The 144,179-nt window shown below is 37.0% G+C and overlaps 7 protein-coding genes across 7 annotated transcripts in view; 6 read left to right on the top strand and 1 right to left on the bottom strand.

Annotated features, from left to right (window-relative positions):
- LOC125654932 (uncharacterized) overlaps positions 1-1,629 on the top strand; it is a 6,136-nt gene extending 4,507 nt beyond the window's left edge. The window contains exon 3 of the mRNA XM_048885051.2: positions 829-1,629. Coding sequence (XP_048741008.1) covers positions 829-1,018 — 190 coding nt within the window. The 3' untranslated portion in view covers positions 1,019-1,629. The remainder of the gene's footprint in view (positions 1-828) is intronic.
- An 8,995-nt stretch (positions 1,630-10,624) lies between these two features.
- LOC125656620 (uncharacterized) lies at positions 10,625-11,670 on the top strand. The gene is made up of 3 exons (XM_056145609.1): positions 10,625-10,804; positions 10,924-11,203; positions 11,285-11,670. Exons 1-3 carry the CDS (start codon positions 10,625-10,627, stop codon positions 11,668-11,670), a joined length of 846 nt encoding a protein of 281 aa, XP_056001584.1.
- Positions 11,671-15,343: 3,673 nt separating this feature from the next.
- LOC125657103 (heavy metal-binding protein HIP-like) lies at positions 15,344-16,551 on the top strand. Its single transcript, XM_048887753.2, has 3 exons — positions 15,344-15,409; positions 15,625-15,779; positions 16,129-16,551. Exons 1-3 carry the CDS (start codon positions 15,375-15,377, stop codon positions 16,518-16,520), a joined length of 582 nt encoding a protein of 193 aa, XP_048743710.1. The 5' UTR covers positions 15,344-15,374; the 3' UTR covers positions 16,521-16,551.
- An 8,966-nt stretch (positions 16,552-25,517) lies between these two features.
- LOC125679770 (uncharacterized) lies at positions 25,518-30,789 on the bottom strand. Its single transcript, XM_056145608.1, has 2 exons — positions 29,193-30,789; positions 25,518-29,035 (listed from the first exon to the last, which is right to left on the bottom strand). The coding sequence occupies exons 1-2, from the start codon at positions 30,787-30,789 to the stop codon at positions 25,518-25,520; spliced, it is 5,115 nt and encodes a 1,704-aa protein (XP_056001583.1).
- Positions 30,790-33,919: 3,130 nt separating this feature from the next.
- LOC125657104 (heavy metal-binding protein HIP-like) lies at positions 33,920-35,041 on the top strand. The gene is made up of 3 exons (XM_056143705.1): positions 33,920-33,975; positions 34,134-34,288; positions 34,619-35,041. The coding sequence occupies exons 1-3, from the start codon at positions 33,941-33,943 to the stop codon at positions 35,008-35,010; spliced, it is 582 nt and encodes a 193-aa protein (XP_055999680.1). The 5' UTR covers positions 33,920-33,940; the 3' UTR covers positions 35,011-35,041.
- Positions 35,042-53,760: 18,719 nt separating this feature from the next.
- LOC125654380 (complement C1q tumor necrosis factor-related protein 2-like) lies at positions 53,761-77,605 on the top strand. Its single transcript, XM_048884337.2, has 3 exons — positions 53,761-53,839; positions 54,054-54,208; positions 77,183-77,605. The coding sequence occupies exons 1-3, from the start codon at positions 53,793-53,795 to the stop codon at positions 77,572-77,574; spliced, it is 594 nt and encodes a 197-aa protein (XP_048740294.2). The 5' UTR covers positions 53,761-53,792; the 3' UTR covers positions 77,575-77,605.
- Positions 77,606-84,510: 6,905 nt separating this feature from the next.
- Positions 84,511-109,423, top strand: LOC125654379 (ras-related protein Rab-43-like). The gene is made up of 4 exons (XM_048884336.2): positions 84,511-84,796; positions 88,103-88,286; positions 94,943-95,088; positions 104,259-109,423. The coding sequence occupies exons 1-4, from the start codon at positions 84,599-84,601 to the stop codon at positions 104,367-104,369; spliced, it is 639 nt and encodes a 212-aa protein (XP_048740293.1). The 5' UTR covers positions 84,511-84,598; the 3' UTR covers positions 104,370-109,423.
- The last annotated feature ends 34,756 nt before the right edge of the window (positions 109,424-144,179 follow it).

Raw genomic sequence — 144,179 nt, 5'->3', positions numbered from 1 at the left:
TTGCTTGTCGTAAGAGGCGATTAAATAGGGCGATCCTTCGGATAAGACCGGAAACCCGAGGTCCCGTATCACAACAGATGTGGCATGATAAAGATCCATCCCTGCTCAAAGGCCGTAAGCGCCGAGCATATGCGTACATTTTGCAGCCCTTCACCGACAATAGTGACGTCTCCACATGATTGATCGGTTGCTTTTACGTCCCTTCTTGGATTTTTCACTCATATTGAGAGGTCACCATCTGTAGGTGAAGTACCATAAATGTAGACCCGGCCTATGTTTAGCGCTCAACGCAGTAATAGTGAGGGTTCTTTATCGTGCCAACGCATGTCGCTGCACGGGACCTCCGTTTTTAAGGTCATACCTGAAGGACCCATGATTCTCACTTCTAAATGCCGAGCGTTTCACTGAGCTGAGTGAAAAATTATCGAGTGCGACGTTAAACAATATATATAACAACTGAATATGGTAAAGTCTTTGAATTTTGCAAATACCACTTCCAAATTTTTCATATTTGGAGTTGGCCCCTTTAAACTGTAAAAGTCAGCTGTCGATTGTAAAAGTAAGCCTCTTCGTAAAACTCCAGTGACTAGGTAGTTTCCGATGACAACAACCCCACCCCAACACACACGTTTAGTTCCAACTGGTCTCCTTATGATTTGAACTTATTGTATTTACAATCAGTATACATATATGTACATTTGTACTGGAAACAAGTTCTAACAACTTACAAGTTCTTTTGGAGGCAGATGTTGATATTTTGTTATTGTGTAAATTTTTAGACTCATTATAGGTACAGAGTTTAAAACATTTTACTTTTTTCTGTTTTAGAGCATTGCTGAGATCCGGGTCCTGTGTAGATGCCGCAGTGAGAGGCGTTCTGATCTCCATAGTAGTCACCCTGATGGACTTTGTGCATTGCGCGTTTTCCGCTCGTTCATTGGTCGTATTTGTCATTGACCACGCCTTCGATACCTGCGTCATCATTTTGATGTGCGTCTGCATTGCAACTATTGGTTGATTATCATATACAGAACGCTAGATCTGAAGCAGATATTATTGTGCCATAAAAAGGTCTATCATATAGTATATTTTTATTATTATATAGAAAGACGACATCTGAATTTTTCTTTTTCTTTTTACCTCATAAATACAATGCAGAGGTAGCTTAGTAGATAAATGTACATGGGATATTTCAATGTTTTTTGCTTTAATGATTCATTATAGCTGATGAATACCTTGTGATGCAGATACACTTATATTTAGCGAGTAAAATCTAATAAAAATGGCCATGCTGTTACTAGCACCATCTCGTTACATTATAGTTTCAACAAATACAGTGGGTAATTTCAGGGAACATCTTGCTCCCAATGGTGTCAGTTCATGTTGTAAAGTTATTTTTTACTCACATTAAGGCCTAGCACTTTTTTGTTTAGTTTACCTCTTTTTAAAGTCTATGCACGCATGCGTAGCAGTAAGTAATCTTAATTTTGATGAATTGATGGGGGGAAAAGAAGCTGTAGATAGTCTTCATAAAGTTTAATGTTAAATAGTACTATTTTATATGTGTAGATTTGTAACGGATTTTTATGATGTAGTTAATTAATAAACCTTGGTGTTTTTCTCTTTAAATACGTATTGATTTTTGTTAATTTTGAAAAGTTGATTTAAACTGTATTTCTATCATTACTGAATGTTACATCGGAAAGACTGCCTCGTGTTCGCGCACACATTAAGATTAACAGAACTTCTAGTCGTTAGTCGCCGTCTTTATAGAGTAAAATGCCCAATATTTTCGGCGGCAGAAATTGAGTGGAACCTCCAGGAAACTAGCTCTAGAGTAGAATCTTAGAATGGAAATCCCAAATCCAGTGTCACAACTCTCATTGCCTCCATCGTAGCTCCTCTGAACTTTTGTGAGTGTCCATCGTTTGTGGATATGAAGTGATCTTTTTGAGTTTTCAAGAACACATTTCAACCGAACGTACCAAAAATGTCATTGGTAGAAGAGGACTTGAAGTGGTAGACGTTCCTCGTTTCGAGGGGAGATAATTAAGAGGCAGTGGAAATAGGGTTGGTGTCGACCGGTCACACCCGCCGTGAGCCCGATATCTTGATCAAGTAAACGGAGTTATCCGTCGTCAAAATCAGTGTGCCAAGAACGTCCTAGCCATCGGTATGAAACGCATCAGACAGCATTTGACCCTATGATAGGTTGTATTGACGAACTAGAACTAGATCGCCATATCGACGATAGAATTTGCGAAATGCTGATTGTCAACGAGACTGTTGGAACTCCTGCACCATCACTTGCTTGTCAGTAGCCTGCTTCAATTTAAAAACTGACCATACACAAAACAAGCTTTAGCCTATCGAATCAGTTGAGAGATGTAAACACCATATGCAGGTGATAATGGAATATTGCTACATATATGTGGGAAGTTGACGATGGAGAAGTTGAAATCATCCCGGTTATCATAAAGTTGAGTTGTTAGTTTGCCGTTAATGTCTACTTTCAATAAAATATCCAAGTATGAAGCAGAATTGGACGACTCTGGTGTCTTATTTCAAGTTCATTCGGATATATGGAATCGACATATGAATGAAAATTATTATTGTTAATAGATAATGCATCGTCGATATATCTAAATGTCGAATTGAAGGCCACAGCAAGAGATTTTTTCTTCTCACGTAGAATATTTTGGATAGATTCTACTTCATAGGACTATAAAAACAGGTCAGCTAACAAAGGATCACAATCCGTGGCCATGGGAATTCAAACAGTCTGTTGGAAGACCTGACCACCAAAGACCACGAAGATATTGTCAATGAGGAACTGCAGCATATTTATTTCAACTTCAGAGTACTTGTGCGTGGAATCAGAGTGGTGTTTAACGAAGTGATTTTTTGGATGACTGATCAGTAGATAGGAATATTTGCATTTTCCATTTGTGTTGAAGAAGCAACTGTCTATGATATTAAAAAGTCTAGTCTCTAATTTATCGCGAGGAATTATCGTCTAAAGAGTTGAAAAGTAATACGTTTTGATGTTGATTTGAGAAAAGTTTCGTGATTCAAGTTTACTAAAAATTCTTTGGAATTTTTTAGAATCCACATCTATTTACACCACTTCTGACAAATGTAGTAGCACAGTGCGTTTTAAGTTTCTCCCTCACAGCTGTTTATATTTTTGTGAGGAGCGAAGATACGGGCTTGGTAGAACATTTACTGGATCCAGCAATGTATCTTTGTTTGTAAAGGTTTTTATGAAGTTTAGGAATCCAGTATAGCTACGGTAACTCATATTCATCCGACCCATTGACTGGGATATTAAATGTGTCTAAAACTGAAGCATGGTTTTGAAGGATTTCGTCTTTTGAAAGGGCAGTTTGAGTATAGGAACGATTGCCAAAAGTGGAAGTAATGCCAACTTCTTATTAAAATACAGTTGTAATACTGAACCTTACAAACACAATGTTTTTATAAACTTTGTCAGCTGGAACCAAAACATATTCCTTATGTAATCTATCTTAAAAAAATTATCACTTCTCGTTTACTGAACACATCAGGATAGATTGTACGTACTTTTGTTTTCATATGTCTAATGCGGGATCTTAATATTCCTCTTATACTTTTAATCCATTCTGACAATGTATCAAGGTATTCTTTTTCATATTTAGCCCATCGTCTGGCATAATCCTCGACAAAATTCATAATAGAGATGAAATTCTATCGCCAATTGAAGGACCGAGGTTCTCTGTATTTAGGACCTTTAAGAATAAGTGATTTGAGGTCCTCATCTTCAACAATATCAACATCACCAATGATGACATGTCCAGCTGGACTATAGTTGAAAGAAGACGAAGAACAATAACACGTAGGTGGATTAATTATAAGATGGTCTATATCTAGGCACTGCAAAGTTTGTTTATAATTGAAAAGTTTGAAGTATATTTGTAGGAAATACAGTGTGTAGACTTTAACTTAAAATAAGATGGAATACACGATTGGACTTTTTATCACGAAAAATGTTGCTTATGTTGACGGCATCTATTCATTTGTTTGTAAATTTGAACTTAAGGAACTGGCAGCACGACTTGGATGAAACATGTCAGACAGTATTTGACCAAATGACAGGTTGTGTTGATAACCTAGATCGTTATTTAGAATTTGCGAAAGGCTGACTTTAAACGAGACTACTGAAATCCCTGTAACATTAACTTATTTGTCTATAGTCTGTCTTGATTTAAAAAGTGATCATACACAGAGCAAACTCGTGTTTATCTAATCAGTTGAGAGGCATAAATATCATATGCAGATGATAATCAAAATATTGCTACATAAATATGGGAGGTTGACGATGAAGAAGCTGAAGGCATCCCGTTTGTCATAAAATTGAGTTGATACTATGCCGTTAACATCTATGTTCAATGAAATATCTAAGTACGAAGCAAATGTGGAAAACCCTGTGGTGTCTTTTATTTCAAGTTCACTGGGATATATCCACATATGAATGATTTTTTTGGAAGAATCCACATTTGATTTATGCCACTTCTGTTGTTGTGGCACAAGGCGTTTGAAGTTTCTACTTCACGTCGTGAGGAGCAAAGATAGATGTTTGGTAAAACATTTACTGGATCCAGATTCCAGATATGTATCTTGTATCTCTGTAAAGGTTTTGATGAAGTTTAGGAATCCAGTATAGGCACGGTAATTCATATTCAATCGTCCCATTGACTGGATATGTATTGAAAATTTAAGCATGATTTTAATCAAATTCATGCTTTAAAGGGGACGTTGGAGTATAAGTAGGACACCAAATGTGAAATTAAAGCCTAGTCCGTTCATGTATATCGATACGTTGTTCTGAAGTTACAAGCATAGCTTTAAAGGTTGATTAAGAAGCTTCCATGACCATGGCTTCTTCTACAAAACTATTTTGCACTATCTCTTTCTCTATTTACCTATATACATGTAACTATATATCTCTATCTATCTATCTGACTATCTATCAATCAATCTTTATCTATCTAACTACTAACATCTATTATTTTTGATAGATGAAACTGAGACGATCCGGAGAAATATATTCCGATCGTGTAGGATTTAAGTTTAGAGTATGACCGATAGGTGGCGTTAGTCTCGCTAAAGGGTATATAAAGAAGCGAGGCGGTGGATTCATCATCATTTTTTGCACTTGACTCCAGAGTGAGAAGATCGGTAGTACCGTAGATAAAAGGTAATATTCATATTGTTTATTTCTTTTGATTAAAATCAGACGTGACTGAACAAGTCTTTCCTGTTTTAATTAATCGTAATAATCAAAACTCGAGCTGTAAGAGCTGGGACTCAAAAGAGCCAATTGAGCCGCGCTGTAAGAGCCGGGAGCCAAAGTGAGCCGAGCTACCAGAGCCGAGAGCCGGATTGAGTCAAGAGCCGGGAGCCAAACAGAGCCACGACAGTAAAGTCAAGAACCGGGATTTGTACATAATTGATTAATAAAATTGTAAATACGTTACTTCAATCATTTATATGTATATATTGAACTGCTAGAATCCTCAGCAAGTTATCTGAGGGATCTCAACCGCCGCATTTTGCGAATTAATAGGGATACACGCTACAAATTTTGGTGGCAGCGGTGGGATTACATTCTAGCAGTGTCAATTATTTTTTTTTATATCATGGAGGATATAAATGCCACGATAAGGGAACTTGAGCAGCAAATTGCCTCTTATGAACTGGAGTTGTCTAGGCATAGCCACTCGACACCTTTAAAACCTGTTAATGCACCCAGCCAAATCGGAATGGACTCCGGGTTTAGAACAGCTTGCACAGTTACTGACAGTGAGCCAGAAGAGCAATCAGGAGCCAGGAGAAAATCTGTGAGATTTGAAGATTCATCTCAAGACATTCACAAGACAGACACAGAACGCGATGAATACGACCTTAGCCCTTATCTTAATAAGGAAGACAGAAATGTAACAATGAGACGACCTCAGGCTCATAAGTCGTATTCCAGTGCAAGACCAAAATATGAGACGCACAGCTCCTATGCAGCAAAAGGACGACAGAGCATCCCGAACATAAAGCCAGCGACTTACGATGGTTCTACATCTTGGCTAGATTACAAATCACACTTTGAAGCGTGTGCAAAGCTGTGCCAATGGGATGAGACGACAAAAGGTCTATACCTCTCCGTATCATTCAGAGGAAGTGCACAAGGTATTCTCGGAAACATATATGATGGTAGGGAAATGAGCTATGATCAGCTTGTATCTGCTTTGGATGATAGATTCGCTCCACCAGATCAAATAGATTTATACAGAACGCAGTTGAGAGAGCGCAGACAAAGAGCTTCGGAATCCATTCCAGAGTTAGGACAGCATATTAGACGTCTGGTAAATTTGGCATACCCTACAGTTCCTGCAGATGTAAAAGAGACTCTTGCCAAGGATCATTTCATCGAGGCACTAGCTATTTCAGATAAGCGATTGCGTATTAAACAGGCAAGACCAAAGAATTTGAATGAAGCATTTAGGCATGCTATCGAATTAGAGGCTTTCTTGAAAACTGAACAAAGAATTGGGGATACTAATTCTTTGATAAGAGCCGTTGGACAAGATTCGTCTGGTACAGTAGCCGACGAATTGGGTAAAGTAAATGACACAATCACAGAACTCCAGAGAACAATGTCTACAATCACACGGGAGCTGAAAGAACTAAGAGAAAGAGACACAAGACGAAGAACAGATCGCAAGTCCAGCAGAGATTCTAATTGGCGAAAAGATATAGAGTGCTATAACTGTGGCAAGAAAGGTCACATAAAGAAAGAATGCCGCTCTAAGACAGTAAGACCAAACAGCTCTGCAACACCAAGCTCATTGCAGAACACATCTGGCAAAACAGAGCAGTTAAATCCGCAAAATCCTCCCGGAAAAGTTGGTGTTAGTGGAGAAGGGGTAATATTCATTAAAGGATATGTTAATGAGCTCGAACTTCACCTTTTAGTTGATTCAGGAGCTACATTGTCTCTCTTATCAAAACAGGCATTTAATAGAATTTACGGAAATGGCTCGACAGATATACTGCGAGAGGTAAATTCGCCTGTACTGCAAGCGAATTCAGATCCTCTGATTACGCATGGACAGTTGAAAACCACGTTTATGATCAATGATGTTGTATACAACACGATGGCCATTGTTATGAATCTGTCAGTAGACGCGATCCTTGGATTAGACTTTCTGATAAAGATCAAATGTGTCATTGCTATGAGTGCCATGGAATTACGGATCGATGGAACACCCATTTCACTCGTAAAGAAAGGATATATAGGATGCTATCGCATTGCTACAGCAGCTACAGTCCACATACCACCCCGATCAGAAATTGTTACAAGCTGCGATGTGTGCACCTCTAACAAAGAACAAATAACTGATGGTATTGCATTGATAGAAGGGGATGAACACTTTTTGAAATCAGAGAAAGGTATAATTGGCAAAGTGCTTGTCACCACTAAAGAGTCAGTACCTGTCAGGTTCATGAACCCTCTTTTTGTTGTTCAGACTATCTACAAAGGAACCATAGTAGCGAAGTTGACTCCTGTACAATGTGTTGTTGGAGAAATGGGAACTCCCTCAGAGTCATCAAAGGAACTTTCACCAGCCTTGGAGGAGCTATTACAACGATCAAGCGGAAGGTTGAGCTCAGATCAAAAGCAAGAATTAAAATCTTTGCTCTTGCGCAATGCTAACTTATTTGCAAAAGATGAAAGGATTTGGTAGAACTGATGTAATTAAACATTCTATCAACACAGGTTCAAAGGCTCCTATACGACAACCCCTCCGAAGAACTCCAGTCCATTGGAAACGACATAGGCGTAGCTTGGGTTTGAATATTACCGAGGCAGGGGGTCTGGGGGGCTGCGCCCCCCAGAAGCTATCGACATTTTAACAACGTAGAAGGTGGTTGTTTTTTTTTTTTTTTTACCGAGGCAGCTGCCTCGGTTGCCTCAATGGAAGCTACGCCACTGAACGATACATAGATAGTCAGTTGGACGACATGCTTAAGGCTGATGTCATTGAAAAGTCGGCAGGTCCATGGGCGTCAGGAGTTGTCCTGTACAGAAGAAAGATGGGAGCGTTCGTTTCTGTGTAGATTACAGAAAGTTGAATGACATCACTGTCAAAGACGCCTATCCTCTACCAAGGATTGATGAGACACTCGATCACTTATCTGGAGCACGTTGGTTCTCAACTCTGGATCTCTCGTCTGGCTACTGGTAAGTCGAGATGGAGCCTGACGATAGACCAAAAACTGCGTTCATCACTAACAAAGGCCTATACCAGTTCAAAGTAATGCCTTTTGGGCTTTGTAACGCACCCTCAACTTTTGAAAGGCTTATGGAAACTGTCTTATGTGGACTTCAGTGGGAGATATGTCTATTATACTTAGATGACATTATTGTCTTTGGCAAAACCTTTGAGGAAATGACAAATAGTCTTCAGAAAGTATTTGACCGTCTCCATACTGCTGGACTGAAGTTAAAGGCAAGGAAATGCACTTTGTACGATAAGCAGGTTGAGTATTTGGGACACATTATCTCCGAATCAGGTGTGACTACAGATCCCAAGAAAGTAGAAGCCATCAAATTCTGGCCTGAGCCAACCTCTGTAAAAGACGTAAGATCGTTCCTCGGATTGTGTGGTTATTACCGGAGATTTGTTAAAGATTTTAGTAAAACAGCTAAACCACTACACAAACTGACAAACAAAGGGGTGAAGTTTCAATGGACAGATGAATGCCAGTCATCCTTCGACAAGTTGAAAGCACATTTGATCAGTGCTCCAATTCTTGCTTTTCCAGACTTTAACCAGACTTTCATAGTCGACACCGATGCCAGTGATATGGCTATTGGAGCTGTTCTTTCTCAGAAACAGGGAGAGTCTGAGAGAGTCATATCCTGTGCAAGTAGGGCACTTAGCAAGTCTGAAAGAAAATATTGCGTAACTAAGAAAGAACTTCTTGCTGTTGTCTATTTTGTGAAACAGTTCAGACATTATTTGTATGGGGGAAGGTTTAAAATTCGTACAGACCATGGTTCATTGAGGTGGCTCCTCAATTTTAAAGAACCAGAAGGTCAGCTTGCTCGTTGGATCGAAATTCTGAGCATGTACGACATGACAATACAGCACCGCCCAGGATCTCAACACAGAAATGCTGATGGACTCAGCAGACGCCACTGCAGTAAGAGTAAAGATGATCCTTGCTGTGAGAAATCTGCTCGGTCTACAGAAGACCAAAAGAATCAAAAACATGTACGGACTGTTTCTGCAAATGAAAATGCCAACACTAGTGGTGAACAAAATGGCGATGATGACGAACTTTCATTAGCATGTTTGCAAAAGAATGATAAAGAGATAAACCTCGTAAAGATATGGCTCAAAAGTAGTACCAAACTAACACAAAACGATTTAAGTTACAGTGGTGTTATGTCGAAATCACTGTGGGCGCAAAGACAATCCTTGGAGATTCAAGATGAAATATTATACAGGAAATGGGTAGATGAAAAAGGAATCACACTTCAAGCCGTCATTACATTTTCGAATAGGCGCAAAGTCCTTGATTATTGCCATGACCACAAGACGTCTGGGCATCTAGGGGTCAGGAAAACATTGAGCAAAATAAGACAGAAATTCTACTGGTCCGGATTGCAAAGAGATGTGAGACATTACATTAAAGGATGTGAAGTATGCTGCAGGTCCAAGCCACTAACCCAAAACAAAAGAGCTCCAATGCAAACATTGGGAGCCGGAATGCCAATGGAGAGAAAAGCTCTGGATATAGTTGGCGAGCTTCCCCAAACAGAAAATGGCAACCGGTATATAGTTATTATTTTACAAAATGGGTGGAAGCATTTCCAATGCCTAATATGGAGACAATCACCATTGCTTCGTTGTTGGATCAGGAGGTGGTATCAAAGTTTGGAGTGCCTGTGTCCATTCACTCAGACCAAGGTAAACAGTTTGAGGGAAAGATTTTCACTGAAATGTGTAAAATTTTGAACATTAAGAAAACCAGAACAAGTCCCTATCATCCTCAGTGTGATGGTCTCGTGGAAAGATTTAACAAAACTCTGTTGACAATGCTAAAGACTCTGGTTGATAAATACCAATCAAACTGGGACGACCAGTTACCATACGTGCTGATGGCATATAGGTCAGTGGAACACGAGTCCACTGGATTCAGCCCCAATTATTTATTGTTGGGAAGAGAGGTCAGAACACCTCTTGACATTGCATTTGAGATGCCACCAGCTATGAAAAAAATACCTGTCCAACAGTGGGTTTGAAGGAAAAGCTGGAATTGGCGAATTCATTTGTGCGGGAAAATGCCATCGGTTTCATGCTAAGGCAGAAGAGCCCTTACGACACAAGATTAAATTGGCAAACCTTTAAAAACGGAGATGAAGTCTATGTACACTTCCCACGATATGCAGTTGGGAAGTCTCCTAAGTTGACTCAGTTTTGGCGAGGACCCTTTGTAGTGGAAGAAAGGTGTTCAGAAGTGACCTACAAAGTAAACTGGTGCGTATGGGAAATTTCGAATCATACATGTAGACCGTATGAGAATGAAGCATCCTCAACTTCTGAGAGGTGAAAGCCAAGTAGTTGCTGATACTACTTGTTCAGTGACAGATGATGCCAGTGAAGAAAATACAGAGCTCTTTGAAAAAGGCAATGAGCATGATCAAGAAAATGCTCGGGGAAAACGAAAACAGCGTAGGCCGAAATATTTGGGAGACTACATTGTTGACCTCTGATATAGCAACCATTTTATTGTTTTCCTTTATCAAAATGCAGTAACACAAATATTATACATTCCCCAAGTAGTAACGCTCTTTATGTATTTTTTTCTAATGCATTTCAGAAGATGCCTCAAACAAAGTTAACTCCACGTAAAGAACACAAGTGTCCCATGTGCAGGTTTAGGAGCTTTGATATGGTGGAGATCACAAAGCACATTACTGAATGTGGACTAAAACAGATGGACCAAAAAAAATATCTTTGTGATCGGGTTGAATGCAGTTTTAGTACTAATAAGCTATGGAACCTCAACAGACACAAGAAGAGAAATTTTGATTTGGAACAACAGAAAGTTACCACTTCGTTGTCCAATGCTTCTCAGAGCGATAATGGAAAGGAGATGGGTATGACAGAATCAGCTCTGCCATAAGTTTCGGAGAAGCCAAATGGATCTAAAGACACAATAGAAGGAAGAAAACTTTCAGATGATGACTGGGAGAATGCTGATCCTGGAGATTTGCGGAGTATATTAGGGGAAATTTCAGAAACAGAATCTGAAGCGGAGGTAACCGTCATTAGAAAGGATGAAAAGCTGAGCGCGGAGGCAGAAGCAGCAAAGAACCCTTTACACGTTGGAAGGGTACTGAGAAAGCCAACTTCACTCATACCGGTCACAACTCCAAAACGGAAGGAACCTCTATCATCTTCTACCGGAGTTCCTGCCCGACCTATTATTAAAAGACCACATTTGACGGAAACAGGTACTCAGACAGAAGGGAGGAGCGTGCATAGGGTCGAGTGGACCATTACAAAGTGGAAAGAGGGTAACAAAGACATTGAACATATTGTTATGATTGAGGAAGATAAATAAGACAATTATGATATTAGACAGGCATGAGAGAGTTAATTCGTGTTCAAGGAGAACATAGTTTGAATTGTGAATTTTCATATAGTTCTGCGGTTAAACAGAACTGAGAGAAATACTGTTGATTTAAATAAAGAGATAAATGAACCTTTGAGAGAAAGTTATATTCATATATATTGTGGAATTTATACTCATAAAAGCAGATAGCTAATTTTGTATACCTTGTTTTTTTAAAAAGAAAATATATAGATATATATATCATGCGAGGTCGCGTGGGTAATGAGACGATCCGGAGAAAGATATTCCGACCGTGTAGGATTCAATTTTGGAGTATGACCGATAGGTGGCGTTAGTCTCGCTAAAGGGTATATAAAGAAGCGAGGCGGTGGATTCATAATCATTTTTTGCACTTGACTCCAGAGTGAGAAGATCGGTAGTACCGTAGATAAAAGGTAATATTCATATTGTTTATTTCTTTTGATTAAAATCAGACGTGACTGAACAAGTCTTTCCTGTTTTAATTAATCGTAATAATCAAAACTCGAGCTGTAAGAGCTGGGACTCAAAAGAGCCAATTGAGCCGCGCTGTAAGAGCCGGGAGCCAAAGTGAGCCGAGCTACCAGAGCCGGATTGAGCCAAGAGCCGGGAGCCAAACAGAGCCATGACAGTAAAGTCAAGAGCCGGGATTTGTACATAATTGATTAATAAAATTGTAAATACGTTACTTCAATCATTTATATGTATATATTGAACTGCTAGAATCCTCAGCAAGTTATCTGAGGGATCTCAACCGCCGCATTTTGCGAATTAATAGGGATACACGCTACAAAACTGTATCACAAAAATTGTATTATATTATTTCGTGTTTGCCCAACTATCTATTTTGTATTGCTTATAGGAGTTATGAGAATGGTTGATCACTGTTCGTTATCCTCACCTTTCATTAATGTAATGTCTGTATATTTATCAAATGTAAACAACCATTGATGGTAATATGTTTGAAGATAATTGGGTAGTACTCGACTAAGATGCATGGAGTTAACAATACCTTTTACAGTGTACATATGATAAGCCATAGTAACTTCATTCCTTTCTAACCCTCTTCCTCTTCTTCTCTCTTTGAATTTGTGCCTATTAGAATGAATGTGTGAGTAAATGCTAGATAAAATACCTGTATCCCCTAGTCAGGTGGGTTTGTAAGAGCATGATGTTAAACCCCTGACTGTCAATATGTGAATAAATGTTGTGTGAACCTGAAAAAAATTGCAAGGAGTTATTCACGTTTAGTGAACATGCACCGTTCCTAAATTAAATTGTGTGTCTACATGATTTTTCCTCGCCCTTCCTTTGGATTAGAGAAGAGAAAAAGGAAAGCACTTTTGTTTTCTCAAGCCTCGACTCAACGAAAATCAACGTCATCGAGCTGTCAGGATACTTCAAGCTGGAATGGCACAATACATCATCGTAAGATACTTTAGAGAACATCGAAACACCAATTATTCATGGAGACGTTTTCATCAATCTGGATCCACCACGCACATATCGTCCTCGTGTGATGTCACACCGACAGCGAAACCACATAAGAGTAACGTCCTTCAGAAATCGTTTTTAAACTGTTCATAGCATTCCTTGAGTTCGACTCTTCAGTCCGAAAACTGAAGGTAATCTTCTGCAAGAGCACATCATCACATCAATACGTCTAGTATTCTCTTCACTGACGAATCCAAATTTTACTTGAACAGCAGTTTCAGAGTGTATCATGATCATGGGAAACAGTATCAGAGGACTTGTGTTGTGTAGGAGGACAGCTTGAAGGAGTTTGCGCTGTTGTGGAGTGGAATCACTGTATGTAGAAGGATCTCTCTACAGATTGTTAATGGAAAATTGAGAGGTGTACGTCATCTCCAAGGAAATGATTCCAGTGGCGTAGCTACACAGTCGCACTGTAGGCACGTGCTTACAAATATTTTCGTTAAATTTCATTACATATTACGAAAAATGTCCTCAGCTTCTGGGGGGTGGGGGGGGGGGGGGGGGGGGGCTGCCGCCCCCTAGACCCCCCGCTTACAAATATTTCAAATCTTGTTACGCCACTGGATTTAAATCGCATCTCAATGCAGGACACACAATGCAAAAACAGATATCGCGCTTGTAGTCAGGGATGTTCTAGTCTGGTACCCGAGGCCTTCTGATGTTCAAAGAACGAAGGCCAGGTATCGGATGTAGAATGGATTCTTCCACTGATCAAAATCCAATATGGCGGACTCAATGGTAAGTAATGGGAATGTACGTAAATGAGCGAGTTGATGAATCACCTACTTACTTGAAAACAAAGGGATAAGACTATATCAAACAAGCGTGTCACATGGAAAACCAAGTGTTATACATTTCCTAAGGTCTCTCTCTGGTAACTAATGACATAAAATCGAAAGTGACACAGCTAATTAAGCCATGATACGCTCATTTACGTACATTCCCATTACTTACCATTGAGTCCGCCATATTGGATTTTGATCAGTGGAAGAATCCATTCGACATCCGATACCTGGCCTTCGTTCTTTGAACATCGGAAGGCCTCAGGTACCAGGCTAGGGATGTTCTTACTCAGCAGAATGATGTTGTGTACGTCTTGTCTTGAACAGCTGATTTATCCCGATTTATTACCACTCGACATATCTGGAATGAATTTGAGAAACGTTTACGTTGCTTATCAAATTTGCCAGTGACGTTAGTTCTAGGCAATAATTAAACCAACATCGGAATAGCATCCTTTGTGACATGAATCACATGTCGATTGTCAACTAGTGTGAATGCAAATAGTGGTCATTTGCAGTATTGATTTTCTTAAATCCCATCTAAATACCGGAGTCTATGGAGTGCTATGAAAATAATGCTATGAAATGTTTACGGAAATGGGTTATGAAATGTTGTAAACAATGCCTTTAGGAAAAAGGTGGAAAATTTATCCTATATATTTTTATTGTTCGCATACAAAGTGTTGCACTGTTGCATTTTGTCGACAAAGTTTCAAAGAATTTGTCAAGATTGCATCATAGATTTTTTTTAAGGTTTTGGCCCCTCCCATCAGATCCCAAGGGAGCAACGCACACAACATTCATAGTTTTTATTCCACTCACCACAATAATTCCACATGTCAGTTTCGTACAGATTGACATGATACCTATTTTGAAAATGTTCAAATGTTAACGCACTAATAAAGCAGATAGCAATAATTCATCTGGGTATACTCAGGTGACTTTAAAACGAACAAACTAGCCCTCCTAGTTTCCAGGAGAGTTCATTATATTAAGAAGGGGTAGAATTCCTTTCAACAAATATTACATTGGCGGGGAGAGGTAAATCAATTCATTTTTCTTGCAATTGGAGTATATCTTTCATCTGAATAGCCAAGTACCAATGACGATCGATAAAATTAATTAGAGTTACATACTTAAAGTTGCACGTAGTGAAAGTCTTGGCAAATCTTATTTTGCTTGTGTCATAGTAAACGTATCTAGTTATTTTTTGTACTTAATATCATTTTATTCAACATTCTATTAGACGAGAATTCAAGATGAAAATCAATTATGATCTACAACATGTATCTACTAGTATTACTTTTTAATGAGAGAGCGCATATGTTTACCTCTACGTTTATATATATAAGCACCAGTACATCTCGTAAAAACAGTATTGAATTAAATTTGTACATGTTGCGCCATTCAGCAGGTTTAGGAGCAATAATGTAAGTACAATGTAGTCTTATGTGTTTGACGAAAATTCATTCAATAACGTCGATATCATTAACAGTAAATTCATTTTCTTGAGACAAACAGTTTTCATTCATTTGCTTGCTTGCTTGCTTGCTTGCTTGAGAGAGAGAGAGAGAGAGAGAGAGAGAGAGAGAGAGAGAGAGAGAGTCTAGCCATGTGAATATGTTCATACTTTCCTGTATACTAGGGTCTCACCACACAAAGTGATTTTCATCGTATTCCTCATCATGCCGATTGACGTGCATACAAAGAGAGATAATCTGGATTTCATTGGGAAATATGACGAACAAAGGACTATTTGTAGAAAGATGGGATTTGATGACAAAGGCTGTAAAAGAAACGGTAGGACGTGAAATGTTTACACACAGAGGAATATAAACACCAGTGTATAATTCTTGCTAACAATGTAGATTAACAATATTTGTCGTTTTTCATGGTGTGCGATATTTGTTTAGGTACTATTTATAAGGATATATATCTCTCTGTGTGTGGATGTGTTTCAATCGTGAAAATATCATCAAGATTCTCTTAAGTTCATTTGTAAATTCCTTAATTGTGCTACCTATGGTTCCAAAAATCTCTGTATGTTTCAATGTGGTTTATATTAGAGTATGTGTTTTTCGAAATAGTTAAAAATCGTCATTACATTGATTGAAGTAGTATCATTAACTTAAGACCGTTATTCCTACAGGTATCATCGCATTCCATGCACGAACATCAAGTGCTCTACGAAATGTGGCACTCTATACAGTTGTTGTGTTCGGGAAAGTAACGCTAAATACCGGAAGAGGTTATGACACCAGGACAGGAAAGTTCACAGCGCCCGAAAGTGGGATCTACTCCTTTACATGGACCATCGCAACCATTGCTAAAAACCATTTCAGCACAGATATTGTCATCAACGGTAGAATGGTTGGTTTTAACCATGTAAATGGAGCTAGGTATAGCAATTACGAAACAGCATCCGCAACAGCTATCATAAATATGGAGAAGAATGATAAAGTCTGGATAAGGGCTCGGGACTCTGGAAAGACTACGTACGCTTATCAGGATAGATGCTCCTTCTCTGGGTTTCGGTTGTAAAACATAAATAAAAGATTTCATTACTTCTGAATTCATTGTTGTGGTATGTTTGTTATTATTCAGTACATGTTGGCGATTTGACTGTAGTCCCTACTAATGTAACTCTGCCTTCTGAGAGAGTTAGCTTGGTGTCATATTGTAATTCTGGAATTTACTGGCTGATGTAGATGCAACAAGAGGCTCATGGGCCACATTGTTAACATGGGTCACCTTGGCTCTGCTGTTGTTAAGATGTTGTGATTTTTAAAACCTAACCCCATAGGGCCACACTAGAAACCATGACAAAATGTCACAAGATAAATAAATCATGGTATGAAATTTTGAAAGATGTATCCTTATATATTCCCAGATATAACTTTTATCCCCGGGGACCACAATTGGATTAAATTTGAATCTGAACTACATCAGATTAATCTCGATGCTTGCATCGATTCACGATTTTCCCTTAAATTTTGGTTTTCAATTCTAATAATCAAAATCGACTGTCTAATGTGTTTAATTAGGTTTCACAAAGAATTAAAAAGATTTATCCTATATATCACTATGGAAAACTTTGATCCCTTACTGTGGCCCGATCCTACCCCTGGGACCATGATTTGAACAAACTTGAATATACGTCAAAAAGCATGCATACAAATTTTTCTGTCCTAGTGGTTCTTCAGAAGATTTTAAATGACCCCAGCCTATTCTCGCGGTTTCTTGATTTTCTCTCCTTTGGAGGGACAATAGCCCCTCATTTAAACAAATTGAACCTCCTTCACCGAAGAATGATTTGTGCCAATTTCAATTAAAATTGGCATAGTGATTCTTAGGAAGATTTTTAAAAAAAAAGATTCGATATGTTTTTCTAATTCTGGATGGTCTCCACTTCAAAATGGGTGTGGCATTTAATTTGAACAAACTTGAATCCTCTTTACCTAAACATGCATTGTGGTATGTTTGGTTGAAATTAGCCCTCAGAGAACAAGTCGAAAAGGTTAAATGTTTAAAGAGAGACGGTCTGACGCCGGACAAAGAGTGATCAGAATGGCTCACTTGAGATTTTTAGCGCATGTGAGCTAAATATTACAATATGTCCTTGGTAACAACACAGGGAAAGGAGTACCAGTTCATTTTCCGTAGAACTTGATGTAAACATTGGACCTCTCATCTAACCGATTTTATGGAGGCTCACCAGTATATTTGAAAGTTGATTTCAAGCGCTAATGAAAAATCATACAAAAAATAGTATACATAAATACAATGTATAGTGGCTTAACTCCCGAATGATATTTTTAATAATAACACCTTTGACGCGGTATAAAAGAGGTTTACCTACACGTCAGGATAGATTCTGATTGGATTTGAATGTTATTGTATGAACAAAGAATCGCACATTGCATTTCTCCGGTATCTGTAATAAAATGTTGTAAAATTCAGAATCAGTTGAATTGTTTATCCAACTAATGCAAGACAATCTCCATGAAATTCATGTTACAAATGAAAACCGACGGAAATTGAGCCACTGTAGGTGAATACCTTGTGTTGACATCTGTCAATACTGGAGACCCCGGGATTATACAGAAACCGTTCTTACCAAGAAAGGGCCAAGAAAGGGCTTTGTCTCAGGCCGCAGAAATATGAAAATTTAAAGATAATAATATTACCGAAATAGAAGAATATTTATTTGAACTCGAAAAACGATACCCTTTGTGATCATAAAAACCAATTGGTACAGTTATGTTATAGTGCACTACGATGCATGCAATCCAGATGACTTTTAAAATTAGTGATTTCAGATCCAAAAAATATACGTTAAATGAAAGTTAAAAAGAAACCCACTTTTCAAAAGTTTTGTTTGGATACCTGCTCCCTGAAGGTTTGAAGTGTTTTTGAAAGAGACAATCCCTGATGGTAATGCGTTTCATTCCCTGATGGAACGTGGGGAAAATGAGAATTTGCGATAGGAAGCATTGCCTGATGGAATTTGGAAGGCGAGATGGTGAGAATGCCGCCTGATCTTGCGCAAGGATGTTATGAAGTCTATCGCTCTTGTCAATAAGAATTTCATTGTTTATGATTTTATATAGTGTGGTGAGTTTGGCGTGTCTATGACGATGTTCTAGTGGTGTTCAGTCGATATGTTCTATCATACTATCCACGCTAGACCAGTTCTCATACCTGTAGCTAACATAACGGGCTGCTCTTCTTCATGACGAGTCTGTGGATGTCTTTATGATGATATGGATCCCAAACTGATGAAGCACATTCAACCAGGGGTCTTATTAATGATTTGTAAGCGTTCTCGTTGATAGATGTTGAACTGATATAGGATATAATAAACCTAAGATTGTATTAGCTTTACCACATATTGTATCTTTATGGTCGCTCCACTTCAGCAACATTCTTCGTCATAAAAGGGTTCAGTCATGTATTCCAACTTATTTCAAGTTCAAGTCTACACCCTGTATTTCCTACAGCTATACTTCTACTATTGCATCCAAACTTTTTAATTATAAACAAACTTTGCAGTGCTTAGATATAGATCATCTTATACGTAATCCACCAACATGTTCTTGTTCTTCATCTTCTTTCAACTACAGTCCAGCTGGACATGTCATTACTGGTGATGTTGATATAGTTGAAAATGAGGACCTCAAATCACTTATTATTAAAGGTCCTAAATACAGAGAACCTCGGTCTTTTAATTGGCGACAGAACTTCATCTCTATTATGAGTTCTGTCGAAGATTATGCCAGACGATGGGGTAAATATGAAAAAGAAGAACTTGATACATTGTCAGAATGGGTTAAAAGCATAAGAGGGATATTAAAATCCCGCATTAGACACATGAAAACAAAAGTACGTACCATCTATCCTTCTGTGTTTAGTAAACCAGAAGTGATAAAAGAATTAGATAGGTTACATGAGGAATATGTTTTGGTTCCAGCTGACAAAGCTAGTAACAACATTGTCTTTGTTTGTAAGGCTCATTATTACAACTGTATTTTAAACGAACTTGGCATTAATTCCACTTTTGGTAATCATACTTATACTCCAACTGCCCTTTCAAAAGACGAAATTCTTCAAAACCATGCTTCAAGTTTAGACACATTTAATATTCCAGTCAATGGGTCGAATGAATATGAGTTACCGTACCTATACTGGATTCCTAAACTACATAAAAACCCTTGCAAACAAAGATACATTGCTGGATCCAGTAAGTGCTCTACCAAGCCCCTATCTTTGATCCTCACGAAAATGTTAACAGCTGTGAAGGAGAAACTTCAAACTTACTGTGCGACTACATATTCCAGAAGTGGTGTTAATCAAATGTGGATTCTAAAAAATTCTAAAGAACTTTTAGTAAACTTGAAATCACAGAATTTTCCCCAAATCAATAGCATTAAAACCTATGACTTTTCAACACTATACACGACCATTCCTCACGATAAATTAAAGACTAGACTTTTTGACATCATAGACAGTTGCTTCTTCAACAAAAATGGAAAACGGAAATATTCATATCTAGTGATCAGTCATTCAAAAACTTACTTTGGTAAACACCACTCTGATTCCACGCACAAGTACTCTGAAGTTGAAATAAAATATATGCTAGAGTTCCTCATTCACAATATCTTCGTGGTCTTTGGTAATCAGGTCTTCCAACAGTCTGTTGGAATTCCCATGGGCACGAATTGTGCTCCTTTGTTAGCTGACCTGTTTTTATATTCATATGAAGCAGAATTTATTCAAAAACTTCTATGTGAGAAGACAAACTCTCGCTGTGACCTTCAATTCGACTTTTAAATATATCGATGACGTTTTGTCTATTAACAATGATAGCTTTCATGCATATGTCGATTTGATATATCCCTGTGAGCTCGAAATAAAGGACACCACAGAGTCGTCCACTTCTGCTTCATACTTAGATATTTTATTGAAAGTAGACATTAACGGCAAACTGACAACTCAACTGTATGACAAACGGGATGATTTCAGCTTCTCCATCGTCAACTTCCCACATTTATGTAGCAATGTTCCATTATCACCTGCATATGGTGTTTATATATCTCAACTGATTCGATATGCAAGACCTTGTTCTGGGTATAGTCAGTTTTTAAATCGAGGTAAGCTACTGACAAACAAGTTGATGGTACAGGGATTTCAACAGTCTCGATTGAAGTCAGCATTTCGCAAATGCTATGGTCGTTATAACGATCTAGTTCGTCAATACAACCTCGCATTGGGTCAAATGCTGTCTGATGTGTTTCATACCGATTGTTAAGCCGTTCTGGCACATTGATTTTGACTGCGGATAACTCTGTTTACCTGATCAGGATATGGGCTCACGGCGGGTGTGACCGGTCAACAGGGGATTCTTACTCCTCCTAGGCACCTGATCCCACCTCTGGTTTGTCCAAGGGTCCGTGTTTGCCCAACTATCTATTTTGTATTGCTTGTAGGAGTTATGAGATTGATCACTGTTCGTTATCTTCACCTTGCATGTTATAAGGCTGTCTAAGTACTTTACACTTTCCAAGGATTCCAGTTTATGTCCATGTAGCGTGAATAGATGACGTATGGTGTCAGTTCGTCTGCTGATGGTAAACACATTACATTTACCAGGATGGAACTCCGTCTTACATAACTTCTCCCACTTTCCAAGGTTGCCCAAGTCTGACTGGAGTGTACCGGCGTCTGCATGAAGTAACTGTACAATAAACTACATGTATAGTTTCGTCCGCAAATCGTCTTACAGTTGCGTTAAGTCCTTCTGGCAAATCATTCACGTATCTTATTCTTCCCATTCTCTGTCCATAGGTATTGCTATCATAATGCCGAAATTACAAGATTATTGTGAAACACTTTGTAAAATTTTATACAAACAGTCAATTTATGATACATCTTGTAAAGAAATTCCAGAAATTTTGATTTTGATGAAATTAATGTATTTGCCTAATTCAAGAAAAAATATCTTAGCTACATATATTATTTTAAATCCCTATTAATCTTGTGTAACAAATCACTGGTTGTCTTTTTAATGTAAACCTTATACGGTACCAAATTTGATACACCAGATGCGCATTTCGATAAGTAATGTCTCTTCAGTGATGCTCAACCGAAATGTTTGAAATCCGAAATAACAATGAAGTTTTAGAGGTATTATAGGGAAAAACAGTTTGCCAAAAAAGTGGAGTCAAATTCGTCTAAGGATAAGAGCTATGGATGAGGGATATAATCCTTAATTTTGAAATGAATTTCTAAATTTTATAACAGCAATTAAATATACATCCGTATTTTCAAACTAGTAACGAAGTACTTGGCTACTGGGCTGTAGAGACACTCGGGGACTAACAGTCCACCAGCAGAGGCCTCGACCCAGGGGTCATAATGCAAAACTTAGGATTCAATTAGCGGTTTACAATAGTCTTGCAATCCAGCGTTGACAGATGTATTAGCGAGCAGCTACATGCATAATGAATTTTCCCCCACACCCTAAAAAGTAAGAAACGAAAAGAAGTCGATCCAGTCCATAACGGACTACTGCCATTTGTTATTGCTAGTAATTAATAGGAATCGTTTCAGACTCTCGTTCGTGCAAAGTCGCGAGAGACTGGGGAAAGCGAGACTGATGAAATAGACTACTGAATACCTATTAACATTATCAACTGTTGAGTGTACATGGATTGAATCTACGTCTGTTGATATGTCACATTATCATACACCGTACATGTATTCATTGTATTGATAAGAAAGTGAAAACAGTGATGAGGCCTGTAAACGTTGTTTTCTATTAAACTATTGAACAAAATGTATCCAATTTTACTGGTATTGTATTATAATTCTACGCAAGCATATTTAGACCCAAACTTTTCATATAGAGATCGATAACGTTATGTGATTTTGATACAATTTACTTTCAAAACCAATATAAAATTTAACATGCATAGAAATTAATGATAATCACAACATTGTTTTGGAATTATTTGAAAGCATTCAAAATTATTTAGATTTAAACCTTCTTTTTTGTTTTTTAATTATCAAGTAACAGATTGACTGGTCGTGGTAAAGTCTCCGCTGACACCCCATTTTAATCCTCGCCTAGATTATTTAGAGTGCCAGGGCCCCCCGGATTGAACACATTTGAAGCACGCAGTAATTACAAAAAGATGTGAATGTAATAATTATTATGACAGAAAATAATGTTATATAGTATATTTTTGTACATGTATGATTAGGAACAGGGAAACGTATTGGATCCGATGCTATTCTTATTTAGAACTTTGATTTCAATATTTTATGTAAACAAACATATTTTTTTTAAAAACCCAGAGCTAGAGGTATTTCATTTCTACACACAAGAGGTCATCGTTTACCCTATGTTACGCTACTAGAGGCCAGAACACCTTAAATACCAGGTTTTATGTCATATAAAAAAGGAGTTATTGTTACATAATATTACATAACATATATAGATATTAGTAATGTACAGTAGGTGCGAAAAGGGCTTAATCCTCACTTAGGGCACAATGGATTGATTTCATTTATAATATCAGTTATAGACATAATTAAGAAATTGCTTGAGAAACGAAAAAGCATTTTCGCATGTTTAAGAGGTGTAATACAAGTAGATTAGAAATTATAAACAATTTTAAAAAACCAAGATACATTATGTAACAATCTTTTAGAATGTGAGATATAATAAGGTTATACATTTAGATTTGATTCAGATAATGATATATATATTTCTTAGATTTCATCATGCGAATAAGAATACCTTTAGAATCATTTGAGAACATTGGAATGCTGTGAGGCATATACATGAGAATTCATCAAATGATTTAGAATTGTTTGAAGTTGTCGAGAAAAACAATTGAATTTGATTGCTGTTATAAAATTTAGAAATTCATTTCAAAATTAAGGATTATCTCCCTCATGCATAGCTCTTATCCTTGGACGAATTTGGCTCCACTTTTTTGGCACGCTGTTTTGGCTATATTTAGCTCTAATACTTCATAGTTATTTCGGATTTCAAACATTTCGGTTGAGCATCACTGAAGAGACATTATTTGTCGAAATGCGCATCTGGTGCATCAAAATTGGTACCGTATAAATTTTACATTGATACGATATGATGATAGGTGTTTCTAATATTGTGTCATATGAATGAGAATTTGTTTGGAATAATTTGAGAACATATAAAAGATTATTGAGACATACACTTATAATATTGCTATGTAACTTTGTCCTGACTGATACTGTCATTTCACTTATTGGTTTTTGATGTTCCTCTGAGTGGTGTTGTGTCGTAACATTGTTTTGAGGAAAAGTAAATATTAATCTAATTCTTAAATGCCATTTATATAAGGATACACCTAACCCAGAGTTTCATTATTTAAATAGAGAATTTATATGATACAGCTGCTGCACACATCACTGATAAATGATTTATAGCCATCTCCTTCAAAACCCACAAGTTTGTTGCACAAGTACCACTCGAGTCACACTTGAATTGCTAGCATATAATTTAACAAACCCCGCAACATCTCTGGAACAAATGTTTATTGTTTTATGACGTTGACAGCTTATCCACAATTTACATAACGATAGTCTGCTAGGATTGATAACATTGAATGATTACATTTAAAAGTATTTAAATGAACTATTTTCATCAATTTCGAATACATTCTACATATGATCATTATGAGGTAAGCTTATTAATTTCCGCAAACGAAGTTTGCGAACATATTGTTTTTACTCTGTTTCTTCTTCTGAGGTGGGATCAGGCGCGTATGAGGAGTAAGCAGCCCCTGTTGACCTGTCACATCCACCAAAAACCCTATATCTTGATCAGGTAAATAGAATAATCCGTAGTCAAAATCAGTGTGTCACGAACGACCTAACAATTGGTATAAAATACATCAGCATTTTTTGGTTGTATATTGTTTACTAATAATTTTCCACTCATATGGAGACGTCACAACTGTCCGTGAATGTCTGCAAAATTTAGGACTATGTTTGAACAGGGAGGTATCTTGTCACAACTGGGTTTTTTTCAATTACTAATGTCAGCAAAATTCTCCTTTTAACAGACAATAACACGAACCATCAATCATCGGAGTGATATTTACGAAAACTATGAAAAAATTATTTTGCAGTATTTTGTTTTATAATACCTTTTAGATAGTAATGAAGTTAAATAAATGAGTCAAAAAATTCCACCAAAGTGTTTCCATGGCAACCACTCCGATGAAATAACAAAAATCATGTTATTTTCAAATTATCATCAATTATCAGTAGATTTAAGACTTGCAAACGAATAAATTGATAGTTTGTTGATAATCATAAGGTTATTGAAATCAAAGCATTGAATTGTAATATTATCTGAGAAAAATATTCTATTTCAGCTTGGTGGGGGGGGGGGGTATTTAAAACCATCTATACCTAATCTTAATAAATTTTTAAGTGCTGATATATAAAATCCAGTGATGGAGCTAGGTTTGAAATATTTGTAAGCAGGAGGTTTGGTCTGAGGACATTTTTCGTTTACGGTGATAAGATATTTACATTCTGTAATTAGTTTTTACCTACATGCTCACATTGTCATTGTACAGCACAAGTTGTATATATCATAGAATCACAGCCGGCTTTGATTTTTTTTAAAAACAATTCTTTTCTCTTGTTTTGATTTTCTATTCTCAACATAAAATCAAATATCTATGTGGGAGAGAATCGTGTTGAATGGACAACCCAACTGTTCACTTTGACTATTTAATTTGAACTGCTTACTTGTTGTGATGACGTCACAATGCATAAGTAAATGTGACGTCATATTACGGGAAACGATATAGCACATTTAAGATAATTATTATACAGTTATGAAATATTGATGTAGAACAATATGAAGCATTTAAGAAATAGTATTTAACACAATTAATGAATATTACAGTCTTGAATGCACAACATCCTGGGGGCGCTGAAAAGAATTCACAACATCCTGGGGGCGCCGAAAAGTTAATTTCTCAGACGATCGCTTCTTCGTAATTTTGATACTTCATCAGTTTTATTTTCTAATGACACCTCCAGTGGAAATAACTTAGTTATAGGACGATGTATTAGTCCAGTATCAGTCTTTAGAATTGCTGTTCTGGTATATTTGTCTCTTCCGTATCTCAACTCTTTGATTAGGCCAAGTTTCCATAATAGTCTGTTTCCTTCATTGTGGACGAGAACAACATCACCGACTTTAATATCCTGTACAGTTCTTCCGGCCGCACGATGAAACTCACGAAGTGATGTCAAATACTCATTTCTCCATCTGTTCCAGAAGTGATCAAGAATATCTCTTTGTCGAATAACTCTTTTGCACACATCAATACGTTTCATGTTGATTGGTTGTAGAGATTCTTCCGGTGGCTTGAAGTAAGGTAATACATCCAGATTCCGTCCGTATAGAAGATGGGAGGGTGTAAGTGGCTGTGGGTCCTCAAGATCTGTGAATGTATACGTAATGGGTCTGTTGTTCAACATGCATTCCACTTCTGTTAATAAGGTATTGAGTTCCGATGATGTGACTTGAGCTTTTCCTAAGACCTTTTTGATTGTAGATTTTAACATGCCAATAATGCGTTCCCACCATCCACCATACCAGGGAGCTCTAGATGGAATGAATTTCCAAACTGTACCTAAAGACGAAAACTTATTCTGAACTTTAGTGGAGTGAAGAATATTGTCTATATCTGATGCTGCTGCCTTGAACGTAGATGCATTATCGGAAATAACGATTTTTGGCAATGATCTGCGACCAACAAATCTCCGAAATGCTCTAATGAATGTCTCCTCTGACATATCCTCTACTAACTCAATGTGAACGGCTCTTGTAACGGCACACGTAAATAGGCAAATGTATACCTTTCTTGGAGACTTGTTAACTTCCTTTATGAAGAGAGGTCCTGCGAAATCAATTCCTGTCACAGTAAACGGAGGTTCTTCTCGAAGTCTGTCTTTAGGTAACGGCGGAGGATCTGGCGCTGGAAAGGATTTTCCAATAATCGTTTTGCATTTCACGCATTTTCTCAAACTTCCTTTTACACATTGGCGAATATGTGGAATCCAGTATTTCTGCTGTATTTTGACAATCGTGGAATTCACTCCTGCTTGTAGAACACTTTCGTGGGAATTTAGGATGATCAACCTCGTCACTAGGTGTTTCTTTGGTAGAAGGACGGGAAATTTCGTTTCCGTGTCAAGCGATGAACTATGAATACGTCCTCTACATCGGAGAAGCCCTTCGTTGTCCAGATACAGTCCTAATTGCTTTGTGATAGCAGTTCTCTTTGAATTTTGGTTTGACAGATTGTTGATTTCCTCCTTGAATACATCGCGTTGTGTTTCTTTTAAAGTTATCACATTAGCGTTATAAAGCTCTTTTGCTGTAAGTACGCTTGTTTTTCTCTGTGTCTTTGAAGTTTTAGAATTTTCAATAAATTTAAGTACGTAGGCCGTTGCACGGAGTAATCTGCTATATGAAGAAAATCTCGAAGCGTCAACTGTAGTGTTTTCCGTTGTTTTCACTGATTCTGTGCAGGTGTCTGTGGTACTTAATTCACAATCCACCTTCAGTACAGCTGATGAACTTGTATCTGTAGATCGGTTCCAAATTGGCCAAGCACTTTCATCGTGTATCCACTTGGGGCCATTCATCCATAATTTGTTACTCAAGAATTTTTCTGCTGTTTCTCCACGTGTGAGACAATCCGCGGGGTTTGACTTTGTAGGACAGTATTTCCAAACACTACCTTCTGTTAAATCCGTGATTTCCTTTACACGCTTTCTGACAAATGGTTTCAAATCCTTTAATGATGTTAACCAAGACAGAACGATCTGACTGTCACACCAAAATGTTACAGTTTGCACATTTAATACTGTTTTCAGATGGTTGGCTATCTTTGCGCCGATTACTGCACCAATTAATTCAAGACGTGGCAATGTTTGAGATTTTATAGGTGCTACCCTGTTCTTAGCCATAACAAGACAAGATGTGTCCTTGGTGACGAGATAAGCACAAGCTCCATAAGCGCGCTGACTTGCATCAGTAAATACGTGGAGTGCCGGAGTTTCCTTTGAGTCAGTGTGAAGGTATCGCTGAATCTCAATATTTGTACATTCTTGTAGGTGGAGTGCAAGTGATTTCCAATTTTCCTGGAATTCGTGTGGTAAACATTGATCCCAGCTACATTCCAGTTTCCAAATATCCTGCATAAATATCTTCGCTCTTACTGTAACCGGACTGAGCAGTCCGAGTGGGTCAAATATCTTGGACGACTCCCGTAGAACTTCTCTCTTAGTAATTTCTCCATTTTCTCCTTCTGGATACGTTTTAAGTTTAAGTTGTGGAAACTTCAGGTAATCTGTCTCGCAATTCCATCGCATTCCAAGAGTTTTGATCTGTTTATCAGTGTCAAGGACATTTTCTTCTTTTGCTAACTCACACAGAGTATGGTTGTTGGAGTTCCAAGATCGTAGATTAAATCCACCATTTTGTAATAAGACTCTAGAATCTTTGTAAAACTTCAACAAAGTAGATTGGTCTGGGAAGCTTGTAAGTACATTATCGACATAAAGTGACTCTAACAATTCCATCGATGTTTCACATGGGTTTCTGTCAAAATGTTTAAGTAACGTTGCTCCAAGTATGAAGAGAGAACACGTAGCTCCAAAAAGAACTACTTTAAATCTGTATACAATGAGCGCACTGGTAGGGTCTTGTGGATTACTTAGCCAGAAAAATCTGGTGACATTGCGGTCGGACTTGTCCAGATTTATTTGTAAGAAAGCCTTTTCAATGTCGGTCGTAACGGCGTACTGTTTTGCTCTGAAGCGCAATATAATTCCTGTCAAGTTGTTTATATCTGGCGCGGTGCTGTCGAGACAATCATTTAAACTGGGGCTTTTTCCGTTCATGCGACAGCTACAATCATTTACGATGCGTATTGGAGTAGTCGACGAATCTTTGGCTACTGGGTGATGTGGAATATAGTGTTTCCTGGTTGAATTGGTATCTTTGCTAATGTCGACTTTCTCGATGAAACCGCGGGCTTCTTGTTCCTGTATTATTTTGTTGTAAATGTCCAACATATCACCATCACTTGCTAATCTTTTGATGACGTTTTTGGTCCGTCGTCTAACGATTTCTTCGTTTGTTGGGAGTTCTGCGCTGCTGTCTTTCCAGGGAAGTTTAGCTGAATAACGTCCGTTTTCAAATGAAATGGAATGTTGTCCGTAGGTTTCCGCCTTTTCGTGTAATATACCATCTTTCTCTCCAATATCCTCGATTTCCCAAAATCTCGCGATATTAACTTCCTCATTTTTGTGAAAGGTAAGCACATTGTGCATTGATGTCTGGACTTTCGATGTTGAATTAGAAATGCGTGTAGGTCCCGAAATCAAATATCCTAGCTTTGAGCTCACAACAGTAGGACCATTTCCGCGGATGATTTCATCCCCAACAAAACTCCAATAGAAATCTGCCCCTATAAGTAATGAAACACTGAATGACGTGTCACTGTTTTCGGGGTGTGCTAATTTCAAGTTTTTCAAATGTGGCAATGAATTTACTAAAACACCGTTTTGTATGAATTGGAACGGCGATACTAGGCACAATTAAAACTTCTACGGGAACCTTTTCACCGGAATCTGTTTCAACGTATACTGTAGTTTTGTTCAAATGTCTGACTGACTTTGCGGTTTTATCTCCGAACGCTGCGATATTCAAACTTTCATTTCCTGATACTTTGACCTGAAGATTGTATGCTAATTCTTCCGTTATGAAAGACCTCTGGGCTCCCTCATCAAACAAAATATTCGCACATGTAAACGAATCCGCGCTTGGTGAAGATGAAACTGTGACGACGGCGGTCTTTAATAAAGTAACGGATGTAGAAGTACTGTGAAGTACTGACTCGTCATCTACATTCTGAGACTGGGCAATTTCCTGTATAATACTACTATCAACAGAAATGTCGGTAGATTTCTGAGACTGATGTTCTGTATTTGTTACATTGTCTGAATTGCTGTTTTTTCTACACAACGAAGTATGATGTTTTTTGTGACAATTACGACAGGTACCCTTTGATTGACATTTTGAAACCTGATGATGTCCCAAGCAGTTAAAACAACGTTTATGCTCCTTTACAATTGCAAGTCTCTTGTTATAATCTAGCGGACAATCTCCTGGAAAATGATTTTCCTTGGAATACACACATTTCTTGGGGCTGCACTGGAATGGCGTAATATTGTGATTAAATTTCTCTTTTGATGATCGTGCACTGGTATGAAAATTTGCAGTTGGCAAAACATTATTCAATGATGAATTGGAGCTTCCTGCCTCTAGAATTGTGATTTCATGCAATATGCAACGGCGTAAGGATTCTAGTGTCCAGTGGTCACTTCCGTTATGACGGGTAATATTAATTTTCACATCTGACGGCAACTTGTCCATTAGAATGGGAATTAACATTGTACCAAATGTTTCTTCTTCTTGTCCGAGTGATTCAAGACCACGAATGTACGACTCAGCAGTGCCATAAAATTCCCTCAGACTAAACAAGTTTGATTGCTGGGGTGATAAATCCAACAAAGATTTCATGTACGCATTTATAATTTTGTGTTTCTGACCATATCTTTCTCTTAACAATGCAATAGCCTTTTCATAATTACTGTTTGTGAGAGCGAGACCAGCAATAACATTTGATGCACCGTATTCCAACAGCGATTTGAGATAGGAAAATTTCTGAACATCCGTAAGTGTATGATTCAAATGAACAGTCGTCTCAAAAGAATCCCAAAAAGTTTGCCAATCTAGAATGTTTCCGTTAAACATTGGGAGTGATAGTTTTGGAAGTTTGTGGTTTTGTGATCCAAATGAGGAGCTGCTTTGTAACGGGGCCGGTAACGGCATGTGAAATTCCGTGGCACTTGGGTTTAATTCAGAAGAAATTGACTGAAATATTCTTAAACTCAACTTGAAGCGGGTCTCTATCTGTGTAAGTTCTTTGTCTAAGAAAGAGTAATACTCATCTGAATTTACAATCTCTGATTCCGCGTCCTCTGCGGAAATAGCCTCGAGAATTTCCTCATCAAGCTTCTCCAAAACTTTCCTCTTCTTGAGTATTCCTTCATACATTTTCTGTATGTTGACGGGGTCCATATCTTCTTTTAGCAATGCATTTATAGAACGCGTAATAGCTGCTTTATTCCCTGCTCGGATTGCCTTTAGTTTCTCCATGGTCACGGCACCAACAATGTGGGAGAGAATCGTGTTGAATGGACAACGCAACTGTTCACTTTGACTATTTAATTTGAACTGCTTACTTGTTGTGATGACGTCACAATGCATAAGTAAATGTGACGTTATATTACGGGAAACGATATAGCACATTTAAGATAATTATTATACAGTTATGAAATATTGATGTAGAACAATATGAAGCATTTAAGAAATAGTATTTAACACAATTAATGAATATTACAGTCTTGAATTCACAACAATCTAAGGACAAAGATTTCCAAATAAAGTAAAACACATATACACACATTGGCACACTCAAACACAGTGTACACGAAACGATGTAAGAAAAACACATATAAGAAACACTTCAGTCAACACATTTTAAGAAACCACGACTGACATGTATACAGTTTAAGGGGCCCTTAGGACTAGCTGTTTGATGAGTAGATGCATTTTTTCGTGCATTTTATATTTTATCAGTGTCTAATAAAGGAATAAAATTTGTATTTTACGGTTTCCATCCAATGTAAAAGTGTTTATTGCCTGGTCAAAGTCAAGTTCTATCCCTAGATGTACATGCATCATTGACAGACCATGGAGTCTGTCTTCAACCATTGTTGATCGAAGATAGGTTTTTATTCGCTTCAAGGCACTGAAGGATCTCTCTGCGGCTACAGAAGTCACTGGCATGGTTAATAGAACCTTCACAGCTGTATGAATGTTTGGATACAAATCAAATATTGCATGATTTAAGGTATCGATCAGTGTGCTTGGCTTTTCATCAACATTTTGCTATTTGCATCTCCACCTGACAATTTCTGCTCTGTAAGAAGCCAAATTGTTATCAGGCAGGCCTACTATGAATGGGGCAAAGCGCTGTGTTTTCTTTCCTGGTAAGAAAGGCAAGTTTTGAAAGTATTAAATATTGAGCCAGAAATCTTTCCTGGGGAACAACAATCCGTTCTTCAATTTTATTTGCAATATGGTTGATCAAGGGATAAATTAATGATCGTCGCTAATACAGGTGTATCAGCTGGGACATTGTTCCTCAGCTGCTGCCTTCCTGCCGACCTCGGTTTGCTTGGTGGTACATTTTGCTTTTCTTCCAGTTTAAGTATATCACTATACAACTCTTGCCATACGGTGTCATCTTGCCTTATTCGGCAACTACTGTCTTAGCTTCAGATGCAGCCTCTACCAAGTCAATAGGTATCTGTAGCAAGTTAGAGAGAGCCTAGCTGTATTGTAGCACATGTTCCGTTACAACAAGTGCAAACACAAACCCAAACTCTTGAATGGCAAGTTTAAGTTGTTTGGCATTTCTATCACCGTCTGTAGCCAGATCATCTAATGTATCGACGATTAAAGCATGAACATATTTGAATGTATTCAAAGCGTCAGCCCTACTTGACCATCGCGTCTCTCACATTTCCTTTATTTTTCTTCGCCCGTCTAGAGCCTCTTTCTGTTTTTGGTCTGCCTGATCTAAAATCGCTTTAAAACTTCCTGTCCTTTTTTAAGAATAACTAAAGGCAAATGAAATATCCTTCACTGTATCAACTACATTGCGAATAATAGGAAGCTGACTTGACTTGACTACAGCTAAATGTAAGCAATGTGCATCGCAGTGCACATAATGCGATTCTGGTATTTCCATCCCGTGGGGATCCGGGTTAAAATAAGTCCTCAGTACCCCCTTGCTTGTCGTAAGAGGCGACTAAATGGGGCGGTCCTTCGGATGAGACCGCAAAAACCGAGGTCCCGTGTCGCAGCAGGTGTGGCACGATAAAGATCCCTCCCTGCTTAGAGGCCGTAAGCGCCGAGCATAGGCCTAAATTTTGCAGCCCTTCACTGGCAATGGTGACGTATCCATACGAGTGAAAGATTCTCGAGAGGGACGTTAAACAATACACAATCAATCAATCAATCAATCTGGTATTTCCGCTTGAATACGTGTGCGAACACAGAAAGTTTGCCTGCCATATTAGCAGCTCCATCATAACCCTGGCCTCTCATTGTTTGGGTTACGATACCATACTCACTCAGTTTACCCATGATAGTTGTAGCCAGAGCCTCTCCATTTGTTGAACTTGCCTCGGCAAATCCAATAAACGACTCTTTAATACCCAAAACACCGTCACTATCAGTACTAACATAGCGAACAAAAAAGATCTGCCAGTGACTTTGGTTGTTCTAGGCAATAATGAAACCAACATCGGAATAGCATCCTTTGTGACATGAATGTCGATTGTCAACTAGTGTGAATGCAAATAGTGTTCATTTGCAGATTTCTTAAATCCCATCCGAATACCAGAGTCTTTGGAGTGCTATGAAAATGATGCTGTGAAATGTTTACATAAATGGGTTATGAAATGTTGTAAACAATGCCTTTAGGAAAAACAATGGAAAGTTTATTGCTATAAATTTCTATTGTTCTCATACAAAGTGTTGCACAGTTATTGGTTTTGTCGACATAGTTTCAAAAAATGTCTCAAGATTCCATCATATTTTTTTTTAAAGGTTTGGACCCTCCCATCAGCGCCCAAGGGAGCGATGCACACAACAATTATAATTTTTATTCCACTCACCACAATGATTCCACATGTCAGTTTCGTACAGATTGACATGACACCTATTTTGAAAATGTTCAAATGTTAACACCCTAATAAAGCAGATCGCAATAATTCATCTGGGTATACTCAGGTGACTTTAGAAAGAGGAAACTAGCCCTCCCAGTTTCCAGGAGAGTTCATTATATTAAGTAGGGGTAGAATTTCTTTCAACCAATATTACATTGGCGGGGAGAGGAAAGTCAATTCATTTTAGTTGCAATCAAAATATATTTTTCATATGAAAAGCCAAGTACTAATGACGATCGATAAAATTAATTAAAGTTACATTCTTAAAGTTGCATGTAGTGAACATCTTGACATATCTTATTTTCCTTGTGTCATAGTAAACGTATTTAGTTATTTTTGTACTTTATATAATTTTATTCAACATTCTATTAGACGAGAATTCAAGATGAAAATCAATTATGTATCTACTAGTATTACTTTTTAATGAGAGAGCGCATATGTTAACCTCTACATGTACATATATAAGCACCAGTACATCTTGCAAAAACAGTATTGATTTAAATTAGTACATGTGGTGCCATTCAGCTGATTTAGGATCAATAATGTAAGTAATATGTGTACGACGCAAATTCATTCAATATTGTCGATGTCTTAAACAGTAAATTCACAGTTTTTTCATTTGCGAGAGAGAGAGAGAGAGAGAGAGAGGGGGGGAGAGTCTAGCAATGTGAATATATTCATGCTTTGTATTCCTGTATACAGGGTCTTACCACACAAAGTGATTTTCATCATATTCCTCATCATGCCGATTGACGTTCATACAAAGAAAGACAATATGGATTTCATTGGGAAATATGACAAACAAAGGAGTATTTGTAGAAAGATGGGATTTGAAGACAAAGGCTGTAAAAGAAACGGTAGGACTTTACATGGTTACTCACAGAGAGATATAAATATCAGTGTATTATTCTTGCTAACAATATAGATTAACAATATTTCTCGTTTTCATGGTGTGCGATATTTGTTTAGGTACTATTTATAAGGATATATATCTATATGTGTGTATGTGTTTCAATCGTGAAAATATCATCAGATTCTCTTAAATTCATTTGTTCATTAATTTCCTTAATTGTACTACAAATGGTTCCAAAAATCTCTGTATGTTTCAGTGTGGTTTATATCAGAATAAAAATCGTTATTACATTGCTTGAAGTAGTATCATTAACGTAAGAGCGTTCTTCCTACAGGTATAATTGCTTTCCATGCACGAACATCGAGTAGTCTGCAAAATGTGGCAAGCTATGCAGTTGTTGTGTTCGGGAAAGTAACGTTAAATACCGGAGGAGGTTATGACACCAGTACAGGAAAGTTTACAGCGCCAGAGGATGGGATCTACTCCTTTACATGGACCATCGCAACTGTAGCTGGGAAATACTTTACCACAGATATTGTCATCAACGGTAAAATGATTGGTTATAACCATGTAAATGGAGCTAGTTATAAAAATTACGAAACAGCATCCACAACAGCTATCATAAATATGGAGAAGAATGATAAAGTCTGGATAAGGGCTCGGAACTCTGGAAAGACTACGTACGCTTATCAGGATTCATGCTCCTTCTCTGGGTTTCGGTTGTAAAACATAAATAAAAGATTTTATTACTTCTGAATTCATTGTTGTCGTATGTTTGTTATTATTCAGTACATGTTGGCGATTTGACTGTAGTCCCTACTAATGTAACTCTGCCTTCTGAGAGAGTTACCTTGGTGTCAATATGTAATCTTTTAATTTACTGGTTGGATGTAAATTCATGGGCCACATTGTTAACATGGGTCACCTTGGCTCTGCTGTAATTCAGATGTTGTGATTTTTAAAACCTAGCCAGATAGGGCCAGAATAGAAATCATTTTAAAATGGCAGAAGATAAAAAAATCATGGTATGAAATTTTCAAAGATGTATCCTTATATATTCCCATATATAACTTTTATACCCAGGAACCACAATTGGAACAAATTTGAATCTGCACTACATCAGATTAATCTCGTTGCTTTCATCGATTCACGATCTTCCGTCAAAGTTTGGTTTTCAATTCTAATAATCAAAATCGACTGTCTAATGTGTTTAGTTAAGTTTCATAAAGAATTAAAAAGATTTATCCTGCAGGCATGTTCACGGAAGTTTCCTAAGATGAGTCTTAAGCTATAACTTAGAAAAAAGTTAGTAACATCCTAAGATCAACTTAGGACACGATTGAGAATGTATCTCATACATTCTTAGGAACATCTTAAGTTCCTAAGTCTTAACTACTTAGGAACACTTTTATTCCTGTACATGTATTTATACACATGAAATGTGTGACATAATTGCGAGTAAACAATTAAAATTTAGATACTTAGAGAAAGGAAAGACATTATTTATTTATATGGATATTTTCAATATTGATACCGTATATTCAACATATTACGGGATATCGGAATTAAACAAATTGGAACTGTTCAAAATAAAATTACAAAAATTATGCTTCATTTGGGCAACTCTTATATAAAGATTAGTGATGGCTAAAGACTACTCAGTTCCTATACAAAACAGCTACCTCATTTGATTGATTGATTGATGTTTTTGCTACACTCAACAATTCTTCAGTTATCTGGTGACGCTCAGTTTTTATTGGTGGGAGAGAGAACCCAGATACAATGTACCTGGGAAGAGACCACAGACCTTCCGAAAGTAAACTGGGGAACTTTTCACTTACCGGCGCGAGCGGGATTCGAACCCGCGCCGACAGAGGTGAGAGTCCGTGTGATTTTGAGCGCGGTGCTCTAACCACTCGGCCAAGGAGGTGTCAGATACAAAAGATATACGAAATAAAAAAATTCACACACTCTGTATATTTCAGGATTAATATTATGTAACTTTCGATTGAAACCTTAAGTTCTAAAACTAAAGTATCAAATGAAAGGTGAAGATAACGAACAGTGTCACGTTTTATAAAGGTAAAATAACAAGTATTTAATTTTACTGACGGTAGAATAAAAGTCAAAGATGCTCGGTATTTTTATTTCGTTTTATGACAAACTCCCAAAGTGATTAGAAGTTAAGCTTGTGACTATCGATAATGTCGATGAAATATATCATTATGCTATGAACGTCACATGGATTTACACGTCAAATAATGCATAGATATAAATACCCACATCATATACGTCATATGGATTTTCACCTCAAATTGCATATAGATATAAATACACACCCTTGGGCAGAGGGTATACAAATTAAACACAGCGAAATTTCACTACACTCAACACTAGCGGAAATCTTTTTACACAAACTGATCGGCTGTTGTATGGAAACCCATATCTTTACTGTCAAATGTTCGGCTGTTGTTTGCTTACAAGCGCCATGGTATTATAGACAATGTATTAGAAAACGAATATTGTTCTACTATTTCTGAATACCAAAGAAAACTGTGGTTTCGACAGAATCTTTTCCAATTAAATTCCGTTAAATTCCCCCTGCTGTTACATTTGGTGCCGCAGACCTGGCAGCCCCTGGAACTGAAAGGTGAAAATGCTTTCCAGGGGATCAGGATTAAGATTCTAGATTGATGTCTTCAAATTGTGAAGATAGTTTATGGAAGGAGATACATGAATTTGGCGGTCAGATAGCTCAGATGGTAGAGAGTCAATAGTTTCTCACCCAGGTTTGAAAAATGAAGTTTGAAGATTTTTTTGCGAACTTAATTAGAATACAGGCCGCATGTATTTAAAGTCAAAACAAGGTCTTCGTATGCAAGGTGAAGATAACGAACAGTGATCAATCTCATAACTCCTACAAGCAATGCAAAATAGATAGTTGAGCAAACACGGACCCCTGGACACACCAGGGGTGGGATCAGATGCTTAGGAGGAGTAAACATCCCATGTCGACTCAAAATATCACTAACTTATAGCAAAGGCGTATTATGATAAGCATGGTTAGAATTACAAATTTCGTATCATTGTAACACTGAATGTTCTCTATGTTCTCACATTTACATGCCTTATATTTTAAATCTTAACTACAATCTACATTACATTGAAATAGAACTAGTGAACAAACAAACACATACATGAATTTTATATTACAGATCAATATACTAGTACATAATTCTCACTGTTAACTGTGCTTTTTTTAAGTATGAAACAACATTCTAGGCAAGAAAGGAGTATATGTATTTAAGGTAGCTCCATCCTCATGTGACTTATCAATATCAATGGTTAAAAGTGGAAAAACTTTATCAATTTGCACCCAATATAGTTTATTTTAATTAATGACCAAACAAATGTATATGTTGCCACCTTTTTAAAGATGTCAGATATATAAAAACAGAAGCATACATCAACATTAGAAAATCACTCATTGTCGTTAAACAGAATAATAAAAATAGATAAAAACTTGTTGAAATGACAAAATTTAAATATCAACAGTTTTTAAAAACTGCTAATTCATGAATATGTATAGATTAATTGTGGATATTAGGGAAACCAATGTATAATAGACATCCAGTAGAGGAAATTCTAGCATAGGAGTTATTGCCCTTCACAACATTTTTTAAATCATAAATAATTGATTATCTATGGAAAATATAAACGTTTTCAGCAATAATAGTTTACCAGATTTTTTATTATATCCAGTGAATAAAATTCCTCAGAAAGATATATTTGTATCATGTGCAAAGTTTAATTTATTAAGATTTTTGCAAAAACCTATGACATCACATGAGGATCGATCAACCTTAAACACGTTTACATGTAGAATTTAGAGGAGTCTCTTTAGTCGTGTTGGATTCAGAAAGCCTCTGGACCAATCTAATGGCGTAACGGCGTCGGTTATCGTTCTTTGATTTATAAATAGTTGGCGCTGTCACCGCATTAGTCCTATGGTGACGTTGTGTAAACAAAATATGTAAAAGTTGTAACGCGCGTTTTAACTTGTTTATTATGCCTGAGACATGCTGTATTGTACCTGAATGCAGAAACAAAGGTGACCACATTCTTCCTTTAAACAAGGATCGCAGGGATACATGGATCCAAGCCATTCGGCGAGGGAAAACAAAAGTATCAAAAGTGGGAACCCCCTAGCAGATTTGTTTACATCTGCCGTTCTCATTTCAAAGACGATGATTATGTCGGAGTTACTTATCACGGTTGGCATTTATTCACAAATAACATATTTTATATTCAGATACATATGTAGTTAATTATATAAATACTACATGTATCATTATCAGGTGTACGCAGAGAATACATGACAGCGGTCCAACACTAGGCTACTTTATATAGCTGCGTCCGGGCCCTGTTTGAGAACTCTTTGGGTTTATAGATCTGATATGCTGCTGTGATTCCCGTATCCCCTTTAATTATTATATATACAGATAGGCTTAAAGAAATCAAATTTGTATACCTATACATCTTCCTGACCCTGCAGTTAGCCTATCTTTACTGAAAACGTACTACAAACAAAAAGCAAAAAAATGTCAGCTAGGCGTTGACGCACCACAAAACCTGTATATTCTTGCAGACAGTGCTTTATATATTACAAAAGTCTTCACAAAAATAGAAATTTTTACACCATCTGTTTGGTTATATTAAAAACAGTTTTCTTTTTTAGATAAATAATGTAATTAACCTACCCCCCCCCCCCCTATCCCTTCAGCATATTTAATAATAGAATTGCAAAATTGAAGAATATTGATTAATATGTTTTGAATATAAAAGTAGTTTTAAAGTTTATAGATATTTTTAATTTTGTTCGAATATAAAAACAGAAATGATTTTTTTTAAAAATGGATAATTTACCTTTTTTCTGAATAAAAACAGGGTTGACTGCAGAGAGACGCGTGTTAAAGAAAACTGCAGTACCATCGCAGTTTACCTGGACAAAGGTAAATGGCTCGAGTATTCTAGAATTAGTACCAAAAAGTTTAATACCTGTTAAACCAGTTAAAGGAATTCTTATGTGTTTTTAGTTCTAAAATTATCATCCTACACAAACAGGCCTCCACTGAAAACACCGAGAAGAGAAAATCGAGGTACACTGCGAGATCAGCTAAATGCCTGAAGTTTGATGTTTCAAGTGATATATGTGTAAATGACTACGAGGATGCATCTGTTTCGGTGATTTTGGAGGATGAACTTCATTTGGAATGTCAGCAAGAAATAATAATATCTACACCAGAGGGCCAAGAGAACAGTGTTGTAACTGATAGTGGTGATTGTGACAAAACGCAGTTGTCCATAGAAACTCAAACAACTAAACTACCCATGTTCAGCATAGAAAACTTTAACAATGATCCTGCTGGTGTACATTTTTACACTGGTTTAGAGGATATTAAAAAAATTATTTTGTTTTACACACCTTGGGTCCTGTAGCATATTGCCTCATTTACATGTATAACCAGGTTGTAAAGTTGGATGTTCCAAATCAAATTTTTTTTCGCTGATCAAATTAAGAAGAAATACCACAAATTTTGAGCTATCGCGCATGTTTGGCATATCGGAGAACATAGTTCAAAATATCATAATTACGTGGATTAATTTTCTTATCACATCAATGGAGACAAGTAAATATATCTAGCCCATACAAGAACTAGTTCGCCATATTACCCCGTCTGGATTTAAAAGGTCGTACCCTAAAACTAGAGTTATAATAGACGGGACAGAATGTCCCATCAAAAAACCAAAAAATCCGAAAGCACAACAGTTAACTTTTTCTTCTTATAAAAATCGTAATACGTCCAAAGTTCTTGTTGGTGCAACACCTGGTGGACTAGTTTCCTTTGTGTCAAGTGCATATGGAGGTAGTGCAAGCGACAGACAGATTACTGAACGCAGCTCTTTGCTCCACAATTGTGATCCATATGATAGTATTATGGCTGATAAGGGATTTAATGTCCAAGACATTTTCGCACCAAGAAATATAACCATAAATGTCCCTACTTTTTTTAAGAAGAAAAACCGTCTCTGTGGCAAAACTGTTATGAATGACAGACGTATCTCAACCAAACGTGTACATATAGAGAGAATTATTGGGTTGGCCAAGACTTACAAAATTTTGGCAGAGCCCATGAATGTAACAGAGGCTAGCTTAAGTTCTTATATCATTTTTGTATGCTTTATGCTTTGCAATTTTAGGACTGGTATAGTTCCTCGGGATGCTTAATGATCCTATAGTTCGACATCTATATATACATATGCATACGGAATATCAGGTAATTTTGGCGTCGTGAATATTTGGCAAATTTGATGTCAAAAAAGTTTGAAATTTTGGTCTTTTATATTTTGGCGCATTTTTACCTAAAAAGAAAAAAAAAAAAGATTGCTATTGCTAACTCCGAAAAATCTTAATGGAAATATTGGCGCTTTATTTTTTGGCATTTGTTTTATCCACCCCCCCCCCCAAAAAAAAACCAACTTTTGCAGCACAGCAAAATTACCTGATACACGGTATTTGTTTTCATGTGTATTGTGGAAACTCATCTCCAACTGAAATGTTACTTAAAATAAAATTGACAACAAATGTGTTATTACAATGTTTTCTTTAGCATCATCCATCTTTTAAATATATTGTCAATAACATTACATTATTCTACAAACTGAATTATGTACAAAAATGTACCAGTATGTGAATACTGAATAGTAATGTACAGTGTATGTGAATAGTAGTACATACAGGTAGGGAGTTCCAAGGTAGTATACATACTTGGCAATTACATCTACCATATGGTACAAAGAATAAATTCCGTTCAATACAAGTCACGATAAAAATATCTTTCCAAAACAGCTGTTTTGAAGTACTGTGTATAGAATGCATGGAGTTTCTCCAACATTTGCGCAATGAAGCTATCATCTCTTTCAATGCACACACATTTGATGTCCGATATGATGTACACTACAAAATGACAAATACGTCGACCACTACAAAACATTTGTCCTTGAACTTGATAATAATAGTTGTGAGTCTTGTTGAGTTCAAGTCCAACTTCTCCCTCCGTAAGATATGGTACGGTTTTCACATTAATTTCTTTGTTCTTTACTGTAAATGGACATTTTACTTCGAATAAAATGTCATCCGACACTATTCCATCAGGACTTGCTCCAATGAATGGCATGTTCTGTGGGACAAATATTCCGCATCTGGTCACACTACTCTTTGTTGTTCTTTCATACATGCTTACTGCTTTGTCTTCATTCTGTCGCCCATCAGCTTTTGAAATAAAATCTTTCTGATTGATCAATGAAAATGCAAGTTTCTCTCTATTGGTCTTTTCTGTCATTTTACACACTCGTCCAAAATTTGAAGACTGTATGCGCTTCCGTCTTTCATCCATCCAGATAGAATTAGCACCTTGATCTCGTGTTTTCAACTCAATACCTTCGGCTTGTTTTTGTGTAAGTGAAGTTAGTCCAAATACCTCCAAGAAATTGTCCTCTGGGGTCTTTTCAAAGTGGTCATGATCATGTTCCAAGGCCCTACCATTTGCTGGTTCAAAGATCTGAAATATTGGAGTTTGGGAAATACCTTTGAAATTCAAACAAACATTACGAAAATACTGCTGATATTCCTCAGGGTCAGTTCCTGGAGCTCCAACTGGGCGTGGATCAAAGTGAACAGAGTTTCTGTGAAAGGATCCCATGCTGACATTTTCCATTTTTACAGGCGAACCTGTGTGTTTCTTTACTTTGTGAAATGACTGAAGTTTTTCTGTGCATGTGTTTTCAACAATGACAAATTTGGTTTTAGAAAACATAACAAGTGCATACAGTACCGCACACACATGCTTGCAATGGGCCCCAGGTCCCATTCCGGCACCACACTCACATTGGCATTCTAAAATATCACTTTCACTTGATATGCTTACATCTATATTGTAGAACACACTCTTCTTCATTGCAGCTCTACACGCTGACCGAAAATAAAAACACCGCATTTCCTCATCTAAAAACATTCTAATGTAGCATAGATATTGTTCATTGTACAGTTCAATGGGAACCTTGTCAAGCACTTTGTCAAAGCCAGATAAATATGAATGCACATGGTTAAGCTCCACTGACACGGTCTTGCAATCACTGTTTAAATCCTTGTATTTCAGTGGGTCAGGTAGCTGTATGTTGTACTCTGGAAAATCATCGCTACAGACACCAAAGTTTTTATTGCGGTCATAAGCTTCTAATCTGGAAGGAAAAATATAAATTTAATAGACAATTTAAAGTAACTATTCTGTATCAGAATATGACTAACACCTGCCTCCGTAATTTTTTAAAAATAATTAAATGTTTTATAGATAGCTTGACTGTAAACATGTGAACTGAGGCATGAGAGTCAATAATACTGTGTTTGTATAATTTTGTTTTGTTATACCACAAAACTGAATTCTCTAAAATACAGTCAAATGCACACGTGTACGAATATTATTATACATTGTACTATATGTAGCTCTTTATTTATTTTACAATAGTGCATGTCGATTCTTGTGCATCTAGAACAAGACTAATTGGCTATAAAAAAAATTTTAAATTTCACTGACTGTTTATTAGCTGGTATGTTGCAGTTTGACAAAAGAAAAATATGATTTGGATGTGCCAAAATATAAAGCAGGGGATGCTTACTCCTCCTAGGCACCTGATCCCACCTCTGGTGTGTCCAGGGGTCCGTGTTTGCCCAACTATCTATTTTGTATTGCTTGTAGGAGTTATGAGATTGATCACTGTTCGTTATCTTCACCTTGCATTCAGATCCCACTCACATCAGCACAACACTGATTCATAATACATGTAATAATATCTAAGGTAGACTGCAATTTTTGACCAATTATGGATGCACAAGGGGCAAATATACAAAGAACAGTTATGATTTAAGACATATACAAGAGACAGACATGCATAGCATACATGTATTTAACAAAGTTTTGATTACAATACAATTTAGATTGATTGGAGTTATTGGTAACAATGATTGGGGACTGAAAAATATGACTAGATGTAGTGCATTTACATCACATGTACCATTGCTATATGTACATGTATAACAATAATGATTATATTTAAAAAGTTGATCATCAAAGTGCAAGGGACACTAGGGGATGGTGCTTGAGAATCTCTTAACCCAAGTTGTATTAAATAGGCTTCTTATTGTTTCCAAAGCACGATTTTAATTTACAATAAAATGTATTATGTCAGTTGTGAGATACTAATATATGTAAAGGTGTGCAACAAATCATGTAAACAAACAGGGGGCTACCTGCTTCGAGACCGATTCTCGGGGTAAAAACCAACTTTATCGAAGGAATTTCTGCCAATATCTCATCAGGCTAATGTAGTTCTACTTGTGTCTCTCGTCTAAATCCCATGCCATCCGTTTTATTTGTCTTATTCTGCCATTTATCTCATGGAACCCGAGCTTTTCGGTGGGGAAATATTAGTATCTCACATGTGGTCATCTCAAAAGCTAACAGAAGGTAGAAGCATACTATTCTGAACGACTTATATCTTTTTGGTTTTGTATAAAATATTTTCATTCTAGAGGGATGGGGTTATGTACATAAGATCTATACAAGCTATCCATATTTCAGGTGCCTGTGGTGGGTAGGGACTCGCTGAGCGAGGCCCTTACATTTCACTACCCATTTTTTGGACTCAGAAATAAGTTAAACATTTTGTGACCATGCACTTAATGGCTGTTTCACATTTTATCAAAAATCAACCTCTGGTTCGTCAATTTTAGGGGGAGTGGATACATCCCTGAAAGACCACCCAAAATACCATATGGTTTCTACATCGATCACTGGAGTGGATGTGGGTGGAGTCCATCTATGGTCATTGTTATTTAACTGAAATTTACATGACCAAGACAGCAGGGTGTTGTATATAGTTTTGATACACACAGGGCATGTCTCAGGGCCGTCTGCAGAGTTTCTGTGGTCAGAGTGATTGTACAATGATTGTATTCCTAATGGTAGCTGACACACAGTCTACACCCCCCTCCCCACCCACCACCCTCTCTCTTCTCAATCATTGACATATATATCGGATATTTTTGGCAAATAAATGTATTTTGGAATTAATATACATCATATATGCATGTATACATGTTTTTTCCATTTACATATATTGTTATGTTTACACATGTGCGCCTACAACACACATGTCAAGTGAAACAATGTACCGCTTCTTGACGGCACACATTTTGTTTGTGTGTGTGTACGTACGCCTATTTGTTTACTTCACTTGCACTGTTTACCTGACTCAGAAGCCACCAAAATGTAGTTCTTTATTTGTATTTACCTTTCTATAAGTTCATTCTTGCGTCCAGACAACTTAGCACCCCTATTTCTTAACTCTCTGCGCAATTCAGGCAATCTCATTTCGCCGTACATCTTTCTGCTCGTCATGACGTAGCAAAAGTGAAGGACCAATGCGGTGATAGCGCCGTCTAGCGGAAAAGAGCCGATAACTCCACGCCGGTAAACCATTAAAATCAGATTTCTTAGATACGCGCCGTATACTTTGCGTAAGAAGATCTGACATATTCCAACTAGGCGTCATTTTCATGTGAACTTTATGTTAGCCAATCAGCGCGTCGCCTATGAAATTGACGGTGTTCACAATTCAAGGAAAATTACAGGGATTGTTTGGTTTGAAAGAAAACACATCACAGCTAGAAATGACATCACAATGTACCGTTTACGTTGACTGGGGTTATATTCCTCGCGTTCATTAAGGGAGTTAGCTCCTGAGCTTTTGAGTACAACTGCGCAGGATGCTACAACTAAGTAATCACTAGTTCAATACTGTTCCCATTGGTGTAAATCTATTACACATCTATTGCTGAAGGCTATCCAGTTGGAAATTTTTGTGTCAATTCAAATTTTGAAAGGTTTGACAGGGACTATATTTTGTGGCGGAAGGATTCACTAATCAAAAAGTTCTAATTCTGCATGGTATTACAGTTTCTGTTTCATCCAATGTAAAACTTATACGGTACCAATTTTGATGCACCAGATGCGCATTTCGACAAATAATGTCTCTTCAGTGATGCTCAACCGAAATGTTTGAAATCCGAAATAACTATGAAGTTTTAGAGCTAAATGTAGCCAAAAACAGCGTGCCAAAAAAGTGGAGTCAAATTCGTCCAAGGATAAGAGCTATGCACGAGGGAGATAATCCTTAATTTTGAAATGAATTTCTAAATTTTAGAACAGCAATTAAATATACATCCGTATTTTCAAGCCAGTAACGAAGTACTAAGCTACTGGGCTGTAGAGACCCTCGGGGACTAACAGTCCACCAGCAGAGGCCTCGACCCAGGGGTCATAATGTAAAACTTATACGGTACCAATTTTGATGCATCGTCTATTTCTATAATCCTATACGTGTATTTCAGTTTTATGATTTATGATACAGGTAGTTGAGACTTAGAACTAGTTCAAATGTTGCAATTTATTAACTTGTTTGGTATATTTTTTTCAAACAGAACACCGATTCTTAAAAAAGTTTTAATTAATTTACTCGAAATTTTGTATAAAAATTCAGTATTTTCGCATATAATTCAAAAATTGGATCTCCAAACCCCACTTTTTTCAGTTGCATTTTAAACTGGAAGACCAGACCTAGATAAGTATGTAAAATTTTAGGAATTGACAGTACTCCTAATATGTTCTTTTAAACTCTCAATTTGATATCACGAAGTTTTTCGTATATCAAGTCCAAAAAGGTCATTATTTAATTCCTTTAATAGTATTAATTTCATTTTTCATCTGTAGCGTTAGAGGACATGATTATGTATCTATTTTATGTAATGATTGATTTGTGTTGCTTATGTTGTGTTGACACCAACAGAAAAATCAAGTTTAATTGATTAAATTTTAAGTGCAGAAAAGGTCATGTTTAGAACACCATAGCTCAATAACAAGCGTTGTGACCCCAGTTTTTCTTTTTAATTTCCTAATTCTCCTTCAATGTAGAAATCAAAAATACACTTCCCAAAAAATTGATATTACTCCAAATGTCAGGTGCGAAGCTCTTTAAGTAAACCATCTTGCACACTATTCAAATCATACCCATCCATATTCATACATAAATAGCAATTTACAATTAATTTAATGTAGGTGTATTTTGTATTGTACGTTTTGTTGTTTGTATGAACGGAATAGATTATGCATTATTGCAAAGGTGTAAAAATCCTTATGTGAGAATATACAATTTTATAGTGTGCAATAAACTTCATGGGAGAGAGATTACGGGAACTTGTTTACGAATTGACGGGATCCGCCTAAATAGCCATCATTGTCTGTATGGCGCAATCTGACTGGCTGATTGTTCTCATGAATATTCCAAGCAAAGGGTCATGTGGACATGACCCCCTATGGGGTTATGTCAGATCCTATTATAGCGATTTTGTGCGTATCGTAGGATCTGATTTATATAGATTGCCCGCTGGACGAGTTAGGTGTCCTGGAACACCTCAGAGGCCAGAACGCTACCCTCTCTTGGGAGTTTGTCCTTTCCTTCGAATCAATCTGGATCATACAGATAAGGGTAGTCACATAACCGACCTCTGTTTCCTTATCTTGGTGCTTTTAACTATATCAGGAGGGGACTGCTGATCTCCATCAGTCTCTGTTTTCCAGCCTTTCGAGATGAATATCATGGGGGAAAATAGAAGTCTCAATATGTTTCAGTTGTCTGAAGCAGTAGATTTAAAGAATCCGCTGGTGACACAAGACGAGTACCGACGGAATAGTTTTTTTGTGAAGCTGAATTTGCTCAATAAGGCAAAGAAAAGACCGCCACGGATTCCAAAAAGACTCAGTAGACCATTGTAGTATGGCTGATAATGCATTTCTTTCTCTTTATTTTCACTGACATAACATACTTTCTATCTCGAAGAAACGGGGCACTCCATTTGATGTTGCTGTTATATCTTGAAAAAGCATTTCCCTCTTTGGGAGTTTGTACTTACTAGTAGCTGGTGACAATGGTTTCGATAAAAAAGGACTTCCTGAGAGACTCCAGTTCTTTGGCGTGTAAACTGCCATAAATGTTCGACTCCAGAATCTCATTGTTCACCACTATTCCGTATGGACCAGAGTGCAATTCCACTGTATTCTTTGAAAACAAGATGCCTGGGTCAGTTGGAATGCTTTTCAAATCAGCAGGCACTGATGATGTACATCCTGCTCTTCGTTGATACGCTGGCATACTTTAACAGCATCTTCTCATTGTAAGCTGGTTCACCAATGACGTCTTGATTGTGTTCTCCACCAACACAAGCCTGCACCATTTGTTTGGCATAGAAATGATAAGGGTTCACACAGTTCAATACCAGTCTGGTCTGCTCTGTCATCTGAAGAAGAAATTCATCAATTGATGTGTCTGCTGTCTGTTTGAGGTTTCAACTTCACAGCAGTTAATATTTTCGTGAGGAGCAAAGACTTGATAGAAAATTTACTGGATCCAGCAATGTAACTCCGTTATTTCTTTAAGGGTTTTGGTAAAGTTTAAGAATCAAGTATAGGTATGGGAACTCATATTTATTCGTCCTATGGCTTCTGGGCTGCTGGGCTAGACAAGGGTGCTACGATTCATACATGTGCAAACGCAATATACTTTGCTTTCTTTAATACGGGTTCACCGTGATATAACTTCTGCATTGGACGAGAATTCATGTGTTGCGCTCGTGATGCTTGATCTTTCAGCCGCATTCGACGTCATAGATCATAATATGCTGATCAGACGTATGGGGTATGCTTTTGGTATCACGGGATCGGCTCTGTCATGGATCAAGTCATATCTCTCTGGTCGAAATAAACAAATTTCTGTTGGATCTACAGTATCCAAAGAGTTCCTAATTCACTTTGTTGTTCCACAGGGATCTCTATTAGGACTTTATTGTCTATATTGTATGTTCTCCAAACCAATCGGACAAATTTGTCGGAGGCATAACATGTGTTATCATTGCTACGCGGATGCCACTCAGGTATACTTGATTACTACAGATCAGAACGACAGCTGGGACAGCATTGCAGACATACTTCAACGATGTCTTTCTCATATTGACAACTGAATGCAAAACAACATACTCAAGCTAAATCAGGGAAAGACAGAACTTATCATCTTTATACCAAAACGTAAAGCTAGTGAATTCTCGGGATATCAACTGGCTTTCGGTGGATCTGTCGTCACTAGTGCTTCATGTGTCAAAAATCTTGGGATGTTTTAATAAGTACATTGACTAAATCATGTTATTTTCAACTTCGAAATATCGGGAAAATTAGATCTCTTATAACGGAGGATTCTTGATTATAGAGATGCACTTCTTTATGGTGTTAATTCAGCATCCTTGCAGAAGTTACAGAAAGTTCAAAACACTGCTGTCATGCTAGTGACACGTTCACGGAAACATGAGCATATTACACCCATTCTCAAATCGCTTCACTGGTTACCTCTGACATATCGAACGAAATATAAAGTCATATTGTATACTTTCAAGGTTCTACATGGATTAGCTCTAACATACATCCAGGAACTAATACAAGTCTACCATCCTCAGCAAACACTCAAGTCCGTGGATTCGTTATACCTTAAAACGCCACGCGCTGGTCCTAAACTGTATGGCGAAAGACGGTTTGATGTTTCTTCATCAGCTTTAAGGAACTGCCTCCCGTTTGATCTTCATGTTGAAGATTCATTAGCTGTTTTTTTTTAAAAAAAAACAACCTTAAAACATATCTTTAAAACTTGCGTTTAATCTGTAATTCGGTATTTATGTATACAGTTTTTTCAAATACGCACCCCAAAAATCCCTGTGTTTTAGTATTATTCTATGCCTTTTTCTAATGTTCCTTGTTTTTATTGTTTTACATGTTTTACATGAGATTGATCACTGTTCATTATCTTTACCATTTATGTCAAGCGCTTCAGGGCAATTGTCTTAATAAGATAAACGCTTTATAAATGTATAATAATAATATTTCAGAAATCGCCTCGTGCCTCCGCCGTATCTCAGGCCGTCCGCAGTCTACCCCAGGAAACAAGACCGAATCTCAGCGAATGATTCTCGCGCATACGAAGAGTAGCATTTCAGAAAACAAAAGGACATCTCCTAAAAGTAATGTACTTCACCCTAAAAATCGGAACTGCAAAAGTTAGTTTTACCCTTAATACTAGCAATAGCCCTAGAACCGCTAACTCGGACTTCAAGCGGACAATGAAGTTGTTACTGTTTAAGGAAAATAGCAATTATTTTTTTAAAGAATGTTTTGTATTTTGAAATATGGATAATCTAAAAAGTGTGTCTGTTAATGCAAGAGATTGATATACTTAACAAAAGTGATTAGAATATTATACATCTAATTGGTTTAAAAAGTCGAAAATTGATATTGCCTTTACACAAGAAACACATTGTATTGAAAGAATGGATCGCTGTATAACTACTCATAGTATGGGAAATCCATACATTGTTTCTCTGATTCCTTCCTCTAGCAGAGGAGTTTCAGTACTAATGAAAAAGGGACTAGACATTGAATTTTTTTATACTCATACATGTAGATCGAATGATGGGTGAAAATTATCAATTAATGTGAAATTGACGGATATAGGATTTATTCTGGTTAATGTATATGCACCCAACAATGAAACATATGGAATACAATTTTGTAAAAGATTGAGATCTTTTATAAATAATTGCTCATATTCTTCATCTAATATCATTTTCAGTAGAGACTTCATTTGTAAATTAGACAGTTACACAGACAAAAGCGCTAAAATACTAAAACACATCATTTCTCAGTTAAATCTTGTAGATATATGGATAAGTAAAAACAATAACACATATGGTTTATGTGATGCGATGCATCTTACACACCCAGAAGTAGAATTTATTTGCTTTTCATAAGTAAAACACTTCTAGGTAAAAGTAGACATACTATGTTACGTAAATTCCAGGAACTCATTCTAATGGAAAAAGAATGTCTGATCATAAAGCAATCAGATTTGATTTGATTTGAACATATTTTATTGTCTAGATGTTAAAACAAAAGGATAGAGCACAATTTCTTAAAACATAGAACGGCCTCTCCTATACACAGATTTGATATTGATTCACACGAAAATACATGAGGAAGAGGTTACTGGAAATTGAATAACTCCATTTAGAAAGTAGCGAATATAAAAACAAAAGGAAACATTTTAAACATTATACAAACTGAATTACCCGATACTAAATTTATAAAAGACACGAATAGGCTGTTACTTAACTTTTTATTGAATAAAACGGATAGAATTAAAAGGAAGATTTTGATAGGCGATACAAAAGATGAAGGTATGGATATATGTAGTTGATGTAGAGTCTAAACTGAAAGCATTAAAAGCAATGTGGATTCCACGCTTTCTTACAAGTAAACGTACATGTATATTTAAAGAATATATAGAGAGTTTCTACAAATTATTGAATACTAGTATTCATATTAATCACTGAAACATATTTCCCAGTGTTCTATAAACAGGTGTTTCTTTGTGTTAACCGTCCCGTGGAGATCTGGGTTGGAATAGGTCCTCAGTGCCCCTTGCTTGTCGTAAGAGGTTACAAAATGGGGAGGTCCTTCGGATGAAACCGCAAAAATCGAGGTCCCGTGTCACAGCAGGTGTGGCACGATAAAGATCCATTCCTGCTCAAAGGCGGTAAACGCCGAGCATAAGCCTAAATTATGTAGCCCTTCACCCGTAATGGTGACGCCTCCATATGAGTGAAATTTTTTCGAATGGGACATTAAACAATATGGAATCAATCAATCTTGTTTTAACTTAAGTCAAAACAATAACAAAAACCAAATTCTTAATTTCACAGAAGCATTCCTTCTGCAACCAATTTGGTCAAATAATTTTAAAAAGGCAAATCAATATGTTTTGATGATTGGATAAAAAAAATGGCATATTATAGTTTAAAGACATTTTTAGTGAGGATGGGTTATTAAAATCTGGTGAACAGATTTATGATAGTCTTGCAAAAAAGCAACCGATTTCGCTATTTGAATATAAAATAACATAGCACATGCTTTTTAGAAATGGATTCAGTTATGAATTTTCTAAAATTCTCTAAATCAAACAATAAAACAAAACCAAAGATTTGTTTTACAGCAAAAAAAAAAAAAAAAAAAAAAAAAAAAAAAAACTAAATTTCAGCCCTCGCTTACAAAGTTAAGTAAGGAGTTATAAATAACACACAAATGGAAATGGGAATCAACGTTTTTAATAAAACAAAATATATTGAAGACGGATTCTAATCAGAGTTTAATCATAAACTATTAAACTACTTATTGAGTAATAATTTCCTTATTAAGAAATAAACAGCAATGTAATTGATAAATGTAAAATGTGATCGAAAACACAAAAGACCTTATATTTGAATGTATCAATGCACAATATAACTGAAAGATTACAGGCATTTGTTTGAATTTCAAAATTATTTGGAAACCTGTTGTTGGATTCTAATACAACTTCTATCCGTCTTTTATAGCTTTCAGGATTTATAAATGTAAAATGTATTGTAGAATTTTACACGTAGATGAATCAAGTGATTTTAAAAAATATTTTCTATTACGGAATACATTAGATCACACTGTCACATTCTGCCACTTTGATATAAAACCAACGAAAAGATATTACTTTAAAGTTTTGTCTTCAAATTGTAAGTTTAGTTCTTATATGTTTGTATCAACATCCTCAGCTGAAGAAAAAGGGGGCACCTTCTTCGAATATTGTGTTATTGTGTACACCCTTTGTACATTTGTATATACAGAATAGTTATGTTCAGTAATCTCGGTACTTTTATTTGTAAATGTCAAAAATACGATCATAGATCTATTTTTCATTATGATTTTTCTCTCTCCTTCGAATATAAAGAAATACGATACTCTCTTTACCATGGGAATAGTCTTCCGGTTGGATACACATGTATGTACGACTATTTTGTACGTCGAACCTTCCTTAATTATTCATGGGGTATTATATAAGCTATAAAATGTTGTATGGTTAATAATTGTACCTAATCCAAGGGGATCCTGACAGGCCCCTGGTGAGGACTGTGTAAGGGGATCCTGACACGCCCCTGGTGAGGACTGTGTAAGGGGGTCTCTGAGGAGACTTTACCCCTGGTGAGGACTGTGTAAGGGGGTCTCTAAGGAGACTTTACACCTGATTATGGTACGGCATATGCAATTTGGAAAATAAAACATGTGTACTATTAGCACAAAAAAAGTCTTCGAGTTGTTGGGATACTTCAAACTGAAATGGCTCAATACATCGTTGCAATATACTTCGGAGAACATCAAAACACCAATCATTCATTATGGAGACGTTTTCATCAATCTGGTAACAACCAGGATCCACCACGCACAGATCCTCCTCGTGTGATGTCATGCTGACAGCAAAACCACATAAGAGACTGAAGATACATTATTTAAGAGACATTATTTGAAGAGACATTATTTTTCGAAATGTGCATCTGGTGCATCAAAATTGTTACCGTATTCGTTTTACATTATGACCCCTGGGTCGAGGCCTCTGCTGGTGGACTGTTAGTCTCCGAGGGTCTCTACAGCCCAGTAGCTAAGTACGTCGTTACTAGCTTGAAAATACGGATGTATATTTAATTGCTGTTATAAAATTTAGAAATTCATTTCAAAATTAAGGATTATCTCCCTCGTGCATAGCCCTTACCGGGAATTTGACTCCACTTTTTTGGCACACTATTCTTCCCTATAATAGCTTTAAAACTTCATTGTTATTTCGGATTTCAAGCATTTCGGTTGGGCATCACTGAAGAGACATTATTTGTCCAAATGCGTATCTTGTGCATCTACAGTTTTGGTACAAATTGACATGACACCTATTTTGAAAATATTCAAATGTTAACACAGTATTAAAGCAGATCGCAATAATTCATCTGGGTATACTCATGTGACTTTAGAAAGAGGAATCTAGCTCTCTGTTTCCAGGAGAGTTCATTATATTAAGAAGGGGTAGAATTCCTCTCAAGAAAGTTGGCGGGGAGAGGAAAGTCAATTATTTTTTCTTGCAATTAAAGTATATTTTTCATATGAAAAGCCAAGTACCGATGACGATCGATAAAATTAACTAAAGTTACATAGTTAATGTTACAAGTAGTGGAAGTCTTGGCACATCTTATTTTGCTTGTTTCATAGTAAACGTATCTAGTTATATTTTGTATTTTATATCATTTTATTCAACATTCTATTAGACGAGAAATCAAGATGAAAATCAATTATGTATCTACTAGTATTACTTTTTAATGAGAGAGCGCATATGTTTACCTCTACGTTTATATATAAAAGCACCAGTACATCTCGTGGACACAGTATTGAATGAAATTGTACATGTGGTGCCATTCAGCTGGTTTAGGATCAATAATGTAAGTACAATGTAGTATTATGTGTTTGACACAAGTTCATTCAATACCGTCGAAGTCTTTAACACTAAATTCACTTTCTTGAGATAAACAAAGTTTTCATTTGCGAGAGAGAGAGAGAGAGAGAGAGAGAGAGAGAGAGAGAGAGAGAGAGAGAGAGAGAGAAGAGAGAGTCTAACAATGTGAATATATTCATACTTGGTATTCCTGTATACAGGGTCTCACCACACAAAATGATTTTCATCGTATTCCTCATTATGCCGATTGATGTTCATACAAAGGAAGACAATCTGGATTTCATTGGGAAATATGACAAACAAAGGACTATTTGTAGAAAGATGGGATTTGAAGACAAAGGCTGTAAAAGAAATGGTAGGACTTTAAATGTTTACACACAGAGCTATATAAACATCAGTGTATCATTCTTGCTAACAATATAGATTAACAATATTTGTCGTTTTTATGGTGTGCAATATTTGTTTAGGTATTCTTCATAAGGATACATGTATATATCTATGTGTGTGTATGTGTTTCAATCGTGAAAATATCATCAAGATTCTCTTAAATTAATTTGTAAATTCCTTAATTGTGCTACAAATGGTTCCAAAAATCTCTGTATATTTCAATGTGGTTTATATCAGAATAAAAATCGTCATTACATTGCTTGAAATAGTATCATTAACGTAAGAGCCCTTAAATCCAAAACAGACGCAAATTGGAAAGCGTACAAAGCGGCGCGTAACAGGGTCGGAGTACAAATCAACAGTGCGAAACGCGACTTTGTGAACGAGGTTATCGATCAAGCACACGCCAAACCTAAAACTATATGGGACCGTATAAAGGAATTTCTACCCTCGAAGCGAACTCAGTCCTCAACATCACATTTAGAAGTCGACGGAGAGACAATCACGTGCCCTCACGAAATTGCAAATAAATTTAATGACTTTTTCACTAATATCGGGCACAAATATGCAGCTAAATTTGACAATATTTTACCCAGTGTTAATCAACAGATGCCGAAAGGTTCATTTTCAATACCTCTCATTGCCGAGCATTTTGTTATTTATGAGGTTTTGTCTATGTCTAACTCAAAATCTACTGTTTTAGACAATGTCTCTGTTAAACTTCTAAAAACTAGCATTCATGTAATAGGAGATATTTTAACACATATCATGAATTGTTCAGTTAAGTCGAATGTGTTTATTGATAAGTGGAAAAATGCACGGGTTACCCCACTGTATAAAACTGGTGAAAATTTTTTGGTCAAAAACTACCGTCCAGTGTCTGTTCTGCCTATTCTCAGCAAAATTATTGAAAGGCATGTTCACAATTATTTTTACGAATACCTAATACATCACGATCTTATCAATGAAAAACAGTCTAGTTTTAGACCCAAGCATTCATGCGAAACAGTTCTTCATAGTATAATTGAAAAATGGTTACGAAACATTGACAATGGAAAACTTACAGGTGTCTTATTTGTAGATCTAAGTAAAGCTTTTGACACGGTAAATCATGACGTATTACTTCACAAACTACTGTCTTTTGGAATATGTGAAAATTCATACAATTGGTTTAAATCTTATTTGACAAATACATCACAATGTGTTAGATGGAATGGAATTCAGTCCGACAAACTAGATATTACAATAGGAGTACCTCAAGGATCAATACTTGGCCCTTTATTTTTTATGTTATATGTAAATGACTATCCAGATTGCTTACAATATACTCTGCAGCCCATGTGTATGCAGACGATACAACCCAAGATGTATCGGATAAAAGTATAGATGTTATAGAAAACAAATTACATATGGATCTTAAGAATACTTTGGAATGGATGGATAAAAACAGACTTACAATCAATCTCAAGAAAACGCAGTGCATGATAATTGGTACAGAAAAAAAGATTAAGAAATTGTAGAAAAATTTCGATAAAAGTGGACAATATCGCCATCGAAAATGTATCATGTGCAAAACTAATTGGTGTTCATATTGACAGATGTCTCACGTGGTCTGAACATGTTGAAATTTTAACCAAAAACCTTGCAAGCAAAATAGGCGTGTTTACTAGATTATGTTCATTCTTGTCAACTGAATTATTACTGAAAAATTTTAATAGAATTGTTTTTCCTCATTTTAACTACTGTTGTACTGTTTGGGGCAATATGAAAAACCAGGACGGTCTTTACAAATTATGCAAACTTCAAAAGCGAGCTGCTAGAGTGATTTTAAATAGAAATGTTTATACACCTACAACAGAAATGATGCAGCAACTTAGATGGATGCCTCTGTCAGACTATTTTGTATATAGAACTATCATTCTTGTCTTCAAAGTTTTACATAGTCTAACCCCCGATTATTTAGATGTTTTTCATTATGTTCATGAAATTAGCAGTAGATCTACCAGATTAAGTCAAAGTAATTCATTATATATCCAGAGAACAAAGACACAATATCTTAGAAGATCTTTTACAATTTACGGTTCTCAGTTATGGAATAATATGCCAGAATTTTTAAAATATTACCCAACATTGGAAACTTTTAAATCCGTTTATCTTAGGAAATTATTTTCATTCGGGAAATTAAAACCATATAGATTTGTTTTTGATTATTTTCAGATTTATTTTTATTTGTTTATTTATTTATTTTGTTTTATTTTCAGTTTTAAATATGTAAATAGCATGCATGTATGTATACAACATACCTTCATATACTATCAGTAGTATAAACCCTCCCGATAGGGGGTTCAACTGAGTGCACTTTTTATGCAAATGAGGTCAAGCAAGGGCGTCTTTTGATTGGTCAAGCGGTGTTGGGGTTAACGGAGTGGTTCAATATCTAGGACGGGGTCAACTGGCGGACCCCAGCAGGGGTTGTAGGCCGGGTGTCCGGTGAATAGGCTAGCCTATTGCCGCTGGTCTAATTTTAGCTCTATGATGCGGTACTTTCGCTTTGAGTTCCTGGAAAAGGAACCTGGAGCTATTTTTCTGAAAATCGGTATAAAATCCAGTGAAATCCTGTGAAATCCTATGTATTCCTGTGTATTAAATCTAAAGAATAACACAAGGTTTTAAGTTGACATGTTTATTAAAGAACAATGGTACAAGCATAGAACAATGCAAAACAGTTCAATAACCATAAAAACAGTTCAATAAGCATAACAGTTCAAGCACAGTCCATTACTTTCTGCTGAGTTTCTTCTTCTTTTTTCGCGGTTCTTCAGTAGGTGCGGGGGGATTCCACATCTCAGATGGGGTGTATTCTCTCTTCACAGGGGATTTTGAGCCAGGTACGGGCCCAATCATCGCATCTATTTCCAGTTGTTCTTCTGGACACTCACTAATCCAGTGTCCTATTTTTCCGCATTTGTAGCAAGGATCCTTTTGTTTGGTTTTCTTGCTGGTCTGTTGAGAATCTGCCGACCACGATTTCTTACTGGTCTGCGGATAATCTGTTTTCTGTGGGCAATCCGGCGACCAATGTCCTGTTTCTCCACACGTGTAGCACGGGTTAGCAGTGTAATCTGGAATGTATTCCTTCCTAGGTTTTTTAGAAGTCAGCTCTTCCAACTTCTTCAGTAGGATTGTGGTATGATTTCCAATCTCATTACTCAGCACATTAATACGGTTAACGATACCGTCTAGTGTCGTGGTAATGATCGCAAAGTCTTCTTTGTTCATGGTCGGAGGCTCATTCTGAGCGTTGTAGAGGCCCAGTTCCAGTCCCGTGACATCTTGTGACTCTGGGATGTCCGGGAAAAAAAATCCCAAGCCGGGGTCTGTCGGATTCTGGCTAGGGAGGTAATCCGAGGTCTGGGCCATCTTCTCTTGTCGAGCAACGTGGTCTGAAGGCGTGAGATTGAAGCTCGTGGTCTGGTTCGAGGTCTGGGCCATCTTCTTCTCTTCTCTTCTTCTTTGAGCAACGTAGTCTGGAGACGTGAGCAAGAAGTTCGAGGTCTTCCCCAGTTCAGTCTTCTGATCGTCACTCTTAGCTTTCTTCAGTTCAATGTAGTCTTTCTGTGGCCCCATCTGCTTCTGTACCAGCTGATCTATTTTCTTCTGAGCTTTGTCCACAAATTCTAGTTGTTTCTGAGCCATGTCTTCTGGAAGGTGATTGAAGATCGAATGAGGACTGACACTGGGGCTCCGCTTTTATAGCCAGCAAAATGTCTAGACTATTCTGTCTCGTGGGGGGCACGTGGGGGAACACGTGGTTGCACCATCTTTTTCTGGAAAAACCGGTTTCAGCTAGAACATCGCGCGACCAGCGCGTGCTAGTGCACTAATTGAACTTGAAAAACCGGTTTCAGGTAGAACATCTCGCGACCAGCGCGTGCTAGTGCACATTGGTACACATTGACTTTAGTGGAATGGAACTTATATTGGTGTTTAAAGTAGCCCTAAAAAGGGCTGTGCATGAAGTTTTTATTTTTAAAAATGGCCGGCTTCATACGCAGGTTCTTCTATATACACGTGTAAGTCATGATCTTCGGATATAATGTGTTGTACTAATTGTCGAGCTCTTCTCCCGGGGAAACGTATCTCTTCGACGGTTTCCCACATCCAGTGTGCATCCCAAAACAATACCCATACACTTCTTCGGTGACGTGGTTTCTCCAGTCGAATAAATCCCGATACTTTTTGAGTGCCGTTCAATAACGTGTAAAACTGGTAAATCATGTACTGTATGAGGGGGGAATTTTTCAGGTACATGTCACTTAAACGCAGGTAAATATCCTCCACTGTTTCATGTGACCGCAATACATAGTCAAAACACCAATTTTTAGATCGGCCCCAGCGTAATCGATGCCGACATCTCTGTACTAAATTGTCCCAGATCTCCATCTCGTCTACATAATCTTCTACTATGGTTAAATTCTCCACTTGTTGTATTCCCTGGCGGCGGCGTCTCGCTCTTAAAACTCTCCGTGTATCCATGACTGAAGGTCAGACAAGAATGACTGTAGAAAAACCAGCTGACGTACAGGTGCTTGATCACGTGGTGCAGGTGCTTGATCACGTGATGCATAACCTTTACCTATAAATACAGGTGTTTTCTGAACGTTCGTTATGCACTATGGGCGGCAGTGCTACTACGCGAATGAATGGATATAGCTATGTACTACAATGTATGAACGTGGCCTTACATAATCCTCTCATTCAAAATGCTCGTCAATTTGTACAACAGATGTCACCGGAGGTCAGAAATGTACATAGTTTTCAACGGATTGCTGATTCATTAGCGGAGAATACCAATACGGGACGTTTACTCATGATTTATTTGTATGCTGAGGAATTGAAACAGAACCTTCCAGACCAGATGAGTGACATTGATCGGATCTTACGCGATTGTCTACAAAAAGGATTCGTGGAACTGATTCGTATGAAAGGAATGGCTGCCCTGTTATAAAACAAGAACGTTTTGGAATTTTTTCATTTTGATCATCATGGCTGAATTGACCAACAACGTTCTTACCGCTGTATTACAGTATTTCAAGGACTACAAAGAATCGGTGAACAACGCTCGTAGCGCTGCATTACAGTGTATCAAGGACTGGAAAGAAAAACAGCCGTTGAGATATAAATTCGCCATGAAGTTGTTGATCTTTTGGGAATTTCCTATGACCTTATATGAATATTCCGGCGTTTGCAAGCATATAGCCGACAACCTGAACAGAGAGTCTGGATTGATCATGATTTATACCATGGAGCAAGAATTTAGACGACGGGAACCTGAGAAGACTGGGGCGATTGTAGCGATTACCGATCACTGGTTGGAAAAGGTGTATAAAAAAACCTAACCGTTTTCTTTTCCTTTATTCGTGGAGGATGGCCAGCAGTGACAACATCGCAGAAAAAGCGCATAACCATGCATTAGAATGGGTCGAGAAAATGCAAGACGATACGGTGTTTCAAGCTGTTAAAAATTATCTGATATCGGGAGTGTTTCCATTGACTCTGGACCAATATACAGATCTACGGAACCATGTGTACATCAATCTCTATAACGATGCGGGATTGATGTTAATTTATGTTGTGTGGGAGGAATTCAAGAAACGCATGCCTGAAAAAACCGCCGAGATTGAAAGTATCACCAAGGACTGGCTTCGAGAAGTATACATAAAGTGTGAAGAACTTAATTCATTTCATTTATTCCCGGAGGATGGCCAGCAGTGACCACATCACAGAGAAAGCGATAGTTTATGTATTGGATTATCTCACAGACATTCATTCTTGGCAGTTTGAATTTGTGTTACACTATCTGCGAGAAGAATTATTTCCCATCAGCTTAAAGGACTATCCATGTCTCTGTCAGTATTTGATCGAGAACCGGATCACCCCGCAAGCCTTAGTATTGATTCATTTAATGGGCCAGGAATTGAAACGAATTCGACCCACAGACAGAGCAGAAATCGAGAAAATCAGACTACGATGTCTTCGAGAGATGTACGTCAAGTTAAACGTGTGACTTTTAATCTGGATCATAATGAAGTGTATCGGTTACCCGAAGAAGACCGGACAAGTATCTGGATGACTGTAGCCGCTGATCGATATCGATTTCAACGCAGGATTCGAGAAATGGAAAAAATGTTGGACCCTATTTTAAAAAGACATGTGAATTGGTGTTGTGTGTGGGAGTTATGTATTTGAAATATGTGACATGAATAAAATTGTTTACACGAAAGCTGTGTTTGGTTGACTCTCTCAGAGAAGGGTTTATTTGTTGAGGAATCCAGAAAATCCTAAAGGTAGAGTGAAAATCGAATCAAATAAGGTGTTTTCTATCGAATAGACCTTATGAGATGTTTTTAGGGATGTACATGGTCGAGAAATAAATTTTTAAAGAGGTGGTGAAGAAACATTGAACCTCGAGCTCTTTAACCTCTGTTTCTTTGAAAACTATGCGACGTAGCAAAATAAAAGTAAGTTTAACGCATTCCCCGCCCCAGAATCTATCAGATTAAATCTACCATGCACAGATATCGAATGTCTAGAAAAAGACAATGAGAAAAAAACTCTCTGCTCGAAAGCACAAATCCGCCATTTTGACGGCCACCATCTTGGCTTCGTCTCCGAAGCGAGGGATGTTTTCGAGGAGGTCCGCGCTTTCCTGATATATACCGGCGCACTCGCCAGTTCGCTTCACTGGTGATCCAGCACAGGTTTGAAGGATTTTAAAGAAGAAAGAAGAAAGAAGAATGGCTACAAGAAGAGACCCGCTCTACAACTTTCAGACCCTGCCTGGGTTTCGGTACCGGCTCTTAGTGGTGGCTGAGGAACGGGTAGGGGAGAATTGGGTCGTGCGTTCTGAGAACGACCTGAGCACCTTCTCCCCTTTCGACCAGAGTGGGGTCCGTGAGATCATCTGTCGGGTGCGGGCAGAGTATGAAGGGAGGGGACGCCGCCGCACCGCTCGAATCTCCACGGCTACGAGACCGCGCCGACGGGCCCCACAGCCACCCTCACCACCACCACCTTACTCCCCGGCGACGCCTACAACACCACCACCACCGATCCCATCGGCACCAGTGGAATACAGCCCGGTGCCGATGAGCGACTCACCAGCGTCACCGGTGGATTACTCACCGAGGTCACCGTCCCCCGCACCACCTCCCAGCCCACGTCAGAGTCCGTCGCTGTTGGTGACAGGCACGTCATCACCACCGAGACCAGCAGCCCCTGCAAGACCCCCACCACCTACCATCCGGTTTGCAGGGAGGACTCCACCACCGAGACCAACCCACGCACCGGTGGCAACTCATACCCCGACGAACCACCCTATGACTGTCCCTGGCTGGGCAGATAGGGCGGTTCCTATCTGGTTTAAGTGCCCTGTCTGCTGGCAAGACAGGGTACACTCCGGTATCACGTGTAGGGGATGTAGGCAGCGCCCAGCTTGCTGCTCGTGCGTGGAAGAGTTACAGGAGCGGCGACACACCCGGGGACGGTGCCCGTTATGCCGGTTTACCGGAACCAGGGATTGAAAGTCGGTCCTTAGGACCAAACGGCCCTTTTCAGGGCCACCAACTTTTTTGAAAAGACACTTTTTATTGCAAAAATCAAGAAACACACAAGTTTGTTTTAAAAAAGTTTTATTAACACAAGTAATAGTTAGAATAAAGCTATAATAAAGTTACATTTTCTTGACAATGTAAACATGTTTATGATACTGATAAGCAAAGTCACAAATCCATTGTCTATAATGAGTCCAATTGCCTCCGGCTAATCCACATCCAATACGATAAGGAAACGCTAAAGTCTGGTAAGACAAAGTGCCTAATTCCTGTAAACATTGTTGAAACCAAAGTTCACGTTGTTCGGGGGTATCGGCATACAGGGGTAAGCGTTGAGTGCCTCTCCCGTAATCCCATTGCGCTAACAAACAGATCACATCAGGATGAGTAGAATGAGGCATAATACACACAGTACCCGGTATTCCTCGATCCGCTGCTATAGCTAAATTTCTCCGTCCTAAAGGTTGTCGGGTCGCATACAGATTAGCCCAAGGAAATCGGTCGGCAATACGTTGACTTAATCCATGAGGTTTCACCGTTAAACAGTTACATTGTTGTACAATAGCATCCACCCAAGGTAGAGATAATACATCTCCTCGTAGATCCGTCACCGACATGCTGGTTGACAGATCTCACAGGTACACGTTGACCGGGGTTTTTGACTGTAAGGACAATGTTGAAACAGGTGGGGTTTAAACTTTCTCTGAGTCCAGCGCTCTCTAAACTCCTGACAGATCTCACAGGTACAGTCCTTATGCGCTATTTCTTCTTCAGGGGTGATGGTACAATGCTGCGGACACTTACACGGTAGCCAGGGTTCTCTAGTGTGACCACAACATTTATAGACAAAGGGACAATAATTCAGCTCTACCATATACTCTATCCACTTATGTTTGGCCAGGATGTTTTCTTTTTTATAATGAAAACAGCCACAAGTTCTCCAAGGTCCTCGGCAATACCCACACACTAGTACATCTTTCCCATCATCCGCGTACCGTTCAAACGACATGATTGAGAAAAATGGTAACAAGTGACCTATTTATATAGTGTTTTTTGATGAGTCATCAACATGACGTCAGCCATCTGAGGTAAGGGGATGTTTTCAAGGACGTCCGCGCTCTCGCCTTTTTAAACCGAGCGCAACGTCAAAATCTGGCATTCCGATTTTTTAAGGAACCAGAGATATGAGTCGCAGAGTAGGACCAGACCCTACAGTGAATGATTATTTTTACAAATGCGAGGAGGATTGGGACGAAGAGATTGCTCCGCCGGCCTCACGGGAGGCTCTTCCCCCACCGCCCATGAGCCAGGATCTGCCCCCGCCAGAGGAAAACTGGGACGCAGAGTTGGAAGTGGTGCAGCGGCCTCCGGGGAGATTGTTTTTTAATAAACACGGGTTGCCTGTTTTTGTGTTTGACCACGAGCAACCCCCGGAGGAGCAGAAAAAGAAGAGAAGAAAGAAGAAGAAGAAGAACACACAGTGAGGGGGACAGAGAAGAAGAGAAGGAGAGAAGAAGAGAGAAGAAGAAGAGAAAAGACCAAGAACAGAGAGAGAAAGAAAACAGCCCTTTTCAGGGCTACCCATTCTTTTTGAAAAGACATGGTTGATTACAATGACAAGAAAAAAACCCACAAGATTTTTTCCAACGTTTTATTAAACTCCAACTATGAACAATAACAATACAATAACATAGTTTACAATACATTCAGTCTTTGACATTGACAAGTTTGTCCTTGATGGGTTCTCGGTTTTCGGAAGGTCTCTTTAAACCAATCAGCCACAAAACGATCGCGTTGTAAGGCCGTGCCTTTCCAGGGAAGTAACCATTCTTGTACGGTGCTTTTATGTCGATGGCGTTGATGTAAAAAATACACACAGTATTGTCCACAGACATCCGTATTCAAATCTTGATAACAATGGGTGTTATGAATCCAAGTCTCTCCGTGGCGTTGAATAAAGTCTTGGATGTCTTTATGGCTGGGAGGTAATCCGTAAGAATCAAAATATTCGACGGTAGGGCTACTCAAATACAAACAGACCCAATGCGCTCCAGGGCGATCGTGAGGGTCTGTATTCACCACGATGGCTTTGTGATGAGGTAACAGCTCAGGTATGACATCTCGAGGATACACACCTGCAAACGCCGGTCCTAAATCTCGTTGTAAAACATCTCTCAATTGCTGAGTATCCATCTCTCTCTCTCTTAGTAATCGATGCTGACTTCTCGTTGTTTGTTGATTTCTAGCAGATTGTCGAACACGGCATACACCACACAGTTTAAGGTCCTGCCCACGTTGGCGGCAAATTGCACTTCCACTCTCAAGTTCCCCGTCTGTATGAGATGAAATTTATCCGTCTGGGCTTCTTGATCTTTCGTGAAATCCACACACCAGAGGGTGTAACCGTTTTTATACTCTTCCAGGGTAATGTCCGGAGCCCAGTCCTGACCTAATTTTCCCAAGCCTTTGTACAGAATCAAATACGATCTCAGGTACTGATCGTCGGTGAAATTAGGTTCCAAAGGTCGAGTTTCCATCATTTCTCCATTGATACTGATTTCTAATTTCTTGACTCTCTCATTTTGGAAATGAAAGGGGTTTCTGGTATTATCCCCATTAAAAGCCGCATTGTCCACAAAGCCCAACACGATCAGTTTAGGCATCTGTCCTTGAAACAGATGATCGGTGATTTTAGATTGGGTGCCACTAGGAATGGTGAAGGTTTTCACTTCCACTCGTCTCAATGGATATTTTGCCGTTTGAGTACTCAGTTGCTGATTGATGAGATTAATGATACTCGGCACAGGTTTGACTTTCCTCACCCACAAGATCATACTTTGAATGACCACTTTCCCACTACTCCCGGCATCGGTCATCATGTAGAACTGGGGTCGAGCGTGATTGAATCTGAGACGGACATCCACGCCATTAGGGAGACATTTCTCTTGCTCAAACAAATCCAGATGTAATCGATCCATCAACACGATCTCCTTACTGTCTGTAATCTTCTCGTGACGTTTTCTCAACCCTACATTCTTGGAATCATCCGGATACTCGGGAGTCGGGATGACGGCCGCGATGTTGACTTTGTTAGACACTACTGCAAATTCCACAGGAGTTTGAGCCAGAGCTTCTAATTTGACCTCATCCATATGTCCTGCCGTATCTTTTTCCCACAAGCTACAGGCTCTCATCTGGGTTTCCAGAGTCTTGGGTGCATAAGACAACAATTTCTCCAGATACGCTTTGTAGGGATAAGTATCCGTCCCCGGGGTAATGACTTTTCCATTGAGACTGACATCGATTTCACTGAACAAGGAATGGAGAATGTTATTCACGGGGGTGGAGGTCGAATGGCCTCCTGTGAGATTCGTTCCATTGGCTTTCGTGAATTTACATACCATCTGGAGATAAGTTTGGGATAAATCCAGATATTCATCTCCTTGTCCTTTGATTTCAAATTCAATCGGAGCCGTATCCGAGTTGAGGGTACTGGAAATGGGGTAATATTCCATCCATTTCGAATCTTCTAAAGTGACGTTGGTCGGGGGCACTTTAAACAGTTCTAAACTACTGGTGCCACAAGCGCAAGATTCTCTGTGCATCATATTGGAACGATGTGTTACTCAGCGTGAACTGGCATCAAATGTGTTCTGGTCTCCTTCTCACCCCCTTTTTATAGGGTTCTCAGTCGAAAATATCCAGAGAGCGTTTTGGCTTACCCCTTTTCACTAGCTTCCTACCTCCCTTCCTAGATCGCTTCCTAGGTTGCTTCCTAGGTCTCTTATGAGGCCCTCCCCGAGCTAAGATACGTTGTTTTCTTTTAACAAATCCTTTTCCTTCCTGTATTCCCACCTGTTTTCCCGCCTGTTTTCTTTTGAGAGTCGTGGTTCCAGGCTTCCTGAGTATTCCTGTGCGCGCTTTTCTTCCTCGTTTGGATGGGGCTTTTCGAGACCTTCGCCTACGGGCATACCCTGCTGTCTCTTTCAGGGCTTGGGCACCGTGTGTCTTGAGAGCGTCTTTGAGTGATCGTTTATTATCTAACACATCCATCCCTGTTTTAGCAGCAGCCTTTAAGGCACTTTTAGCCCCCGATTTGAGTAAATCGGTGAAAAATCCTTTTCCCTTTTGCTTTTCAGATTCTGGATCATATTCTTCTGTTGGATGAATTCTACGTCGTCTCCTCTGATAAGAGCGATAAGGGCGGTCGTAATCATAATATCTCTCTTGATAGACAGGACGCTGTTGTTGTTGCTGTTGTGCGGGGGCTCCACCTAATAATCCGCTGATCAGGGGACCCGCCACTTTGCTAGCTATTCCCAACAGGGCTCCAAGCCCGTGACCCTGCTGCCGTATTAAACCTTTATGGTAGTGCATCTTGATGTAAATGAACTTCGTTAGGGGTTACACCCGCTTTTTATACTTTTTACGCCGTCTCTTTCTCTTCTTTCCTTGGCCCGCTTGACCCACAATGGCATTGGCAATCCATGGAATGAGAAACCAGATTCCGTGTCCTTTCTGGCGTCTGACTCCTCGATGGTACTTCATCTTTCAATACACTTTGCGGAAATGAAGTTTGACTAAGGAGCGCCCATTTAAAAACCCCATAGGACGCCCTAAAGAATTCATGATGTGTACCTCAATGGTATCGAAATATTTCTTACTCAGTTTCAAATATTCGGCTCGAATCGGTTCCCAACGGGCTTGTTGTCGATCGTCGTATTGACCCGTACAGGGGACGACTCTCAATAATTTCAATTTGTTGGTGCCCACCACTTGAGGATCCACAATGTCACAATACACATACATGGCTTTCAGATTGTCGTAGACATCCATGGTCGTGTTCCCCAAGTAATTCATGTTGATCCATTTCGTCATGGTTTCATCGCTCAGGATCATTTTGTCACTATCCAGACCTAGCTTGTACGCTAAGGGCGTAGGGAAACGAATGCACATGGGGGTGGATCTCAGTGTTCTCCCATTAAACTGATACTCGACACGATCGTACTCGGGGTGATACACTAAGATCTGGTTGTTCCCCTCTTCGTTAGGATTCCCTATCTCGCTCCATACTTTCCACAGGGTTCTCCTTAAGGCTGCGTTGATTTCATTGATTAACGCCAAAGGTTGTGTATAAGCTCCGGGTCGGAAGTGAATGCGAATGATATCGAAGGGAAATAAACTATCCCCTCCCTCAAAGAGATGGGACCATGGCGTCAGACGCCAGGGGACCACCACCTCACACCTGGCCATCGTGACTTTGCCCATATTCTCTGTCTTAAATCTTTCCCATTTATAAGTGTTGGGATCTTGGACATGTTTCGTATACGGATCTGGAATGAGAACGTCCACATAAGCCTCGCTATCCGATACGTTTTGTAAGTTGGCCGAGTACATCATTTCGGTCAATCCGACTTCCCATGCTCCATCCGTTAAGTCCATGGTGTGTGGCAATAACGTTTTAAATTGAGCAGTCGTATTCGTCGGAAACGATTCCATCGACCCATCACTCAACAGAGTCATGTAAAACCCTTCTCCTCCTCCAGCCATGATGTCTTAAATGAGCCCCTGTCTCTGTTTCCTTCTCTATTTATACACAACACCGTTTTGTTTTTTCACAATTTTTTATTTGAAACAACATACAACATGACAATACATTCAATTCAATTCATTCTTCTTGATCGTGGCCACCACCCCACATCAACGCATCCGAATCTGGTAACGTCAGGGTTCGTCTCGGGACTAAGCGTCGTCGCATCACCAGATTGTGTCGGGTTCCCCAGCAATCGGCTACATCATAACCTTCATTGATCATGTCTTTGAAATGTCGGAGACAGTCCTCGGAATTGTTAAACCAAGGACTCTCATTTAAGGTCCAATCGGATTCGTCTTGTCGTCCCATCAATCCCCAGAAGGCTTTGACTTTCCAGCGAAACTCTTGATATTTAGTCTTCATGATAAAGGCTGACCATCCGTGAGGTATCAGTATACGTTTGTACAAGTACACCGGTTGATCTAACACTTTGTGTTGTTTACAATGCATCAAACACATCTGCTTATCCGCAAACCATGCCGTTTTCTTCCCCTCTTGTTTCCATGCGTACTGTGTGTTAGCCATGGTGAACTGGTGAATCTGAAGAAGATCGTTCCTGTTTTATACTCGGGTTCGGTAACGTCATTTGTGGACTAGGCATGACGTACCCCACCAAAGAACTTAAGGTCACCATCCAAAAATCGCGATTGGGATCGCGTATGGCTAACATGACTACCGAGGTGATAATGATGGTTAAACAGAGGAATAATTGTGCAAAATACACAATTTCTGCTCGAGGGACTTTTTCACCCAAGAAAGTCCACTGGGTGGTCATGGCCGAATGAGATCCGCTTGCGGAATCCATGAATCAAAACTGGAAGGATATCCTTTCCAACGCACTTTGACTTCTGAAATGACTTTTTTTCTCACACGCCGCTTTTTATACCCTAAGATTTCTTCCACTTCATAGACATCATCGTCTTTAATCACTTGTTGTAATTCCTTCTCGTAAAAGGTTCCTTCTAATTCTTCTCCGTGATCATCTTGAATGCGATAGACGTTTCGTCCTGGCACTTTTCTAGAGATGGTAAACAGTTCTTTGGTCCAATTCGGTAAATATCCTTTTTCAAACGTACGTTTGGCTTTACTAATGCGTACACGATCCCCCACTTGCAAGCGACTCGTGGTATCGGCACTCTGTTTTCCATACAAGGTTTTCCATACGGTCAAGACATTCTTGGCATTGACTTGAGCAGGAGCTCGCCGGATACTGCGATGATAGGTATGATTGTAACCATACACCAGATCGGCCAAGACATCGACATACCGTCGTGTTTTATGGCCTGTAAAATACCGCCACATGCGTGCTTTCAGCGTGCGTTGAAAACGTTCCACAATACTGGCTTTGGTTTCGGCATTACGGGTCGTAAAGAAATGAATGGATTTGAAGGCTTGACGAAATTCTTTATTGGTAAATTCTTTTCCTTGATCGGACTGAATGCGCACGGGGCGACGTCCCTCTCGAAAAATCCCTCGTAAGCCTCGTATCATTTCTTTCCCCGTTTTCTGTTTTAAAGGCACGACCCAGGCATATTTAGACAGCACGTCAATGGCACATAATAAAAACGTATACCCATTATTGTCTTGTTTCAAGCTGGAGACATCGGCTAAATCTAATTGCCATTGTTCATCCATATCCGTCACTCGTGTTTGTCGTCGCTTGAATTTCCTCCGTATCGGTTTATGCAAGGTATAGGTATCTTGAGCTTTCACCCATTCTCGAATTTGAGACAGGGTAATCTTGTGTCCTAATTGACGCACTTGACGGTATAAAGCCTGGACTCCCCCATACCCTGTCTTGGGATCGTAATACAGTCGCTGTAAGATCTGTTCTGGTTTCATGGTAGATTTAACCATTTTCCGATCTCACGTGATGTCTTTTTACTAGCCTCCCAGATATTTTTAGGGTTCATCATTCGTCTGGGAGTTTCATAGAACGATTGGTCAAATCCCGAGATTTCTTGAAATCCGCTCTCCTCTTCCTCTAGAGGTCTAGGCGTACTGATTTTCCCTGGTTTGTCCATGGCTTTTATAACATCCCGATTGTTCACATATCCTTTGGGAGCATGAGTCTCTTTTAACGCTTGAGCAAATTCCTCTAATCCCGTGGGGGGATCACGATGTCTTAAGGGTCTTTGTCGTTGGGTTTCGCTCATTAATTCCACAATATTGGAATCGGGAACCCTGCGTCCTCTATAGCTGATTTCTCCTTCTTTATTCCAAGTCACCACTTTGGATTTCTTGAGATGATCGAGTAATAAACCTGCTTTCTTTCGACCCGGTTTATTGACGCTTTTGATAATCTGTTCCTCCAAGTCATCGGGTGCTGCGGCGGCTGAGGGTGGTGAGGCAGCACTGGCTGCACTGGTAGGGGAGGGTAGAGTCGCTGTGGTGGGATGTCGAGCTTGTTGTAAATATTGACGATAGCGATGAAGTTGATGCCCGTACAACCCCACTTTTTCTTTCTCGGTTAAATCATCTCGATGTTCAATCTCATCCAAATCACTGCGTAAACCAATAGTCGAGGTAAATTCGGGAGGTTTAGGTAATTTGCCTTTTAATTCGTTGAGCATCGCTTCCGGTACCAACACTATTTTTCGACTCATGATTTCTTACAAATCTTGCCACACACAAACGAACCCAATCCTTTTTGGTGGATGAGTATACCTCGTCGTTTTTTCACGGGTTGAGGGTGGACTAAGCGTCTTAAGATGTGTTTCTTTCGACCCAGTTGTCGCTTCTGAGTAGGAGTGAGAGGAATCACCCCTTTTAATAGATTGTACACAATCTCACAAATCTTTAAAATGCAGTCATTGGAACAATGTTTCAACACCTCTGTCTTTAATTTGCTGGAATAGTGAGGAGCCGCTAACGTCTGCAAGACCGGTAAATGAGGTCGTAATCGACATTCACACTTCTTCGTATGAGCCATGGTAATGAAGGGTGGGGCACCTTCCCCCTCCTTTTTATACCTAGTCCAGGACAATGGCACTCGGATGTTTAGGATCAAAACGCTTGTGATGGACGGTCTCTTCGTGACGATTGCGGTTCTCTCTCGCATTGAAGACCAGAGGGCAAAATTTACATTTATATTTCTTTTGCACATGAACCGGTGTTGAGGTGGTTAAGGGTTGAAATTTCATGCTTCCAAAGGTATGAGCAAAACTCGGTAGAGCAGTATCACTGGTTCTGGAACTTCCTATAGGCCCATGCATGGGTCGTTCCATTTTCTTTTGAGCTAATCCGGCTTTCAGATTGGCTAACGTTTTAGTGGCCTTGGGGGGAGTGGCCTTGGGAAACGGCATCTTCACAATGAGAGGGTTTTTCTTTGGAGCCCAATTGGGAAACGGATTCTTCATCCTGAGAGGTGTCTTCTTAGGGGACTTCTTAGGGGACTTCTTAGGTGTCTTCTTAGGTAAGCGAATAATGAGTTTAGGAATTCTCTGAGGCGATTTTTTAGCTTTCTTAGCCCGTGGTTTCTTGGTTTTCTTGGGTTGTCCCCCACGGGGTTTACGGCCTGTTTCCCATTTGAATAAATGACGGATAATGGTCCCTCCTAAGAATCCGGCGCCTCCTCGTTTCAAAATGGCTTTTTTACGCTCTTCTTCATTGGTCTTCTTATCGGCAATGACACTCAAGTCTTGGCGATGGGATTGAATGAACCGCTGAGTGATTTTATTGCCTGGTAAGACGCCTCGCAATAAATTTCGAGCGCCCATCGCAAACCAGTTGAGTAAGGCTCTACGTCCTAATTCAATGAGATGGCTCCGTTGAACGGGATCCCGTTCCCGTTGTAAACGGCGTAACGTTTTGACTAATTTACTCTTCGCGGAAGGTCTACCCATGGTGAAGACTGTCTTTCGAATGATACACCTGTCCATGATGTGACATTATTTATACTCTCGGGGGCATGTGCACAGCCAAGTTGGTAAAGAGTTGACTTCTTAATCTTAAATCGTCCGACGTCTGAGGACTCAAGTCCACTAGTAAATACCCGTGAGGTACACGGGTGGCGTCCTCATAGGCTGGAAGTAAATGCGGCATTTGTAATTGCCGACTTAACACCCCAATCTGAGATTTATCTCGAGGATTTTTAAACAGCACAAGATAGTGAGCATTCAGACTGATGGTACGATGTTGTACTGCTCGATCAAACAGATTTTGTGTGATATAAATGACACTGGTATTTCGATGATGCGCTTTGCGCGTAAACCAGTCGACAATCGATTCGATGGCTTTACCTCCCATCATATCATCAAAAATGAGTAGATGACGCGTACTGAGATCCGCCACTATCTGCTCATCGTCTTGAGGTATATTGCGGATAAAAGTGACCTTGTCCTGTAAGGATTCGTACGCGGACTGCCATTCTCGATAACACCATACTATCTTTTCGGGAGGCGGTGCAATCCACTGCGTATTTTGTACCAGTTGCTTCACAAATTCCGTTTTACCCGATTTAGAGGGTCCAGCCACCACCATGGTAAATTCATGTTTCAACTGAAAAGGCTCAAGTGTCTCGTAGGTATACATCTTGATAAATGACAGAAGTTCATGGGATCATACATATTTATTAACAAGTAAAAATACGAACCGTTTCTACAAAAGCATCTCTACAAATAGGACATGTTCTAAGTCCTGAAGCACACATAGCACAAGTACATAAATGACCACAAGGTAAAAAAGCAATTCTCAAGTCTCGTTCTAAACAAATGTGACATTTCTGGGTACACATTGGATTCCCTGCCGCGTCTAAGGGTAAGTCTCCCCAATCGCAATCACTGTCTTTAGCGCGGGCATAGGCATCGAAGGCTTGTCGTACCCATTTGACACTTTTATTGCACAACACGTAAGCACAATGAGGGCTCCAATAGGCATGTTCTATCCAAGGATCGTCCCTGGGTTCCCAATGTTTGAGAGATAATGTGCAATGAAAACAACGCACATGATCATCCATTCCTTTGTAAAAGAATCCGGCTTCTGCAATGTTAGGTAATAAGTTCAACAGAATATCGGGGGCTGTATGAAATGACGCTAGACGAGCCGATAATTCACCATAGGAAGGCACTGAAGGATTCTGTAGTGATCCGTATTTACTCATTTTGCAGACTGATGTTTTTCTCAAGACGCGTTTCCTTTTTAATACCCGTAAGGCAGCGTGTCATAGTTATGAATACGTTGACGTTTATCATACACCATGCGGTATTTCTTCACCAGAGGAATGGTTCGCACATCATGTTGGCGGGTTCGTTGAATAAAGTGCGGATAGCGGACATGGACTTCTTCTTCTTCTCCTCCTTTTAACATTTTTTCCAACGTATCGAGAGACACGACTCTAGAGGCACGATAATTGAGTGTCAATCCTTTGACTTTGCAGACAGATTTTCCCCCCTGGGTCTCGTATGCATAATTTTTGGGCCCGCCCGACATGTACTTGATGATACGATCTCCACCCAATTCATCGGTCCACCCGCCTAAACTGTTGATAATGGTCGGATTGAACTGGGTCTCGTCGTGCTGATAGATGATACTATCCGTGTCAAAGTATAAGACACGCTCTCCCAAAGGCTGTAACGTCTCGTACAAATGTAAACGAGCATGAGCTGTTGTAAAACACGCCAGCACCACGTTTCCAAAGGGGCAGTCTTCTAAAAATTCTTCTTTCTCCTGATAATTGATCAGCATCATATCACATTCGGGGCGTTCACGATTTTCTAAGAGTTCGATGCCTTTGACTTCTAAAGTGGCATCTTGTAATTTCTGTTGTAATTCTTCTTCTTCCGTGAGATACAGGGATTTGGGTAATTGTAATCGTTGAGCAAATTTTCCCCACAAGCAATTTAAAAAGAGTTTGGCAATGGTTCTTCGGACAGGATTTTTCTGGATGTCTGCCGGGTTCATGGCAATGCCTTCTCGTTGCTGAATTTCCTCAATGTAATGTTGCTGCTGTTGGGCTGTTTGACAATCCTCGGGGAATCCGGAAGCTTCTTGTTTAATTTTCAAAAAGGTGTTGATATACGCTCGAAATAAGTGGTCACTGGTTTTCTCAAAATGCCAAACTTCGTAAATGCGGTCGAGACGATAGCCTAGATCTAATGCTTTGTGAAGTTCGGTGGTCACCCAGGTGCCAGTGAGACTGCGTTCAGAATCGGTGTGCTGGCACCGCTCGTCGGGTCCTAAGTTGCGCTGTTCCGCACAGGTGCGGCATAAGGGAAAGAGTAATTTACCCCCGGTCTTGTAAGGTAATACGGGGTGATACAGCTCTCGGGGTGGGAGGACACGACAACGAATGAGCCCGAAATAGTCTCTGACATCGGTGAAATGGCTGGTGATGACTTGGGGATGTTGGACGGGAAATGGCTTGTATTTCAACACGTACGGGTACAGGGAACAGACATCCACGTATCGCATGTCACCCTCCTCACAATACAGTCGTGTAGCATTGGTCCGGCCTCCGTACAAAGCGTCACGGGGATTCAAAGGATCTTGTATATCGACTCCTTGTAAAAATTCCTGTAAGTCGGGATTGGTCTGGGTCTGACGATCAAACTCGTGTTCCCATATGCTCACGACTGTATAGCCTTGGTCTTCTAAAGCACTGGCTCGTTTTAAGGTGTCCAGGTAGAGGTCTTGATACGTATGCTGAACACGATGAGGATGCATGTCAGTCAACAGATTCGTGAAACAGGTGGGACAGCCGTGCCAGTAACAGCCATAGAATTCGTACACGATACGAGATTCCTCATCATACCCATCTACTGTATAGGGTCCAAGCGTGACTTCGCCCCCATTTCTAGCATGTCGTATGCAGTGATGTTGATGTTCTAGCCAGGCGAGCCATCGACAAGCTTTAGCTGAATATCGTCGTGCTGGCCGGTAGCCCATATTAGGAATGATGGCGATGGTATTTTCAACCATGAATCCTCGTCGGTAGGCTAAATTAGCCGTGCTGGCAAACGTGATGGATTCTTGAAAGGGGTCTACTTCCACCAGATCAAACAGGGTGGACCTGAAATGGGCACAACACCGGCGTAAAATATCCACGTCCGAGATGCAGTAAGCTAAGAATTCTTTCTGGAAATCAAAGACTTTGCCCTCTTGTTGATGGTACCAAGTATAGAAGGCTTCACGATTGGCGGTGGACATATCGTCAGGATTGTAGAAATGAGCGGCCGGGTAAGGACCCACATACTGCTGGTTCTCTGTCGTGTTGAAAAAGTGCGGGAAATATCCTTTTTTCAATTCCGTTAATCCGAAAGCAGAGGGCATCTTGGCAAGAGCAAAGGGTAGAAAGTTGTAAGAATCGATGAATCTCAACCCCAAGACTTGCATGGATAAGATTTTACTACCGTTCAGGATGACGGTGGGTTTGATACACGCCGTGTGAACCAGGTAATTCAAAATAAACTGCCCATCGTATCCTTTGAAATTGTGGGCAATGATGGTGGCTTCATCGTGTTTGAGTTCCACATAACCTTGCTCATCGGTCTCGCTCTGTAAGAGCCATTCCATAAACTGTTTTAACGTGTCGGGTCCTTGAAATAGGAAGCGGCGTTGTGATCCGAATCCTTCACAATGAGAACAGGGCTTGTCGATATCCACACTGTCGCAATGTTGACACACACGTTCTGCCACGCATAAATTGGGGATGTGAATACCGTTTTCCTGACTGCATTCGAAATCGTAATAAATGTATATTTTCAACTCCTCTTCTTCTTCTTTTTCTTTCTTAGGTTTGGGTTTCGTCTGTACAAAGCAGTGATGAGGCATGGTGACGACTTTGTGACAGATGCGGCATTCGGTTTGACCCCCACACGCGTGGCGTTTTAATAATTGCTTGGACATCCATTTCTGACACTGGTTACAGCGCCCCATTAAACTGCAGACCGTGGTCGTTGTATTACTGCTGTAAGGTTTCAAGTGGGTCTGGTAACAAGCTGCATTTCTGAGAAATCCCTTACAATGAGGGCAATTCGTCTGAGTCCCGTCCGGGATACAGGGGGTATCGGCTAAACAAAATGAGCATCGATGAGGACAGACGGTCCGATGTTCTTCAATGTGACTGTAGCCAACATCGCAATAATCGCAATAGTATTTGTTTTCCGTCACTCCAGGCATAGACACAATGGCATCGTAATGCTCGTTATCCAGCAGGATATTCAAACAAGTCCCGTTTCCCGGTCCTTTGTAAATAGGTTCCAGTCGTAAACGAGCTGTATTCGTTTTGAATTGAAATATTTTCAATCGATACTGCGGGGCGAGCGCGTGTTGTAATTGCTCCCATTCACGCGGCCCACACGGCTGGTTCATAACACACCCAGCTTGTTCCATCAAGGCTATCGCTTCTCGTTTCTGATCGAGAGAATCTTTATCCCCTTTTCTCATGCGTAACCATCTCGTTTCCCATGCCGGGTCGTTTGATTTCTGGCTGTGTAGACGTGCTACCACAATAGCCCGGGACAAGCAGAGAGAATCCTCAGGATTTTGAATGCGAACGATCGCTCTCTTAGAGGTTTTGAATTTCTCCTTATCCACGTGTAGATGTTTTTTCTTAGTGCACCCGCTGCCTTGTGGATATTTGACATGGAAAAAATCCATCTGCACTGCCCCGTCGGTGATTAGGAATTCCTTTTTAGATTGCTGCACGGCTTCTATTTTGTTCAGAATTTTGTCCTCGTTGAGCTGATTGGACTGCGTAAATTCGTACCAAATAGCTGAATCCAGAGACGGGTGCCGAATATTTAAACGTAGATAATCATTGGGATTGCACTGCATTTCCTGTTTCACATTTTTTAACATATCCCGGAAGAGGCGACGAATGAAGGCTGTATTTTCTTTCTCTGGAATAGGCTTGAAGGCAACATTGTAGACATTTTCCTTGACTTTAAATTTCCGTGATTGACGTCCTCGTTCCAGTTGAATTTTGTAATAATCCGAAATGAGTTTCTTTTTCCCTCCTCCCCGTTGTAAATACTGTAATCGCCGTTGATTCTCTCTGCGGAGTTGTAATTCACGCTGCCGTTGTCTGTTCAGCTGATCATTCAAAAATCTCAAGCGCTGTTCAATATAACTCCGTGGAAGTCCACTAGGTAACTTGTCTGACATGATGTCGAAAGTGACACCCAATGCACCGCGCGTCGCTTTATATATTACCTATAGACAGCGCTGGGTAAAACTAGGTACCGTGCCAGCTCTGGGGATTGTACCATTGTTCTTTAATAAACATGTCAACTTAAAACCTTGTGTTATTCTTTAGATTTAATACACAGGAATACATAGGATTTCACAGGATTTCACTGGATTTTATACCGATTTTCAGAAAAATAGCTCCAGGTTCCTTTTCCAGGAACTCAAAGCGAAAGTACCGCATCATAGAGCTAAAATTAGACCAGCGGCAATAGGCCAGCCTATTCACCGGACACCCGGCCTACAACCCCTGCTGGGGTCCGCCAGTTGACCCCGTCCTAGATATTGAACCACTCCGTTAACCCCAACACCGCTTGACCAATCAAAAGACGCCCTTGCTTGACCTCATTTGCATAAAAAGTGCACTCAGTTGAACCCCCTATCGGGAGGGTTTATACTACTACTATCTTATATTGTATCTGTATAATACTGTTGTCTGTATATATATTTTCAGGACCACAATGTAAACTAGTTTTAAACTAATTGTGCTATCCTTTTTAAATAAAGGACATTATTATTATTATTATTACTAAGAGCGTTTTTCCTGCAGGTATCATCGCATTCCATGCACGAACATCGAGTGCTCTGCAAAATGTGGCAAGATATGCTGTTGTTGTGTTCGGTAAAGCAACGCTAAATACCGGAGGAGGCTATGACACCAGTACAGGAAAGTTTACAGCGCCCGAGGGTGGAACCTACTCCTTTACATGGACCATCGCAACTGTAGCTGGAAAATACTTTGCCACAGATATTGTCATCAACGGTAGAATGATTGGTTATAACCATGTAAACGGGGGTACTTATAAGAATTACGAAACAGCATCTGCAACAGCTATCATAAATATGGAGAAGGGTGATAAAGTCTGGATAAGGGCTCGGGACTCTGGAAAGACTACCTACGCTTACAAGGATCGGTGCTCCTTCTCTGGGTTTCGGTTGTAAAATATAAATAAAAGGTTTCATTACTTCTGAATTCATTGTTGTGGTATGTTTGTTATTATTCAGTATATGTCGGCGATTTCACTGAAGTCTTCACTAATGTAACACTGCCTTCTGAGAAAGTTAGCTTGGTGTCATATTGTAATTTTCGAATTTTCTGGTTGGGTGTAAATTTAATAAGAGGCTCATGGGCCACATTATTTACATGAGTCACCTTGGCTCTACTGTTGTTTAGATATTGAAAGGTGAAGATAACGAACAGTGATCAATCTCAGAACTCCTATAAGCAATACAAAATAGATAGTTGGGCAAATACGGACCCCCTAGACACACCAGAGGTAGGATCAAGTGCCTAGGAGGAGTAAGCATCTCCTGTGATTTTTAAAGCTTTTTTTAAATTCATACATATTGTGGTTCCTACCTAGTCCCAAAGGGCCACACTAGAAACCATGATAAAGAAATCATGGTATGAAATTTTCAAAGATATGTCCTTATATACTCCCCAATCTAATTAAAATCAAACTTCTTAGATCCGCGCCGTATACTCTGCGTAAGTAGATCTGACATAACCCGATTAGGGGTCATGTTCAGATGAACTTGATGTCAGCTAATCAGCACGTCGGCTTTGAAATCTTCGGTGTTCACAATTCAAGGAAATTGGCTGCGATTGTTTGGATTGAAAGAAAACACATCGCAGCTAAATGCGACATCACAATGCACCGTTTACGTCGACTGGCGTTATATTTCTAGCGTTATTTAGGTAAATCATCTTGAAAACTATTCAAATCGTACCCATTCCATTTCATACATAAATTGGAATTCACAATTAATTTGATTTGGGTGTATTTGATATCGTACGTTTTGTTGTTTGTATGAACGGAATAGATTACACATTATTGCAAAAGTTTAAAATTCCTTATGTGAGAACAACAATTTTATAGCGTGCAATAAACTTCGTGGGAAAGCGATTACTGCAACTTGTTTACGAATTGCCGGAAACCGCCTGAATAGCCATCATTGTCTGTATGGCGCAATCTGACTGGCTGATAGTTCTCATGAATATTCCAAGCAAAAGGTCATGTGGACATGACCCCCAATGGGGTGATGTCAGATCCTATTATAGCGATTGTGAGCGTATCCTAGGATCTGATTTTAAATAGATTGATATATTCCCATATATAGCATTGATACCCGGGGACCACAATTGGACTAAATTTGAATCTACACCACATCAGATTAATCTCGTTGCTTGCATCGATTCACGATTTTCCCTCAAATTTTGGTTTTCAATTCTAATAATCAAAATCGACTGTCTAATGTGTTTAATTAGGTTTCACAAAGAATTAAGGTTATATATTATCACACAATCTCATTTTAGAGATATTTTTATTCATTTAGTTTTGTGATCAATAATTGCGGCATCTTAATATTTACAAAGTTTCCAAAAGAAATATATATCGATCTAAGTTTATTATATCTATCACATTTCAAGTATTCTCTAGATAAAATGCGTTATCTAAAAGCTAAATTTGTAACTGTACAAAATTAAGATGATTTATATTACAAAGGAACATATCACTGGTTTGTTTGTAAACATAAAAAGACTCGAGTCTTTGTTTACATAACACAAATATAAGGCTAATATATTGCTTTTATCCTTGCATTCAGAAGGTCAAAATTTTGGCCGTCAACATTAAATGAATTATATTCTAATGCTATGTTCAAACCTCGTTAACCCGTCCCTTTAATATGTTTAATCATAGTCCTCTTGTTCTTGAGAAGATTTTTAAAAAGATTTATCCTATATATCTCCATGGAAAACCTATATCCCCTATTGTGGCCCCATCGTATGCTATGTCAAAAAGCAGGCATACAAATTTCAACTTTTCTGGCCTAGTGGTTCTTTAGAAGATTTTTAAATGATCCCACCCTATTCTCGCGGTTTCTTGATTGTCTCCCCTTGGGAGGGAGAATGGTCCTTCATTTCTACCAAAATCGAATCCCCTTTACCCAAGAATGATTTGTGCCAAGTTTGATTGAAATTGGCTGGCCCATTGATTCTTAGGAAGATTTTAAAAAGATTTTTATGTTTTTCTAATTCTGGGTTATCTCTACTTCAAAATGGTTGTGGCTATTAATTTGAACAAACTTGAATCCTCTTTACCCAAACATGCTTTGTGATATGTTTGGTTGATATTAACTCTACGGTTTTGGAGAAGAAGTCGAAAAGGTTAAACGTTTACGCACATATGGACTGACGCCGGACAAAGAGTGATCAGAGTGGTTCACTTCACGCTTTATAGCTCATGTGAGCTAAAGATTACAATATGTCCTTGGTAACAACACAGGGAAAGGAGTACCAGTTCATTTTCCGTACAACTTGATGTACATCTAACTGATCTTATGGAAGCTCACCAGTATATTTGAAAGTTCATTCGAAGCGCTGATGAAAAATCACAAAAATTAGTATACATATACAACATATTTATAGTGGCTTAACTCCCGGATGATATTTTTAATAATGGCACCTTTGACGCGGTATAAAAGAGGTTTACCTACACGTCAGGATAGATTCTGATTGGATTTGAATGTTATTGTATGAACAAAGAATCGCACATTGCATTTCTCCGGTATATGTCAAAAATGTTGTAAAATTCAGAATCAGTTGAATTGTTTATCCAACTAATGCAAGCCAATTTCCATGAATTTTCATGTTACAAATGAAAACCGACGGAAATTGAGCCACTTTAGGTGAATACTTTGTGTTGACATCTGTCAGTACTGGAGACCCCGGGATTATACAGAAACCGTTCCTACCAAGAAAGGGCTTTGTCTCAGGCCGCAGAAATATGAAAATTCAAAAATAACAATATTACCGAAATAGAAGAAAATTTACCTGAAATCGAAAAACGATATCCTGTGTGATCATAAAAACCAATTAGTATAGTTATGTTATAGTGCAATATAATACATGTAATCCAGACGACTTTTAAAATTAGTGAATGTAAAAATCCTGAACACATGTATTTTAGATCCAAAAAATATACGTTAAATGAAAGTTAAAAAGAAACTCACATTTCAAAAGTTTTGTTTGGACACCTGCTCCCTGAAGGTTTCAAGTGTTTTGAGAGACACGATTCCTGGTGGTAATGCGTTCCATTCCCTGATGGTACGTGGGAAGAATGAGAATTTGCGATAGGAAACATTCCTACCCGTAGATGGAAGTTGGAGGCAGGATGGTGATAATGCCTTGTCTTGTGCAATGATTGTATAAATCGGTCGCTCTTGTCAATAACAATTTCATTGTTTACGATTTTGTATGCTGTGGTGAGTCTGGCATGTCGATGACGATGTCCTAGATGTGTCCACGCTAGACCTCTTCCCATACCTGTAGCTAACATAGCGGGCTGCTCTTATGTGCACCATGACAAGTCTGTAGATGTCTCTATGATAATGTAGATCCCAAACTGATGAGTTGGAAGTGTTCTCTTTCTCATAGGAATCCTAAGGTTTTATTAGCTTTACCACAGATTGTATCTATATGGTCGCTCCACTTCAAGTTAGATGTTATAAGGCAGCCTAAGCACTTTACAAAGATTCCAGTTTATGTCCATGTAGCGTGTATTGATGACGTATGGTGTTAGTTCGTTTGCTGATGATGAGCACGTTGCAATTACCAGGATGAAATTCCATGTTACATACTTCCATGCATCCGAAGTAATTGTACAATAGACTACATGTATAGCATCGCCCGCAAATAGTCTTACAGTTGCGTTGAGTCCTTCCAGCAAATCATTCATGTAGAGGAAGAAGAGGCAAGGCACAAAAACCGACCCCCATGGCACTCCAGACTCCACACTAACATGACTAGATGTTTTCCCGGTCACTATCCGACTGCTTGCGTTCAGTTGATGAGAAGGCTATGAATCCTTGTGTTGAATTTATTTCTAATACCGTAGTGATTCAGTTTATGTATGAGGTGAATGTGGCTCACTTTGTCAAAGGCTTTACAGAAATCTGGATACCTGCTGCCATGTTGTTGGTGACAATTCGTCAACAAATTCAGGAAGCTGAGACTCACAGGATAATCTGCTGCAAAAGCCATGTTGGAGCGGATACAGGATGTTGTTGCTATCAGCATGATGTTATCAGTATGTTTCATAATGTGGCTTATGACAATATGTTCCATTAATTTACAACAAATACAGGTGAGCGAGATCGGGCAATAGTTCCCTGTTTTGTATCTGTCACTTTTCTTATACACCAGACTGACGTCGGCACTTCTCCAATAAGCTGGGGCCATGCCGGTATCAAGGGATTTTTGGAATATGACAGTAAAGATCGGAGCTATGACGTCAGATAGTTCTTGCAGTACTCGAGGCTTGATACCATCTGAGCCTGCGGTTTTGGTTTGGGTTGAGTTTTTCCAGCAGTTTACTGACACCATTACATGTTATATTGAGGTGGGTGGCTGATGGATAGGTACCTTTCATGCAACACCGCTTCAATTCTACAGCGCTGAGATGTAATTTCTGTGAGAAAGCTGATTGGAACTGTTTATTCAGAATGGTCGCTTGGATTTGCGTGAAGCATGTCACTACTTCTCAACGGTGATATTGCATTTGAATCAGATCTCTTGTGTTTGATGTATGTCCAGAATCTTAAGTCCACTAAACTGGTCATCTTCCTCTTGTGGTTATACAATACTGTCTATGTATTTCCAATATACCTTCCTTATTGATGTCATCAACGTGTGAAGACATTTCTATGGAAGGAAAGAGGAGAGTGACACTGCCAGACTGAGTAGCGTCAGACGGGTTCGATCGTCGGTGGCCAGAGAGCTCTGTTGGTGCATGGAGAATCTGACTATACTAGATATATTCAAAGGTCCAGGGTTCGAATCCCGGTCTGGTCCGTTGCATGTTCTCCCTTCCTAGGTAGTTCCTGCTTATTCTATGTAGCTTGTAAAATTAGTTATAAGTTATGACAAGTTTTAAGTACTCTTCAATAAAAAAAATTCTAAGCAAACTGTACTAGGCCAGTATAGGTCTTGCCCAGGTTTGTAATATTAAGTTAGATGAATTTTTCGAACATAATTAATATATAGGCGGCGAGGATTTGACGTCACAATAAGGTCTTCGTACATATGTAGCTGGTGACCGTTCGGAAGTACTGACAAAAATCAGATAAAACCTTTGACTAAACAATAAAATTGAAAAAAAAATCCCCCCTCCCCGCCCCCTAAAAAAACCACCCCAAAAGATCGAAACAAAACAAAAGAAAAAGAGGAGAAAGAAATATCTCGAATCCTTATATACCATAAATTGAGAATATACTTATTTTGGTAGCTCCATCCCCATGTGATTTATCAATATTAATGGTTGAAAGTGAAAAAACTGTAATGATTTCCACTCAATATAGTGAAATTTAATCAATAATCAAAGGAAATGTGTATGTTGCCATCTTTTTTTTAAGATGTCATATATATATATATATATATATATATATATATATATATATATATATATATATATAATTTAAAAGAATAAAATCCAAAATGATCACATAATAATCAACGATCAGTTCCTGCTAGTACTTTCGCCTTACGGCTCTTCAGACAGTTTGTCCTGAATGTTCAACATGCAAGACAAACTGCCTGAAGAGCCGTAAGGCGAAAGTACTAGCAGGAACTGATCGTTGATTATTATGTGATCATTTTGGATTTTATTCTTTTAAATTATTTAACAACTGTGCCGATTTGACATTTTATATATATATATATATATATATATATATATATATATATATATATATATAGGTCAACATCACATAATCGTAAAACAGAATACTAAACTGGATAAAAACTTGCTCAAATGACATTTTTTTATGTCAACAGGTAATAAATATGTAAAAATTATTTGTTATGTATAAATTATTTGTGGATATTAGGGAAATCATTGTACATGTAGTATGATACAATCTCTCACCAGAGGGCGTATTACGCTGCGCTACAACACCTCTGCCAACGTCTAAATGTCAAGATTCTTGGTAAAACTTACCTATACCTATAGCATCATGGATAATAATTTTATAAGTTTAAGTTTTATGCTTTAAATCTTAAAGTAGGTTCACAAAAACAACGAATTCCATGATTATACTAGTATTATTGAATGAATTAATATTTATATAAACCTTCTAATTCGCTCAGGTGTCTCATATTTACCATCTTCTGATTTTAAAAAATTCAGAGAAGTGTTTGATTTGCTCAGATATTATCATTACAGTTCGATATGCTAAGTTAGTTTTTGTACATTTTGATATAACTTTTTAGACGATGACAGAGGTATTAGTGGAGCGTAGCGGGAACGATAACTCTGGGTAGAGATTGAGTATGATATAGAAACCAGCATAGGAGTTATTGCCCTTGGCAACACATTATACATATTCATGATATTGTATAAATAATATTGATTATATCTGTGGAAAATATAAACTTTTTCACTATCAGTATTTTACCTCTTTTTTATTTTATCCAGTGAATAAAATTCATCTAAAATATAGATTTCTATCATGCGCAAAGTTTAATTGCAAAAAGTCTGAATTTTTATTCCAACTATTTTTTTAAAAATAATTTTCATATAGAAATGAAACTTTTCAGTATATGTGTATACAGGTTTTTTTTTTATAAACCAGCATTAAAAAAAAAACATCTGTGCTATATAAATCTTAAGGTATAACTAATCAAAATTTGACTTTAAAAAAAAGTCTGGTTATTTTCTTTCTTCCAGAACATGCGTATACCATACGGAACGATAAGGTAAATGCTACATTATAAATATTTCTAAAATTGTGTGAGGTACAAATAAATATTTACCATCCATTATTTCTTCAATACAAAAGCGACTAAACATGATATTTCAAAATGCGAAAATGTGTCTGTGAAGCTCTCCAAGTAAGCACTTCCGGTTTCCGTTTCACAACAAAAACACGACAGGGATGATCTCATCGAGCACCATCAGCTGATTAAATGGGACCGTATCCAGGATCAGATTCAGACGACACGTTTGACTATTTATTTAAGATTGTATTGATTGGAGATGCTGGGGTGGGAAAGACCTGTGTAGTACAGAGGTTCAAGTCAGGGACTTACGTGGAGAAACATGGGTCAACCATCGGGGTTGACTTTACCATGAAAACTCTACAGATTGACGGAAAGCTGATTAAGGTATCACGAAACAGATATATACTACCGATTTCTGTGTATCACCACCCGTGTTTAAAAACGGATTTCAAAATTTATCATTGAGTTTTAAAACATACGCGACTATTACGCGTGGCGTTTAGAATTACCAGAAAACTTCATCCAGGCCTAGATGGATCATATCATTTCAAACAGATGTAATTTACCCATTATATTTCATATGAAACAACGTTTTTTATTTTTTAAATAAAAAAAAAATCAATCCTGAATCATATCTGGTTCAAATTTCATGAGAATTGTAAGTATACTAATTAATTGATAATTCAATGCAGATTTCCACAATATTAATTGTCACTTAACTTGTGTCAAAAATTGTATTGATCTGTAAGAATTAAGATATATGTTGAGTTACGACAGTGAAATCTGATGTCATTGATTTACTATCTGTTTATATTACATTGTGATGTCAAAATCCAAGTTATGTGGATATTTTTACACCATAAAATGAACAATTAATAATAATCTGACATTTCATATATAGGACAAGATTGTTAGATTCATTGTGCAGATCCATGAACAGGTTTTTATGTTATCTTCTCAATAAGATCCTGTAAAATTCATACATCTTATACATTATGGCATACAGTCAGGATGTAACAAGAATCTATCAGTAGCTCAAAAAGGATTCGGCAAGTGAGGTTAATTTAGTATGGTTTGCTATAACAAATCCATCATCACTATGATACATTTACTACACCTCTCGTCTCGGTGCCCATGAGGATGCATGAGGCTATAGATTAATTTTTGCCACTTATTTCTGGTAACCTCTCTCCAATTTTTCCATTCAGTGTTCTCTCTTTCGTTATTGACAGTATATAGCTCCAGGTTTTCCTAGGCAGTTTGTGTGTCCGTTTTCCCTCGAGACCTTTCTAAGAATATGGCCTATCCACTTTAAAATGGTTCTGATTGTTCTCTTGTAGTATATTTCTTCATCCAAGGTTTTGTGAGATCAGTGTACTCTCTCTATAGAATGTGTCTAGCTGTTCGTCATCAATGTCAGTGATCCTACATATTACAGCACAGTTGAGTAATTAGCACTTAAATTGGGTCTAGTGCTGTATTTTTCCAATTTCTAGACTTTGCTAAGGGATAAAAAGTGGTTGATGCTACAGCTAGTTTTCTTTTTATGCCAGCCTCCATTCTACCAGTTTTATCCATAGTGGCACCCAGGTAATGAAATGTTTCACAATAGGGAATCAAAGTTTTACATACAAATATAGAAAGTTTCCCAGTTTTGCGGAAGGTCGGTGGTCTCTTCCCTGGTACTTTGTATCTGGGTTCTCTCTTCCACCAATAAAAACTGGGCGCCACCAGATAACTGAAAAATTGTTGAGTGTGGTGGAAAACAGCAAAACAAACCAATATATCTAGAGAAAAAATCTTCTTCTCAAGAACCATTGGGCCAAAGAAGTTTACATTTACATGAAAGGATCCTTACATGGTGCGTATTCAAGTTTGTAAAAATCATGGCCTCCAGGGGTAGGTTGGGGCCACAATAGGGATTAAAGTTTTACATGCGAATATGTAGAGAAAATCTTTAGATATGGACCAAGGTGACTTAGGTGAGCAATGTGGACCATGGGTCTCTTGTTTTAGCCTGTGCTTAATGTTTCTAGAAGAAATGTTCTTTGTGTGAATAATGGCACGTTTATGTCAAAATACCGAAAAGTGGCAAAATGTACTATACAACAACATATTTTGAAATGATATCATTTTATTCAAATTGAAATAACTTGCACTGTAAGTTCCAGTTTTTGCATGAAATATACTTAATTTTGAAATAAAAGCATGACTGTTGATTTAACAAACAGCTAGAGCTCTTACTATATTAGCATACTTGATTCTGATAAAATCCAGCCGAATTGAACTAAGCCGGGTATACCTGATGACGCGCTAAGAATCAGGTGACCCAGCTACAGTACTGTAATGAAAATGTTGACCTTCTATTGTATGGACATTATTCGGCAAAGAAATGATCAGCATATTTACAAATCATGTTTATTTCACCAGTGTAAAAATTAAAAAACATTGTGTCTAAAGAATAAGCAACTCTCGATACTGCTGTCTCTATGGATGTCAGCTTGAAGCCGCCTTTGCCTCTCAAAATTTTCGAGCTCAGTTGGCTTACTCAGTGGGATGCGTGCGCAATTTCGGCTCACAATCAATAACCAAAGAAAATGTGTGTGTTACCAACTGGACACAATTTGAGCTGAAAATTTTCAAATTTTATTTTTACATTTTTAACGCGTAGAATGCTTAACTAAGGCATCTGTAATGGTCAGCAAAAATTTGAATGTCAGTTGTCGAAGCACATGGAAGATACAGAACAAGGCTCATGCCATTTTTTGTTTACGTAGGTTAAATATACTGGTAAAAGTTCGTTTAAAGCAGATTTTTCACTTTACAAGTTAATTCTGAACACAATATTAAATAGTTTTTTGTGTTTAGCACATCTCATTTTGTTTTAAACATACTATTTTCTATTAAGTAATCTACATTGTATATGTAAACAAAAACATGACACGAGCCTTGTTTACATAACATAGCATTGTGAGTGATTTATCTCACTTGTACCCCAAAAACTGATATTCAAATTTTGATTGACCATTAAAAACACTTTTAGTTAAGCATTGTAAACAATAAATAAGGAAAAATGGTATTTGAAAAATTTCAGCTCAAATCATGTCCATGCCCCTTTAACCCGAGTGTGTCGGATCATTAGAATCAAGTATGCTATATGTAATCCTTTTGAAACTTTTTTGTGGGGATCCGGGTTAGAATAAGTCCTCAGTAACCCCCTTGTTTGTCGTAAGAGGTGACTAAATGGGGTGGTCCTTCGGATGAGACCGCAAAAACTGAGGTCCCGTGTCACAGCAGGTGTGGCACGATAAAGATCCCTTCCTGCTCAATGGCCATAAGCACCGAGCATAGGCCTAAATTTTGTATCCCTTCACCGGCAGTGGCAACGTTTCCATGTGAGTGAAATATTCTCGAGAGGGACGTTAAACACTATTCAATCAATCAATCATGAAACTTTTTTTTCATGGTCTGGTCCATTACATCATGTACATCAGGAACTTTAATTTTTCTATTAATCGTGTGTATTATGTGTCATGGTGGAATAGAGTCATAGCTTCATATTCAAATTTCATAATCAGACAACAGTGACAATATCATAGAAATGAATACTTGCCATGCTTTCATAGTTTTTTTTTTGTTTTTGTGTGTGTACATTGAAAATGTATTGTAAAACTTTTGAATAAATTTCAGCTCCAAATCTGGGACACAGCTGGACAAGAAAGGTTTCGAACCATCACACAGAGTTACTACCGCAGTGCCAATGGAGTCATTATTGCTTATGACATCACAAAAAAGGGCTCGTTTGACAGCGTGTCCAGGTGGATAGAGGACGTGAAAAGATATGCAGGGCCAAACATTGTACAGTGTATTATAGGTTAGTATATCACTCAGGATGTATCATAAACCTGTAAATCACATTGTCAATCATGCAGTCTCTAGGATGTATACCTTTATCATAAACCTGTAAATCACATTGTCAATCAATCTGAAGAAATAAATTCATTTCATTTTATAAATTCAGGATATGGGAACATGCTGGTTTAGTATACCTTTTAAACATATTAGCCTTAACTCTCAGAGTGTCATTTCCTTTAATGATATGATGTTTACAACAGCATTTCCTTCCATTCTTTTATATTTCCTCTTTTTAGATTTCTGTATACATATGATCATCCCAACTTAATAATCACACACATAATATATTAAGTGGGGTGGGTGGGGACAGTGATTTTTCTACATTTTTAACAAGAGTTCTGTGGCTTTCGAATTGGGGAAAATTGTCGACATTTCAGTCAAATTGGGAAAACGCTATTTTATCGTAAATAAGTTTTATAATCATATCAAACATTATAATTATTATCTTTATTTTACACATCTAATTTTGTTTAACCTTCTAAAATTTTCAACTATTCTATCCAAATCATCATTCCTATAACTCCTTGTTAAGTCTTGTGTATATAATTCATATCGAATGTTTATTTAGTTCAAACACGTTTTCCTTTCATAATTCTGTTATTGGGAAAAATGCAAGCTAAATTAGGAAAAAAATTGGCAATTCTTAGGAGGGGAAAGGGCCGGAATTCAGACCCAAAATGGGCCTTAAAAATCACTGAGTGGGGATGTGGACAAAAACAAAAATATCAACGTATTCAACCAGAGAAAAAAGGAACAAAAATAGATAATGTTATGAGTACTAATAAATTGTGGTCCTCCCTATAACACTGCACATCCATAGCCTCTACAGTAGTTTGATACAGACAAACATTCATGTTGGCCTTGTTAGAAAGGTTTTACATATGTGCTTCTTTTTGTAGTGGGGGTGGGGGGTGGATGATATAAGAGTGTTGAATTGGTCAGTTTTAACCTTACACCTGTGGTTAGTTCATATAATCCAACCATAAACAACATTTTTAAGGATTTATTTGGACTTGACAATTAAGAAAGTAATTTGAAAAAGCCCACGAAACACCATTCTATATAAGAATGTGTGCTTTGTGTAAAGTGGCTGGAAATTGTGACGATTTTGCTCCTTGTAGTGATAGTTAAAGTTTGTTATTATGAACAATTTATCTTTTGAATATGTACATGTACGTCTAATTGATGTGATGTAGTAAAAAACGTGCCATGTAAAAAACAATGTAATTGAAATCAGATTCTAAAATACGCTCACAATCGCTACATATAGGATCTGACATAACCCCATAGAAGGTCACGTCCACGTGACATTTGGCTTGTAATATTGATGGGAACTATCAGCCAATCAGATTGTGCCATACAGATAATGATAAATATATATAGGCGGTTCCCAGCAATTCGTAAACAAGTTGCCATATCTCTCTCCCTTGAAGTTTATTCCACACTATAAAATTGTATATTCTCACATAAGGAATTTTAAACTTTCACAATAATGCATAATCTATTCCGTTCATCCAAACAACAAAACATACAATATAAAATACACCTACATTAAATTGATTGTGAATTGCGATTTATGTATGAATAGGCATGGGTACGATTTGAATAGTTTTCAAGATGGTTTAATCAATTAGCACGAGGAATATAACATCAGTCGACGTAAACGGTGCATTGTGATGTCACATTTAGCTGTGATGTGTTTTCTTTCAAACCAAACAATCGCAACCATTTTCCTTGAATTGTGAACATCGACGACTTCATAGGCAATGCGCTGAATGGTTAACATAAAGTTCACATGAACATGACCCCTAGTCGGGTTATGTCAGATCTTCTTATGCAGAGTACACAGCATGGATTTAAGAAGTCTGATTTTAATTAGATTGTGTTTTGAGGCTATAAATGTAAAGTAATTAATGTACCTCTTCCGGAGGGAGACATATTGTATTTATATTTTCTGTCTGTCCGTCAGGCTGTTCGTCTGTCTGTAAACTCGGGTGACATAAGGTTATTATACCCCCCACAAACGAAGTTCAGGGAGGTATATAGGAATCACTCTCTGTCTGTCCATCTGTCTGTCTGTGCAGATTTGTGTCTGGGCCATAATTTCTTTGTTCTTTGACATAGGCATACCATATTTGGCACACAGGTGGATCACCATGAGACGATGTTTCGAGTACCTTCATGACCTCTATATGACCTTGACCTCAAGGTCAAAATTAAGGGTTTTTTACAATGGATTCGTGTCCGGGCCATAACTTCTTTGTTCTTTGATATAGGCATACCATATTTGACACATGAGTGTATCACCATGAGACGATGTGTCGGGTACCTTCATGACCTCTATATGACCCTGAACTTTGACCTCAAGGTCAAAGTTGATTATAGGGTTTGACATAGTCATACCATAAGACAAGGGTGTATCACCATAAGACTATGTGTCATGTACATTCATGACCTCTTTATGACCTTGACCTTTGATCTCAAGGTCAAAATTATAGGTTTATACCATGGATTTGTGTTCGAACTATATCTTAAATTTTCTTCTACAAAGGCATACCATAATTTTACACTCAGAAAAGAGCTAGGTAATTTATACAGGTCTATTAACAACATCCTTTGGGAGACTGGAGTAAGCGGGGAGTATTCTTAGTGAGCATTGCTCACAGTACCTCTTGTTGTAATTGGTCTACGTCCGTCGTCGTCCATTGTGTGTAAACAATTGAACATTTTTAACTTCTTCTTGATAACTACAATTCCAATTCTTTTCAAATTTTGTATAAAGCATCTTTTGGACAAGGGTGACATAAATTGCAAATTTCAGGACTCCTGCACCCTGGGTCATTAGAGATGGGGCAAAAACTGCCAAAAATTTACCATTTTTCAAAAATCTTCTTCTCTACAACCACATGTGTAAAAAAAGGTAAATACATAGTGATGTAGAGCAGGAAGGCCTCCCAAAAATGTAAATTTCATGATCTCTGGGTTAGGGGTTCTGACTCCAGGGTGGGGCCAAACTTGGTATGTAGTATTTAAGTGTAAAGCATTTTTAAAAAACATCTTCTTAAAATTATTGATGATAAATTGAAACTAAATGGATATTTAGAATGAGCAGGTAGTCCTTTGCCATAATTGTAAATTTCATGATCTTAAAGGGTATGGGTTTGGTTCCAAGGTGGAGCCAAAATTATTATAGACTAGTGATTATTGTCTTTATCATATGAAAGACTTCTTTACATTTGCTGATCAATACAGTATGAAAACTAAATGCATATTTAGGAAAAGCAGAAAAGGATGTACCAAAATTGTTAATTTAGCAGCCCCAGGGTTTTGACTCTAGGACGGGTCCAAATTAGTCGTATTGCGTAAATGCTACAAATATTTTGTAAAGCCTTTCATCAGTATAGGCACTTTGGAGGGCATTTAAGTTTTAAGAACACATCTTAATGTTTTATACTTTTGCTGAATATTGGAATTTAGCTTAAATATTCAGAACAGGAAATGTTTTCTAGATTTCATAGCCCATGGGATTAGTGATACTTTTAACTAATACTCAGGTTACCAATAAAGCCTGTAGGCCTCTTGTTTTATGTACAAGGGCATGTTCACTTTTCTACTGGTACTTCAGCATATAACAGTCATTATTTTTGTATGATATACAACAATTGCATTGGTCACATTGATTTTGAATCTTTTCTCCATCCTTTTCCTCATTGCACAAAGTACTGTTCATTATGTCTATGTTCCTGCTTATGCTTAATTCTCCTCCATACCATGCAGTGCATTAAGGAGAGGGGGTGTAATTGGGAACATTTTCAATTTTGGGAGCTGGGGAGACTTTTCTTTTTAACAAAAACAAATAATATTTTATCAACTCTTCATAAGAATTGACTCAGAGGCTAACTTAGATTTGGTTTTAAGTTTAGGATTGATAAAATTCTTTGATAGATCATTGCTACTCCTAACAGTTTTAAAAATCTTTGTTATTGTATGATATGGAATCAGTTACACTGTTATACATTCAGTTTGTGTTCATGGCGAGGGCTTACAATATTTGGCTGAATGAAAATAGAGATATTGTGTTTTTAAAACACTCACTTTGATCTAATAATTAATGTTTCAATTGTCTTTCACTAATGAAAATATTTCCAATGATTTTAAAAATTTATAAACATATTGTAAAATGGTCAAGTGGTTAAGACCTCCTTCTGAATCAGTCACTATGCTGTGCACTGAAATCTAAACTGATTGTGTTTGAGAGCTACTGGTCTTAATTACTTTATTGTACATACATGTACTGTATTGAAGCTGCAATAATGTAGCCCTCTCTGTTTTAAGGAGGTATGCTATGTACACCAGAGAAATTTGATATGGATGAAAATTGGAGGATATGTACAACAATATTTTGAAATTGAAAACTTTCAAATTTACTTTATTTAGTCAAGAAATGAAGTTTTAGTAGAAAGCAATCTGAAAAAAAAATTAAAACCCCTGCAGGACTCGAATGTGCGATCTACAGTTCAGCAGTCTGCGTACCAACCCGCTGAGCAGCTCAGCTAGGTGATGATTTAAGAAATGCATAAACAAATATTGTTAATATTTCTGTTTTTATTCGACATGTTTTAAAAGGAAGTCAGCCATTATGATGATGTAGAGTGCCTCCTTAAAAAAAAAAAGCTGGAGAGGGCTACATTATTGCAGCTAGCTGTATTGGTAACTAGTCATACTCAGGGAAAGGAAAATAATCATGTAGACCCTTACATTTATAGTAGAGTTATGGGACTTTACGTGTCACCTCCTCAGGATAACACTGTAACACGAGATGATGTTAATTTCAATTCAATGACAACATATACTAACATAAAATATTACCTGGAGAAATCTGAATATTTTCTCAAATAGATATGAATTTATCACATCCAATCAACAATGATCAAATTTAAAATAAAACTCTTCAAGGTTTAAAACTGATCAGTTTTAAATTATATGTTTATTAGATGACAAAGAAGGTTTTTTTTTTACTTAATTAAGAGGGGGAGGGGGATTTTCAGTCTGTATTTTTAAAAAAATCTTTTTATTGCTGAACTTTATTTACTTATTAAAAATAAATATGTTTATCAGATGACAAAGAAGAGAAGATAGTGCTTTCTTGAGATTGGTTTTATTTTGATTTAAGATGGGGATTTTCAGTCTATATTTTTATTTACATTCTTTTCATTGCTGAACTTTATTCACTTATGAAAAAACGAAAGTCCACACACGTCACAGTTCTATATTCCACGTTGATGGTGATTGGATGAGAGACATTGAAGTTGTGTAACAATATTATCACCTGTCAGACTTGATTTTTAAATAACAAAATAGAATTAAGGTCGTATAAATGTCCCTAAGTTCCTGTTGATGAAGTGTTTTGATAAAATGAAAATTCTTGAATGTCACAAAAATGTTTTTTTCGCACATGTCGCAGTTTTGAATACCACAGAAACAAAGGTGTTGAATTTTTTAAGTATTTTGCCCTAATTCTGTTTACCCTAAATGCACTGGACTTTTCTCCTCTATGTCCAATATGATAGAACTTTATGGACTTTCTCCCATTATCAACTTTGAGTTTCATCAACGTGACACGGGGTTAGGGTTTTGTTGTTGTTGTTGTTTTTGTTTTGTTTTTTGGGTTTTTTTGTTGGGGTTTTTGTTTTTTGTTTTTTGTTTTGCTAGCATTTTAAGAAACACCTTGGATGATCTTGGATGCTCTTGATTGGTTAATTGTTTTTCGAACTCTTAGGTCATCATAAGCGCTAGCTTGTATCTATTACATGTAAATCTATACTTAATCTGGCTATATTTTTATAGAATGGACATGGGGGAAACAGCTAGGCCTCAGAACATTTGTATGTTAGTAATCGTTTCTCTCAAACTATCATTCCTTAATTTTCTTCTTCTTCTTCAAATTTTCAAGAGATGCTATGCAAGCCTCTTGTCTCTTGAAAATTTAGAAAATAAAGAATCTTGAGCTTGAGGGAAAAATGGTTACTAATTAGCACTGGTTTTGGAACCTATATTGATACCACTGAAAAGCAAATGAACAAATAAAAAAGTTTTGTTTGAATATATCTCATATGAAAATCCTTCATTCATAATAGAAATGTAACCAAGGTGAAGTGCACAAATTGTGACCAGCTGTGTATGGCAATTAGGGTCATAACAGTGCAGGGTTCTTTGTCTTGCCATCGCCAACCATGACGTGGAACATCCATTTCACTTCCAGTTTTGGGTGCTTGGAGAAGGAACTGTCACTACTTATAACTACGTTAAATGCCTTGGGTCTGAGAGTAGTTCAAGAACACAAGAACTAATTTTCGCAGGGGTTGGGTTCGACCTGGTGCCAAGATCCAGAATCAAAACCTGGGAACTCAGTCATGTGGGGTTGTGAAGCAAGTGACCTTAACCCGGGCCCTAAAAATTCAGTGAAAATTTGTCCAAAAAATGTTATATTGAATCAGAGACAAATTTACTAATTTAATTTTCATGCATTAATTCACTGATGTTGACTATTTCACCAGAAATTATACAGTAAAATACATGTTTACTATTATTTGAAGATTAAGTTTGTGATTGTAGGAAACAAAAAAGATATGGAACATCTACGAGAGGTCAATTTATCAGAAGCAAAAGCATTCGCTCAGCATCATGGGATGGTTGATGCCATAGAAACCAGTGCCAAAGAGAACACAAATATAGAAGAACTGTTTATGGAAATGGCAAAGGTAAGCTCTACATTCAGTTCAACAACGTCTGATGTCACATATAGAAATACAATTTAGTAGTCCTGATATTAAATAGACCAGTTACCGTGTCATCAATATTACTAAATGGCAGGTGTTTTATTCAGGTGTGTATAACATGGCTTTAATATTTCTGAACATCCGGAGCTATGTTTAAATATACTAAGTACCAAAATTAAGAGTGCATGGAGATAGTATCAACCAACAGCTTAAGCTGCCAATCTTAAACATAAGTGCTTTGAATCTTACAGATGTTATTATGGTAGAAACCCAGATTGTGGAATGGGTTGGATAAATCATTATGAAAGTAATTAAGTTTAAGCAAGATTTAAACCTAATCCATAAATCAAAGGGGAGATCGAGGTCGAAACCTGTTGTCCTGGAAATTAAACTTTCAAGCTCTTAACCATGTTGTTTCAAAGTGATCTTATATTTAATATGAATATTCAGATATGAATATCTCTACATTTACAAATCAGTGTCACTAAAAACGCATGTTGAAAAATTTAAATGGGGTTGTAAAGTCACAGATGAAATGAATTGCTTGTGATTTCATGTCTGGGCACACTGTGATTCCTAGGGGGTTCAATACAGTTAATTGTAAATGATATAGCTGATTAATATACCAAAAGAAAGTTCACTGTCAATGAATAAGAATTCATATCCCATAGGCTTTATGTATGATTGTGCTTGATAATCGATGAAGAAGAACTAAATGAAATTATTTCACAGGCAAAAATGTGTGCAAGTATATGTGCAAGACACATATCTCCTGTTCCATTTAGACTAGCAAATGTTCATGCTTACACAAACGTACCACAGGGTTCGAAATTAACTTTTTCAAGCACTAGTCTGTACGGACTAGTAACTGTTGATGTTCACTGGTCAGCAAAGCATTTCACTAGTCCGTCCAGTATATAATAAAATGATCTTCGTTTTATTCAATAGTATTTAATCAAATCAAACACATCACAGTTGCAAACAATTCAATTTCTGACACCTATAGAAGAAAAAGAGACCACCATATTTTATTTCGCATTCAAGATCTTCAGAAGCATACAATATTAACCTCCGAGTTAATCCTTTTATAAATGTCCATAAGTGCGTTCGAGATCGACGTTCCTGTTGTTTTGGTGCTCAGATCTTCGAGTCACAAGAGTTCGAAATTTTATCAATAAAGTAAAAAAAATTCACTCGATTGACCAAGTCATGAGCTATAGTGTTATGAACTACTGTGTTAGAGTCACGAATGTCGAGAAAATGTGCGCACAAACGTGCATGTTCTCAGACCACACTACTTGCAATTCTTGCACCTAGAACACGTTCTCGTGATGTGTACTCGGCGTTCGGAATCGGCAGGAATTTGACAATTTGAGCACGTTTGAAGAACGGCGGTCTCGAACACACTCCATGTGTTAGGAAGATCAGGCTGTCATAGTCATGCAAACACTTGACCATGCAGGTAATCAACCATAAGTTCAAAAATCTAAGAGACGCAGACAAATCTTGCTAAAAATCTTTACCAATTCAAGATTGATTTCTGGATTTTCACTAGTCCGTACGGACTAGTACTATAGAGAGTTCACTAGTCCGACACGTTTTTAGCTCACCTGAGCTGAAAGCTCAAGTGAGCTTTTCTGATCACCCGTATTCCGGCGTCCGTCCGTCTGTCCGTCCGTCTGTAAACTTTTCACATTTTCAACTTCTCCTCAAGAACCACTGGGCCAATTTCAACCAAAGTTGACACAAAACATCCTTAGGTAAAGGGAATTCTAAATTGTTAAAATAAAGGGCCAGGCCACCTTCCAAGGGGAGATAATCAAGAAAATGTAAAAATAGGGTAGGGTCATTAAAAAATCTTCTTCTCAAGAACCACTGGGCCAGAAAAGATGAAATTTATATGAAAGCTTCCTTATATAATGCAGATTCTAAATTGTTAAAATCATGGCCCCCGGGGGTCGGATGGGGCCACAATAGGGGATCAAAGTTTTACATACAAATATATCGGAAAAATCTTTAAAAATCTTCTTCTCAAGAACCACTGAGCCAGAAAAGCTGAGATTTATATGAAAGCTTTCTTATATAATGCAGATTCTAAATTGTTAAAATCATGGCCCCCGGGGGTCGGATGGGGCCACAATAGGGGATCAAAGTTTTACATACAAATATATAGGGAAAATCTTTAAAAATCTTCTCAAGAACCACTGAGCCAGAAAAGCTGAGATTTATATGAAAGCTTCCTTATATAATGCAGATTCTAAATTGTTAAAATCATGGCCCCCGGGGGTCGGATTGAGCCACAATAGGGGGTCAAAGTTGTATTTTATTTTTTGGGGGGTTTTTTTTTTTTGGTTTTTTTTTTATATAGTGCAGATTCAAGTTTGTTAAAATCATGGACCCCGAGGATTGGATGGGGCCTCAAGGGGGCATCAAAGTTTTACATACAAATTTATAGGAAAAATCTTTTAAAATCTTCTTCTCAAGAACCACTGAGCCAGAAAAGCTGAGATTTATATGAAAGCTTCCTGATATAGTGCAGATTATAAATTGCTAAGATCATGGTCCCCGGGGGTCGGATGGGGCCACAATAGGGGGTCAAAGTTTTACATACAAATATATAAGAAAAATCTTTTAAAATCTTCTTCCCGGAACCACTAAGCCAGAAAAGCTGAGATTTATATGAAAGCTTTCTGATATAGTGCAGATTGAGGTTTGTTGAAATCATGCCCCCCTGGGGTAGGATGGGGCCACAATAGGGGATGAAAGTTTTACATACAAATATATAGGGAAAATCTTTAAAAATCTTCTTCTCAAGAACCATTGGGCTAAAGAAATTCATATTTACATGAAAGCTTTCTGACATAGTGTAGATTCAAGTTTGCAAAAACCATGGCCTCCAGGGGTAGGTTTGGGGCCATAATAGGGACTACGGTTTTACATGCAAATAGATATGGAAAATCTTCTGATATGGACCAAGGTGACTCAGGTGAGCGATGTGGCCCATGGGCCTCTTGTTTACTAGTCTCGGACTTACGGACATGAGTTAATTTCGAACCCTGTACCAAACTATTGAGCTTAGTCTGTGCTTATTGTGCAATAAGTAAAAAAAACTTATTGTGTCAAATTCTCAATTTTTTTAGTGATTGTGATGTGAAAACTTACTGTTCAACTGAAAACTTTGCAAAAACTGAATTATATGACTGTCCTAAATTTTTATTTGTGGAATATGGTGCTAGAAAGGAAGCAACCACAGTGTTGAGATTTGGAGGAGGGCATTAATGGCCCTGGGTGATATTGATGGAGACACTGTTGAGATTTGGAGGAGGGCATTAGTGACCTGGATGATATTGATGGAGACACTGTTGAGATTTGGAAGAGGGCATTAATTAGCTCCAATAATGTAGCCCTCTCTGATTTTTTTTTTTTTTTTTTTTTTTTTTTTTAGGGAGAGGGCTACAACTCCTTAGGATCTCCGTAATGGTGCAAATGCGGGAGTGAATCACTCCCGCAACATTTGCGCTCATTCTAAACATTTCCTTACTTTCTTTACGTAAATAAAATGATATTCTATGTTTCTTAGTCAATATATAAATTTACAACCTGCAACTTAAGATTTGTTAGGCTCTATTCTACCGTTTTCAACAATTTCGATAAATTCCAATTTCTCGATTCATATTTGTGCGCCATGTTTGATGTACTGAATTTTCAACTTCCGATTGTCAAGTCATTTGCATATGCCATATAAGGTAGTATTTACATCAATGGACAAGTATGGAGGCGAAAGCTATTTCGTCGGTATTGAAAAGGTTTGAATTTAATATCAAGTTAAAAACCGAACAGCAGAGTGTAAATTCTTTCTGCAACAATATGTTTTTCCTTTCTTTGTCGAAGTGGCTCGAGTAACTACATTTTCGCGCTGATTGTCAATTTAGGTTTTTCATTAGATCCACCTACGAGATCTCACGATAACAAGCATGGCGGAGCAGACGAAGAATTTTGCATGCTGTTCATTATATTTAAAGAAAAACACCTTTATTAGACATGCCCGAGTACAAAGTTGGTACTCCTTTTGGTGTAAACAACATTTGGGACTAATACACGGAGTTTATTATCGGTTATTCATAAAATTATTTTGCACCATTACGGAGATCCTATGGAATTGTAGCCCTATCCCGAAAACGTCAGAATAAAAAAAAATTGGATAGGGCTACATTATTGCAGCTAGGCATTAATGGCCCTGGGTGATATTGATGGAGACACTGTTTGAGATTGGGAGGAGAACATTAGTGACCTGGATGATAATGGAGACACTGTTGAGATTTGGAGGAGGGCATTAGTGACCTAGATTGTTGAGATTTGGAGGAGGGCATTAGTGACCTGGATGATATTAATGGCCACACCATTGAGATTTGGAAGAGGGCATTAATGGTCCTGGGTGATATTGATGGAGACACTGTTGAGATTTGGAGGAGGGCATTAGTGACCTAGATTGTTGAGATTTGGAGGAGGGCATTAGTGACCTGGATGATATTAATGGACTCAGGGTTGAGATTTGGAGGAGGGCATTAGTGACCTGGATGATATTGATGGAGACACTGTTGAGATTTGGAGGAGGGCATTAGTGACCTGGATGATATTAATGGAGACACTGTTGAGATTTGGAGGGGGCATTATTGACCTGGATGATATTAATGGGTACACTATGAAAATATACACATATCCTGATATTCCTGAAATTTTACACCTTGATCAGTACTGTATAGCGGGTTTTTTCCGCGGGTCTAAAATTTGCCGATTTGCTGGCTCAATGGTATGCTAATAATTTTAACAGAATAAATTTTGGCAGACAGTGAAGAGTTGTCTCTTTTTCACATACTCAAGTCGCAATTGGGTGCATATATGGCGAGTGAAATTTTGACACAAAGCTATCTAACCACTAAAATAAGCCAAATTTATCATCCCGCTGAAGAAACCGCTATACAGTAATTCTCTGACATTATATCTGCTCTTTAGTAAGCAAAACTCATAAGTGAAATACAAGTAAAAAATTTAGAGGTATTCACTCTTCATAATGGAGAGACATTGGATTAAATCTCACCCTGGACATAAAAGTATCTTATGACCACATAGCATCTAATAAAAAGAAATTCCAAAACAATTTATTAGTCTTCCTTCAGTATGGGAAGTGGTGATTTCAACTCCATTTTAGAACTTACAATGTACAAATTATTAGTTGTTTTGGTTGCAGTCAATCATACTACTTTTTATATCCTGATTTTCTTGTTGCACAAAAATCTGCCATATTTCTCTATAAACAGGTAAAAGATAATCCAGACTTAAATTCCCAGACAAGACAAGAATAACCCATCATATATTTTTCAGATTGATGCTTAATTTAATTTTGTAACCCACCGTATGACATGAAAACCATTAGACACGTGAAAATTTTCAGTTTTCATGTTTATATTTTATAATCTCTTTCACCAGTAATGTCAAGTTTTCATTTAAATGCTTCCTGTTTAAAACTGCTCAGCCTTACGTAAGTGTATTCTAAATGAAAACTTCCTTAATTCCTTAATTAGATAAAACTGTCGTGGGAAGCTGGGACATATCCTCCATAAACATGCACTGCACCAGAGAAAAGACCCATCAGAAGTACGACAGCTGTATAATTTTTCACTATATGCACCTAAATTAGTCGTTAGAATAGACTTGTTAGGAGTGAATAAAATTAATTAGTGTTAAATCTAAAGCAAACTAGCATGGTGCCACACCATGCCCTTTTTGGCTGATGCCATGTCCTTTTTAATTGCACCATGCCCTTTTTTCTCTATAAATTTTTTAAAGATATTTGTTAATATAAACAATTGTTCTTTATTTCACAAGGTTGATTGAAAATTTTAAAATCAAGGCAGCAGGTATTTATTTTTAAAGGGGCTAAATGATTATTCTATTACTATCATAGTACACGCATTATACAATGAAAGTGCCCTGAAATTGTCTTGCTGCAACGAAAAGTGCCCTTTTGAACATATGATATGTGTGCCCTCTCTAGATCCTAGATTTAACACTAAAAAACTGTAGATATATATCAAAGATCTTTTTACCAATCAATCAATAAAGAACTCTTTGATTTTTAAGAGGAAATTTTTTGAAATTATCCTGTATTTTATAAATAAAATATTCAATTTGATCCTTTGGCATGCAGTCAAACCTTGTTATCTCAAACTCAATGGGGCTGAGAAAAATCTCCGAGATATCTGAGGGTTTGAGATATTGCAGTTAAAGTACATGAAGAAAATGTAGTTGGGAATTCCATTTAATCACTTATACATATCCATGATATTCAAGAGATTGATGTTAAAGATACTGAAGTTCAGCTGCGTTTGTGTGTGTCTGTGTGAATGTATGTGTGCGCATCTGTCTGTGTATGTGTGTGTGTGTATGTCCGTCTGTGTGTGTGTCTGTGTGTGTGTTTGTATGTGTGTGCATCTGTCTGTGTGTATGTGTGTGTTTGTCCGTCTGTGTGTGTCCGCCTGTATGTGTCTGTCTGTGTGTGTGTCTGTGTGTATGTATGTGTGTGCATCTGTCTGTGTATGTGTGTGTGTCCGTCTGTGTTTGTATCTGTCTGTGTTTATGTTGCTTTAATGACAGCTCTAACTACAAATTCATTGTCAAATTTGTTATACAAAAAATTTATATTCTTCATTTTATATGAAAATCAAGGCAGAGAGTGCTATTTCTTGGCACATGAAATGTGATTTAATCTTTTTCAAAAATCATAGTCAAACTCCAATAGTAGATTTTTTTTGTTTTTAGAGTTTGGGAGAGAGAGTTTTCTTGAAATGAAATATCTACTAGGGCTAGAACACTGACTCATTGTGACTAATTGTGAAGGAATGCCAGTTTTGGTATCTGTCATTTCATTCATTACTGAGAGAGGTGGCAGGACAGACATGGAATTGACCAGAGAATTGTCACTTTTTAGCTCACCTGAGCTGAAAGCTCAAGTGAGCTTTTCTGATCACCCGTATTCCGGCGTCCATCCGTCCGTCTGTCCGTCCGTCTGTCCGTCTGTAAACTTTTCACATTTTCAATTTCTTCTCAACAACCACTGGGCCAATTTCAACCAAAGTTGGCACAAAACATCCTTAGGTAAAGGGAATTCTAAATTGTTAAAATAAAGGGCCAGGCCACCTTCCAAGGGGAGATAATCAAGAAAAGGTAAAAATAGGGTAGGGTCATTAAAAAATCTTCTGATGAAGAACCACTGGGCCAGAAAAGATGAAATTTATAGATAAGCTTTATTAGGTAGTGCAGATTCTAAATTGTTAAAATCATGGCCTCCGGGTGTCGGATGGAGCCACAATAGGGGATCAAAGTTTTACATACAAATATATAGGGAAAATCTTTAAAAATCTTCTTCTCAAGAACCACTGAGCCAGAAAAGCTGAGATTTATATGAAAGCTTCCTTATATAATGCAGATTCTAAATTGTTAAAATCATGGCCCCCGGGGGTCGGATGGGGCCACAATAGGGGGTCAAAGTTTTACATACAAATATATAGGAAAAATCTTTAAAAATCTTCTTCTCAAGAACCACTGAGCCAGAAAAGCTGAGATTTAAATGAAAGCTTCCTTATATAATGCAAATTCTAAATTGTTAAAATCATGGCCCCCGGGGGTCGGATGGGGCCACAATAGAGGATCAAAGTTTTACATACAAATATATAGGGAAAATCTTTAAAAAATCTTCTTCTCAAGAACCACTGAGCCAGAATAGCTGAGATTTATATGAAAGCTTCATTATATAATGCAGATTCTAAATTGTTAAAATCATGGCCCCCGGGGGTCAGATGGGGCCAAATTAGGGGGTCAAAGTTTTACATACAAATATATAGGGAAAATCTTTAAAAATCTTCTTCTCAAGAACCACTGAGCCAGAATAGCTGAGATTTATATGAAAGCTTCCTTATATAATGCAGATTCTAAATTGTTAAAATCATGGCACCCGGGGGTCAGATGGGGCCAAATTAGGGGGTCAAAGTTTTACATACAAATATATAGGGAAAATCTTTAAAAATCTTCTTCTCAAGAACCACTGAGCCAGAATAGCTGAGATTTATATGAAAGCTTCCTTATATAATGCAGATTCTAAATTGTTAAAATCATGGCCCCCGGGGGTCGGATGGGGCCACAATAGGGGGTCAAAGTTGTTTTTGTTTTTTGGGGGGTTTTTTGTTTTTTGTTTTTTTGTTGTTTTTTTGTTGTTTTTTTGATATAGTGCAGATTCAAGTTCGTTAAAATCATCGACCCCAGGGATTGAATGGGGCCTCAAGGGGGGCATCGAAGTTGTACATACAAATTTATAGGAAAAATCTTTTAAAATCTTCTTCTCAAGAACCACTGAGCCAGAAAAGCTGAGATTTATATGAAAGCTTCCTGATATAGTGCAGATTATAAATTGCTAAGATCATGGCCCCCGGGGGTCGGATGGGGCCACAATAGGGGGTCAAAGTTTTACAAATATATAGGGAAAATCTTTAAAAATCTTCTTCCCAGAACCACTAAGCCAGAAAAGCTGAGATTTATATGAAAGCTTTCTGATATAGTTCAGATTCAGGTTTGTTGAAATCATGCCCCCCCCCCCCCCCCCTGGGGTAGGATGGGGCCACAATAGGGGATCAAAGTATTACATACAAATATATAGGGAAAATCTTTAAAAATCTTCTTCTCAAGAACCATTGGGCCAAAGAAGTTCATATTTACATGAAAGCTTTCTGACATAGTGTAGATTCAAGTTTGCAAAAACCATGGCCTCCAGGGGTAGGTTTGGGGCCATAATAGGGACTACGGTTTTACATGCAAATAGATATGGAAAATCTTCTGATATGGACCAAGGTGACTCAGGTGAGCGATGTGGCCCATGGGCCTCTTGTTATCGGTACTTTATAAAAGATTAAAGTTTTGATTCAATCTAGAGTACATGAACATTCAACAACTCAGACTTAAAAAGAAGAATGAGTGTGTGTGTTGCAGGGGGGGGGGGGGGGGGGGGGGGGGTAATGAGTTATTTAACACTCGTTTAGCTGTGAACACTTTTGGTACTAAATTCTTTGTCATAGTTACAGTACATCATTTTTTATTTACAGGAATTGAAGACCAAATATGGTGGAGACTCAATGATGGAGAACACATCCTCAAGTAAAATCCAGCTGAACACCAAGACTGTGGGTGGGGGCTTCAGTTGTTGTGGCAGTTAAAATGTCTGTGTTTTTAATGGTGGAAATGAAATATTGCATTTTGATTCTAAAAAAGTCAGATTTATCATTAGCTGTAATATGTTGGAATAAAATTCCTGCACATGCTTAAATAGATATTGATTGAAAAATTTGATCATTCCAATGCCTTCGTAGATGATGTAATGTTGTTTGTTAAGCTGAGTGAGAAATGGTGTGTCTGAACAAAATAGTGATAACATGTAAAATACATTTAGAAAAAGTTTAAATTAATCTCAGAAATGCTTTGCTAATTGATTGACACTGTGCTAAAGTAAGTATGAATGATTAAAGAAATGATACTTTGATGCATGCAGCCTAAGGGTACTAGCAGAGGTCATCAGTCTCTGGCTAAAACATAATACATTGATATCATATGTGTAGATAAGATTTTATCTATTGAATTTGGTTGTTGTAAATAGTAAAAGAAATTGTAAAGGTAGTGATAAAAAAAAGCCTGTGCAATATTTTTATATACCGGTAGATTATTTATTAAAAAAATTTCTTTTTATTTTGTGTAAATTTTTCACAATAGACATAGTTGAAGGTATATTGAATGGTAGAGTATATTAAGGATGTTTGCTTCTGAGACTTCAATAAGTTATAGGTTTTAGTGTATTTGATAGAAGTTATCTGAATTTTTTTCTATAGATAAACTCTGTATTACAACATTGCTATACAATTTTAAATAGAATAAATTTCTAACATGTATCAGACAACATACACTTTTTACGATTGGATATACAAAATATTATGTGATGGAGGGTTACGTTGAAGGAAAAGTTTGAAATCTGCATAAAAAATATTAACTTCTGCATTTTATATAAAATATTTTTAGGATTCAATTTTATCGATCAAGTTAAGTATTTATATTTGGAAAAGGTTTTAGTTTTAGCAAGTACTCAGTATTTTTTTTTTTTAAATGTCTAGGTAATCCTTGACAAAATTCTCCTAAACATTGTACTGATTCCTATCTCAATAATTTTAATGTGACATCTGTGTTCTCTTTTTAGAAGAAAATATATTTCAAGACATAATGATTTAAATTACATGATACAAAATTATCAAAATGAAATTTACTTAAGACAAATTGTGAATATTTTATATCATTTTATTGAACTGAATTTTCATTGATCTTTTTTTATTATTATTCTTGTATTAAAATGTATGCGAGATAAATTTCTTTTTCATCTAAATCCAGAACATTCTCTGTACTAGGATTGCTATCCGTTGAATTTCATGTCATTGAGAGCAGGAGAGGCAACTTCAGGTGATAAAACATTCTACCTTGACAGTGAACGATTTTACAATTTTTACTAAAGTGATGCCAAAACAAGCTGGCATAGCCCAGCTCTAGCAACCAAAATTTAAGATATGAATCCCAAATGCATACTTAATGATCAAATCAACGTGAAAAGGAAAGTTAACATCAATTGTTGAATGATAATAGGTATTATGTTTGTTTTACTGTTAATGGTTTCTTTTTCTCCCTGAAAAAGTGACAAATTTAAATTCTTTTGGTGATGGTTCTATGATTGTTAAGTTTTTCTTACATTTAGCATTCATTAGATATTTAAGAGACTGAAGAATTGATACGTTGTTGTAAGTACTGTGTTTTGATGTTTGATCACACAAGTTGAACAAACCAAGTTAGTCAGAAGAGCTCATCCCTAGAAAGAAAATCAAGGGGGAAATCTTTTTATAGATTGAAATATTGATATGTATTCATAAATTTTGAAGACTTTTAGCCAGACAGAGTTATATGTAATTCACTAGATCAAATGAATTAAACACTTAAATGGAAAATATCTTATTCCGTATTAATTTCACTTAATAAGGAAATAGCTATATACACAGAACTCTCTCACTCATACTTAATTAAAGTCTTAATTATAGTTAATATTTAATCACACCTGACACATCTTTTAAAATTTTTGGTCTTACATGTATTTATAAATGCGTTCTGTATTAAACAATGTATACTTATGTCCTGTTTGAACTGTAAATCAGTGATGAAACTTTGCATATCTCTCTCTCGTTAGTTTCACTCTTGCCTTAAAACTCAGGGTCTTTAAAATGAAAGAAGTATTAATGAGATAGAAAGCTGTTTCATAAAATGTGACTGAAACATTATATTTCATTCCTTGTAGATAATTTTGCTCAGCAACAAAAACTATGAATTGTGTACTACATGTACATGTATATGATTATTTTTAGATGGAAGTTATTTCGATATATTCTATAATTACTCTGTTGTATAATGTTTGTTAGAAGAAATATATGAATGTCTCTTGTGGAAATGAAAGAGCATATGTTCTGGGAATGGCTTTAAAATGGCATTGCATATGTATGAGTTTTATGTTCTTTTGTGGAATGCCATGTTCACATCGGGTAACTCCGTTTACATATGTACCTGATCAGGATAAAGGGCTCACGGCGGGTGTAACCGGTCGACAGGGGGTGCTTGCTCTTCCTGGGCACCTGATCCCGCCTCTGGTGTGTCCGGGGGTCCGTGTTTGCCCAACTATCTATTTTGTATTGCTTATAGGTGTTATGAGATTGATCACTGTTGGTTATCTTCACCTTTCATGTAAATCATACATAGATGTTTGCACAAATGAATTGCACATGTTTACTAGTTGAATGCTCTGCAATTATTGAAAACAAACCATGAGAAATATCTGAATTATTTTGAAAATTTTCGGAGGACTATTGAAGTTGCAAAATCAAAACTTTCGTGCTCAACTTTTCTTTGAGCTGAGTCTACTTGGAATTTTATGGAAAAGGTTCAAGCATTGCGCTCTCAAAGGGTATCAAATGCGTCGGTAATGAGGTTAATGTTGACGTATTTATTTTTGCCCACATGTTGGGTTTTTTTGTTTGTTTTTTTTTTTTTTTTTTTTTTTGTATAAGTGGGTTTAAAAAAAATAGCACTTGACAGGAAAGGATTTAACGCAAGTTAAGGAGGTATACTACATTGTCATAAAGGCTGACTTTCATGTAAATCATGAATGAAAATATAAATATCAGCAATATTTCTCTATTCCTTTTAGATTTTAGTGCCTACCTGGGTAGGTTAGAGTGGTGACTGCAGAGCTGTAGATCGCTTGTTGGAGTCTAGCAAATTTTATTCCGATAGTTTTCTACTAAAACTGCATTTTTGACTAAATAAAGTGACATTTAAAGTTTTCAATTTCCAAAATTAATATTGTTGTACTTATCCTACATTTTTCATCCACATTAAATTTCTCCGATGTAGCATTCCTCCTTAAATTCGGATATAAGTGAATTCAAGTCAAATCGTCATGTTTCAGGGATTCTACCTAGCATTTTCCATCTCTCCAAAAAGCCTCAAAACTTCACAAACAACTCTCTCTCTCATAAGAAATAATTTTTAGGGGCAAGGATGTAGAAAAGGAAGTGAAAGAGTGATTAAAAAAAAACTCCGAGTTTTCTGTATAGCATTACTTATGTATTGATCGCTGACAGGAGAATATTGCTTACACATCGTGCTTATCACGTCACGAAGATTCAAAGTACTGAAAATATCCGATGGTGGAGCACCTTAATATCCAAAGATGAAGCAATAAATAAACAATTTATTTTGCAACGTTGGTAGATCTCTGGTGAGAGATAATGAATTCAAAAAGTTTCCTTTTTTCAGAGAGAAATTATTGCACATATACTAAAATATGTCCTTTCTGCAAAAAGGTTATGTGTCTGAGTTTAAAATGTGAACGGAACTAGGAATATCGTAGGTTTCTTTTTAATTATTATTATTAAATGGATTTTCAAAAATTATTGTGAAATACCACATGATGTATTCTATTTCACCCTTACAAGGAAATAACACTATCTGGTTGATAAAATGTCGATATAAATTATCAAATCTGTCAGATGTGGTCATTTATCGAATTTTCAAAAGTAGCATTGAAATATTTGATAATTTTTAACGTAATTTTCTGTATTAGATAATAAATACTTATAAACACACTGGACACTTCCGGATTTTGTAAATGAGGTAGATTAAATGTCATATGCAAAATGCACAAGAATCACTTTGTTCAAGTAATGTTTTGTTTTATTAAAGTCAGCTTTTACGCACTGCTTCAAAGAGTTTACAGTTTCATACACTTAAACATCCTATCTTATTATTATTTTTTTTATCACAAATGATTCTTTTCAATTTGATAAATATTTCACTCCAATTACCCTCTTGTCATGCTTTCTATCGTCTTCTATAATATACGATGACAATTAAAAGATTAATGCTCTACATGTATATTTACATGATGTTTTTAGAAGTTAATTTAGCAAACTATGATCTATTTCAGTGCGTCACACGTGGCTATTAAGTGCTTTTGCATAATAAATATTATTATATACGGATGATACATAATCTTAGGCTGATATGTTGGAAGAGATAGACGTAGTAATTGTTTTATAGATTTACAGTATACGAGCACAGTTAATTTTATATTACATAGAAGATATATATACCATAGAAACAAGGTATAAAGAGTGCGGTAGGAATTAGTTGTTGGCCTTCTATCAAACCTTTTCACATTACAAAGATGATCTCTATATATGACTGCTCATCACTAGGTACAACGTTTATTAATGATTTCATAATTGAATTATCTCATCAAGTATTAAGACATTTCGTCGCTTTTTCATGTTGGTGGTGATTGTTTTTGCTGAATTTTGGTTGTTGTGTTTATTTTTTTTTATCGGATAGATTTTTAGAATTTGGCAAAGGATGCATCATTATGTATTTTTCAGAACCTTCTACATTTGAAGCCTATTCTCTGATAACACGTGTTGTTTATAGAGAATACTTTGCTTTGTTTAGTAGTGGATATAAATTAAGGCGTACCTTCGTTATCGAATATTGATGTCGTGTTGTTATCCATGAAAGCATGCTTGAAATATGTATTTATTCATTTTTTTTTTCCATGTCACTCTTAGAGATTGAACTGCAAAGAACATCAGTGAAAATGAAAATAAACTTCTACAGATGAGTATCTGATATTTCTTGATATGTTCTTCAATTTTATTTGTCATGAGAATGGTATCTAAAATAAATCTTTAGTCTGATTGATCGTATCTTGTTTAACGTCTCTCTCGAAAATCCTTCACTCATACAGAGACGTCACCAATAAGGTGAAGGGCTGTAAATGTAAGCCTTTACTCGGCACTTACGGCCATGGAGCAGTGAGGGTTCTTTAGCGCGCCACACCTACTGTGACACGGGACATCCGTTTTTTAAGGTCATCTCCTAGGACCCGTGACATTCACTCCTGATCCCGAGCGTTTGGCTATGGAATACTACTAAACCATTAAACTAAACTATCTAATCCGATATTGTATATAGAATTGTCAGGATTGTTCAGAAGGCACCGATATTGTATATCGAATTGTCAGGATTTTTCAAGGGATACCGACATTGTATATCGAATTGTCAGGATTGTTCAAGGAACACCGACATTGTATATCGAATTGTCAGGATTTTTCAAGGGACACCGACATTGTATATCGAATTGTCAGGATTGTTCAAAGGACATCAGTATTTTATTTCGAATTGTCAGGAGTTTGGACAGGATAGTAGGGTGAATGCACAGCTAGGCAATTAGGATTGTTGGACTGGACAACTACTAGTATGCAAATAATAGCAACAATACGAAATAGAAATATCCTATGTTACTAAATATTCTATTTACTTTTCTAGAGGATATCACTGAAGTAATGTTTGACATTATTATTCTCGGATACGTTTACAGTGTTTAACATTATTATTCTCAGTTGCATCTCGTCGTTTCGAGCAAATAAAGACAATAAATATATTTTTTATAATAATCGCATTTTTATCTGATTTTTAATTGGAGGTTATTGTAATACATTCAAAGTTGATTTCCGCTTGCAGGAAGTGCCTCATCGTCGGAAATCCACGGAAGGTCGCACTTCTTTTACATCCCGTGGGACACAACACCGATATTTTCGCATAATTCATTAAAATGCATGACCTTACGTGACCTATCGATGACCAATAGGAATCGCTGTAAGTATTCCCGCAATCCCAAGCGTCTGCAGTAATGGTTGCACCCATGAAAGTGTGTGTGTTTTGTTGTGCCACTTTCAAAGATCGGGGTCACGGCCTCTGTCGTCAAAACTTCACTTGAACAGTTCAGCTATGCTCTAGAGTACTTGAATTTTCACCCAACAGACGCATCATTTGAATGCAGCCTTTGTACGAATAAATCAAATCGGGTAAGCAACTCAAAGGAAACTGACAAAGAAGTTGTGAAGCATCTCGCTGAGAGCTCTGTAACTAGACATGTTTACATCTTTGCTTCGAAAGTCATATTTTTCTATGCTCCCGAAATAGGGGGCTATTTCATTGGTTGAATATTACAATAAGGAAAGGTAAAGCGACTAACTGCATAAAGAAGCTTAGACACACCTTCCAGTGGAAATATCGGCGTTGTATCCCACGGGAGGTAAAAGAAGTGCGACCGATCGTGGGTTTCCGACGATGGAAATGTCTGAGCAATGTGATATTCAAATAAGCAAGTTTTAAAGTACATTTATAATACGTATTATTTCACTATGAACATTGAACCCAATTATAATCAGTGCAATATCTGTACAGTTGTTTCAACCATGGAAATGTGTGGTTTATATCTCTCTTGATACATGTAACCAGCAAAAACAGAAATACTCCATTTTTACTGCACTGTAGTATGTTGTCCGACGAGGACCAAACTAGTCATCCTGGGGTCGGGGTTGGTGGGTGCGTAAATGACTTATCAGGCCAATCCGCACTCGAAACTCTGCTGGCAGTGTGAACAGGTAATGATGGTGGATTCAGGCGACCTGTTAGATCTGTTCTTCTTCACCTGCGTTCTCTGCTAAGCTGATGAAATTCTGCTTGCTTTGTAGTACGCTGCTCCTTTGTTCACCATATGTCTCTGTCCTAGGCTGTCTGCTCCCATATGGCGTGGCTGATGTTGAAGGCATTCAGAGCGGTCTTTGGGGTGTGCTCTTGCGGAGTCTGTCGAATGCGACACTGGCTTTAAAAAGTATGTCATTAACCTCGTCATCTATGACGATGTTTCTGGATAGCGTCCAAGGACCAGTCCTTGTGTTTCCTAGTCGCAGACACTCCATGACTGCGTTGTACGTCGTATCATGGCGTGCCATCCTTATGGTTTCAACGTCGTGAACATTTAACACGGCAGACTCCACGCGGGTTTTTAGTGTCTCAGCCAAAGACTGCTTGACGTCGTGGATCATGTTTGGGCGTTTTGATGGTTTCACGCCCTGAGGGCGTCTCTTGGGCTGGACATGGAGCTTGACTTTGGAAAAAATGAGTAGGTGGTCTGTCCAGCATTCTGCGCCGCACACGGCCTCCGTGACTTGTACACCCTGCCTGCTCCTCTTTCTGACGATAACATAGCCAGTAAGAAGTCAGTGTTTGGATCTTGTACCGTAGTATGAGACAATGCAGGAAGCTATGGTCTTTTGTTTTTCTGCATCAAAGGATAGATAAGGTTAAGGAGACGTTTATGCTTTATCATGATATCAACATATGAAATTGCATGTTTAAGTAATAACGTGAAGTAAAACATCTTGGTATTACTTACAAGATACTCATTGTACCAATAAGGGGAAAATTATTCGCAATGATATTTTAAATTTTATACACCCATATCTACTGTGTATATAATGGATCGTATTTCGAAAGGTATAGGAAAGGCGTCCATATCCAAATCATAACTTCGATCCTTTGAGGTATAGAATAATCAAATCTTGTCAGATGATGCGCCTGAAGAGGAAGGTCTGTTCTGACCCCATACTAGGTCGCAGTGACCTCAATTAAGAAAATGACTAAATACAGTAAACCTTTGTCCAGCATTTGAATTGGACATTTAATGAGGCCTAGAATCATAAAACTTTGTAAGATGATCCTTCGGAGGCAAAAGATTTACTTCGACCTAAAATTAGGTCGCGGTGACCCTAATTAAGATATGACTAAATACAGTAAAACCTTTTCTGGCATTTAATTGGACACTTAATGAGGACTAGATTCTTCAAACCTTGTAAGATGATGTTTCGAAGGTAAAGATGTGCCTCGACCTAAAACTAGGTCACAGTGACCTCAATTAAGAATGATATGACAAAATATAGAAAAACCCTACGAGGCTTATACATAGGATACTTTAAGGCCCCTAGAATCATCATAGTTTTTCACCAGGTGCATATTAGAAGTAAAGTTTGTAAAATATGACTGAAACAAGATCATACTGACCTTACATGAATAATATAAAAAAAGAAGTTTTCTTGCATTGTGGTTGTTTTTTATTATTCCATGCAAGGACATTGATGACAGTTAGGCATTTTTAAATGATAAACGTCACACAATTTAGTGTAGTTTTGTGAATAAAGGCATTACAATATTAAGCAGAAGGCTTATATGGGTTGTCCCTTTGGATCCATTATATATTCCGAAAGTTCATTGGAAGAACTGCATCTGTCAAGTGCGAAGTATCTACATTGTTTCACTGTGCAGCTAGTTCCATCATGCTGTGCTAACAAATATGAAAAAGGGTCAATCATTTGCTGATAATATTTCATATAGAACTGGTGTCAATGTAGGTTGCTAGTTGTCATTTTATCTAATGTTTCAAGGACTCATGGCCGGCGTATCATGTACCGTGTGTTGCTTTTATTTAATGAGACCTAGTAAAAGCGACTCGAGGGAATTTTAACTCACGATTTTTACCGCAAAATGTCCAAGGTTAAGATGGATCGTAATGGTGTTTGAAAATATATATTCAATACCTATGGTGAAGATTTTTTTTTTTTTTTTTTTTGCGTTAAACCGTTATCATAGCTAGACTTTTTGTTTCAACTACGTCAGAAAATTAACTAAACAGAATTGGAGAATTTGGGAAAATTCAAAGAAAAGCTTACACATTCAAGATTAATGGCTTTTTCCTGATTTCTGAAGAAATTATATCACTTTTACATAAGTTTCCATATTCCCACATAAAGAATCGTTCTATTATTGAATTGCAATCGAAATCTAATAGTTGTAGATAAGGAAATAAACTTTTAATGATTTATGGATAAAAAATAGATTTATACAAGACAAGTTCAATAACTATCATTTATAATTATATTCGAAGACTCTGTCAGATTTTCAAGCTGATAAAGTAGGAAATAGTTTTTTATATCTGTCATTTAGCATACATGTATTTTAATTCGACTAATAAAAGTTTCACCAAAATTGATTTTTTTTTAAATGAAAATAAAAAGTAGGTATTTTATATATAGCTTATATCAAGGTATACACTTTCTACAAATTATGCTCAATCGAATTAAAAAGTAATCAAGCTAATCTCCTATTCAATTATGTATTCTTCGAGTTGGATAGGAACGCCCCCATTTCGAAATATTAATGATCATGCATGGGATGTTGCACGCGTAAGTTCGAAAGTAAATAACTACAAGGTAACGGGAAAGCGTGTACGGCCTGTAGGCTGTTGACTGGACACATTTAGCGATACAGACAGTCAGACGAAAAACAAGATAGAGAAACTCACTTTGAGCAATGGAAGGGGAGTTAAATTTTTTGTTTAACATGAAATCACCTTTCAGTACGACTATAATCCGTAACTCCCATGCTGTTTCTAATATTTTTCTTGCGCGCTTGCGCACAACAATTGCATTAGAAAATCTCCATTTTCTCCTTATATTGAATAGACCGGTACCCCTTTAATACCCGTTTATAATGTGTCGAAATTACCAAATTGTATTATTTTTCAGAGTTTACATTCTGACAAAATTTTGGTCTGGTTTTTGACATCGATAAAATACCTGTTAATGTGGCACATATACCTTTAACACATAAATTTTTTTTAAAAAAAAAGTCCAATCAAGGATATTTAAAACTTCCTCAAATTTCAATTTATATCATGCAGTAGACCTTTTTTCATACAAAATGACGTCTGATGTATGCCGACTGTTTGACACTTATAAAATAATTCATTACAGTTTGTGATAATTCTATAATCTGCATTATGTTGATCTCCACTTTCTAGGATCATTTATGTTTCCCTTTTCAGAACAAGTGTTAAACGCCGTGTAATTTTCGTAGACAGTATTAAACATTCGTAATAGGTATTCCCTCTAAGCCCAGAGACTTCATGATTATCATGTTCGATACAACTTCCCTACAATCGTGGATTATTAGAAGAGTATCACAAATTTCTTTTTCTATATTACTTACAGTGTAGCCTTGACTAATTTACATTATCAAAATAATAAAATCAGTTTGTAAAGATTTTCATACATGCTACACATTTCGGTATTAATGGAAATAGGATTGCCATTTTCATATTTCTAAAAATTATTTCTCAGTGTGTAACTGGTTAGTGCTTCTTTTCTTAGCCCCCCTCCCTCCCCCAAGCCTGTACCCCCCCCCCCCCCCCCCAAGCCTGTACCCCCCCCCCCCCTTCTCTGATCCACTCACCTTCAGATCTTATTTGAGAACACTTGTGAAATGATTTTCGTGAAGTTTGTCTTTACAGGTACATCGTTATAACAATTGTTATTTGATTTTTAATTTTTAATTTTCAAATTCTTTAACTTGTTTTCATGTAAAAAGTTATCTATTAATTATGAGTAATCTTTCCAAATTAATGAATATAATTCACAAGAGAGTTACCCTTCCAGGTTAAAAATTATAAACTGTACACTCTTTCAATAATTGCGTCAACTGAATTCTTTGTTTAACATTGTGTATATGTATATCTTCTCTATGTTGTTTTGTGCAATATGAGAATAAATCGAACTGAATCATTTCTACTTTATATACCTGTGGCCGCTTGTCTTGTGTGTCTCAAAGATACGACTTTACGATATGTTATTAATGATATCAATAACCTCTCCGCCGATAAATATGAAATCTCCCCTTGTTCTCCGAATCACTGCATACACGTACGTTCATATCATGAGGCACATTTAGTATCTTTTTGCAAAGAGTAAATAGAAATAAAAGTATTTCATCTACTAAAACAAATATTTCTTATATATTGGTAATTTTGGCGTGTGGACATCTATACAATTAAACACTCTGTAGCATTTTTAGGTCTTTAAATGAGGATTATAAATCTATACATGCATATCTAACCCGGCAAATCATAACAGTGAAATAAAATAGGCTTATTTAACATGATCATTGATTTGATGCATTTTCAAAAGTCAAAAGCATTTCTTATATGCAAGATACTATTTTGAAGCTATCAGCACCTTGGTTTATACAGCTGTTGCCCTTTGTAATACTGCATTGTGTCAGTGACCCAACGGTGTACATTTGTAACCGCCACTGCCACGTGCTATGCTGACCACATGATCTTCGAGCACGCGATACAAGATAACCTCACGATTGTACATGTATTTAAACTTTAAATATATGTATAGCGTGTAAAATGTTGCAATGTTATGCAGATCTTGATTCATATGCTAAAATCTTCATCTCATATCTATATGCGAAAATTTTCATGTGTATTCGATAATCTTGATACTTTTGATATCCATATGCGAAATTTTGATTTATATTCGATAAATCTTGAATCCTGATATTTACATGCGAAACTTTCATTCATATTCGGTAATCTTTTAATTATATTCTATCTATTTCATAATCGCAATAATTAAATTATTGCTCTCCTCCAATGAATTAATGATATCATTAATTCAATTGAAGGGTCCAATGTATCTTAGAGAGAGCAACTATATAATTAGAGATATCTTCAAGTCAACATATCCACATTTGAATTAATTATCTCTTTAATTGTATTGTTGCTCTTTTAAAGGAATTGTTGCGCATTAATTTATTATTTCACTACTAGTATTAAACTTTTTTATATCAGTCTATTGTTCGAAGACATGCTTGGCCGACACCCCATGCACATACAAATACAAACTCGTATTGTCTCATTTTGGCACAACATTGCACTTAGTAAAGAAACAAAAATAATGAATCTCCTGTTAAAACTGAATAATAATGTTACAAACCAATACGCGAAAGAGATTGCCTGGTTTAAGAACGTGACAAACATCCTTAACAATATGCGGACTTTCAAACATTTGGCAAAATAACGCATGTAATCCAAACTGGCTAAGGTCAAAAGTAAAACTTATTTCACTCGATCAATTCAACACGTGACAACGATAATAAATTTTGATTGGCTGTTATCAGACAAGGGGGTAGGATTTGGCCATGGAAAATTTCGGAATTGCGTAACAAGTCTGCCGCAACTGCGATGTGATTTAAATGAAATTGGTGATGAATTCCACTACATGTTTAATTGCAAATTTCTGATTGATATAAGAAAACAATGTTTATCACCAAAACAAATAAGTCTCAAAAATATCATAACATTTAGAAATATAATGAATTCAAACAAGCAATCTTTTCTAAGAAAATTGTGTTCCTTTATAAGAAATATTAATAAACTATGTTCCCCGACCCAATGACCAGGGCCGTAAATTACATGGAGGCGAAAGAGGCAGCTGCCTCCTCCAACTTTTGAGCCAAAAATAAAATAAAATTTAAAGTTCATTAGAATTTATGTTGTTTCCAATAACTAAGAACATGATACCTCCCTTAAAAAGCATTCCAAATCTTTCTTTTAGAATGAGTTAGTCAAGTAACATCTTAGAAGGCCCTAGAATCAAGGATTTTGCACGAAACGTGTTCAGTATGCACAAAATGTGCTCAGCGTCTGGGGGCCGCCCAGGCCCCCAGACCCCCGCCTAATTTCCTGCCTCCTCCAAATTGAAGGTTAATTTACGGCCCTGATGACTACTCGAATGAAAGGTGAAGAAGGAATCTAAAACTGCATATGTTGCATGTCTTAAAACTTTCATTGATACATTACCATCACTTTTATATAAAATACGTGTATTTTATATACAATTGTGTAATTGTGATGAGAAATAAATTCAGTTCAGTTCAGTTCAGGCATGCTAATGTATCTATTTTATTTACGTAATGACTGATTTGTGTTGCTTGTTTTGTGTTGACACTAAAAAAAGTTTAAACGAAAAAAATCTTGAGTAAATTTTAAGTGCAAAACGGTTATGTTTAAAACACTGTAGCGCAATTAATAACAAGCATTATGACCCTAGCTTTTCTTTTAAATTTCCTATTTCTGTTTACGGAGGAGTCGAGATAATTTGCGCATATTCCACGTATGAAATTTTGGTCATTCGTGATACATGTGCGATACATGTAATTCATAAGTGTTTCATGCGTTTTTCATTAACACTAGCGTACAAAAAAGAAATTTGTAAAGACATATTTATACACAAAACAGATATCGAATTTGTGCTTTGGTTTGAAATATCAAAAACAATCACTAATACTGATAAAAATATTATCGTTGGTAATGTGTATATTCCTCCAGAAAACTCCAAATATAGTAACAAAGATGTATTTAGTTTATTAGAGATTGAAATGCAGAACATGCTGACAAACAATAAACATGTCATTTTAGCCGGTGACTTCAATGCCAGAACTGGAACAAGAACTGAAATACACTCAGTTTTACATGAAAGCATGGACAGGTTCAACGAAATTTTTGAAGAATCGCAATCTGAATTCAACTTAACATTAGAAAGTATAGAACGAAATAATGTTGATAAAATCCAGAACTATTATGGGAAATTATTATTAGAAATGTGTAAATCAAACAATTTATTGATTGTAAACGGTCGATTGGGGGATAATATCTCCGGAAAAGTTACATGTAAAGGTACAAGTACTGTGGATTATTTTATATGCGACTACGGTTTAAGACAACACATAGATAACATGCAAGTTCTAGAACACAGTTCACTGTACTCTGATGTACACAACCCTATAGTCCTGACTTTGAGTAAACCAATCCCAAGTTACGAAACAATACAAAACACCTCAACATGTTATAAAAAAAAATTCTAAAACCATGGGATCCCTCGAAAGAAAATGTATTTGTTCAAGCTATTGATAAAACCCGCGTCGAAGAACTTAAAGACTATTTAGACAAATTAATTGATTCGAAGGAAAATCCAGAGAAACACATTGATATAGTTGTAAGTGAATTAAATAAAAATTATATTGATGCAGCTAAAATGTCATTGGGTGTAACAAAAATAAATATATTTATAAAAATGGTAAACCATGGTTCTCTACAGCTTGTAACAAAGCAAGAAAAAAATATCGCAACAGCAAAGTTTATTTTTTCAGGAAACGCTCACAAAGCGCTAAAGAAAACTACAAAAACAACGAAAAAGCATACAAAAAATTGTTAAATAAAGAAATAAACAAGTATAGGGACGAAATGAGCCAAATATTACAAAGTACGAGACTCAAAAGCCCCCGCGAGTATTGGAAATTTTTTAATAAAAACAATAAAAATCGCAATATGGGACATATCAAAATTGATGAATTGTATAAGTATTTTAAAGAATTAAATAAAGCACCAAAGATACCGGACGATACAGAAGAATCACTTAATAATGAAAGAAAAGCATTACAAATCGGAGAACTAAACCACAACTTAAATCAACATATATCACAAGATGAAATACTAAAAGCTATTAAAAAATTAAAGAATAACAAAACATCTGATGAAGATCATATAAAGAATGAATACATAAAGTCGCCAATACACATTATGCTTCCACTATATGAAAATTATTCAACATGATTTTTAGTACTGGTAAACTACCAGAATGTTGGCTTGAGGAAAACATTATTCCGATTTATAAAAACAAAGGGGAGAAAAATAATCCACAGAACTATAGACCTATTACCATTTTAAGCTGTGTTGGTAAACATTTTACATCAATACTGACCGATAGATTGAACATATTTGCAGAAGAATACGAAATACTACATGAAAATCAAGCAGGATTCAGAAAACAATATTCAACTACCGATCATTTATTTTCAATATGCACTTTATCGGAATTACTGAAATTGAAAAAGAAAAAGCTTTATTGTGCATTCATCGATTTTGAAAAAGCATATGACAATGTATGGCGGAAAGGTCTATGGTACAAACTTTGTGCAAATAATATCAATGGACACATGTATAATGTTATTACAAATATGTACAATCATATCAAATCAAGAATAGTACATGGTGATGAGATTTCAAATTTTTTTAATTGTGAAAATGGTGTTAGACAAGGGGAAAATTTGTTTTCATTCTTATTTTCAATATATTTAAATGACATGCACGACTTTTTTCAGCACAATATTGTTGATGGTTTACCCACGATATCTGAAATATTTGAACAACATTTGAATTTGTACTTTAGATTGTTTGCATTATTATACGCCGATGACACTGTCTTGATAGCTGAATCTGCAGAACAATTACAGGTCCAAATTGATCATTTTTATAAATATTGCGAAAAATGGAATTTAAAGATAAACGTTAACAAAACAAAATTTTTAATAATCAGTAAGGGTAATTCAAAACGGAATCATACTTTTGTTTGTGGCGACAAAAACATTGAAATTGTTGACGACATTAACTACCTTGGTATCTTGTTTAGCACATCAGGATCATTCAAAAAAGCCAAACAAAAACAAGTAGAAAAAGCCAATAAAGCAGTTTATGAGATTTTTAAAAAAGGACGTTTACATATCCTATCAATACAGTGTCAGTTACATGTATTTGATAAAATTGTTCAACCCATCTTATTATACGGCTGTGAGGTGTGGGGATTTTCAAATAATGCAATTATAGAAAGAGTCCACCTTAAATTTTGTAAATTATTATTGAAATTAAAACAATCTACCCCCGACTGCATGATGTACTGTGAACTTGGCCGACATCCCATGCACATACAAATACAAACGCGTATTATCTCATTTTGGCACAAAATTGCACTTAGTAAAGAAACAAAAATAGCAAATCTCCTGTTAAAACTGGGTAATAATGTTACAAACCAATACGCAAAAGAGATTGCTTGGTTCAAGAACGTGTCAAATATCCTTAACAATTGCGGACTTTCTAACATTTGGCAAAATAACGCATGTAATCCAAACTGGCTAAAGTCAAAAGTAAAACTTATTTTATTCGATCAATTCAAGCAAAAGTGGAATTCTGACATCAAAACGCATTCAAAAACTATAAACTATAGAATGTACAAGGATGAATTAAAATTTGAAAAATATTTGGATGTCCTACCCAGAAAAGATGCTATAACCTTTTGTAAATTTCGAACCTGTAATCATCATTTACCTATTGAAAGTGGACGCTGGCGAAACGAGCCCCGAGAAACAAGACATTGTAATAAATGTGAATTAAATTAAATTGGTGATGAATTCCACTACATGTTTAATTGCAAATCTCTGAATGGTATAAGAAAACAATGTTTATCACCAAAACAAATACGTTTCAAAAACTTCATCACTTTTAAAAATATAATGAATTCAAACAAGCAATCTTTTCTAAGAAAATTGTGTTCCTTTATAAGAAATATTAATAATCTCTGCTCCCCGACCCAATGACTACTCGAATCTAAAATTGCATATGTTACCTATCGCCATACTCACGCATGCCTTCAAACATTTAGTGATATATTACCATCACTTTTATATAAAATATATGTACTAAATATCTGTATACAATTGTGTAATTGTGATGAGAAATAAATTCAGTTCAGTTAGTTCAGTTGTGACTGGTCACGTAAGTTAGTTGATAAAACACGACCCCCTGATCCAAACATTACCTGAACCCTAATCGGACATTTTAATCGCTCCGTTAAGTACGGATAGTTGACAACAACCTGGTCAACACCTGTCCAAATTATATGTTACGTTTTGCATTAAGGTGGCTCGTTACACCAAAATCTTATTTAATGGTTTGTTTAAGCACCTTTTACATGCATGAAGCACAATAATACAAGCTCTCTATTATTATATATTATTTTTTGTACTTTTTTCCGGAATGATAAAAAAGGTGTTTTATTTGCAAATAAATGATTCTACAGCCCGAATTTTGCAGTGATCAGGTGCATGATAGGATTATCTTATGATACGTGCTTAAGAGACTCGGAAAGACCTCAGGATTGTTTTTTAGAAGATATACCGGACCAACTTTCTCAAACTCCCTCAATGATTTCGAAATTTTACAAACCTTTGCTGTTAGATAATTTGTATTTAAAATTACCGTCTGCTAATTAAAAAGCTGACCTTTTTTAAAAGCACAATGCGTTCGTAGCCGGAGCGGGTTTTGTTGAATTTGAAAATCTCGTGCTCGATTGGTTTTACTGGCTTGCTTTTCAAAAATCTTTGTGTCTTGTTCTCAATGCACTCCTTTGATTGTGAAATACCCAAAATTACTTAAGTCAAATGCGGCGCATGTCGACAGAGGAACGCGCATGAGCAGTTGGCATGGTCCATGCTGGGCGCAGTTTACGAGAGGTTCGCTGTTTTCAATACGGAACTTTCGGGATGTGCCGGAACGACCGATTAGACTTGAAGTTTATACACCGCGGTCACGTGATAGTAAGCAATTGTAGAGCAAAAATGACATCGTTACAACTGGTGTTTCCCTAGCAGACGGTCCGTACAGAGCTATGACAATCCAATTCACTATTGGTGCTTAGTACCTGGGTGCAAATGAGATGGAAGGAAAAAGGCACATTTAGACGCGAATCCTTGGATGGAAGGCGTGATGTTTTACTGATATCCTCAAGATATTCGCTAGATTTGTTTTCCTCGCCAACTCACATAATTTAATCAAATGCATTTTCTTATAAATGGTTGTAGTGATTCCTTTCTTTGAAAAATAGCATTTTAATACAATAATGTGATAGTAATTGAAGAATTCCATGCTTGTTTATTTAGTTGTTATTGTAATCCGGAAGTGACATGCCCTACAATTACGTTTGACGCGCGATAAAAGTCAGAGTGGATCCGTATCTCGAAAGTCCCGTATTCCACTCGATATCTGGTGAAAATCTTTCAGATGCACAATGTAGGAAACAATTTAGAAAGTGAACTTTTATCATTTTTTTCAGGTTGCTAGAAATTGCAATAGAGACCACAAGACAATCGTAAACCTAATCCCAAAATTCAATGGAACCGGAAGTGTATCGCATCTACACCGACGACCCAAACGCGTGCAACAACCCCTCTAAAGGATCGTTACATAAGAGTGACCCATTTACGTGACAGACATTTGACAGCTCGAGGCTCACATTGGGAACACATGGAAGACCTATTAGTGGTCAAATTGTGAGAGACATACTTAAGAAATGAGAATTGCGGGCGAGAGGGCCCTTTTTAAGGTTGGTATTGTCTGCAAGACATAAACAACTTCGATTAAGATGGGCAAGACGCCATCTAAGGTATACGCGTGCGGCCTTTTAATAAGCAGTGTTCGATAAGGTAATTTTTTGAATGACAGATTATTAGATATGAATATTTCAGTTTTCCATTTTTGTTGAAAAAGCAAATGTCTATCACGTCAAAAAGCCGAGTTTTTAATTTATCGCAAATATTAATATCTAGTGATCAGTCATCCAAAAAATTACTTTGTTAAAACCACTCTGATTCCACGCACAAGTACTCTGAAGTTGAAATAAAAATATGCTAGAATTCCTCATTGTCAATATCTTCCTGGTCTTAGGTGATCAGATCTTCGAACTATTTGTTGGAATTCCCATGGATACAAACTGTGCTCCTTTGTTAGCTGACCTGTTTTTATATTCATATCAAGCAGAATTTATTTAGAAACTTCCACGTGAGAAGAAAAATCTCTTGCTGTGGCCTTCAATGCAACATTTAGATATATCGGCGACATTTTATATAATAACAATAATAACTTTCATTCATATGTCGATTCGATATATCCCTGTGACCTCGAAATGCAAGACACCACAGAGTCGTCCACTTCTGCTTCATACTTTCTTGAAATTAGACGACTCAACTATATGGCAAATGGAATGATTTCAGCTTCTCCATCGTCAACTTCCCATATCTATGTAGCAACATTCCATTATCACCTGCATATGGTGTTTATATCTCTCAATTGATTCAATACGCATGAGCTTGTTCTGCGCATGGTCAGCTTTTAAATCGAGGCAAGCTACTGACAAACAAGTTGATGGTACAAGGGTTTCCCGCAGTCTCGTTTAAAGTCAGCATTTTGTAAATTCTATGGTCGTTATAATGATCTAGTTTGCCAATACAACCTATCATTGGGTCAAATGCTGTGTGAAGTGTTTTATACCGATTGTTAGACCGTTCTTGTCACACTGATTTTGACTATGGATGACTCCGTTTACCTAATGGAGATATAGGGCTCACTGAGGGTATGACTGGTCGACAGGGGATGCTTACTCCTCCTAGGCACCTGATCCCACATCTGGTAGCGGCCAACGACGGGGAAGCAGAAACCACCCCGTCTGTCACAAAGCCAACATGTTTTGGCCAACCTGCCGCCAACACCCACTTCCAACAAAATATCCAAGTGCGAAGCAGAAGGAGTCCCCCACCCCAAGCCCAGAGGGACACATCGGAACCCCTTTCCTCTCACGCAGAAGCCTCCGAACATACTCCGCCCCATGAATATCAAAACAAACCAGCTTACAAAGCAGCACAATTTGTGCCCATGGTGATTCCAACAGACTGTTGGAAGACCTGATCTCCAAAGACCACGAAGATTTGTCAATGAGGAACTGTAGCGTACTTTTTATTTTAACTTCAGAATGCATGCGTGGAATCAGAGTGGTGTCTAACAAAATAATTACTAGATCACTAGATATGAACATTTTCGTTTTCCATTTTCGTTGAAGAAGGAACTGTCTATGATGTCAAAAGTTCTAGTCTTTAATTCATCGTGAGGAATGGTCGTGTGAAGTATTGAAAAGTCATACGTTTTGATGTTGTTGATTTCCGAAAAGCTTTACAATTTCAAGTTTACTAAAAGTTCTTAAGATTCTTTTAGAATCCACATTTGATTTACACCACTTCTGGCATATGTAGTGATGCAGTAAGTTTGAAGTTTCTCCTTCACAGCTGTTAATATTTTCGTGAGGAGCAAAGATAGGGGCTTGGTAGAGCATTTACTGGATCCAACAATATATCTTTGTTTGTAAGGGTTTGTATGTAGTTTAGGAATCCAGTATAGGTACGATAACTCATATTCGCTCAAATGGGATATTAAATGTGTCCAAAACTAAAGCATGGTTTTGAAGAATTTCATCTTTTGAAAGGGCAGTTGGAGTATAAGTTCGGTTACCAAAAGTGGAATTAATGCGAAGTTCGATTAAGATACAGGTGTAAGAATGGGCCTTACAAACACAGACAATATGTTGTTACAAGCTTTGTCAGCTGGAACCAAAACATCTTCCTCATGTAATCTATCTAATTCTTTTATCACTTCTGGTTTACTAAGCACAGAAGAATAGATGGTATGAACTTTTGTTTTAATATGTCTAATGCGGAATTTTGATATTCCTCTCATACTTTTGATATATTTTGAGAATGTATGAAGTTCTTTTTTTCATATTTAGCCGATCGTTAAGTATAATCTTCAACAGAATTCATAATGTAGATGAAGTTCTGTCGCCAATAAAAAGACCGAGGTTCTATGTATTTAGGATCTTTTAGAATAAGTAATTTGAGGTCATCATTTCCAACTATATCAACATCGCCAGTAATGACATGTTCAGCTGGATTATGGTTGAAAGAAGATGACAAACAAGAACACGTTGGTGGACTTAGTATAAGATTGTCTATATCTAGGCACTGCAAAGTTTGTTTATAATTAAAAAGTTTGAAAGTAATAGTAGAAGTATATTGTAGGTTATACTGGGTGTAGACTTGAACTTGAAATAAGTTAGAATTCACGACTGAACCCTTTTATGACAAAGAACGTTGCTTATGTTGACAGCATCTATTCTTCTTTTGTAAATTTGACTTTAAGAAACTGGCGGCATGATTTCGAAGGAATATCATCCACGACCCGTGGTGGTTTAAAGAGCCTGTGATTGGGAACATGAAATGTGAAGATAACGAACAGTGATCAATCTCATAACTCCTATAAGCAATAAAAAACAGAGAGTTTGGGCAAAGACGGATCCCTGGACACATCAGAGGTGACATCAGGTGCCTAACAGGAGTAAGCATCCCCTGTTGACCTATATCTATAATCATTGATTCCAGTCTATATTCAGGTGTTGAAAAATCCAAGTATAGACTAGCAGTGGCTTCTTTAAATAACGTACGTAAAACTTTCCATGGAATAGAGTAAAGTTTTGTACGAATAGGATGTGGACCTACTTGTCTGTTAACGTAAGGTAAACGTGAATTAAACGTGACATCTTTATACTTGGTCTTTTATAATAAGTGATTTTATTTTTTGAAAATGCATGAGGGTGTGAACTGCGACCACTCACGCCGGAGTACTTTTCATTCAGTGGTGACGTGCCTCACGCCGGCGTACTTTTCATTCAGTGATGACGTGCCTCACGCCGGCGTACTTTTCATTCAGTGCTGACGTGCCTCACACCGGCGTACTTTTCATGAAGTGATGATGTGCCTCACGCTGGCGTACTTTTCATTCAGTGCTGACGTACCTCACGCCGGCGTACTTTTCATTCAGTGATGACATGCCTCACGCCGGCGTACTTTTCATTCAGTGCTGACGTGCCTCACGCCGGCGTACTTTTCATTCAGTGCTGACGTGCCTCACGCCGGCGTACTTTTCATTCAGTGCTGACGTGCCTCACGCCGGCGTACTTTTCATTCAGTGCTGACGTGCCTCACGCCGGCGTACTTTTCATTCAGTGATGACATGCCTCACGCCGGCGTACTTTTCATTCAGTGATGACGTGCCTCACGCCGGCGTACTTTTCATTCAGTGATGACGTGCCTCACGCCGGCGTACTTTTCATTCAGTGATGACGTGCCTCACGCCGGCGTACTTTTCATTCAGTGATGACGTGCCTCACGCCGGCGTACTTTTCATTCAGTGATGACGTGCCTCACGCCGGCGTACTTTTCATTCAGTGCTGATGTGCCTCACGCCGGCGTACTTTTCATTCAGTGCTGACGTGCCTCACGCCGGAGTACTTTTCATTCAGTAATGACGTGCCTCATGCCGGCGTACTTTTCATGAAGTGATGACGTGCCTCACGCCGGCGTACTTTTCATGAAGTGATGACGTGCCTCACGCCGGCGTACTTTTCATTCAGTGCTGACGTGCCTCACGCCGGCGTACTTTTCATTCAGTGATGACGTGCCTCACGCCGGCGTACTTTTCATTCAGTGCTGACGTGCCTCACGCCGGCGTACTTTTCATTCAGTGCTGACGTGCCTCACGCCGGCGTACTTTTTATTCAGTGCTGACGTGCCTCACGCCGGAGTACTTTTCATTCAGTGATGACGTGCCTCACGCCGGAGTACTTTTCATTCAGTGCTGACGTGCCTCACGCCGGAGTACTTTTCATTCAGTGATGACGTGCCTCATGCCGGCGTACTTTTCATTCAGTGCTGACGTGCCTCACGCCGGAGTACTTTTCATTCAGTGCTGACGTGCCTCACGCCGGCGTACTTTTCATTCAGTGCTGACGTGCCTCACGCCGGCGTACTTTTCATTCAGTGCTGACGTGCCTCACGGCGGCGTACACGTTGATGCTTCATGAAAAGCATACTGTCACAGCTCATTCCCTCATGTATTTTCAGAAATGAAAATGATTTCTTACATTTTCATTCTACTGTATTAATTTCTACTCAGTATAGTTTAATTTAATTGATAACAAAAGAAAATGTGTATGTTGCCACCTTTTTTAAGATGTCAGATATACCGAAACAGAAAGATAGATCAACATCAGAAAATTATATTTTCGTAAAATAGAATAATAGAAATAGATAAAAACTTGTTAAAATGACAAATCTTGAATGTCAACGGTAAATAATATGAATAAATTAATTATGGATATTAGGGAATCAGTGTACGATAGAAATACAGTAGATGGAATACCAGCAGAGAGTTATTGCCCTTGACAACATTCTTTCAAATTAAGAATTATTGATTATTTAAGGAAAATATAAACCTTTTTCACTATCAATAGCTTACCAGATTTTTTTTTATATTATCCATTGAATAAAATTCCTCTTGAAGACATATTGCTGTCATGCCCAAAGTTTAATTTCTTAAAGATTTTTGCAAAAGCGTATGGCATCGCATGAGGATCGATCAAGATTAAATTACGTGTTTATCAATTTCATAATTTTCTTTCTTCAATCCATTCTGAACGAGTAGATCATTTAAATATTTTCTATCTGGAGTTGTACTTGAATGCACGAAACTCATTTTCTGTTCGTTTCCAATTGAGTATATGAAAGTTTTTTGTTTTAAATTGAGCCTTATTTTGGCCAAGTACAAATTTCCCTTCGCTGCGTTTGATAGGTTCAAAAATCAATGTTTACCCGATAGTCGTAATTTAGTGAAATCTCTGCATTATTCACCGATTTAGTCCTTTCCATGTCTCTCTTAGATTATGTGATAATAAACAAGTAATTAGATTCATTTTCTAAAAGTCAAACGTTTTCGCATGAGATGAATAACCAGAAAATTATTATTTATAGCGTATTAATGAAAATAAGATAATCGCTAAAAAAAAAAAAAACAGTTTATTGATTGTCATTTTATGTCTCATATCTATGCAAAGTAGTCGTATATATGGAAACCAGTAGACTTATATTTACGTCAAGCTTTCATTATTTTCCTTTAATAGCTTCTTATTAAAAATATGAAAAGGGACATAAATTTGCCGAGGTATTAATAAATCTTTATTCAAACTAAGCACAACCATAGATTATACACAGAATAAATGTATAAAGCATGTTTGACTACAATCAAATATCAAAGGATTTGCCGCATTACTCATAAACGAGCTCGTTGCTCAGATTATTCAATTAATTTCCTAATGATAAGTGCAGATGAAATAAATCAATACATTTCTAGGCAGCGATTAACTTAATTAAGAAATTAATCAAAGTTAATTAACAAACGAATATAGACGTCTTGAAATAATCAGATAACCTTGAATAAATGGATTTAAATCTTAAATTGAAAAATTTGATTATTCTTTCACATACTGGTCAATAAATTGTGGACAACATCAACTCAACAGTATAGGTTATGCTATCAGCCAACGTATGATAAATTAAGGACATTCCATTCATTTTCTGGCATATTCATAATCTCATTCCCATTGTTGTTGTCTTTGATATACTGTACTGATGGATGTTGCATCATGAATGTGCTGCAGTTGTGGATAATGCGCGTATGAATTTCGATAAATATAGTACATTTATTTTAATGGCTGGGAATTCCGACAGAAATGAAAGTAGAATATAAATATAAAAAAAAATATCACGTTTCGTTTGAATATGATTTTTTGACCATCGTCATGTTCAGATCAACCTGGGTTCTCCTTTAAATCATATCAGTACACTGTAAAAGTGGTTATTTACGCTTAGGCGAAATTTACATCAATTACGTGGTCATGTAATAAGCGCGTAAACTTCCGACACGAATATAGTTATAAATATTTGATATAATATATATTATATTCAGCTACCGCGTATCCCCCCACGCCCAATGTTGGATGTAGAAAATCGCGTACTTAACACCCAGCGTAAATAACCACTTTTACAATACGTACTGTACATGTATGTTTATTGTGTGTAGATACTGGATCTGTTCTTTGAGCATGTCCAGATATATTACACATTTCTTGCTTAAATATAATACGCAAGTTCCGAGTTACCCAAAAGTTATTTCCCTTTGTCGAACTCTTTCGCATTTTATGACGTATGGTGGGTACACAATGTATACATTATATCGTAGACTGGCATTGTACATAACGATTACGTATGATTAATGTAATAAAAGCGTAACTTTTGTTTATATCAATCACTGGTATGCATATTCTGGCCATATCAAGCATAATTTGTTTGAATAAGATCATCAAATTGGCTATTGAATCTTTATTCGTTTCCTCTTCTACATGAGTGACGCTTTTATCAAAGAAAGATAGCAATTAACAATATTTGTTTGAGCCATTTTGTTATCCAATACTCATAAACTCACTAAAGTTGTCTTTTCCCTGAGATAGGATGGTCTCAGAAACTCTGGATATCATCTTTTAAGAAATAATACAACGATAGTAATTAGCAAATGTACCCACTGTCATCATATTTTACGTCATAATTTACGGAAGAGTTCGACAAAGGGATATAACTCTTGGGGAACTCGGATCTTCCGTATTATCCTTATCCAATGAAATATTTTATGACAATTCAAGTTTTGGAAAGATTAAAGGGTTTGGAAAGGACTACATTTTGTTGCGGAAGGATTGTTTAATTAGAAAGTTCTAAATTTGTACGGATTTACAGTTCGTTTTATCCAATATATCGTCAATAGACGTGATTTATGATACAAGTAGCAGCTACTTAGAACTAATTCGAATGCTTTAAATTAAGTAATTTGGTTGATATATTTTTCCAAAACAAACAGCAATTCTTAATAACGTATGAATCGATTTACTCGACATTTTGGGTAACATTTTAGTAGTTTGGCCAATAATTCAAAAAATATTATCAATAATCTCCACTTTTTTTAAAAAAAAGTTCTTTTTTTTCATATTTTAAGCCGAGACTTTGTAACTCAAGAGCAATTTTTGAATCTGAAAATTGACATTTCTCGAGGTAAGCTACTGCCAAACAAGTTGATGGTACAGGGTTTTTAACAGTCTCGATTGAAGTCAGCATTTCGCAAATTATATTGTTATAACGATCTAGTTCGTCAATACAACCTATCATTGGGTCAAATGCTGTCTGACTTGTTTCATACCGATTGTTAAGACGTTCTTGGCACACTGATTTTGACTGCGGATAACTCCGTTTACCTGCTCAGGATATAGGGCTCACGGCGGATGTGACGGGTCAACAGGGGATGCTTACTCCTCCTATGCACCTGATTCTACCTCTGGTGTGTCCAAGGGTCCGTGTTTGCCCAACTCTCTATTTTGTATTGCTTGTAGGAGCTATGAGATTGATCACTGTTCTTTATCTTCGCCTTTCCTAATACGTTCTTTTGAGCTCCCAAATTCTAGATGATGAGTTTTTAAATGGGAAAAGATCATTATTCATTTCTAATCTACTAGCATTATACGTATCTATATCGTTAGAAGACAAGAGTATGTATTTAGTTGTTGTAATGATTGATTTGAGTTGCTTATGTGATGTTGACATCAACAGACAAATCGAATTTATGCATGTAAATTGTAAGTAAATTTTATGTGCAAAAAGTAAATTAAGCACTCTGTAGCTCAAAAACAGCTTTAAAAAAGGACTCCCGTTTTTGTTTTTTATTTCGTAATTCCCCTTTCCCGTGTTTGCCTAACTCTCTATTTTGTATTGCTTATAGGAGTTATGAGATTGAGCACTGTTCGTTATCTTCACCTTTATAGGAGTTATGAGATTGAGCACTGTTCGTTATCTTCACCTTCATAGGAGTTATGAGATTGATCATTCTTCGTTATCTTCACCTTTCAAAATAACAAAAATATACTTCCAAAAAAAATACTACAAAACTCTGGTGCAAACCACTTCAAACATATTTTATTCTATAGAGTACTATACGTATAAGTCATTACAGAATCATTAATGCCACCTCAAAAAGATACAATGTATGATAATGTTATAAGTTCACACATATCGAATAACGATATACTAGCTTGTTCTGTGTATGGTCAGCTTTCCAATCGAGACAAGCTACTGACAAACAAGTTGATGGTACAGGGGTTTCAACAGTCTCGATTAAAGTCAGCATTTTGCAAATTCTATGGTCGTTATTACGATCTAGTTTGCCAATACAACCTATCATTGGGTCAAATGCTCTCTGAATTGTTTCATACCGATGGTTAGGCCGTTCTTGGCACACTGAATTTGACTACGTATAACACTGTTTTCTTGATCGGAATATGGGGCTCAAGGCGGATGTGACCGGTCGACAAGGCATGCTTACTCCTCCTAGGCACCTGATCCCAGCACTGGTATATCCATGACTCCGTGTTTGCCCAACTGTCTATTTTGTATTGTTTATAGGAGTTATGAGATTGATCACTGTTCGTTATCTTCGCCTTTCATATTGACGGATTATATCAATTTCGTTCAAGGAAAACTTATCGGTGCATTGCCATGTTTACACGAGTATCGCAATGCAGATGAGTGATTTAAACTGAATCACAAATGTTCTTCAGTCATTTATGAATTTGTTTTTACAACATGTATTGATTGATTTACGATTATAAAATCGAATTATCAGTGATCGACTTTATTGTTGTATTAGTAAAATACGAAGTGCAAGCGAGATGAGTGTCAATTTTCTCATAGTCATTTATTACGTATGAAGGTATATTGCAGAATAATGCCCGCCGTATTCCTTTGATCTCCTTGCAATAATTGTGGTAGAATTTGCAATAATGTCATAAGAGGATTACATCTATCAAATAACAAGATACAATGTAAAAATAGAATATAACACGCTGAAAAAAGGTGGGGAAAAGTGAAAAGAAAGGGAGGGTGGGGTGGACAGAACAGATGTACTAGAAATGGATGAGGTGGAATGTCTCTTGGTATATCCATGAACAAATGACGAAAACAAACAAATGACGATAACATACAAGTGACGATAATGAACAAATGACGAAAACGAACAAATGACGATAATGAACAAGTGACGATAACGAACAAGTGACGAAAACGAACAAATGACGATAATGAACAAGTGACGATAACGAACAAGTGACGAAAACGAACAAATGACGATAATGAACAAGTGACGATAACGAACAAGTGACGAAAACGAACAAATGACGATAATGAACAAGTGACGATAACGAACAAGTGACGAAAACGAACAAATGACGATAATGAACAAGTGACGATAACGAACAAGTGACGAAAACGAACAAATGACGATAATGAACAAGTGACGATAACGAACAAGTGACGAAAACGAACAAATGACGATAATGAACAAGTGACGATAATGAACAAGTGACGAAAACGAACAAATGACGATAATGAACAAGTGAAGATAACGAATAAGTGACGATAATGAACAAGTGATCATACTTATTAAAAGAATACAAAACTAAGAAAATGTCAAACGCGGACCCCTGGATGTGTTAGATATGAGATCGGGTGTCTAGAAGGAGTAGGCATACATGTATATGTTAGATTATCCAAATATCTTGCATTTCTGGTTGAGATGAAACTTAGATCAACGCATACCTTCCTAATTGGGGAATATACGTACACATACAACAGAGAGCTGAAAACTCTCACACTGCCTTAAAACTATACGTCTTTACAACGCTTAATCATACGGCGAATCCACTAGGTCTCCTAACATGAATGGGCTCTGTTTTCACTTTTCAATATCTATTTCAAAACATACTATGACTTTAAACACAACATAGATATTCATTCTCGTGAAGGTTTTCGATTAGATTGATGTTTACAACTAATTAAAGTCAAGAAGAACAAAAGCTTTGTGAAAAAAAATAAAGGCGAATTTTTTTAAACTACTTCATGCAATGCAATTATCATTTAAATTATGAAGCGGTATACGACATATTTAAATGAGTTTAACGAGATCAAAGCATATTTTAATAGGATGTGTTTAACCGATGCAAGAAACAAAAAAAAAATCGGAAAGTATGCTTATTTCATTAACAAAAGTAGCAAGATGAATCATGATTTAATCTTAAACAAATCCCAATTAAATAAGTAAATATCATTTAAAGTCTGCAGATATATACATTTAACAATAAACATGAGCTTAAATTGGCTGTTTCGCGGACTTCGTACATGTACCCGAGAAAGAAGATGCTTCTGATAACACATAATATATTTATTCATAAGAGACGTGCTTACAAAGGAACAGGAAGTCACAAAAATAAAATAATACAATTGCTAGAACTAATAAAAATCATAAAGAGTAAAAATATAATGATACAATTGCTAGCACTAATAAACCACATAAAGGGAAAAAAGAAAATAATACAATTGCTAGCACTAATAAAAATCATAAAGAGTAAAAATATAATGATACAATTGCTAGCGCTAATAAACCACATAGGGGGGATAGACAATTGCTAGTACTGATAAACCGCATAATGGAAAAAATAAAATGATAGAATTGCTAGCATTGATAAATCGCATAAATGGGAAATAAGAAAATAATACAAATACTAGCACTAATAAACCGCATAAAGGGGGGGGGGATTATACAATAGCTAGAACTAATAAAAATCATAAAGGGGAAAAGGAAAATAATAGAATTGGTAGAACTAAAAAACCACATAAAGGGAAAAAAGAAACGAATACAATTGCTAGAACTAATAAAAATCATAAAGAGTAAAAATATAATGATAAAATTGCTAGCACTAATGAACCGTAAAATGAAAAAAAAAAAAAAAAAAGAAGAAAATAATACAATTGCTAGCACTATTAAACCGCATATCGGGGAAAAAGAAAGTAATACAATTGCTAGCACTGATGAACCGCATGAAGGGAAAAAAGAAAAACTGAAACTTACAACAACCAAAAAAAAAAAAAAAAAAAAAAAAACAACGAAAAACAGCCACTTGAGAGACACACGAAACTAATAACCTACATATGGAACTTTGCCGCCTGATATCTAAACTACATGTAACCCTGGCCATATTTTGTTCTCAGTATGTTGTCTGCAATGTAAGAATATATCAAATTTTATCCATTCTCTTTTAAATCACGGGATTATGTAAAAGGACTGCAAATTCATTTCTTATTCTTCTGGGTTTCAATGACATTTCTCATTTATCAGTAATTTCATGTACAATACGCTGTGTATTTGGTACATTGTGCATTAGTGCATTTGTACATTAATATAGGTGGCTGTTGCGTAATCCAATTCTCTTTATACATAATAAGATATGTTAAATAAAAAATTAAATAAAAGTGCTCGTTCTTAATTTTTTTTTTCATGCAAATTTCTACAGTAAAACATGGATGCCTTACAATTATGAACCTCTCCTACCCGCGCGGAATTGCACAATAGTTGAATAACATTAAAAAAAAAAAAAACATTGTACAGAATATTTGCCCGAATTATCAGCAGCTTGTGCATGGAAATATTTGATTTAAAAAGTGAACAGTTTTATATGTTAATGTACACCAAACTTTTCTGACCTTGTAATTGATCGCGACCATTTATTTGTAAACACCTAGAAAGACACGTGTTTTGATTAATTATACACTAATTAGCACCTGGATAACAGTATACAGGTACACACCAGGGGGGTGACAGCGTGAACATTTAATTGGCCGAAGTTATTGACGTTTTAATCTTGAAGTCAAACTTACTGAAGTTTTTTTCAAAACAACTGATTCTTTCAATGTGCATTTTTTTTTTTTTTTTTTTTTTTTTTTTTTTTTTGCTATTTATTTGGGTTTTTTTTTTTCATTTGCCTTTTCAATCTACGAGTCTGATTTGTAACAAACGGTGCAAGAAGGACAAACGTATGCAGATTTATGGTGGATCATAATTAATAAAGTGTCAGGATTCATAATTAAGATAGAATAAGGCACGCTAAGGACCAGGAAACGTCAGAGCGAAACCTTGGTTTTACACCTTGTATGACAGCGCCCTGTATGTAGATAGAGCGACACATTTAATATATAGTCACATTCAGGCGAGGAATGTTAAAAGTACAAATAGGCAAATCCATACACTACTATATACATAGTGAAAGTAGATTTCTATATACATAGTGAGAGTAGATTTGTATATACATAATGAAAGTAGATTTGTATATACATAGTGAAAGTAGATTTGTAATTCCTATTGGACAAATCAGCAACGCAAAAAAAAATATCTTCATTTGAGATCATTATTAAAATGAAATGTATACTGCATATTTCATATTCAGATACTATGTTGCCTCCTTATAGGAAAACCTCGCATTGGGTCAAATGCTGTCTGAGGTGTTTCATACCGACTGTTAAGCCGTTCTTGGCACACTGATTTTTCACTGCGGATAACTCCGTTTACCTGATCAGGATATAAGGCTCACGGCGGGTATGACCGGTCAATAGGGGATGCTTACTCCTCCTAGGCACCTGATCCCAACTCTGGTGTGTCCAGGGGTCCGTGTTTGCCCAACTATCTATTTTGTATTGCTTGTAGGAGTTACGAGATTGATCACTGTTCGTTATCTTCACCTTGCATGTTAAAGTGTCTAAATTGTGTGTATTTCATTTGAACTATTCCATAACTAATATCTTGCTTTCATGAACATCATAGATGTTAATGGAATGCTCTAATGATGAAAGCACTACTTTTCAAAAGATGTGAACTGTTCATGCAGGAGCTATAAATTCATAACTTTTCTTAATTAGTACTCACCAGATTGCTTTTAGGAGTCCATTAAATAAAAGGTTTACCGCACTAGGATCAATAATGCTTTTTGCTATTTATCTAAAGTTACAGATTTTCCTCTCCTTCAAAATAAAGAGTAAATTTTACGCATAACAAATCTTTAAACATAAAACTGTTTGTTTTACATTCGGTGTTTTGATTAGATTATTAATTGGCCATCATTCGGGTTACGGAGATCTTAAACTGTATCATTTAGGTATCTTCTTTGACTCAACAGTTGCAACCATGCAGCAATTACTTTGATACTTTGATTGTGCTGTAAAAGCCATAAACACCACATGTATAAGGTGAATCAATTTTGTTTTGATAGATGAAAGGTGAAGATAAATAGCAGTGATGAATCTCATAACTCCTATAACCAATACAAAATAGAGAGTTGGGCAAACACAAACCCCTGGACACACCAGAGGTGGGATCAGGTGCCTAGGAGGAGTAAGCATCCCTTGTTGACCGGTCACACCCGCCGTGAGCCATATATCTTGATCAGAGTCATCCGTAGTCAGAATTAGTGCGCTAAGAACAGCTTAACAATCGGTATAAAACACGTCAGACAGCATTTGGCCCAATGATAGGTTGTATCGGCAAACTAGATCGTATAACAACCATAGAATTTGCGAAATGCTGACTTTAAACGAAACTGTTGGATTCCTGCACCATCAACTTGTTTGTCAGTAGTCTGCTTTGATTTTAAAAACGGACCATGCGCAGAACTACATGTAGCTCTTGCGTATCGAATCAATTGAGAGATGTAAACACCATATATAGGTGATAATGGAATATTACTGCATAAATATGGGAAGTTGACGATAGAGAAGCTGAAATCATCCCGTTTTTCTTAAAGTTGAGTTGTTAGTTTTCAGTTAATATCTACTTTCAATCAAATATCTAAGTATGAAGCAGAAATGGACGAATCTGTGGTGTCGAGTTCACTGGGATACATTGAATCGACATATGTATGAAAATTATTATTGTTAATAGATAATGCTTCGTCGGTATATCTAAACGTCGAATTAAAGGCCACAGCAAGAAATTTTTTGTTCTCATGTAGAAGTTTTCGAATGAAGTCTGCTTCATAAGAATATAAAAACAGGTCAGCTAACCAAGGAGCACAATTCGTGGACACACCAGAGATGGGATCATGTGCCTAGAAGGAGTAAGCATCCCCTGTCGACCGGTCATACCCGCATGCTTATGGGTTTGTATTTTGGTGTTTTTAACTCTTCTGAGCCGAAGGCTCAAAGAGCTCATCATATGGCCATACGTCTGGCGTGCGGTGTGCGGTGTGCGTCAACTTTTTGGGAAAAGGGCTATATCTCAAGAATCCCTTGGCCAATTGTTGTCAGATTTGTCACAGGGTATCCTTGGCCCAAGGTCTTTCATTTGTACTAAAATTAGGTTTGTGACCCTTTAACAAGGGGAGATAATTTGGAAAATGCAAACAAAAGTAGTGGTTGCTAAAAAAAATCTTCGTCTTAAGAACCACTGGGCAAATTATCACCAAACTTATACATAAGGATGAGGATAGGTTGTAGATAAAAAAAATTGTTCAAAGCATTATCCTGAGGCAAAGGATGCGGTCTCAAGGTCACTTCAAAGTTGACCTTAAATTTTGTTTTGTTAAAACTTTGATATGTTGCTTAGTATAAGGACTAGGATCATCAAATTTTGTCAGTTGATGCATCTTAGGACCTAATATAATGTTGTCTCAAAAGTAGGTCATGGTGACCTACTTTTTGAATTTCGCAGGTAAATATTATTAAATGGATTTTGATGCATATCTTGGACACTTTTGAGCCTATGATCATCAAAAGTTGTCAGTTGATGGATCATGGGACCTTAAACTGTGTCATGTAAAAAGTATGCCACCATGACTTACTTTCTGAATTTTATGGCTAATCATTTATGAGTACATTTTAGGTTGTTATTTTAGATACCGAGATATTTAGAATATTCAAATCTTGTAAGTTGATGCGTCTAAAGGCCTCGAAACATATTTATAAAAAAAAAAGTAGGTCACAGTAGGAAAGATACAAATTTAATAGGAAGAAATCACACAAAGGATAAAGGAAAGCATCTTTCAATTAAAACAATATTTTCTTTTAATATTTGAGAAACCTAACTCTTGTAGATATATATTGACAATCATAGGGTTATTTCATATGGCCATTATTGTTTCCTATTCCTGCAGGTAGTCCTAGAGGAATCTTGATATATAATAAAGCCCTGAACAAAGTTCTAACTATTCATATCTTTACCATAAATAATATGAGATTAAATTGTATTCGTATAAGTCTATATATATAAAGTATCGGGCAAAAGGAGAGTAAAACGAGAATATGTGTATTGCCGATCTATTTCCGATACATGGTAATGTATGGTAATGTAATTTATATTTTACCGTGTTCCAGACATCGTTATATCTTTTTGTCATCTTAAATTTCTGTCGGGAGAGGCTTGGTCACCTTTTAAAATCTCACAAGGTGCAATAAAAGGTTCCATCTCATTTCTGCAAATCTTTAAAAATTAGCATTTCCTCAAATGAGCTCATTATTTTATATTCACGACCAATCACTTCTTTTATCTGGCAGCTCCCAATTTATATATCTTGCATAATAGAAGCGCCATGTTATTTCTTTTTTAATCATATGATTTATAACAGAGCGTTCTGCTGCATTTATTCTAGTTTTTATTTGTTTGCAAGAAAATGCTTTCATGAAAAGAATTAATTAGATGAAACAATTAATTAATCAAAATGAATGTTTAGTGCATTTATAATTTTTCATATTTGTTTATGATTATTATTGTCTTTTCAGTAATAATAATAACACCTATAGTAGTACGACTAATATTACTATTACTTCTACTACTACTACTGCTATTACTATTACTACTACTGCTATCACTACTACTAATACTACTATTATTACTACATTTAGTACTATCACTACTACTACTACTACACTACTATTACATCTATCACCACTACTTCTACTAATAATAAAAATAATAATGATAGCGAGCGACGCGACGAGCCCGCTCCAATGATTACACATTTGAGTCACGTGATTTGCTCTTCATCAGCTGAAAAAAGATGAGTATTACCCATAATGCTTCTGGAAAAATGTCGCCGTCACTGCGGTATACTTCATTGACAAACCCGTAATTAAAATAATTAGATTGTTTAGAAAGTACCATGAATGTTTTTAAATTCCAGACAAGCTTTCTCATAGCTTCAAAGGTTTTATTTTTGTTTGGTTTGAGAGAAGAAGGAAAAAAACATTGCTTACATCCACCGCGTTATATTCCCCGTGTGAAATGAAGAGGCGGATAAAATGTCTATAAGTCGTGTTGCAAGATGTTAATGGGCTTCGCTCGTCTCAACGGTCACACCGTATACAACATATTAATAATGATAATATCGGAAGAGCTAAAACATCATTTTACCAAGTCTGAACAAAGTGATCTTAAGACTTTGTTTTACAGCGTTTGTTGTCCATTTTTCATTCGCAATGCATTGTTTATACCATATAATTATTAGAAAGTCCACATATGATTCAAACCATGGAATTTTAAATGTCCCATTATGATGCGGTGTATATGAATATTTGTAAAGAATATTTACTATCTTGTTTACATGATTAGATGTCAATAAAAAATCATACACATTGATATATATAGAAAGATGTCCCGTTTCGTCATATACCATAATGACGGAGTGGAACTCTTTAAATGAAAAATATGTTTTAAAAAATTTAAATGGAGAACTTCTATAATTTTTAAGTTTTCATATTCCGAAATACCACGTCCGTAGATTAATACCGGTCATGTCATCCATCTTGATAATTGATTTTATTCCCATGTACATATTTTTATATAAGTAAAACATTTCCCTTTAATATCATTCACAATTAACTTGTTTCAAATGCCGTTTATCCATGCAGTGTCGAAGGCCTGTTTAAAATCTACAAATGCACAAAATATTTCTTTCTTTCTGTTCATAAAAAATTGTGTCAAAAATTGTCATGAAAGAACATGGTCTATTGTTGAATAATCTTTCTTAAAGCCAGACGACTTCATCTTCTCATACATGACAAGAATGACACCGAGTCATTTACAGGACGAGACATGCCGCCTCATGTTTACAGTCAGTCATTGATGTACGTAATTATCGCATTTGTATTGTTGTTATTTATCTATAACGCTGACATACAGGTCCGATGGGCCGTGTGTTTAGAATACAAAATATAATAACACATGTAACTATGATAAATCATTTACTTACTTACATGAATACTGTGTATATTAATAAGTAAATGGACATTGTGTATATGAACAATCACCTGCTGTGTACGTACATGTACATTCAATTTATGTATACTTTCACTCATTTGTCAATTCGATATATCCCTGTGAACTCGAAGTAAAAGACACCACAGAGTCTTCCACCTCTGTTCCGAACTTAGATATTTTATTTTATCTCATGTGGTGTATATTGCGTGTGAGATAACGCATGAGCTTTATCACACGCCCGTTTGTTAAAGCACTTCCGGTCCGAACTACTTTTGACACCGTCCCCGCTTGGATGAACTATTTTCTGTGTTTATGCATATCGATGCATGAACTTGTTATTCTGTATTTATTTAGAATTTCTTAAATAGCAAAATTAAAATGATGTTACCCCTATTGACATATAATGCAAGTTACCGGCAAAAATATGTGAACTCGATCAAGAACTAGAGCCTACTGAAAATTACGATAAAAAACAAAGAGACGTGCGGTATCAAGCATTCACAAGCACACTATCTTTTCTCAGGAGCCATATTCGACATTGAATGTGATAAATCTCAGCAGCTTTACTTACTAATTCTAAAGTGCCTCAGGATTTCCGCTCGCCCTCAGATTCAAAGAAACCACGAGAATAAAATCCAAATACACAAACTCTTCTACTTTTCATTGTAAACTGTTGAACATTCTAATAATGCTGCATTAAAATATTAGGCCTATTTTCAATTATCGTTGTTACACATGTTTATTTCAAAAAGACAGCGACATCAAACTTTTATCAGAAGGTCGGGTCTACGTCAAAAAATAAATACTCGGTCAATATTTGTTATTTTGTTGGAATGGCAAAACCATTATTAATTATAAACTATAATGCCTTCTGAAACAATTTTCATCCATGTTTTTTTTTTTTTTTTTTTTTTATTAAAATGCCCTTTGTAATAAACATGAATCGATTATAAGCGCACTATTTTTTCCCGCGTAAGGAAGATTTATAAGTACTACGCCTGAGCCACGGATTCAAAACAAATTCAATCAGCCATACTGGAGATCATCTCAAAATTAAGCGAAAAGAAGACGTATGAGATCAATAGAACATCTATAATTGCGTATTTTGATATTTTGTTTATCCAACTCGTTTATATGGTGTATTTATTCGCTCGGCAAGCCTCGCGAATAAATATACCATATCAACTCGTTGGATAAACCAAATATCAAAACGCGCAATATAGATATGAAAATAGATATTAACGGCAAACTAACAAGTCACCTTTATCATAAATGTGATGATTTTAGCTTCTCCATCGTCAACTTCCCATCTCTATGTGGCAATATTCCATTATCACATGCATATGGTTTTTATAACTCTCAGCTGATTCGATACGCAAGAGCTTGTTCTGCGTATGATCAGTTTTTAAATCGAGGCAGGCTACTGACAAACAAGTTAATGTTACAGGGTTTTCAACAGTCTAGTTTAAATAAAGTCAACATTTTGCAAATTCTATGGTCGTTATAACGATCTACATGTAGCTGCCGTTCGAATGGTGACCGGTCGACAGGGAATGCCTACTCCTCCTAGGCACCTGATCCCACCTCGGGTACATCCAGGGGTCCGTGTTTGCCCAACTCTCTATTTGTATTGCTTATAGGAGTTATGAGATTGATCACTGTTCGTTATCTTCGCCTTTTCATGCGTACATAGATATTGACAACATTATGAAAACATACAAGTCTTATGTATTCCAAAAACCTTCATTAAAACCTTCCATTTCAAACCGTATCTTATTATAGCCATGCATTGTGATACAATGACGTATGTCTTATAGTCGTTTACATACTATGCTGTCGTGTTAATGAACTTCATTTTGTTTTTTATCCGATCATCATTAAAACAATGTAATATTCTCGCGATTGGAATCATTTTTTAATGGATTTATTGTCTCACCTCGAGTAATTTGAAAGTACATTGAATAAAAGGAAAGAAAGTGGGGTTGTTTTTTTTTTTTTTTTTTTTTTTTTTTTTTTATTGTTTATTATAAATATATCATAGCTATTGAAAATATTCTTTGTCTTATTCAAAGCAGATGAAAAATTCTGATTTGCATAGTAAATTTCGCATTTTTTGTTTTTAGTTTTGCTATATGTGAAAATTCCAAAGCAAACCCATAACTAAACAAAAATTCTAAGTTTCTTTATCTCAGTAACTCTGGCTTTGGTAAGTTACGTTTATCTCAGAAATCTTGAGTTTGATCAGGTACTTTATCTCAGAAATCCTGGATTTGATCAGGTACTTTATCTCAGAAATCCTGGGTTTGATAAGTTATGAAATCATAAATCTTTAAATAAATCTTTTTTCTTTCTCTGCATCTATAATGCATAGAAGGCGACTTATTTGATATTCGCTGTTGTTTCGATTGTCATAATATGTATTATCAGATAAAAGTGCTGACATTTCTTTTTTAACGAAACCTATCAAATCTAAAGTGCAACTACGCCCGCGAAAAAACAACAACAGCGTGTTTATTCATAGAAGGCGGCTTATCTAATATTCACTATTGTATCATCAGATGAAATGGCCGACATTTCTTTTTAACGAAACCTATCAAATGTAAGGTGAAACTACACCCGCGCAGAAAGTTTAACAAAACAGCGTGTTTTGACATTGTGCTTTATATATGTATGTGTTTACAAACTGCTTTGATAAAACCTACTACAGAATTCTATTTGGATTACAATAATGCCAGTTATTGAACATTTGATGTGGTAGTTCAAATATTTACGGCCACACGGTAGACCATTGATTTGAGTTTTTAATAGTTTAGAATGTTAATAAACTGCCAATTTCAGCAGTCATGATTTCCAATAAACTCATCAATTATTCCCGTATTTTTCTTTGATAAATTTTTGCGAATCACAAACAATGGTAGTGAATGGAGGTCAGTGGTCGCATGAATAACCCCTTTACACTGTGACCGTTTGGTAGTGGACAACTTTCAGATAAGCTTGATGTTTTCTGCTTTTCCATATGAATTCCAAAATTACTTAAAATTTCCCACAATAATAATCAGATAACATTTAATGACGCCGAGCCATAAAACTATTTTACTTACACTTTTTACCGTTTGCAATACTCCAGCAATTTAAGAAATAATTTAATAAATGAATGAATTCTACAAACGAAATTCTGTGCAACGCTCAAGGTGTGTACTTACTTACTTATCCTCTTCGTCCCCGGTGGGACACAAGGCTTCAACAAGTTGTTTCCATCTACATCTGTCCTTGGCAATATACTGTACCTGTCCCCATGAGTAGCCCATTTCCTCTAGTTCTGATGTTACGGTTCTCCTCCAGGTGGTACGTGGTCTGCCTCTTTTCCTCTTTCCAGGTGGTGTCCAGTGTAGAGCTACTTTGGGAATCCTGTTCTGGGGCATTCTCATTACGTGACCAAGCCATCTCATTCTTCTTTGTTTAATCTCTGCGCTGATGTTCTTGCTTTTGCACTTTTGGTGTAGGTTTTTATTACTGATTTTGTTTGGCCAAAAGATTCTGTTTATTTTTCTAAGGCAGCTGTTGTGGAAGGCCTCAATTTTTTTTATGTCACTGTCTATAACACGCCAGCATTCAGACCCATACAGGAGGACTGATTTCACATTGCTGTTATAAAGTTGGACTTTGGTCCTCAGACTGTAGCTGTTTGATTTCCAGATGGTTTGGAGTTGGGCGAATGCTGCACGTGCTTTGTTGAGTCTTGCCTTTATGTCTTTCCCGGCACCGTTGTCCTTGCTAAGTATGCTTCCTAGGTAGGTGAAGTCCTCTACCTCCTCTAGCGGTTCTCCATTTAAAACCACAGGTACCACTGGAGCATTTATTGTCATCACCTTGGTCTTTTTGGTGTTGATGTTAAGACCAGTTTGTTTGGCAAATTTGTTCAGCTGAT

The sequence above is a fragment of the Ostrea edulis genome, chromosome 7 (genome assembly GCF_947568905.1).
Source record: "Ostrea edulis chromosome 7, xbOstEdul1.1, whole genome shotgun sequence".
NCBI classification, from domain to species: Eukaryota; Metazoa; Mollusca; class Bivalvia; order Ostreida; family Ostreidae; genus Ostrea; species Ostrea edulis.
This window is presented reverse-complemented; position numbering and strand designations above follow the sequence as displayed.

Coding starts and splice junctions, on each gene's coding strand:
- LOC125656620 (XM_056145609.1), top strand. CDS start 10,625: ATGAAGCATCCTCAACTTCTGAGAGGTGAAAGCCAAGTAGTTGCTGAT. Junction 10,805..10,923: donor AATATTTGGGAGACTACATT/GTTGACCTCTGA, acceptor AATGCATTTCAG/AAGATGCCTCAAACAAAGTT. Junction 11,204..11,284: donor CGATAATGGAAAGGAGATGG/GTATGACAGAAT, acceptor GAAAACTTTCAG/ATGATGACTGGGAGAATGCT.
- LOC125679770 (XM_056145608.1), bottom strand. CDS start 30,789: ATGGAGAAACTAAAGGCAATCCGAGCAGGGAATAAAGCAGCTATTACG. Junction 29,036..29,192: donor ATACGTTGAAACAGATTCCG/GTGAAAAGGTTC, acceptor CATTACTTATAG/GGGCAGATTTCTATTGGAGT.
- LOC125657103 (XM_048887753.2), top strand. CDS start 15,375: ATGTTGCGCCATTCAGCAGGTTTAGGAGCAATAAT. Junction 15,410..15,624: donor GCAGGTTTAGGAGCAATAAT/GTAAGTACAATG, acceptor CCTGTATACTAG/GGTCTCACCACACAAAGTGA. Junction 15,780..16,128: donor CAAAGGCTGTAAAAGAAACG/GTAGGACGTGAA, acceptor TTATTCCTACAG/GTATCATCGCATTCCATGCA.
- LOC125654380 (XM_048884337.2), top strand. CDS start 53,793: ATGAAATTGTACATGTGGTGCCATTCAGCTGGTTTAGGATCAATAAT. Junction 53,840..54,053: donor GCTGGTTTAGGATCAATAAT/GTAAGTACAATG, acceptor TCCTGTATACAG/GGTCTCACCACACAAAATGA. Junction 54,209..77,182: donor CAAAGGCTGTAAAAGAAATG/GTAGGACTTTAA, acceptor TTTTTCCTGCAG/GTATCATCGCATTCCATGCA.
- LOC125654379 (XM_048884336.2), top strand. CDS start 84,599: ATGGGACCGTATCCAGGATCAGATTCAGACGACACGTTTGACTATTTA. Junction 84,797..88,102: donor TTGACGGAAAGCTGATTAAG/GTATCACGAAAC, acceptor AATAAATTTCAG/CTCCAAATCTGGGACACAGC. Junction 95,089..104,258: donor TGTTTATGGAAATGGCAAAG/GTAAGCTCTACA, acceptor TTTTATTTACAG/GAATTGAAGACCAAATATGG.
- LOC125657104 (XM_056143705.1), top strand. CDS start 33,941: ATGTGGTGCCATTCAGCTGATTTAGGATCAATAAT. Junction 33,976..34,133: donor GCTGATTTAGGATCAATAAT/GTAAGTAATATG, acceptor TCCTGTATACAG/GGTCTTACCACACAAAGTGA. Junction 34,289..34,618: donor CAAAGGCTGTAAAAGAAACG/GTAGGACTTTAC, acceptor TTCTTCCTACAG/GTATAATTGCTTTCCATGCA.